The sequence below is a fragment of the Moschus berezovskii genome, chromosome 4 (genome assembly GCF_049115385.1).
Source record: "Moschus berezovskii isolate FMDL1 chromosome 4, NW_MosBer_1.0, whole genome shotgun sequence".
Taxonomy (NCBI): domain Eukaryota; kingdom Metazoa; phylum Chordata; class Mammalia; order Artiodactyla; family Moschidae; genus Moschus; species Moschus berezovskii.
Genome location: NC_142463.1, coordinates 109,013,824 through 109,126,928, shown reverse-complemented (window position 1 = coordinate 109,126,928; position 113,105 = coordinate 109,013,824). Strand labels below are relative to the sequence as shown.

General features: G+C 45.8%; 4 protein-coding genes across 5 annotated transcripts; 2 read left to right on the top strand and 2 right to left on the bottom strand.

Moving 5' to 3' along the window:
* Positions 1 to 3,552: 3,552 nt before the first annotated feature.
* On the bottom strand, positions 3,553 to 11,460 carry CHRNB2 (cholinergic receptor nicotinic beta 2 subunit). The gene is made up of 6 exons (XM_055402842.2): positions 11,397 to 11,460; positions 9,969 to 10,114; positions 9,737 to 9,781; positions 9,208 to 9,317; positions 7,481 to 8,450; positions 3,553 to 3,723 (listed from the first exon to the last, which is right to left on the bottom strand). Exons 1-6 carry the CDS (start codon positions 11,458 to 11,460, stop codon positions 3,553 to 3,555), a joined length of 1,506 nt encoding a protein of 501 aa, XP_055258817.1.
* Positions 11,461 to 23,700: 12,240 nt separating this feature from the next.
* On the top strand, positions 23,701 to 32,014 carry UBE2Q1 (ubiquitin conjugating enzyme E2 Q1). The gene is made up of 13 exons (XM_055403173.2): positions 23,701 to 24,148; positions 26,370 to 26,474; positions 26,810 to 26,914; positions 27,507 to 27,557; positions 29,022 to 29,162; positions 29,379 to 29,463; positions 29,726 to 29,786; positions 29,982 to 30,072; positions 30,186 to 30,244; positions 30,327 to 30,375; positions 30,654 to 30,749; positions 30,988 to 31,054; positions 31,523 to 32,014. The coding sequence occupies exons 1-13, from the start codon at positions 23,822 to 23,824 to the stop codon at positions 31,552 to 31,554; spliced, it is 1,269 nt and encodes a 422-aa protein (XP_055259148.1). The 5' UTR covers positions 23,701 to 23,821; the 3' UTR covers positions 31,555 to 32,014.
* Positions 32,015 to 33,759: 1,745 nt separating this feature from the next.
* On the bottom strand, positions 33,760 to 83,376 carry TDRD10 (tudor domain containing 10). Of its 2 annotated transcripts, XM_055402854.2 has the most exons (13): positions 83,080 to 83,376; positions 82,453 to 82,532; positions 81,477 to 81,535; positions 66,127 to 66,197; positions 65,324 to 65,480; positions 44,487 to 44,555; positions 41,806 to 41,848; positions 41,181 to 41,271; positions 40,659 to 40,806; positions 40,260 to 40,405; positions 39,873 to 40,027; positions 34,355 to 34,425; positions 33,760 to 34,158 (listed from the first exon to the last, which is right to left on the bottom strand). In XM_055402854.2, the coding sequence occupies exons 1-13, from the start codon at positions 83,223 to 83,225 to the stop codon at positions 34,126 to 34,128; spliced, it is 1,269 nt and encodes a 422-aa protein (XP_055258829.1). In that variant the 5' UTR covers positions 83,226 to 83,376; the 3' UTR covers positions 33,760 to 34,125. The 2 variants fall into 2 exon arrangements, with proteins under 2 accessions (XP_055258829.1, XP_055258830.1); XM_055402855.2 differs by lacking the exon at positions 44,487 to 44,555.
* Positions 83,377 to 87,571: 4,195 nt separating this feature from the next.
* SHE (Src homology 2 domain containing E) lies at positions 87,572 to 111,318 on the top strand. The gene is made up of 6 exons (XM_055402853.2): positions 87,572 to 88,973; positions 92,143 to 92,269; positions 100,782 to 101,111; positions 103,031 to 103,187; positions 103,640 to 103,759; positions 105,226 to 111,318. The coding sequence occupies exons 1-6, from the start codon at positions 88,368 to 88,370 to the stop codon at positions 105,452 to 105,454; spliced, it is 1,569 nt and encodes a 522-aa protein (XP_055258828.1). The 5' UTR covers positions 87,572 to 88,367; the 3' UTR covers positions 105,455 to 111,318.
* Positions 111,319 to 113,105: the final 1,787 nt, after the last annotated feature.

The following is a 113,105-nucleotide window of genomic DNA, read 5'->3' as shown; positions in this document are numbered from 1 at the left end:
GCTTGTGAGGGATGCTGTGACGCCAGCCCAACTCTGCCTACAAGCAGAAGGTGATGACTGGAACTGAGTCGGGAGGGGATTCAGAGAAGACCCTGATGCCCTTCGCTTCCCTCCCCAGGAAGCTCTTCTTCCAGCCTCAGAGGCCACAGAGCATGGACTCTGGGGTCAGTGTGGGCTTTCAGGCCAGCACTACTCGCCAGCTATTTCTTGGTCTCTTGGGCCTCATTTTTCTTCTGTCAACAGGGGCCCCTTCGTGCAGGACTGCTGTGAGTAAAAACAGGGCATCTGAAGCAGCTGGCCCGGAGCAGGCCACTGGTGCACAGCAGCAAGTCCTGGGGGTGGGAGGAGACGCAGGATAGGAGACGAAGCTGCACACCCTCCCTCTTTCCTTAGCAGGGAACAACCCGCCCTTCCTGCACAGCCAGCCTTCCACCGCAGAAATGCCAGCTGGGGGCTGCCCGTGTCTTATTTGCTTTTAAATCTGCAATAACTCAGGACCAGCTGTTCCAGTATTAGACTCCTCACTGCCAGAAGGCTGCCTTCCTCCTGCTGCAGTGCCAGTCATCACAAGCAGAGAGTTTTTCATGCCTTCTTTTCAGATGAAAAATGGTTCTCAGGTGGCCTGTGGCCTTCCCGTCTCTGATGGAGACAATCTCAACTGTTTCCTCGCTGCTGCCTCCCAAGTCCAGCTTGCTTGGGTTTCCATCCGGTATCTTGTCCCTCTCTCTTCATATGCAGGACCCCACCCCCACCCTGTCCTGGCCTGGTGCTGAGCTGAGTACCCAGTTCTCTCCAGAGATGCCCACCACGCCCCCTTCCCCACCCCACCTCCATGGAAGGGGCCAAGAGGCGTCCCCAGCAACACCAAGAGGACCAAGGACCCACAAGTGGAAGAGACTGGTTCTCCGAAGCTTCTCATACCTTGAGGGGCCAAAGCCTGTACTGATGCGTGGTAACACCTTGCCTGAGCCCTCTTCCCTCCACCTCTGTCCCCCCGACTGGCAGTCCCCAAGGGCCTGCACCCAGAGATGGAGGGGACGGTGCGGCCCCAGGGAACCTGCCTGGCTAACCCTTTCTTCTGCACATGATCCTTCACACCCTTGCTGCAGTCCTCAGGCAGCTGCCACCCTCAAGTCACAGATGAGGATGAACAAGTGCAGAGTTCAGTGCTGGTTCAAGGCCAGGCGGCAGACAACCTCCAGGCCTGCATTTCCCTGTGTGTCAGTGGGATTCATGGAGAGGAGTTGGACGAGCCGCTCTCTAGCAGCCCCTCTGGCACTGTCGAATAATTTACTTAGACAACAGCCACTTGTGGCAAGTACTGGAAGCAAGTCCAGCCAGGACAGCAGCTGATGGGGCCTCCCCAGCAGCCCCGGCCCTGGCAAGGAGCCCGGGAGAGCTGGGCAGGAAGGCCTCAGGTCAGCACCTTCCCCTTCAGAGGGAGAGTTCCTTTTCAATAGCTGTTTCAGGTTCTGGGATGTTTCCTCAGGGCTATGGGTTCAAGGTGGGTCCAGGGATAATACAGGCAACTGTCCATCTGCTGTTTCAAGAAGAAAGGAGTCTCCATAGTGCCAAGACACTCACCCCCCCAGAAGAGATGTCTGCTGGCCCATTCTGGCAGGTGGGGAGATGCACACCTCATGCAGCTGCTGGTTTAACATCTGGATGGAGTTCCTCCACAGCCAGCACGGGACTAGATCTCCTGGGGGCCTGAGCACACACCTGTGTCAGGAGGCCAGAGCCTGAGCTCAGCCCAGGGATGGAACAAATCTTTGCTGAAGGGGCTCCAGAAGGCTGTTAGGCTCACCCCAGCATCCGCTGTGTGGTATCTCTCCAGCCCCAGCTCCTCCAGACCCAGGCCCTGTTTCGGGGACTATTTCCTCCAGCATAAGGGTAGGTCTGGGAGGAAGACTGACATGACAGGCGGCTGAGCCCATGCCCACCAGCTCTACCTGCCTCTCAGATGACCCACCCAAGCATCTGCTCCACACCAGGTGCAGTGCTTGGCTTTTTCACAGACATCACGCCTTCCTCAAAGCAACCCCATGAAGACGGACTTACTAGCCCCAATATATAGATGAGGAAACTGAGGCCTAGCCAGACTTGCTCAGGATGGCTGAGAGTAAGTGGCAGGGCACCCAGACTCTGCTCCTTGACTGGCGCTCCGCACTTACGCTGCGTCTCCCCACCTCCTCAGTGCCTGCAGAAGCAGGCGTCCAGCTGGACTCCAGAGAACAGCATGGTGTGTCAGGCAGGTGCCTTAGGTGCCCTCGGCAGACAGCCCCCTCTGTGACCTGCTGGCTGAGCCCATGTTGGGACCACAAATCGGAGCTGGTCATGTGATGAGGGCTGGGCCCAATGATCCCTTAAGAGGTCTGTTTCCTGGGCTCATAGGCCAGGGGAGCCCCTGGGAGAAGCATCAGGATACAGCCTCCAGGGCATGCTCTCTGCAGTCTGCTGTGCAGACCTGTCCTTCCCAAGTTCTGCAGCAGCCTAGCTCAGGTTTGGTTGGGAGGAGGAAGGGGAGGAGCCAGAGCAGGAAGGATGGAGCCAGGAATAGAAGGACGGGAGCAAGAGCTGTGCTGATGTGGCAGAGCTCTGGCCATTCATACCCTGCTTGGCTGGCCTCCACAGCCAGCCCTCTCCTGCCCTCCACAGCCAGCCCTCTCCTGCCCAGCCTGCTCTGCTGCTGGCAAAAGGGCTGGGTCTGCTGAAAGCTAACATCCTTAGTTTACTTACTCCAGCAACCAGTCCATTCAAATTGCAGGTGGGGTAGGGAGTGGGGAGGAGGGAGAGGAACAGCCTGTGAACCTGAACTCACACAGTTTGAGAATTTAGCCTTTACACTCCAAGTAGGTCACCCAAAGACTGGGAACTCAGAGGCTCCCCTAATACCAAATCTTGCCCCCACGCCCTGGCCTGAATAAGAAAGGAAATTTAGGGAGAATCCTTCCCTGGGAGAAGGGGACCTGGGGCTGGGCACTGGGCTGCAGAGAAATGGGCTGTGGGGCAGGAAGTCTCCCCCAGGACTCTGACCTCAGTGCCAGGCTAACATCTGAGCAGGAGTCCCTGGCCACCGTGAGGCCCACCCCGTCAGCTGCTGTCCAGTTAAGCGAGGACAGACCTCAGGCCACACCCAGACCCCTCTCCCCGTCGCGTCTCCCTTCTGAGCTGCATGGTCTCAGGCCAGCCCAGCCAGCGTCAGAGCCCCTGTCCCACCCCGGCTCCTGCACGGCCCTTTTCCAGGACGTGGAGGCAGCCAATGACGTCACTCCGTCCTCCACTTCTCACCCTTCGTCCTCCAGCAGCAACACTATTGCCTGAGTTCGTCCAGGAGGAGGAGACCCACCAGGGCACCACGCAGTTGGTCCAGCCTCCAGGTTAGCGCTGGCTGGGTGTGGGGGAGGGGAGGGGAGGGGAGCGGTTCCAGGTGAAGCAAAATGACGGGTCTGTGGGGGCAGCACCCCTCTTTCTGGTCGTTCACTCATCTCTCCTCCACCCAAAACTATTGTCCAACGGAGGGGCTGAAGAAGCATGGAGCTGGGGAGGGCCTCACTTGGAGCTGGGAGCCGAGTGGTCTGCATGGAGGAAGGTGGCAGTGGTGTAGTTCTGGAAGAGAGGCTGCAGGAACATGCCGATCGTGCCAAAGACACAGACGAAGACAAAGATCCAAAGGAATAGGCGGTCGATCACCATGGCAACATACTTCCAGTCCTCACTCACCTGGAGAGAAGAAGGGTAGGAGACCCAGGAGTCAATCACATAATACAGGAGGGGACTGGATCGGGTATAAGCAACTTCGATCACACAGCACCCCTCTCCCTCCGTGACCCCAGAGCGGCCGTTCCAAAGTTCGGCTCCAGTCTTGCCTGCCTAAAAGCCTCCAGTGACCCCACTGCCTTCAGCAGCCACGCAAACTCCCAAGTCTAGAATCAAGAGCACCCATGACAAATAGGAGCCAACATTTATCTTCTTCCAAGTCCGACTCAGACTTACCAAACTCCAGTGTGTCCTCAGGTCTCTGTGCCTTTGGGTCTCCTCTCAGTCTAGAATTCCAGTCCTCCTTCCCTGCTTGTGAGCTCCTACACATCTTTCAAAGCCTGAATCAAAACGTCACCTCTTCTATGAAGCCTTCTCTGACCCCCCGGATCAGAAGGAACCTGTTTCCTCTGGGGTTCCCTCAGCATTATCTGTACATCTCTGTGCTGTGCTGTGCTTAGTCACTCAGTTGTGTCCAACTCTTTGCAACTGCATGGACGGTAGCCCGCCAGGCTCCTCTGTCCATGGGGATTCTCCAGGCAAGAATACTGGAGTGGGTTGCCATACCCTCCTCCAGGGGATCTTCCTCACCCAGGGATTGAACCCAGGTCTCCAGCATTACAGGGGAGATTCTTTACTGTCTGGCCACCAGGGAAGCCCAGTATTTTTACTCCACTGTATTGTCAGTTCAATTCATACGTCTGTCCTCTCCTCCCTCCCCGACCCCCACCCCAACTTAAGCTATGAGCTTGTAAACTACAGGGACCTGGTCTGACTCATTTTTGTAATCCCAGAATCTCAAGCACAGAGTTCCAGTAAATGAGTGTTGAACCAGTGAATGAATGGCTGCCCTGCAGGCCTCACTCCTTATATAACTGCCTGGGGAGCCCCTTCCAACAGCCCCAGGATGTGAGGACTAAGTCTCAGAGGCAAACAAACCCATCCAGAAGAGAATAACCACTGTGTCTGGGAGCCAGTCACAGGGTCTGCATGAGCGCCGGCCTCCACTCAGAGCCATTCCCTCCTGTCTGAGTCTGGACCTTCGCACACGTGTTCATCTGTAACCTTGTGCCTCCTGTGTACCTGGCACCATCCTGGGCACTGGGGATGTGAGACAGCAAGACAAACACATCCTGCAGTTCAGTCTACTGAGGGAGATGGACACAAAATAAGTAAAAATAAAAATAATTACACCCTTTTGTGTGCTTACATGGAAACAAAGGACAGAGAAATGGAGGGGGAGATATCATTCAGCATGTGATTTGGGGAGGCCTCTTAGAGTGAATGACACCTTAAGCAAAGATCTGATAAGTGACAAGAAGCCAGCTGTATCAGGAATAAGTTGAAGAAAGAAACAGACAAACCCAAACTGTGGTGGTGGTCGTTTAGTTTCTAAGTCGTGTCCGACTTGCAAACGAAGGGACCTTCGATTGGCCTGGGTCCTTCAAAAATGTCTCCGCCAGGAAAGGCAAAGCTAAGGAACCGTTCCAGAGCGACGCAAACTAAAGAGACAGGACGACCAAGTGCAAGTCAAGATCCTGGACTGGGCGGAGGAGGCGCTACAAAGGCTTTGCTGAGACAGCTGAACAAATTTTAGCATGGACTTTATATCAGATAAAGGTATTGATGCTGCTGCTGCTGCTAAGTCACTTCAGTCATGTCCGACTCTGTGCGACCCCACAGATGGCAGCCCACCAGGCTCCCCCGTCCCTGGGATTCTCCAGGCAAGAACACTGGAGTGGGTTGCCATTTCCTTCTCCAATGTGTGAAAGTGAAAAGTGAAAGTGAAGTCACTCAGTCGTGTCCGACTCCCAGCGACCCCATGGACTGCAGCCCACCAGGCTCCTCCATCCATGGGATTTTCTAGGCAAGAGTACTGGAGTGGCTTGCCATTGCCTTCTCTGGGTATTGATGCTAACTTCCTGAATTTGATCACCGGGCCTGGGCTATAGAAGACAATATCTCTGTCCTTGGGAGAGAAAAGCTGGAGTATTTGGGATAAAGGGTCACTTACTCTCAACAGTAGGGCAAAAATTAATAATAGTAATACTTTTTAAAAGGAAAAAAAAGAGCATTCCAAGCAGATGGACCAATATGTGCAAAGGTCTTGAGGCAGGAAAGAGCTTAGCTTGCTTAGAACAAGCGTCAGATAAGCCAGTGACCTGAGCTGTGGAGAGATGACACAGAGTGAGCAGGAAACATTGTCTGTTTGGACAGAGAAGCACAAGAACTGAATCAGGGAGACCATCAGAAGTCCCTGCCCTAGGCCAAGCAAGAGCTGATGGAAGCCTCCAGCCAGGGAGAGAGCATGGAGGTGGTGAAAAAGGATGGAGCTGAGAATTATTTTGGAGGTTGAGCTCGCGAGACAGGACTTCTGATGATTTGGATGGTGGAGGAGATAAGAAAGAGAGGCATCAAGGATCACTCCAGGCTTCTGGTCTAAACCATTGGGTGGATGGTGATGCCATTTACTAAAAGACGGGGAGAAACGAGGAGGAGCCAGTTGGCGGTGGGGATGTAAATCAAGCACTCAGTTTTGGACATGTGAAGCTTGCGATGCCTGTGAAACAGCCAAGTAGGTCATTGCATCCTCATCACCTAGCTCAGTAAATGCACATTACATGAGTGTGCTGCAGTGGGGGAGGCAGAGGCGGTGACACAGCCAGCTGAGCCCCTGCACCACCAGCATTCCCTACTTGGCCTCCGCCGCCTCTGAGCCTCCAGCCCCATCCTCTCTTGCCTTGGACCCTCTCATCTTCCATCAGGACCATAACCTGCTCCCTGGCTCAAGTCCTAGCTCCTGCTCTCCCAAGGGACAGAAACACTAGACTCTGGAGCATCCCACCCCCCACAAACGATAAAGTAGGAGCCTGTCCTTCCTTACTCCCCAGGCCAGAATGACTGCATCCCAGTGGAAACATGGCCAGTTATCATGGCAACAGTTGAGCCACAGCCTGGAACCAGCCAGGTGATCAAAGACTGTTGGATGGGGCCGGCCACAACGCCAAATGAGAGGACGTCAACCCCTCATATTCCCCGCTCCTCATCCCCTGGTCAGTGTTCAAGTCCCCTTCAGGCAGAGCCACTGCAGAAAAAGCCAGAAAGCTCTGGGCAGGTCTTGGAAGCCCTGGCCTTCACCTGCCTCCACCTCCATAAATATTTCACAAGGCCATTCCCTGAGGACTCAGAAGAGAAGGAAAAGGATATTGATTTGTGGCTCTGTCCTCTTCCCAATGGGCGGTGGAGCCACCTAACCACCCCCACACCTCCCATACACACTTTCTACTGCCCTCAATTTTGTCCCCAACAGGGGGCGCCCAAAGGATTCATCCTCATTTGTGCAAAGAGCTGCAGGTTAGCAACATGGTCTTGGGAATACAAGCGGCAGAGAGGGTCTCTGGGGACAGAGCCACGGGCCAGCTGCAAACCCACAAGGGCCTCCTCCCCTTTCTGGCCACCTTTCCAAAACTAACGACGCTAAGGATGTCCCAGCCGAGGCATTTCCCTCCGGATGCTAGTACTCGGGAAGCCGCAAGGTCATCCTGTACCAACCACAGCTTAGGAGGCGCCACCTCCCAGAAGCCAAAGGAGAAGAGGCTGCACCAGCCCCAGGCCGGACTCGCATTGTGGGCCTCCTGCACTCCGATCAGCTTTGTCTGCGGAGCTTCCGAGGGGCCCTGCAGCCCCGCATCCCGTGCCCGAGTCCCTGCGCGGCACTCACGCTCTGGTCGTCGTCCTCGCTCCGCATATGATCTGCGATGAAGCGCACGCCGTCCACCGCCTCCTGGAGGCCGCAGCCACACGGCCCCCCGGAGCGCCCGGGGCCTGCTGCCGGCGCCGGCTCCGAGCCGAAGGCCCCAGCCAAGCCCTGCACCGACGCGCGGTTGACGAAGCACGTGCAGGAGTCGGCCCCCAGGGCCTCGCGGAAGAGGGCGCCGGCTCCCTCTCGCTCGCGCTGGCGCCGCCGCAGGCGAAGGCGTTGGCGGGCGCAGCGGTGGCGCGGCTGCTGCATGAACAGCAGCGTGGGCAGCTTCTCCAGGAAGACGACCTTGACCCAGGGCGCCATGGTGTGCGTGGTGGGTGAGCGGTGGTGCACGTTGAGCACGCACACGCTGGTGACGATGGAGAAGGTGACGAGCACCATGGTGAACATGAGGTACTTGCCGACTAGCGGAACGTCGAGGGAGGTGGGCGGCACGATCTTAGAGATGAGCAGCAGGAAGACGGTGAGCGCCAGCAGCACGGAGATGCACAGCGTCATCTTCTCACCGCAGTCAGACGGCAGGTAGAAGACGAGGATGGCTAGAGAGGTGATGAGGACGCAGGGGATGATGAGATTGATGGTGTAGAAGAGCGGCTTGCGGCGGATGATGAAGTCGTATGTGATGTCCACGTAAGTGGAGTCATCCGGGTTCTCGTTGCGCCGGCCGGGCAGCGCCACTATGTCCCACTCGCCGCTGGGTGTGAAGTCGTCCAGGTTGGCCACGTCACTCTTGAGCACCAGGTCGATCTCAGTGCGGTCATAGGTCCACGAGCGGAACTTCATGGTGCAGTTCTGCTGGTCAAATGGGAAGTGCTTTACCTCGATCTTGCATGCGCTCTTGTAGATGGCAGGCGGCAGCCAGAAGATGCTGCCATCGTAGGAGACCACGGCATTGGAATAGAAGGACACCTCGTACATGCCGTCGGCACTGCCAAGGGATGGCACAGTCAGCCCTGACTTAAGCATGCCTCCACCCCATCCATCCACCCAGCCCTGAGTGGGAAGAGAGGAAAGCCGAAGGGAGGTATGGGAAGAGGGAGATAGGAAGGAGCAGGAATTAATAAGCAAGAAGGGGATGGGGGTGGGTTGGGAGGGAGAAGAGGTGTCCTGGTCAGAAGGCCTGAGGGGCCCCTCTGTTACTTGTCATGCACTGTATAAGCCGGTTGGTCCACATGAAGGTGGAGAAATTGGGGGAGCCAGGGAGGTCAGAGTGAGGAGCCCAGAGCAACGGAGAAGGACAGGGGCAGGTAGGAGCAGGAGATGGTACCTAGAGCCTAGGGACTAGTGGCTTTGGGTCTTGGAGGGAAGATGGCTTATTATAGGAGAGCAGATGGAACCTGGGGGAGAAACTGGGACCTCCAAGCTCTTTGATTCTTACCACTCCTCCAGGAAAGCTTATTTTTTAATCAGTTTGCGCACTGTGGGGCTGTCAATCCTTGTTTGTATCACACTGCAGCTCCAAACACTGGGAGTCCTAATTGACTGGGAGGGAGCTGGCCATAACCCAAGCTACCTTGGCTGTCCACATTGTACCTCACTGGTTTGGGTTTGTCCGTCTGAGTAGTGGCTTGTCTGTGCCAATGAAAAGTCCCTTCTCTCCCCCAGCATGAGCTAATTTACTTTCTCCAAGACCTGAGCACTCTCACGTTCTCCTCCAGCCTTCCCATCCCTCCAGGGTCACCTACTTGTTGTACAGGACCACATCTGGGAGCCAAATGTGTTTGGAAGGGAGCCGAACTTTCTTCATGTTGTCAAATTCCTCAGGCTTCCAGGTCAGGCGATAATCCTCCCACTCCTGGGAAAGGGAAAGAGGGAGGCAGCACCAACCTCTGCCCTGGGAGGGGCTCAAGGTCAAGGACAGGGACAAGAGGAGGCCTATTTGGCTTAAGCAAGTTTTTAAAAGTCATTGCCTCGCCACCATGACTTCTCAGCCCAGCAAAAGTGGTTTCTCATTTAATTTGCATAGCCAAGCCAAGATATTAGAATCTACATTTTGTGAATGAGAAAATGAATCTTGCAGTGTTTAACATATTCGAAGTTAACAGAGCTGGTGAACAGAAGAACCAAGACTCATATCCAGTTAGTTAAGATCCTGAGGTCTATACCTTTCTGCCTCTCTTGAGGAAATTCAAAGAGGGAAAAGCACATGCAAAAAAAAAAAAAAAAAAATGGAGGAAAGAGAGGCCCAGAGGTGTGGACAGGAAGAACTCTAACCTGAGTCAGCCAGACATTGGTGGTCATGATCTGCTCCCGCTCATGCTGCAGGGAAGAGAAGGTGCTGAGAAGTGCCCCCCGCCACCGTCCCTCAAGTCTGTGGGCCCCCTACACCACCCAGGTTCCTTCCCCCACCTGCCCAAGCCTTGGGGACTCCAGAAGAATTAGTGCAAACATATTCTGGCTATGCCAATTTCAGTAGCTTGGCAGAGAGTTTGGGACCCCCACTCACCACACTGATGAGCTGGGCCAGTGACACCATCAGCTGTACTGTCACCAGCTCAGAGCCATTGGTGGCTGGGCGGATAAGTTTGTTGTAGCGGGAAGGATCCAGGAGATGCTCTACCAGCCGCTCTTCTGTGTCTGTACCCCAGACTCCTGGGCAGGGGAGTGGGGTGGGGGGCAAGAGGTAAGTACACAGCAAGGAGGGCCCACCCAGGATCCCACTCTCCCTAGGCAAGTGGGACAACCTAGGCCCAAATAGGAAGCTGTAGTTTCCCACAGCCCATCCCTAAGAAGATAGCAAAATGCTTAGGTTGCCCCCATGGAAGCCCCTCATATAGCTTCCCTCCGCTCATCCCTAAGAAGACAGCAAAATTCTTAGGTTGCCCCCATGGAAGCCCCTCATAGAGAAGTCCCTCTCTGAGATCACTGACCAAGAAGCCCAGACAGTCCCCCAACAGCTTCCCACTAAAAACCCATTCTTCAAGGATCAGTGGAGACCCTGCTCTTCCAGGATGATTTCAAAAGATTTGAAGTTTCTGTTTCCATGGTTTCTTCTAGAAGATATCTACAATTCAAGGAAGGTTTTAGAGGGTAGTGAAAGGAGAACAGTTATATGTGTCCCACCATACAGCCTTTCTTCTGTCAGGGCCCATCTCTGTGTACAAGTAACGTTATGTTCCTCTACATGTGACTGGCTGTGACCCCCTCCCCGAAAAGGTTTTGGGTTGGAGTAGAATAATTGGGCTACCTGAGCTGTGTGGGACAGGGCATATATTTAGCCTCAAGTTCCACACATAAAGGAGCTCATCTCTCATGAGATTGCAGGTAGATGTGGAAAGCTCATTTGGTTGTATATTCCTTTTGTACCTGCCCCACCACACACTATCTCCTGCAACCCTGCACAAATGCACCCCCATGTCCTCAGAGACCCCTCCCTGGCCCTTAGCCTGACAGAGCTTCTTCCCTTCCGAGTCTCCTGCCCACCCTCCAAGAGAGTTGAGAAGTTGCTTGTTTCCGTTTCCTGCCTTGCCCCTGTGGAGTGAGCAAAATCAGGAGCCCAATATGAGAGACAGGAAATGATGGCGAGCCAAGTGAGGGTGCCGAACCAGGTAGATTTTCTTGAGATAATGGCTCACTGGAAGTTAAATAGCAATTCAGCTGCAATCAGAGTCTCCCCCTCCTGCCACCCCAGAAACCCTGGGGAGATCCCCTCCTTCCTTCCTCTCTGTACCCACACCCTCCCCACCACCACTGCCCAGGTTGCCCTCTCTTCTCCGTATCACTTCAAGCAAGTCCTTCTCCCAGTTCAGTCTCCCAGGTACTCCCAGCTGTCCTGGGGGTCTCTCCCCTAACCTCCAGCAGACTTCCCGCCATAGAGGTCCCTCCCTTACAAATTCGAGCCTGAGTGAGACAGAGCGTGGCGATTTGTCCTTACCTGAGCACAGTCCGAGGAGGCCAAAGCTGAGGAGCAGCGCCATGGGACCAGAGAGCCAGGCCATGCCTCTGGCATAGCTCGCCTCGGAACGTGCCAGAGCGCGCCGCAGGCTGGAAGGCCGCGGGCGGGGCGCTGTCCGTGGTGCTGAAGCCGCTCCTGCGCCGCCCGCGCCAAGCGGGAGCGGAGCCCAGGGTGTGCTCACAGCCTTTGGTGCTGCCGTGATAATCTTCACGGCGGTTCCCCGGGCTCCAAGAGCGAGAAGGAACCCGCTTCTCGCTTATCCCGGTCTGAGAAGGCGGAGGCTTTTCCGGCTGCTCTTCCAGGGAATACAATTGGGACGGTGAGAGGGAGGAGTCTCCGCCCCGGAGGCGGAAGCGCCAGAGCTCAGAATAAAAAGGGTCCCTGGTTGGGGTATTCTTGTGCTGCTCCTGCTTAGTTAGAGTGTGCGTGAAGCGGAAGACGGGTGGCTCACCCAACGGTGGAGGAGTTTTGAAACCCCAAAGTTAGGGCAGGACCTGGAAGAGTCTGAAAAGGCTCAGGAAGAAAGCGCAAGTAAGACAAACAGGGCAGGACCGGGTAAGCACCCGGGACCAAGGGCCAGAATGAGGGGGAGTGGGAGTCAAAAAGAGTTTCTGGGTCCCAACTTCCTTTTTTTCTCTTACCAAACCCAAACGCTCCTGCTTCCCGGGAAGGCTGAGGATGCAGCCAAGACAATGCACTTAGACCCTTAGAGAATGAGACGGAGGACTGTAGGTTTTTTTAAGAAAGCAAACAGTTTTGAGTCTAGAAACAGGATCCCCTCATCTGTTCGCTTGCATACCTCCACAGACGGCATCCAGGGGATCTAAGGTGGGGGCATGTGGACGTCTCCTGAAAAGAAGGTGGCCTTCAAGAGTGGAGGTAAGTGGCCCTCATCAGTTGGCCTTTCTCACCCACATCCGGCTCCTCTCGTCTTTGACTTCTGTGTGACCAGGGGGAGTCAGAGGATAATTTCAGAGACCAGCCCCAGAAGGAAGCTAACACAAAGGAGAGCGACGATGAGACAGACAGAGGTGGCAAACTCAATGACATCTTTGATCTTAAAAGCCCCGAACTTTTAACTTCTGAGCCAATAAAGGCTTCCCTTTTTTCCTAGGTGGATTTTTTTTCAGTTTCAACCAAAAGATTCCTGACTAAAGCAGCCTTATCATACATCAAGGCACTGTCTTGTTCCATCTCTGACTATTCCTTCAACCTCCTCTGGGCCAGTACCTGCACCCCAACTCTCCTCATGGTAATGTCTTTATTTGTTTTTGAAATAAACCTTTCTTCTTTCATTTTTAAATGTATTTGGCTGCACTGGGTCTTCACTGCTGTGTGTGGCATCTTAGCTGTGACATGCAGGATCTAGTTCCCTGACCAGAGACGGAACCCAGGCCCCTGCATTGGGAGCACTGAATCGTAACTACTGGACCCGTCCTCCATGCTTCAGGGCCTTTTAAACATGCAGTCCCCTTGATTCTGTTTTCACCCATTTCCCGTCAGCCACTTTCTACTTTGAACACCTGGCAGAAACATCAGTTCCTTAAGGAAGCTATGCCTGACCAAAGATTCGGTCAGGTGCCCTGAGACATGTTTCCAGAGGATGATAAATGAGTAAATAAATCAATCTAAGGTGGTAGCTGTCTCTCCTCTTAGATTTTGAACCAGCACAGTGCCTGGCATATTGTGAGGGTTCAATAAATAAGCCAAAGGGCTGGTACAGGACTGAAATCTTCTAACATTAGAGAAAAATTCCTCTCTAAAAGCTCAACCAAAAGCAACTTCTATACATGTACTTAGTTCCTGGAATTGAGAAGGAAAAGCAAAACAAGTTTCAACAAAGGGCTAGAGAGGATGTGGGATGACTACAGTCTCCATAAGGTACGTGGAAAGAAAGTGAAAGTGTTAGTCACACAGTCATGTCGACTGTCTGAGACCCTGTGGTGGTCTGTCCATGGAATTCTCCAGGCAAGAATACTGGAGTGGGTTGTCATTCCCTTCTCCAGGGGATCTTCCTGACTTGGGGGTAGAACCCGGGTCTCTTCCGTTGCAGGCAGATTCTTTACCATCTGAGCTACCAGGGAAGCCCAAAGCATGTGGAAGTGGCTATAAATCTGCACCACAAGCTCCAGGGCATATACATGTGCAAACATGTTATCATCTCTTAAGAATTCAAGAAATCTTAGAACCAAGAAAAGAAGTGGAGAATAAAAGCCTCACGGAAAAGGGAAGGAATGTGTGTAGTCACTCCACTTGGGAAAAGAGTCAAAGGTGGGAAGAAGACTTCCCTCCCCGCCCCCTCTGCCTTCAACAATTCAGATCGACTGTTGGGTATCTACTGTATAGTTATCAAAGATGCGGTGATCAAAAACACTTAGTCCAGGCTACTAAGGAGATCACAGTTTGGTGGCAAAGACTTGTGACACCATGTGGTGGCTGATCTAGAAGAGTGTAAACAAGGTGCTTTGGAAGTATCAGTGAGAGAGGTGCATAGTGCTTGAGAACCTGGAAAGGGTAGAGATGAAAACTGAGATTTGAAAGATGAGAAAACCAATAAGACAAAGGTGGCTAAAAGGCATTTCAAACTCCTAAAGGAGAGAGACAGGAGATTTGCATGTAGATAGTGCTCAGTACTCTCCTCTTTCAGTGAATGCTGGGCGATAGAAGAAGGCTGTAAAAGTCTGCTTTTATGAAAATCTCTCTCTGGAGTGGTTTCTTGTCTCTGTATTGACAGACTGGAAAGCCATTTGCTTGCTTGAGGCCCTTGGTCACTCCCTGATGCTCATTTCTGGTCAGTTCGGGCAGCCTGTTCACCTTGGCCTCTACCTTTTCTTTTCAAATTTCTCACCTTTTATTCCGAGTCCTCTGAGCGTGACCACCCAGTGGTGGAGGAGACCTGGAACAGCCTTCCTGCCTCCATCATGTCGCCACACACACCCCTCCGACATCCACCAGGAAGACAGGACAGGCCCAGAACCACACAAGGGGATGGATACATGTAGGAGTATCAGTCCTCAGGCAAAACAGTGGACAGGCAAGGTTTTGGTGGGACACACCCAAGGCCTCTGATGGTGAGGAACATTTTTTTTGAAAAGCATTACAATGTTCAGTTCAGTTAGTTCAGTCACTCAGTCCTGTCTGACTCTTTGCGACCCCATGGACTGCAGCACTCCAGGCTTACTTGTCCATCACCAACTCCCAGAGCTCACTCAAACTCATGTCCATCAAGTCACTGATGCCATCCAACCATCTCATGCTCTGTTGTCCCCTTTCTCTTCCCGCCTTCAATCTTTCCCAGCATCAGGGTCTTTTCCAATGAGTTAGTTCTTTGCATCAGGTGGCCAAAGTATTGGAGTTTCAACTTCAGCATCAGTCCTTCCAATGAATATTCAGGACTGATTTCCTTTAGGATGGACTGGTTGGATCTCCTTGCAGTCCAAAGGACTCTCAAGAGTCTTCTCCACCACCAAAGTTCAAAAGCATCAATTTTTCAGCACTCAGCTTTCTTTATGGTCCAACTCTCACATCCATATATGACTACTGGAAAAACCATAGCTTTGACTAGACAGACCTTTGTTGGCAAAGTAATGTCTCTGCTTTTTAATATGCTGTCTAGGTTAGTCATAGCTTTTCTTCCAAGGAGCAAGAATCTTTTAATTTCATGGCTGCAGTCACCATCTGCAGTGATTTTGGAGCCCAAAAAATAGTCTGACACTGTTTCCATTGTTTCCCCATTTATTTGCCATGAAGTTATGGGACCGGATGCCATGATCTTAGTTTTCTGAATGTTGAACTTTAAGCCAACTTTTTCACTCTCCTCTTTCCCTTTCATCAAGAGGCTCTTTAGTTCTTCTTCACTTTCTGCCATAAGGGTGGTGTCATCTGCATATCTGAGGTTATTGATATTTCTCCCAGCAATCCATTCCAGCTTGTGCTTCCTCCAGCCCAGAATTTCTCATGATATACTCTGCATATAAGTTAAATAAGCAGGGTGACAATATACAGCCTTGACGTACTCCTTTCCCGATTTGGAACCAGTCTGTTATTCCATGTACAGTTCTGTTGTTTCTTGACCTGCATACAGATTTCTCAGGGGGCAGGTCAGGTGGTCTGGTAATCCCATCTCTTTAAGAATTTTCCACAGTTTGTCGTGATCTACACTGTCAAAGGCTTTGGTGTAGTCAATAAAGCCGAAGCAGATGTTTTTCTGGAACTCTCTTGCTTTTTTGATGATCCAACGGATGTTGGCAATAACATTACAATGTTATTTCTCTATTTAAGATATTTTAAGTTTAAAACTTTATTACCAGAGTAATACAAATCTATGAAGAGCAATTGGAAAACACAAATTAGCAAAACACACTAGATTCATAATCTTACCTCTTAGGAAAAAAAAAACACTGTTTGCTTTTCATATATATATCTGTGAATTATCCATGTGAACTTAGATTTAACTATCTTCCCAGGTAGCACTAGTGGTAAAGAACCTGTCTGCCAATGCAAGAGATGTAACAGATTTGGGTTCTATCCCTGGGTCAGGAAGATCCCCTGGAGGAGGAAATAGTAACCCACAGCAGTATTCTTCCCTGAAGAATCCCATGGACAGAGGAGCCTGGCAGGCTACAGTCCATAGGGTCACAAAGAGTTGGACACGACTGAAGCAACTTAACACATTCACTTAGATATACATGCAAAAAGCATATAAATTATAAGTGTACATGCAAAAAGCATATAAATTATAAGTATACAACTAGATAAAATTTCACAACATGAACACAGCCTTGTAACTCCCACCCAGATTTTTAAAAAGAGAGAATGTTAGCAATATCCAGAAACCCCCCCACTATATTCCCTGCCAGGAATTATTCCATCTTCTTCAAAAACAGGGGGAAGGAGGAAGAGAGAGTGACTCCCTAACAGGTACTGCTTGAAGTTCTGGAACTAGAGAGAGGTAATGGTTCCCCAACTTTGTGAATGTAGCACATGTCGCTGAACTGTAGATTTTTAAATGGTTAAATGGTAAATTTTATGTTATGGGTAATTTCTAAACAATTATTTTTAAATGACCAAAAAAGTAAATACTATTCTGACATAACAACATAGACTAACTTTGCCTGCTGAATTTTATATAAATAGAATCATAATCTTTTGTATTTTTTTTCAATAGTGAGAATCAAGGGTATTGTTGAATGCAGTTGTAGTTCATCATCTTCATTGCTATAGAATATTCCATTGTATAAATACACCACTGTTTATCCATTTCACCACTGATAGATATTTGGGTTGTTTTCTATTTCAGACTATTAAAAATAACACCACTTTGAACATTCTTGTTCATGTTTTTAGTATACAAATACATGTGTTTCCATTTACTTATTAAAAAGGAGCACACTGTAAAATAGCTTTGTGACCTTCTTTTTTCAATTTAGTTTATTTATTTTGGGCTGCACCAGGAAGCTTGTGGGATCTCAGTTCAGTCCCTGTCCAGGGCTTGAACCCCAGGCCCATGGCAGTGAACGCACTGCGTCCTAACCACTAGACTACCAAGCAATTCCCACAGCCTTCACTTCTCATGCACTGTTTCGGAAACCTCTCTCTCAATATTTGATAACTATTTTTAAATAGTTTTATATCAATCTATTTAATCAAATATTTGATAACTATTTTAATAGCTGCATAGTATCCCATTATGGGTAAATGTTTGCACACAACTTTAATAGTTTCCAAGTGAAAATGCTGAGTCAAAGGTTTTTAATTTTTTCTTATTATTTAATCATTTATTGCTGAAATGGGCTCCAGGACTGATACTACGAGTGACCCTGGGGCTCCAGGCTAAAGCACCTACGATCAACACCTCTAGTCTTGCCCGTGCCGACCCCTTCCTTTTCTTCTTCCCCTCCTCTCAGTCATTCCCCTTTGTCTTAGGCCTTTCTGCCCAACCTCCTACTTTGGGACCAGTTCTTTAAAAACATCCCCCCCGCATTTCCATCTAAGTAACTTCTCTTAATACTTTCACACACCTTCTTGGGAGTTAATCCTGACTATTAGCTCCCTTCAGGACCTTTACCCTCCTTCACCCCTCTTATTGCATTTGTCACATTGGATTACAGTTGATTATCTGGCTCCACTTCATCCATTACTATGTGTTCCAAAGAGCAATCGGGAAAGGAGTGCGTCAGGGCTGTATATTGTCACCCTGCTTATTTAACTTATATGCAGAGTACATCATGAAAAATGCCAGGCTGGATGAAGCACAAGCTGGAATCAAGATTGCTGGGAGAAATATCAATAACCTCAGATATGCAGATGACACCACCCTTATGGCAGAAAGTGAAGAAGAACTAAAGAGCCTCTTGATGAAAGTGAAAGAGGAGAGTGAAAAAGTTGGCTTAAAGCTCAACATTCAGAAAACTAAGATTATGGCATACAGTCCCATCACTTCATGGCAAATAGATGGGGAAACAGTGGAAACAGTGGCTGACTTTATTTTCTTGGGCTCCAAAATCACTGCAGATGGTGACTGCAGCCATGAAATTAAAAGATGCTTGCTCCTTGGAAGAAAAGCTATGACCAACCTAGACAGCATATTAAAAAGCAGAGACATTACTTTACTGACAAAGGTCCAGCTAGTCAAAGCTATGGTTTTTCCAGTAGTCTTTGTGTGGATGTGGGAGGTGAGCCATTAAGAAAGCTGAGTGCTGAAGAATTGATGCTTTTGAACTGTGGTGTTGGAGAAGACTCTTGAGAGTCCCTTGGACTGCAAGGAGATCCAACCAGTCCATCCTAAAGGAAATCAGTCCTGAATATTCACTGGGAGGACTGATGCTGAAGCTCCAATATTTTGGCCACCTGATGTGAAAAACTGACTCACTGGAAAAGACCCTGATGCTGGGAAAGATCGAAGGCAGGAGGAGAAGGGGACGACAGAGCATGAGATAGTTGGATGGCATCAGCGACTCGACGGACATGAGTTTGAGCAAGCTCTGGGAGATGGTGAAGGGCAGGGAAGCCTGGTGTGCTGCAGTCCATGGGGTCGCAAAGAGTCAGACACGACTGAGCGACTGAACTGAACTGCAGGAGCAAGAAACACAGCAAAAATGATAAGATGAGTAGCAGCTGTCATGTAAGGAGCCAGGAATCAAGCCAGGCTCTCCCCACAGGGAACGTAGCTTCTTTGTCTCTGCATCCCCTATGTTTAATACAGTTCCTGGCAAAGAGCAAGTCCTCAGGACGTGTTTGTTGAGTCAGTAACAAAATGCTATGCTTCTGGGAGCAAGTGAAAGGAGAAAACTTCTCACTCTGCCCCAAACAAGTGCATCTGTTCACTCTGAAAACACATGACCTCTTGGAGAAAAAAAATCTTCACAATTCATTTTCCATAGAGCAGCCGGAGTGATCTTTTTTTTGAGGCTGTGTGTGTGTGTGTGTGTGATGCTGCATGTCTAGTTCCCCTGCAAGGCATCAAAATCAAACCTGGGCCCACAGCAGTGAAAGCACCAAGTCCTAAACACTCAACCACCATGGAATTCCCCAAAGTGATCTTTTAATATTTTAAATCAGATCATGCTACTCCCTGCTTAACATCTTTCAGCTGTTTCCCACTGCACTTTGAATAAAACTCAGCAAATTACTGTGATCTCTATTCTTCACTGGTCTCATCTCCTGCTCCCTCCTTCTCGTCTTTTACGAGACTCAAGGTATGCTGACCCTCTATTTAAAAAAAAAAAAAATGAGCTCTTACTGTGTGCACTGGACTGAGCACTTTTCATGTTTTCTCACTTCATCCTCCCAACAATCTTATAAGGTAAGTACTATTATGGTTTCCATGTTACAGATGCTGAAAGAGAAGCATGACAGGCTAAGTAACTTGCTGAAGGTCACACCTTTAGCAACTGACAGAGCTGGGGTTTGAAGCCCATGATCTCAGCCAGTATATAATGAGCTTCCTGCTTCCAGATCACACCACCTTCGTTCTCAGGGTCTTGGAGGTTGGCTGTCTCTCCTGGAATGCTCTTTGCCAGGTCCATCCTTCTCTTCATCAGAGATCAGCTCAAACCCCACCTCCCTAGGGAGACCTTCGCTGACTACTGGACTTACAATAATCCCCAGTCATTCGCTCCCACGTGACCCTACCAGTCTGATAGTCCTCTGGTTAGTTTGCTCATTTGTTTATTGTATAACTCCTTGCACTTAGAATGTTAGTACCATGAGAACTGGGATACTGTTTGTCTACTGCTATATATTTATGGTCTTCCCAGGTGGCACTAGTAGTAAAGAATCCACCTGCCAATCCAAGAGAAATACATAAAGAGAGATTTACTATGCAAGAAATAAACAAGGGTTCGATCCCTGGTCAGGAAGATCCCCTGGAGAAGAGCATGGCAACCCACTCCAGTGTTCTTGCCTGGAGAATCCCCATGGACAGAGGAGCCTGGCAGGCTACAGTCCATGGGGTTGCACAGAGTCAGACACGACTGAAATGAGCGAGCGAGAAATGTACTGTGTGCCCAGCACTGTACGATGTGTTCATCACCCCACACGGCCCATTTCATCTACGCTGACACAATGATCCATGTTGCGAAACAGAGTGGCATACTGTTCACAGATAAGGAAGCTGCATTTCACAGAAATTAAATGACTTGCCCAGGGTCACATAAGTACCAAAGCAGAGAAGTAGCCAGTTCTGTCCGACTCCCCAGTCTGTGCTCCGCTCACTCAGCTGTGCTTCCACACTTTATGGTCTAATTCAAAGGACAGCTGTAGCTGATTCTCCAGTTAACACCTATGGCTCTGCCTCTTTCCCACACTCAGAACCCACACTCCACTGGATGTCCAGAGGACTGTCCACATCCCCCTCCCTCTACACACTTGATGTGTTTGTAACCCAACTCTCCACCTCTCCCACAAAACGGAGGTGTCCTTTGAGAAGCCTGTTAGTGCTACTACTATTAGTTACCGAGGCATCCAAAGCTTCTCAAAATTCTAGTGACATTTTTGTCCTCCTCCATCTTAAAGTGCAAGATCTAGCCCCTGCCCAGCTTGCCTGCACCACGGTCTCTTCCTCGCCCTCATCACGAGCCTTCTTTCTGTTCCTCCAACTTGCCACGGTTCTACCTCAGGATCTTTGCACGTGCGGTCTCTGCTGCTCAGCATCCAGTCCTTCCTCCTCTTCTAGAGAATCCTACCGTCCTTCAGAATTTAACATATCACTTGTTCAGGAAAGCCTTCCCAGATCTCTAGTCTTACTCTCTGAGGCACTTACCACAATTGCAATTGAGTGGTTGAATGTGTAACAAACAGTTTATGAATTTATCTGACTTTCTCCCAGGCTGAAGGCATGGGAGGCGTGAAGACTGGGTCTGTCTCACTCAATGCTAGTATGATGAGAGTCTCATGGTTTTGCAGACTCCAAGTCCCCAGGGAGGAAACTCAAGTCACGGTCACTGGGATGAGATCTGTCACTTCCTCTGCTGGTGTCTTCAGCAGTTCAGCTGTCTGGCCAGGAGAGTGCTCTGGCATCTAAAAGCCTAGCGGGGAGTGATGTCTGGTGTTCTGCTGAGATGTGTAGGGCAAGGGCATTAGAAGCGGAAAGGAAGTTTTGGATATGTTCATTTAATGAACACTTGGGTGCCAGGGGAACAGAAGTGAATAAAACAACAACAACAACAACAAAAATCCATGCCCTTGGAACTTACATTCTGTTGGTGGACACAGACATGATAAAGGAAGAGTTGATAAAGCAAACTCACATAGAGAAGAACAAATATAGCCTAATCACCTATGGCGTGTGATGCAGTGAGGATGCAGCATTTTCCTCTAATTAAAACTTCATAAAATATGGTTCATCAGTACCATCTTCCTAGGTTCCATATATATGTATTACATATGCACTGATATACCATATTTGTTTTTCTCTGACTTACTTCACTCAGTATGTCTGAAATAAAACCAATATTATAAAGGAAGTCAGGATCTTCCAAATAGCGGCATTTGTGGTTTTCTTGGGTAAGGGTTGGTGTTAGCAACACGTGAAGACTTCTTGAGAAAGCATCAGAGGAAGGCAGAGAGGGCTAAGGCATGGGCTTTGGAGACATTCTCAGGAACTCTGCTTACTAGCTGTAAATCCTTGGGTAATCCCTCCTTTTCCCGATTGTAAGACAGGGATAAAAATGCCTCCCTTATAATGTTGTTGGGAAGGGAGGGGTAGTGTTTAGAAAGACTTGCAGAATACCCTGACTTAGGAAGTGTTCAATAAACAGGACTTTTTAAAAAATTGATTTTAGTTGATTTACAATACCGTGTTAGTTTCAGATGATAAGCGACTCAGTTACACTCATCTTTTGGTGTCATATCTTTTTGACTTTTTATACAGTTCATGGTGGCTCAGAGGTTAAAGCGTCTGCCTCCAATGCGGGAGACCCAGGTTCGATCCCTGGGTCGGGAAGATCCCCTGGAGAATCCCATGGACAGAGAAGCCTGGTAGGCTACAGTCCACGGGGTCGCAAAGAGTCGGACACGACTGAGCGAGGGAACGGAACAGTTCATGAGGTTCTCACGGCAAGTATACTTGGGTGGTTTGCCATTCCCTGAGGAACTGGTTTGAGGGCATAAGAGAGGGTGTCAGAGAATAAGATGGCTGGATGGCACAACCCTGCAATGGACATGAACTTGGGCAAACTCCGGGAGATGATGAGGGACAGGAAGGCCTGGCTTGCTGCAGTCCATGGGTCACTACGAGTCGGACACAACGGGGCGACTGAACAACCCGTAAATATTGGGCTGGCCAAAAAGTTCGTTCAGGTTTTTCCATATGATGTTACAGAAAAACTCCAGCGAACATTTTGACCGACCCAATTTTCCACCTATCATTTTCTATTACTGGTTATCACGAGATACTGAATATACTTCAATTAACAGGAATTCTTAGCACAGCCTTTTATGCTCCCAATTTGCACATTCATAAAAGTGACATGTAGTTAACGGTCCAGTCTCCCAAAAGGAGATAAATCATCTTTGAATACCCGGAACCCAATTTAGCCAATGATGGCCTTTACCAGCCTCCACTGACAACATAAATGAGTAGCCCTGAACAAAGCACCAAAGGTGCACAGCCAAGTTCCCACAAAGGCTAACTCATTTTAGTCCAAGTGAAAGGAGAAGACAGCAATCTGGCCAGCTGCTGAAGCGCTGAGTTGGCTCGGTAGAACCCATCAGGCCCTACCTAGGCTAACACCTGCCCTTGGAAGAGGAACGCCAACTACGGGTCTCTGGAACCTCAGCCAGCTTTGTCCTTTGTGATAGTGCCACCTAGCGAGGCCCTGGAGGCACTGCCGCCTGCACCGGCTATGCCAGGACCACTGCGACAAGCCCGACAGACTTTGGACTGGGATTGTGGTCTCCTTTCATTTTATTGCCGGGTTAAAGGTTTAGACTAGTGACGTCCTCCTTCCATGACCCTGCAGAGGAAGCTTGTGTTGTCCCTCCCCGACCCACGTTCAGACCCAAAGGGACTGATAAGCGCGAAGAGTCAGCTATCGACTACCCGTCGTACAGGACTGACCAGCGATCACTCTGCGATCTCCCCGCATCCAATCCTCGCTAGCAGGCAAAGCAAGCATTAACATCCTCATCAAAATCATCGCATGAGAAAACTCAGGGAAGGTGGTTAACCCAAGGTCACAAAACACCCGGGATGACAACCCAAGCCTCCTGTAACCGGGTCGGGTCCCTGGCTTCTTCCCCAGTCACACGGCCCTTCTCATTTCAGGGTGGCCCCAAGGGAACAGAGCCTCGGGGACCGCGCGCCGGGGACAGGCGGGTGGGTGCAGGATGCAGATGAGACAGCGGCAACCGCGGCTCGCCTTCTTTCTTCTCTGCTCACTGAGAGCCCTGCATGTTCACCACGGCTCCGGGCGGGGGAAGAAGGACCCCGAGCAGGAAACACGGTCCCGCGCAGGTGGCCCCTGGGAGCACGCGGCGCCGGGTCACGTGAGAGGGGCTCGCCGGCAAGGGCTCTAGCTCGCACGTACGCCGTACGTAAGCACGCACTGAGGAGCCGAAGGCTGCGAGCCCGAAGCCCCGGGTCACATGTGGAGGGTGGTTGTGCAGATCAAGGGGGCGGGAAGGAGAGCGGTGTCACGTGGGGGGGCGGAGCGGTGAGGTCACGTGACGGGGACGGAGGCGGGGCCGCCGAAGAGGAGGAGGAGGAGGGGCACGCGGCTTCCGGCGGTGGGGGGGCCGGCGAGCGGAGGGGGGGGCCCTGTCCCGGAGGTGGCGGCGGCGCCATCTTGGCGAAGGGGGGATCAGGAAGTGCGGACCGCGGCGGCGGCGGCGGCGGCGGCGGAGCCCGGAGCGGAGGCCGGAGGCTCCCGGCCCGCCGGCCCCGGAGCGGAGCGGAGCGGAGGATGCAGCAGCCGCAGCCGCAGGGGCAGCAGCAGCCGGGGCCGGGGCAGCAGCTGGGGGGCCAGGGGGCGGCGCCGGGGGCCGGGGGCGGCCCGGGGGGGGGCCCGGGGCCGGGGCCCTGCCTGAGGCGAGAGCTGAAGCTGCTCGAGTCCATCTTCCACCGCGGCCACGAGCGCTTCCGCATTGCCAGCGCCTGCCTGGACGAGCTGAGCTGCGAGTTCCTGCTGGCTGGGGCCGGAGGGGCCGGGGCGGGGGCCGCGCCCGGACCGCATCTCCCTTCACGGGGGTCGGTGCCTGGGGATCCCGTCCGCATCCACTGCAACATCACGGTGAGGACCCCGTCGCGTGCGCGTCTCTGGGGTCCTCTTGTCTGGGACTCGGAATCACCCCACACAGCTTTTTGCTCTCGAAAGACCTGGGAGGCCGAATCCCCTCTCGGGGTTCGGCTCTTTTTCTTCAGGTTGCACTTGTTTCTGACGCTTGAGATTCAGCCGTGCACCCAAAATCTCTACCCTTCATAGTCAGGGACACCCTGACATATGGCGCCTGGATTGCCCCTTTCCATTACCCACCCACATCGCAAGGTTCATAATTTTGGCTCATTTTGGTTACTTCACGACTTTTCTTGACACCTGGGAATGCCCCTCTTCCCCGTCCCCCATCTCAAGGGTCCAGGCCTCTTCGTTGACTTCAGCTGGAAGGACCTGGCTTGGAATTCTGTAGATTTCAGTGATTTCCCCCTTCTCAGCAGTACCTTTGATTTAGGACGTTGCCACCTGTGAGATCCCTGCCCAGGTGTCTGTCATTCAGTCCCTCTTCCTCTCTGAATTTTACTAGTGATAGTTTGCAATTCACTGACCCCTTTGCCTCCTCTCCTTTGGATTGCCTTTTATTCTGGTGTAACCTCTAACTCTCCTCCTTTTGCCCCAGCTGGTAGCTGCCACTCCCATCCTGTTCCCTATGGATATCTCCAGTTGCCCTGGGTTGTTACCTTTCCTGGTAATGGTGGTGATGTGCAAGGGCAATCTCATTTGTTCTGAGTGGTATCAGTTCCTTCTCTCCCAGTGAGCATCATTCCATCCTAGGTGTGCGGGGCTGGGAAACACCTTACACGTCTTCTCCCTAGGCTGTCCTCAAACATTCTATGAATAGGGTTGGCGTCTGGTAATCTGGGAATACCTGATACTGCATGGTATAGCACTTAAAATGATTGATACCACCTGATGTGGTGTTGACCCTGCTGGGAGCACCAGGTCGCGAGCCAGGGGACAGTACTTTATCCAGGCAGGCACACTGCAAGTGGGAGTAGTCTGGAGAAAGACTTGTGAATTGTGTGGCACTTGGGGGCCTGAATTCCATTCACATGGTTCTTGTTTACTATCCCTTTCTTGCATCAAACCAGGTCAAGGTTTGGTGAGGCAAGCCTCAGCTTGGGTTGGATGGTGCCCCACCAAAACTCACGTGTTCCATTTTCCTCTCACTTTTTTTCATACTAAAAAGTTGAGATTGAAGGACTAGGTGTGGCTCTGTGAGCTGATGACTTGAGCATCTTTGATAATTTGTTTTCCTCCAGGATTGAGGATTACAGCAGTAGCAGAGTTTAAGACCTTTTTAGGAGGTTCCCTTGGCATATGTGGAAACTTCTGGGATTGATTCCTTACCTGAATTATGCTTTCAATTCCTTAAGGGTAGGTTTGCCCCCTTCTACTTGCCTTCCCAGTTGCCAGAGGCCATCTACTGTCTTTGCCCCTGGAAAGAGGTTAGTTTAGAAGATTCTGAGACTCCCTGTGACCACTGTAAAGAAGACTTGGCCTGAACTGGCCCCCTTGATTTGGGCAGAGGGGGAGTCTGGTCAGGCTGCATTTGGCACCACGGCTCAAGAATGCTGGGAATGTTAGCAGCGTAGGCTTTTCTCCCAGCCTGCCATGTGGAGCCCTACAGCCTACGCCTGGACTGAGAGGGTGGCAGGTTCCCAAAGGAGAGGTGGGGAGAAGTGGCCTTTGAGGGGTTCTGCTAGGAGTGGAGTGGGAAGATTCTTCCTGCCACCCTTTTACTTTCAGGCTTTAGAGACATAATCTTGTTTTTAATTCCTCCGTCCCTAGCTAAAATGAAAGTAATCTGTGGTCTCTGGTTTTTTTCTGCCAGTGTGATTGTGATGAGGCGATCCTTTCCTCCACTGATGAAGGAGGGTCGGAGGTCTGGGTGTTGGGTGTGGGAGGACTTAAGGTCTGGAGCTTGTCGAGGCAACATAGGAGGTAGGAAACCATACTCATCCTCAGCACAGTTCGGCTGTGCTGTTTCTCTGATGTTTACTCTTGAAAGAAAAGGACCAGGCTTCTTGGAAAGGGTCATCCCAGGGACTTTTTTCTCCTGGTCTGGGATTTATTGGGAACCTGCCTGCTGAGCTGGGCTTGTATATGTGTGTTGGGGGAAGTGGGTGGATGGTGTACAGCAAAGGGACTAGAAGTCTTGGGGCATGGAAGGCAGGCAAAATCTAGCTTTCCCCAGAGTCTCCCATCTTGACTGCTCTCCCTGCTCTTTCCCCCTTAGGAGTCATACCCTGCGGTGCCCCCCATCTGGTCAGTGGAGTCCGATGACCCTAACTTGGCTGCTGTCTTGGAGAGGCTGGTGGACATAAAGAAAGGGAATACTCTGGTGAGGGGGCCAAGGTGTTGAGGAGGGAGTGCATTTTCCTCCTGTGAGACCCATGCCATGAAAACATCCTGTGAAACGTGTGTCTGGAAAGTGGGTGGTGCAGTAGCCTGAACATTTGAGGCAGACGTCCTAGGGAAGTTGCTTCCTGAAGCCAGAGGGAGAGCCCTGCACCTGACCCAGGATTCGTCCCGTAAGCTCTTCCCCACAGCCCTGTGGTCTGTGAGTTCTAGAGAACTAGGTACCAATTCGGGGGCTGAGATAAGAGCTTACCTGTGTACCTGTTGGTATTGGGGTGGGGAAGGAGTGTTTGATGTCACTGTGATCCCCTACCCCAGCTATTGCAGCATCTGAAGAGGATCATCTCCGACCTGTGTAAACTCTATAACCTCCCTCAGCATCCAGATGTGGAGATGCTGGATCAGCCCTTGCCAGCCGAGCAGGTGAGCACCTGAGGGGCTTTGAACCCTGTTACGCAGTTACCCCACACACAGCACTCAGGAAATGTTACTTGAGATGAACCTGCAGAAGTTTCTCTCCAGCGCTACTCCAGACACATACACATATCATGACTCTCGGCCTCTCCTCCAGATTTTCGGAATCCAGCTAAATGGGGCACCAGTAACTTCACCCCTCTGATCAAACTCTCCTGGGCAAGGTCGTCGCTTGGGGTGGGGGTTTTACCGTTAGCAATAGGTAACCATTGGGGACTGAGGCCCCTTGTTAAGATCCAAGAATGCAATTCAGTCTAGAGATGATTGAGTAAAGGGATTCTTGGGGAGATTAATAAACTGGGATTTGAGTTAGGTGGTAGAAACAGCCATTGTGCTTCTCTTATTGTTTGGCGTGTAGTGGACTAGTAGGGAAGTTATTCCCTGGACTGTTGCTTCCACGCAGTTCTGACTGGTGGAGAGGCTGGGAGCCCTATGGGCAGGTGCACAGCTTCCAGACCCAGAGGCTCAGGGGAGTGGGTCAGAGGCTGCATTCTAGGAAGCCACCAGGGTCTGACCTCCATCTTTTCCCTCCCCACTGCAGTGTACCCAGGAAGACGTGTCCTCGGAAGATGAAGATGAAGAGATGCCTGAGGTAGGCTTCTACCCAAAACGGTACCGGTAGGACTTTGTTTCAGTTAGCAGCATTGAGAGCCTGCTATGTACAGAGCTCCAGTCTAGACCTGGGGAGAGAAATACCAGATGAAGAAAGACAGATGTACTGACCTGGGGGAACAGCAGTGCAGTAGAGGAGACAGGGCACCCACCTCCGACCACCAAAGACAGAAAAGTGCGGATCTGTTTACACTAAACAGTCACTATGTTAATCTTGGATGCCTCTGTAGTCAGACCTGAGCTTGCATCCTCTATCTCCCAGCTCTCTTGATTGGGGGATTTTATCTATTCTACTAAGGTACTACATCTGCAGTTTTCTTATTTATAAAATGGGATGTTAATATCTGCTCCATAGGGTTGTCCTTAAGATTAAGTAAGGCATTGCATATGTGAAAGGCTCCATTCGGTACATAAGTGCTAAATAATTGGTGATAGTTTCTAAAAACAACTTGGTTAAGAACTTGAACTTCAGAGCCAGACCAAATTTGACGTGCCTCTCAGTTATGTTGAGAGTTGTATGACGTTGTGGGCATGACAACCTCACCTGGACTGTGGCGCCCTCGTTTGTAGTATGGGGTAATGATAAAATAACGGCAGTGGTTATAAGAGCTAAATGAGCTAGTGTGCCCAGCATCTCAGCAGCTGATACAATAATTAGGAAATCAGCATCGCCACATCCTGCCAGAGAGAGGAGATCATGATTACTGTTTCTCTGCACTGAATTAACATCCTAGGTTCTGCACTTCTGTAACTTTGTCAGGGTCTTAAGCTGCACATAGAGCCCAGGATACATGAAACATTCTCCTGTCAGACTGCAGACAGCCCTCCAAAGTCTGGCTGATATGGGCTCCTCCCCCATATACAATGAACTGGTTCCTCAGTTGGAACAGGGTGAATAGGGGCTGGTTCTGTTCTTGACCTCTGCCCTCTGCATTCTGGACCCCCTTCCTTATTTCCATCTTGGCAATGGGTGCCTCTGCCTATCTCCTCAGTCCCTGCACTTGGGAATGCAGGAGGTTTCTCCCTTAGACCTGGAGTCCTGGGAACTCCTGGGTACAGAAGTCACCTGATGAAACATGAGCTTTGAGTCGCAGTGTCAGGCCAAAGTCATTCTAGGAATTAAGGAAGAGTTTGTGCTGCCAAGGGAGAGCTGTAGGGATAGTTGGGGCAGGGTAGATCTAGGGAACAAGAAAGCCGAGTCTCTGCTTTCCCTAGACCTTTTCGTAGCCCTGCAGTTTGAGAACTGAATAGGAGAGATCTGCCTGTCTTTTAGGTTGTGAAGGGAGTGGGGCTGGGAGCTTTCCAGCAGTGGAAAGGGTATTGTACTCACTCGGCTGCCAGATAGGCTGCAGCTCTAAGTCATCCGGGACTGGAGAGGGAAAAGCCCTTCTGCACAGTGTGTGTCACTTGCTTCTGTCCCACTCCTGCCCCACACATCCCCCAGGACACAGAAGACCTAGATCACTATGAAATGAAAGAAGAGGAGCCAGCTGAGGGCAAGAAATCTGAAGATGATGGCATCGGCAAAGAAAACCTGGCCATACTAGAGAAAATTAAAAAGAACCAGAGGCAAGATTACTTAAATGTACGTGCCCTCTAGGGAGAAGCTGGGTGGAGGGGTTGGCTGGTGCTGGCTGGGAGGTGGTAGGCCATCAGGTGTCAGGTGTGGGAAACAGCATCCTCTTTGGGGTGGGTTATCGGTGTGCCTCATCCTTGCCTAACCTTGGGGCGTACTGCTGGCCTACCCCTCGAGTCAAGCACATGACCATGAGATTTTCTGTCCTCCATGCTTCCTTTGTAGGGTGCGGTATCTGGCTCGGTGCAGGCTACTGACCGGCTGATGAAGGAGCTCAGGGATATATACCGATCACAGAGTTTCAAAGGTGGTAAGTTTGCCTCACAGCGGGGTCTGAACACGAGCTTTTCAGAAAGAAGTACATGGTGGCGGCAGCAGATACATGGATGCTGACCCAAGTTTTTAGGCCAAGGATGGGACACCCCTCATAGTGGCTTAGATTGGATGCATGTCTGTGGGATGAACCTGGAGCCTTTGACATTTTTTTCTTCTCAGCCTGGGAAAGGGATCTGCATCAGGTCCCACTTACCACTGGGACCATCATCTGATAACATCCTTTTTTCCTCCTTCAGGAAACTATGCAGTAGAACTCGTGAATGACAGTCTGTATGATTGGAATGTCAAACTCCTCAAGTAAGTGGGGACTGTGGGATTGGAAAGGAAGTTGAGTAGTGAGTGAAGTCACTGTGGTGGAAGTCTCCAGGGCCAGCCGTCCCGGGAGCTGGTGTGGGCAGTGGCTTGGCCGTCTGCTGCTTGCCCCAGGGGTAGTGGGAGCCTCAAGGCTCCTGAGTTAGACCCAGAGCTGAGCCTAAACTGGTTGCTTCCTAGAGTTGACCAGGACAGCGCTTTGCACAATGATCTCCAGATCCTCAAAGAGAAAGAAGGAGCCGACTTCATCCTACTTAACTTTTCTTTTAAAGTAAGTCCTTCCTTTCCAATCCCTCCTGGGCCTAGGCATCCTTTCCACCTTCCAGTCCTGCAGAGGGCCCTGACCTCCCCCCTCCCTGATGGCTGCCTCCATCTCTCCCTCAGGATAACTTTCCCTTTGACCCGCCGTTTGTCAGGGTTGTGTCTCCAGTCCTCTCTGGAGGGTGAGTGGCTCAGCAAGGGCAGAGGGTGAGGAAGGGTTGGGGAGCTTTTGCCAGGCACAGCTAACTAACTTTTCTTCTGTAGGTATGTTCTGGGCGGAGGTGCCATCTGCATGGAACTTCTCACCAAGCAGGTGAGCCTGTCTCTCCTTCTTTGCCTGACTGGCCTGGGCAGGGCTAGGCTGACCTTCACCCCTCCCCCCCCCCCCCACCAAGGGTTGGGTGATGGGCATAATGGCCCTTTCATTCTGCCTGGCAGGGCCTTCACCCACTGACCTGGGCAAATGGGTGATGGCTGTTCTAGGAGTGAAGGGCAGGGGCCCTTCCATGGCTGCAGCTGCTCCGGAGAACAAGCATCGGGTTTCTCTGGAAAGTCTGCTGACTCGTTTACTCTGCCCACATTGTTACTTAGGGCTGGAGCAGTGCCTACTCAATAGAGTCAGTGATCATGCAGATCAGTGCCACACTGGTGAAGGGAAAAGCACGAGTGCAGTTTGGAGCCAACAAAGTAAGGAGCCCAGACCCTGGCCCGGTGGGACTGGTGGGAGCCGTGTACAGTTCAGGCCACTAGGAGGCCACAGTGGGACTGAGCCACAGCATCAGCGAGTGGGCCTAGGGCACCCGCAGTGGGAACGGAGCAGGGCCTTGGCCTCAGGGCAGCGTAAGACTCTGGGGAGGATGCAGGTCTGGAAAGGGAAAGCTAGGGGCTTGTCTGGTGGCCTGATCTGGTGGCTTCCTCTCCCCAGTCTCAATACAGTCTGACAAGAGCACAGCAGTCCTACAAGTCCTTGGTGCAGATCCACGAAAAAAATGGTGAGGCTGGAGCCACGACTTGAGATTCGGACCTTTGCCAAGCCCGAGGTTTCCAGCCAGACAGCAAGAACCCCTTTTGGTTTCTGAGCCTTTTCCACCTGCTAGCACAGCACCTGTCCCTGTTCTCCGAGGAATTCGGTGAGGTGGAGGATAACGTGTGCCACCTCTCCTCCAGTCAGAGCAGTGGCGGTCAGAGCACAGGTAGACTGGGTGCTGCCCCACCTGCCCAGCGCCCTGCTGCAAGCTCACCTCACTCTGGCGTCATCTCAGGTTGGGTGCAGCACTCTCCCTTTCCTGCAGGTTCCCAAGTAGACAGTTCCTCACCTGCCCGTATACCTTCTCTCCCTGTGCCAGGACGCCCTTTCCAGGATCCTTTCACCTTTGACCCTGGAGACGTCTTCAGTGATTAGGGCTAGAAGGGTAGGCAAAACAGCCTCCACCTCACCGTTTTCTTCCATTTCTTTGCAGGCTGGTACACACCCCCGAAGGAAGATGGCTAACCCAGGAGTGCCATCCCCTTCCTCCTTCCCCAGGCACCACTGGACCAATTACCTTTGAATGCTGTATTTGGATCTCACGCTGCCTCTGTGGTTCCCTCCCTCATTTTTCCTGGACGTGATAGCTCTGCCTATTGCAGGACAATGATGGCTATTCTAAACGCTAAGGAAAAAAAAAACACACAGAACTGTTTCAAGTACTCAAGACTGACTTACAGACCAACCAACCACCTGGCTGGAACCCTTGCTAGCAGGCATTCTTATAAAAGAAACTTTCGAGCCTCCTTATATTGCTGGAAACTCAGCTGTGCTCCAGACTAGAGCCTCCTTACCTATGCTATGGATTTTTAATTTATTTTCTCTTATTTCATGTACACTGCTTTTTTTGGTTACAGTGTATGATGGATGTGTATGAAAAAAAAATGTATCTTTGGGAAAACAATTACAAGTTTGTTAATTTGAAGACACTGGTCTTGACTCATCTTTATTTTCATACCTTACCCTTCCCCCATCCCCTGAATTCCTTGAGCGGTGGGGGAGGGGTACCAGGTTCACTGTGGCTTTGGTAGATATGGGGGGCTGCACTTCACTGCTAAAGCCAGAGAAAGGTGGAGCTGAAGCACATGCCTGCCTCAGCCTCAAAGGCTCTGAAGTGACCAGATTTGTACCCCGTGGGGAGGCAGAGCTCGGCCTGCTGAACCACAAAGCAGGCTGAAATGATGACCCTTAGTCTCTAAAGACTTCTAGTCACAGATGTCTTCAAATTTCTAAGAAAAATAACAAGGAGGTCTAAGAGGCCGCTTCACAGAACTTGTATTAAATGAACTAAATAGGGATGGGGCCAGTCTCAAGCATGTATGTGGTCCTTCTGATCTCAGCAACAGGCTGTGTAGCTACCATTTGTGTTCACTGGTCCCCCTTCCCAGGAAGTGGCACTGAAGGGCAATGGTTGGAAGCTCCGCTGCTGCTCCTCTTGTCTCTTGCTTCATTTATTCTTAACAGAGAAGCCAGGCAGAGCTCCGAAGTAAGTTGTTTGGCTTGGAGACTGAATTCTTTTAAGGCACTTTCATAACGTGGGTCCTACTGGAAAGGATTAGCTTTAAGGGGTTTGGCCTGTCTACCTGTGTGCCCCACTCAGGCTCAGAACCGCTGTGGAGGGAAGTCCGTGAGCTGACCTGTCGGTGCTGGGTCTGTCCGTGCTGTTTAAGTACAAGTGTGCTGCCTGCCCTTCCTGGTCCATGAGCTTGCTTGGAGGCAGAGACAGCCTTCTGGAACCTGCCTACAGACCGGACGGTGACAAATGCCAGAGGCCAGGGATGGCCAAGTGAGGATGTGTCTTAGCTCAGACTCGGCACAGCCATCTGAAACCTCTAGGATGCTTTGACACAGCTATTTTAACTTTGGTCACTCCCCCTGCCCCCCGCCCCCAATTAAGGGATTTTCATGTCTTGCCGCTCCAGGTGGACACAGAGTTCACTGGAACCACTCAACGCTGCTCTAACCCTACCACGCCCACCTGGTACAGGGTGCTCATTTATGCTGAGGTGGAAATAAAGAGGGCAGGCACCCACAGGGAAACTCATTTCATGGAGCTGAAATCTAGTTCTCAAGGCCTCTGCCTTTCTTCTGAACTTATCACCAGCCCTGGCTGGAACGTACTATAGGTTGTGTTTTTAGTAATGTGTGCTGTGAGCTGTCCTCTGTACAATGTATTTTGTAATGTATTTTTCTCATCTACCAAAGGATGGAACAAATAAAATTATTTAAATAGTTTGGCTCTAATCAAATTATTATTTAAAGAAAGAATGGGGGGTCACGTTCACCCGATGTAAAGGGAAACACCAGCTCCTGTGTGCGATAGCTATATAAACCAACTCTCCAAGAAAATCTTCCGCTTTTCTTGTCAAACCTAGCAGTCCTCTCTATGACCTTACGTTAGGCTCCTAGTGAAGTTACATGGTTAAGGAAAAAAAAAGGCCGCGTCATCCAGAACCAGTGTTCTGTCTACCAAGAATGCTAAGACAAAGGAAACAAACCTGTATCTTACACAAGTGTACATCTATGTCCCACACACAGTTTGAATAGATGGTACACGGCAGCTCCCAGTCTGTGGCTTCAGTTTTAGAGGGCAGGGTTGGGGAGGGGTGGCTAGATAGGAATCAATCACCCCAAATGTGAAGCATGCCAACATTTATTCACCAAGCCGACAGATCAATGTTTAGATGCTCCCTACCTGATTCTACGATGGGATGCCAGGAAAATTAAGCAGTGGGCCCCTCCATTCTCCAGAATCTGTCAGGGCAACTTATATCATGCTCTGGGGTTACAAAAAAAAGACAGGAAAGAATACACTGGCTACGTCAGACTTTCAACCTCATGGAAGCTTCCCTGTTTGGTTCAAATGTTCACGGTGAAGACACACAACACATTGAGAAGTGAGCTGGGGGAAGGCAAAGGGGGATTCAATCAGTCCTGGGCACCACTGTGGCCTTTGTCATCCCCAAGGCCTCAAGAGTGAAAGGGCAGGGTGGGCAGAATCTAGACAGGAGAGGGAACATGCTGATCATAGCCACGTCACTTAAACTCTTCAAACTTCAGGATGTGTGACTGGAAGAGAAAGAGAAAATCTGAGTGGGAAGGAAGGACCGCCCCCCAGGCAGTCCACCCAACCCCTCGACAACTTCAGTTTGCTTCCTCTACAGGAATGATCGGTAAATATGCAGCATCCAGGCTGAGGGTGGGGGGTGGCTGCAGCTGAGACCCTGGGCTGGAAGGGAAGAAACAGCAGACACAGGGCAGTTACCTCCAAGTTCAAAGCACCGGTGATTTTCCCTTTAAGGATGCGATGGATAACCTGATTTGAACTCAAAATACCTGCAAAACAAAATACAAGAACAAAACCTTGGTATTTCTTAGTCCGGCAGGAGGAGCAAGGGAGGGAAGTGAGAGGCTGGGGCTGCAGGAAAGGGTTCTGGCTGCAGACCAACTCATGCGGACAAGTCTCTGCTAGTCAGAGCTCACTCCCAGCTGCCAGGATAACGTGAGATAATCAGCACTGAAGAGGGAGGACAGGGGGAGGGCAAAGTGAGAGCACATAAAAGGAAGCATTATACTTGTTAAAATGATTACGGGTATCTGAGGCTGTACATTTCCTAATGGAAATTCTGGGGACAGAAAACGGTTCACTCAACTTTGCTCTGAGTTTTGGCTGGAGAGATGGAAGTTAAAAGACAGAGAGCCTTTATACCATGACGAGTGAGCATTCCTACCTGCTGGGACCAGGCAGGGCAGGGTGCTGGTCAAACACTCGCCTTTACCCAGTCTGCCCTTACTCAGCTCCTGCCATCACCTCTCCCCACTCCCCCCTGCCCCACCATACTCTGGGACTGTTCGTATGCATGCAACTGGCCCATATCAAGGGGTAGACCTCAGTTCTACCCTCACCCAGGCCGCTTTCTTACTATGAAACATGAAGAAGTCCCTTGCATTTTTCTGAGCCTTACTTTCCCCATCCATAAAATTGTACACCTGCCCACCTGGCCTCAGGACCATAGCCCACATGAGAGCTGAGCAACCCCTCATCTGGGCTGCACACTCTGGCCCCTCTGACAGGCTTGGAGTTGCTCTTAGAGGGCAGGGGGCTCCTTACTCTGGGCTACCCTCCAATACCCAAGCAGTCAGGTTCCACCTACCAGAAGCTCCCCAGCCTAGTCTGCTGTCTGAGTACCCAAGCTGAGCCTGTTCATGCAATGACCCATGGCGACCTCTGGGTGGCGCCCCCTCACCACTGGGCACAAGCCCATAAGCCTAGCAGGGAGGCTTGGCTCTTCACTTTGTGGAGGTGCTTTTCCATCTTAGTTTGTGTGTGTGTGTGTTTCTTCACATCCACTTCCCCTCAGCTCCTTAAAGCATTCTCTCACCCTTTCACATCTCACTTAGACCCCAGTCTCGAGACGAGCCAGAGCAAAGAAGTGGCCTCTCCATTTCAAGATTGCAGAACTGAGGCCCCACAGGTGTCCAGATCTCAAGTAAAAACCCCCTCACGTCATGTACAAAAATAAACTCGAAATGGTTTAAAGACTTAAGCATAGACATGACACCATAAAACTCCTAGAAGAGAACACAAAACATTCTCTGACAAAAATCGTAGCAACATTTTCTTAGATCAGTCTCTCAAGGCAAGAAAAATAAAAGCAAAAATAAAACAATGGAACCTAATCAAATTTAAAAGCTTTTCCACAACAAAAGAAATCATAAAACAAAAAGACAACAGACAGACTTGGAGAAAATACTGGCAAATGATGCAACCAACAAGGGGTTAATTTCAAAAATATACAAACAGTTCATACAGTTCAACATCAAAAAAACAAACCACCCAATAAAAAAATGGGCATTAGGGGCTTCCCTGGTGGCTCAGTGGTAAAGAATCTGCCTGCCAATGCAGGAGGCACGGTTTCCATCCCTGGTCCAGGAAGATCCCACCTGCTGCAGAGCAACTAAGCTCATGCACAACTACTGAGCCAGTGCTCTAGAGCCTGGGAATCACAACTACTGAGCCCGCGTGCTGCAACTCCTGAAAACCATGCTCCCTACAGCCTGTGCTCCACAGCAAGAGAAGCCACCACCACAAGAAGCATGCACACCACAACTAGGGGAGCCCCCACTTGCCGCAACTAGAGAAAAGCTTGCACAGCAACAGACTCAGCACAGCCAAAATAACTCAATCAATAAAATTATTTTTTAAATGGGCATTAGACCTGAATAGACATTTCTCCAAAGAAGACACAGAGGTGGCCAACAGGCACAAGAAAAGATGCTCAACATAGAAATGCAAATCAAAACCACAATGAGCTATCACCTCACACCAGTCAGAATGGCCATCTTCACCAAGTTCACAAATAATAAATGCTGGAGACGGTGTGGAGAAAAAGTAACCCTCCTGCACTGTTGGTGGGAATATAAATTGGTGCAGCCACTATGGAGAATAGTATTTGTTGTTGTTGTTTAGTTGTTAGATCCTGTCTGACTCTCTTGCAACCCCTTGGACTAAAGCCGGCCAGACTCCTCTGTCCATGGGATTTTCCCAGGCAAGAACACTGGAGTAGGTTGCCATTTCCTTCTCCAGGGGATCTTCTCCACCCAGAGATCGAACTCGTGTCTGCTGCCTTGGCAGGCGGATTCTTCACCATAGAGTCACCTGGAAAGCCCTGGAGAACAGTATGGAGGTTCCTTAAAAAACTAAAAATAGAGTTACCATATGATCCAGCAATCCTACTCCCGGGCATATATCCGGAAAAAATAAAAACTCCCAATTCAAAACAATACATGTGCCCCCAGAGACTCCCCTGGGGGTTCAGGGGCTAAGACATCACACTCCCAATGCCAGGTGCCCAGGTTTGATCCTTGGTCAGGGAATTAGATCCTGCATGCTGCTCCTAAGAGTTCACTGCTGCAACTGAAAAGATCCCGCAAGCCACAACTGAGACCCAGCACAGGCAAATAAGAGATACAAGCACCCTAATGTTCACAGCAGCAGGATTTATAATGGCCAAGACATGAAGGCAACCTAAATGCCCATCAACAGAGACAAAGAAACCGCAAAAAAAAGAATGAAATAATGCCATCTGCAGCAATATGGATGGATCCAGAGATTGTCATACTGAGTGAAGTCAGATAGAGAAAGCCAATAAGTGGAGTCTAAAAAAATAATACAAGTGAACTTATTTACAAAAGAGAAACAGATTCAGAGACACAGAAAACAAAATTATGGTTACTGACGGGGTGGGGAAAGGATGAATTAGGAGTATGGAATTAACAGATACATACCATTATATGTAAAATAGGTGAACGACAAGGATTTAAAGTATAGCACAAGGAATTATGGGGGTTCCCAGGTGGCTCAGTGGGTAAAGAACCCGCCTGCAATGTGGGAGACACAGGCAGGTACGGATTTCATCCTGGAGTCAGGGAGATCTTGGAGGGCATGGCAACCCACTCTGGTATTCTTGCCTGGAGAATCCCATGGACAGAGGAGCCCGGTGGGCTACAGTCCACAGGGTCTCAAAGAGTCAGACACTATTGAAATGACTGAGCCTGCATGCACAGGGAACTACAGTGAATATCCTGTAATAACCTCATATGGAAAAGAAAATTAAAGATATATATAAATACACACACACACAAAACTGAATACACAGAAGAACTGTACAAAAAAGGTCTTGACGATGCAGATAACCGCAATGGTGTGGTCACTCACCTAGAGCCAGACATCCTGGAATGTGAAGTCAAGTGGGCTTTAGGTAGCCTTACTGCCAATTAAGTTAGTAGAAGTGATGGAATTCCAGCTGAGATATTTAAAATACAAAAAGATGATGGTGTTAAAGTGCTGCACTTAATAGGTCAGCAAATTTGGAAAACCCAGCAGTGGCCACAAGACTGGAAAAAGTCAGTTTTCATCCCAATTCCAAAGAAGAGCAGCACTGAAGAACGTTCAACTACTGGACAATTGCATTCACTTTCCATGCTAGTAAAGTTATGTTCAAAATCCTTCAAAGGCTTCAGCAGTACTTGAATCGAGAAATTCCAGATATACAAGCTCGATTTAGAAAAAGCAGAGGAACCAGAGAACAAACTGCCAATATTCATTGGATCATAGAAAGCAAGGGAATTTTGGAAAAACATCTACTTCAGTTTCATTGACTACACAAAAGCCTTTGACTATGTGAATCATAACAAATTTCAAAATTCTTCAAGAGACGGGAATACCAGACCATCTTACCTGTCTCATGAGAAACCTGTATGCAGGTCAAGAAGCAACAGTTAGAACCCTGGATGGAACAACTGATTGGTTCAAAATTGGGAAAGGAGTACGACAAGGCTGTATATTGTCACCCTGTTTATTTAACTTATATGCAGAGTACATCATGTGAAACACTGGGCTGGATGAGTTACAAGCTGGAATCAGATTGCTGGGAGAAATATCAACAAACCTCAGATTTGCAGATGATACCACTCTTATGACAGCAAAGTGGTACTAAAGAGCCTCTTGATAAGGGTGAAAGAGGAGAGTGAAAACACTGGCTTAAAACTCAACATTAAAAAAACTAAGATCATGGCATCTGGTCCCATTACTTCATGGCAAATAGAAGTGGAAGAAGTGGAAGTAGTGACAGATTTTCTTGTCGTCTTGGGCTCCAAAATCACTGCAGATGGTGGCTGCAGCCATGAAATTAAAGTTGTTTTCTTCCTGGAAGGAAGGTTAGATAATATATTAAAGGACAAATCTAGACAGCATATTAAAAAGCAAAGACATAACTTTGCCAACAAAGATCCATAGAGTCAAAGCTGTGGTCTTCCACTATGCAAGTGAGAGTTGGGCCATAAGGAAAGCTGAATGCCAAAGAATTGATGCTTTTGAACTGTGGTCTAGAGAAGACTCTTGAGAGTCCCCTGGACAGCAAGGAGATCAAACCAGTCAATCCTAAGCGAAATCAACCCTGAATACTCACTGGAAGGACTGATGCTGAAGCTGAAGCTCCAATACTTTGCCCACCTGAGTTGGTCAATAGGCAACTCATTGGAAAAGACTCTGATGCTGGGAAAGAGCGAAGGCAAAAGAAGAGGGTGACAGAGGATGAGCCGGTCGGATGGCATCACTGACTCAATGGACATGAACTTGGGAGAACTCTGGGAGATGGCGTGGGATGGGGAGACCTGGCATGACACAGCCCACGGGGTCACAGTCAAACATGACAGTGACTGAACAGCAGCAGCAAATAACTGAATCACTTTGCTGCAGACCTGAAACTAACACAATACTGTAAATCAACTACACTTCAATTAAAAAAAAATAAAGTAACAAACATCACATCAGGGAACAACCTTGAGTCCACTGCTCTAACCCCTATCATTGGTCTTCAAATACCACTTTTCTTCTACAAAGAATCCTTCTCTGAAGAAATCTTAAGCGAAATTCAATGTACATGAAATAGATGGAAGCTGAGCAGTTCCAACAGAAGCAAGAGTGGGAGGCCTGCCCTCCCCTCACCCCACTCAGAGAACTCAGCCTTCAGGCAGCACCCGAGATCCCCTTCCAGATCTTGTTTGGAAAGACGAGGTATGAAAACCAAATTCTCAAGAAAGCTTGGCAAGGAGCAGATGCTGAAAACTAGGGTGAGACCAAAAGAATAGAGTCTGAAGGGAAGGCATCCTGAGGGCCTTGGCTGCCCCTACGCAGAAGCCATTCCCTCCCAGGTGCCCCGAGGAACGCACAGCATCTACCATCCCCTGGGTCCTCTGGAGGAGGGTGGAGGGCACCTTACCTTTCTCCAGCATGAAGGGCTGAGTCAGAGGGGGGATGGTCCAGAAGTCATCACTGTCCAGGGTGCGCAGGGACTGCACAGGGATGGTGGCCGATCGGCCAAAATCCACGAACATGACCACCACCCAGGAGTCCACGCGGTCCAGCACCCAGCACCTGGCGGAGGGAAGAAGAAGAGGTTTGCCCCACCTGGTGCCACACAGAGCAGTCTTCATGGAGAGGGCTGGAAGGTCTGGGCTAGGAGGAAAGAGAGCTTCCTATGCTGTTCCCCACCTTGGGTGGAGAGGTGATCACAAGGAATGATCTTGAGAGAAGCAACAGCAGCAGCAATGACACAGGAGTCCAGAGGATGGAGAGAAGCAAACCTCCAGCCCTGCCCGGCACATACCTGTTCCAGGCTGTTCCGTAATTGCCCAGGGGGTATTCGGCCAGACCGCGGGTCCCACGCCTCACCGCTGAGTCATGCAGGTAGGGCTGCTGCTCCTCTGCCTCAGCCAGGGCGCTGAACAGGGCCTGCATGTTCCGGTACAGTGTCTGTGGACGGTACAAACGCCAAGGGCCTCGCTGCCTGCCTGTATCACACGTCTGTCTTGGCAGGTATCACCTGTTACATCAGCACCACTGATCCACCCACCCCAAGGGAACCCAAGGTACGATGTGGGAGAAAGAGTGAGGCCGAACCAGGGATCAAAGTGCAGCCCCTCTGGATGTCCATCATGCTCACCCCAGTGGGGCCGCACGAGGAGGCAGAAAGTGGAGCCCCAGAGGACCACCAATAAGCCCGTACCTCGGTGATGCGCATGGCCCAGAAGAAGGGGGTCTGAGGGACAGTACTGGTCACCAACAGCCCCACCTCCCCGCCAATGCTGGGGATGGTGGCCAGCCAGCCCAGGTCTCGGAAACATTCCCTTAGGAGCAGCACCAAGAAGGACCCTCTGTGCGAAGAGCAGGGAACACAAGGAAGGGGGTGAACGCAGAGCGATCTGATCAATGCCTGTCCTGGGGATGCTGGGCAGGAGAGTCACCTTGACAAGAGGGCTGTGGCCCTCCCCAGGGTGGGGACAAGACAAGTGCCTCAGACACACTGATCTCAGGGCATCCAGGGTGGGGAGAGTCCCAGGCCATCACCATACAGAAAAGGAGACGGACTTTGTAAGTCACGATGGGTCACCGCCTTAGTGCTTGGGTCTGATGCAGGAGTTCTGAAAACTTGATTCCCCACCCCCATACCATCCCTGCCCCCACCCTCTAGGGAATGAGCAGATGTCTGCAATTGCCATTTGCTGGTGGCCTCTACACCTCCACTCACCTCATTTCCATGGGAACTGCAAAGAAGCTTGTCTTGGGCTTCTCTGTCTCACAGGGCTCACCAGAAGCGTTAGGAGTGAGCTGTGGACAAGCTAGAAGGCAGAAAGTGGAGTCCTGGAGGCACCAGGGCTGTCTCAGAGGACTGCCCCCCACCTCCCCCTCAAGAGACCCCAGAGGTAGGATGAGATGGGCGGTGAAGCTACATCCTTCCAGGTCTCAGCCTCTAGACCCTCAGGCAGGTGGGGAGAGTGTGCTGGATGATCTTCTTTCGTCAACAAAGCATCCCAGGGACCTCCCTGCTGGTCCAGTGGCTGGGATTTCACCCGCCACTGCAGGGAGTGCATTTTCAGTCCCTGGTTGGGGAGCTAGAATCCCATATGCCTCGTGGACAAGGGACCAAACCACAGAACAGAGGCAATGTTGTAACAAATTCAACAAAGACCTTAAAAATGGTCCACATCAAAAAAAAATCTTAAAAAAAAAAAAAAAGAAGGCATCCTAGAGGAATAAAAATATTTTCTACACCCAGGGGTCAATGCGGGACAAAGCTGGAAAGAGGATGCGAGAGGTAAATCGGGAGCTGCAAAGACACGTCCTGGGAACAGATGGCAGCTGGGGAATCTCACCAGTGGTTCCAGCAAATCCTTGAGCAGAGGCCTTCTCTGAAATCTAGGGAGAAAGAAAAAAGGCATCACTCAGGCATGGCGGTGTTCATCTCACTGTTTACATCCTGGGTCTCTCCAAGTAGATTAAGATGAGAGCAGCAACAGTCCCTGGACTGACACAGGCTTCAGCTGACTTTGGGGACCCCCCATCCTGCTTTCTCCATTCTCTCAGGGGATCTTGAGCCAAGTAAAGACAGGAGGTTCAGGAGCAGGGAGCGGGGAGTGAGGGCATGCTGCCAGGAACGCTCACCAGGACCTGCAGGCACAGAAGCCCAGCACTGCTTAGTCCCAAGGCCCCTGTGGGCACTTCTCCGGGAAAGAGGAGAAAGAGGTAGGGATGGTTACTCTGGTGCAGGTCTGGGTGGAGACAGACTACAGTCCTGCGGCCCCCAATCCCTCTGTCAGCTGTCCTGATCTGGAAACCCCCCACCCTGGTTACACCCACAGATCTGCCTGCCTGGCTACGTTCCTGCTTCCCCCACACCCCCCGCTGCCAGAGAACACACACGACCACTGTTTTCCAGTGGCCATGCCACAATCCTTCCAGAAGCCCCTAGTGAGTTTCCTTCCTTCCATCCAGTGGATGACACCTCACCCCCTCCTCTCTGCAAACCCTCCACACCTCCCACCCAACACCCGCTCTGTGCACTTGCCTCTTCATCAGGAGAAAACTGGAAGCAACTGGATGTGGGGGCCCCCTCATCCCCTCACCACCCCCACCCCGCTCTCTCTGCCCCTGTTGCTGCAGCCACCAAGCACCTTCCCACTGTGCGCACAGAGAAAACCCAAAGTCCCCATGTGGGCTCGCCAAGGCCACCATGATCCACCCTCCTTCCACTGACCTCTGCCCACTCGCCCTTGAGGCATCTGGAGGCAGTCCCTCTGTCTAGCATGTTCCTTCCCTGGTCTTCCCACAGTTGGCTGACTTTTCATTCAGATCTCAGCCGTCACCTCCTCACACACACGACTCCCTAAGAACCATTTCAGTGACCCTCTCCTCCCCATCACCTCCTCATCTCAATCCTACGTTTGCTTCTTACTACTGAGACAGGCTGGGACCTGGGACCATTTGTGGCAGTGCTCACACCTGGACAAAGGTCTCCTCCAACAATAAAACACAAGGAAATACTAACGGACTAAAAATAACTGCGCGCACGTGCAGTCAGGAAGAATCATGGACAACAAGATATGAAAAAGATGGGAAACCCAATACCACTTCTGAAGACTGGGAGCAAAAGCAGGGTGCTGTACCTGCCCCATGCACAAAGGCATGGGCTCACCACCTAAGCCAGCTCTCTGGCCTGAGCCCTGGACATTGCCCTGCTCACCCCTTATAAGGACCCGGCTCATCCCACCTTGGGAACTAGCAAGAGAGCTTGGTGCTCATTTTCCCTCCTGGTGCTGCTGCAGAAGGGGACCCAGTAAAGCCTTGCCTGAATTTCTTATCTGGCCTCTAATCAATTTCTATTGATTAAGGAAGCCAAGAACCCTGGTTGGTAATGCTAGCTGACATTTTCTTTTTCCTCTTTTTTTGGGGGGGTGGTGGAGGGCATTTTCTTATTTATTCACTTTTTTACTGGTTTAATGTATGTGTATTTCCACTGGAATTTAAGCCTGATGTGAACCACATCTCTCTTCTGACAAATACCTTTATGGCCGAGGAAAACTCAGGGCCCAAAACAGTGTCTGAGACATGGTAAGCTCTTAGTAAATATATGTGAGAGAAAGAGAAAGGAGGAGCGAGGGAGGAGAAATGAACTGGGGCAAATTCTTAATATAAACCTTGGCTTCCTCTTCAATACCGTGAATCATACCTGATGTGAGGATCTACTCTGGCCAGCATCTGTTCAGGACATGACACAAAACAGATGCTTGATAAATGGAAGAGAGGTTAAGGGACTTCCCTGATGGTCCAGAGCTCAAGAGTCCACCTGTGTAACCTTACACAGGTTCAGTCCTTAGTCCAGGAAGATCCCGCATGCCGCAGGGCAACTAAGCCCATGGGACGCAATGACTGAAGCCCGCACACCCTAGAGCCTGTGCTCCGCACCAGGAGAAGCCCATGGACCACAACTGGAGAGTAGACCCCACTTGCCGCAACTGAAGAAAGCCCAAGTACAGCAACGAAGACCCAATGCAGCCAACAAATAAATAAAATTTTAAAACAGAGAGGTTAAAAGTGCAGGTTCTGGAGTTAGACTGGGCTCCAATCTTGGATCGAGAACTTTAAGGATCGAGCTCCTTAACTTTGGCCTGGTTCCTTGGCGTCTCGTCTGCAGGACAGGAGAGTAGCAGCACCTATAGCTGGGTTTAAAAAGGTTCATACAGCAAAGTGATCATTACAGAGCCCACAGAGTGAGCCCTCCGTGAAGGCAAACTAGCACAGTCAACCAAGGGGGCCCAGATAAAATCTCCATGTGAAATCATTCTGCCCCTGCTGCTGCTGCTAAGCCCTTCAGTCGTGTCCGACTCTGGGCGACCGCATAGACGGCAGCCCACCACGCTCCCCCATCCCTGGGATTCTCCAGGCAGGAACACTGGAGTGGGTTGCCATTTCCTTCTCCAATGTGTGAAAGTAAAAAGTGAAAGTGAAGTCGCTCAGTCACATCCAACTCTTAGCGACCCCATGGATTGCAGCCTACCAGGCTCCTCCGTCCATGGGATTTTCCAGGCGAGAGTACTGGAGTGGAGTGCCCTTGCCTTCTGTTAACCTACGACAAAGCAAAGTGACAGCATTAAAAACTCTCCTCTAGCCAAGCATAGAAGCTGCCTTTTTATTTGAACAGCGTTTCCCAGGTGGCGCGAGTGGTAAAGAACTTCTTGGCAATGCAGGAGACAGATGTTTAAGAGATGCAGGTTCAATACCTGGGTCAGAAAGATCCTCTGGAGAAGGAAATGGCAATCCACTCCAGCAATCTTGTCTGGGAAATCCTCACGGACAGAGGAGCCTGGCGGGCTACGGTCCACAGGGTCACATAGTTGGACACGACTGAAGTGATTTAGCACTTAGCATATACCAATCTCAAGAACCAATTATCAGCAAGGGTTTCAAGCTAAAACTTACTATTAATTCTGTATTAATAATACAGAAACACTGAAAACCATTCCAGGTCTAATTATTATTCTCTAATGATTTGAGAGATATAAATATAACAAGCCTATTTTGTCAGTTTGTGAAATTCAGTTTCAGAGGAAAATCTACACAATTGTCATCCAACCACCACAGCAGACACATCACTCAAAAACAAACTTCAAATTTCAGGACATGGCCTGAATAACACAGATGTGGCCACCTAGAAGCTGCAGCAAAGGAGGCAGCATCTCAGGAACTGCCACACCAGCCGATTTTAATTAAGTTCTGTTGTTGCCACAAGCACAGTAACGCTTCGCCCCAATCAGTCAACAGCTCGTGAAGTGTTCCAAGAGGTGGCCTGCCCCAGAATCATGCAGGTAAGTCCCAGCAGTGGAAGAGAAGTCACAGGGCACACAAAGGTCAGTGGCCAGAAGGCTTTGGGGGCTTGGGAGCACCGACCTCATGTGACACTCAGAATAGTGGTGGCCTCCCTGGGATTGCTCACTGCCACACCCCTGGCCTGCTGTGGTCACCCTGGATCATCACTTTTAAGGTCCTGTCTCTACCTGGGGAACCGCACCTGGAGCTACCTGACGGGCATATCCTAGTGGAAATTTAAAACTTAGAGCTTTAACCATCAACTGCTTTCCCGTCGCCCAGTACCACCCTGCACTTCTCGCTTTTCTATGTGCTGGGCACAGAGGGACAAAGACAACAGACACAGGCCTTGATCTTGGGCGCTACACTGAGTCACTCCACACATACTTATGCAATGCACTCGTTTTGGACACAGCGATCACAGAGCTCACACTCTGCTGGGGGCAGGAGACAAGAAGTACGCAAAGAAGTATAAGGTCGATGACCATAAAGGCCAAGAAGAGTCACAAGGCAAGGAGAGGGGACAAGAGGGCAAGCGTGGGGGAGGGAGTGACAGCTGAGCAGAAGCCTGAATGAACTGAGAAGGCAAACCCGCAGGCATCTGGGAGATGAGCCTTCCTGCCGAGAACACCTGAGGTCCTAAGGTAGGGATGTGCTTACCCTACAACACTGTAGCTGGAGTAAAGGCATTTGCATCTCTTACCTGTACCACCCAAGACAGGTCTCCTGCTTCCAGGCCCTTGGGGTCTATTCCACACGGTCCCTTTAAAACTTAAATCTAAGTGAATAGATGAATTAACAGTGGCACATCCATACAACAGAATACAACTTAGCAATAAAACAAAGAATTGCTGATGGTGTGACCACATGGATGATTCTCAATAGCATTCTGCTGAGTGGAAGAAGCTAGACACAAAGAAGCACATATGGCACGATTCCATCTACACCAAACTCTAGAAAAAGATAAATCTTCTCTAAACTGATGGAAAGCAGATCAGTCATTGCCTGGGGCCACGAAGCAGGGAAAGGGCACAAGAGAATCTTTGGGGTGACTGAAATGGTCTATATTTGACTGTGACGGTGGTTATAGATGTATACGCTTGTCAAAATTCATCAAACTATACACCTAAAAGGGGTTCATTTTATGTAATAATTCAATGATACTTCGATAGGTGATTTTTTAGTATAAATTGGTTAAATCTGGTTAGGTCATTCTGCACTCAAACCCTCCAGTGTTCTCATTATTAAGTGACTATGTAAATGCCAACTGCTGCTGAATCAAGTTATAAACCATGAAAATTTTAAATTTTTAATACTAAAAATGTATTATGATTATTTTTATCCTTACACAACCTTCTCCAGGAATTAACTGCTCCTTTTTTCCCATTTACTTGGATTTCCCTAAATTTCTGGCTAAATCAATAAAACAAAGAGCTGGATCCTTTGAAAGGATCAACAAAATTAATGAACATCCAGTAAGACTGAAAAGAAAAGGAAGGCACAAACTGCCAAAATCAGGAACAAAATGGGATATCAATATACACCTCACAGATATCAAAAGGATAACAAGGGAACATAAAGGACAGCTCTACACATAAATACAAATATGAAGTTTGACAGCTTAACACAAAATATACCACTTTCTCAAAAACTATAAACTATCAAAACTCACCCAGTCTGAAATAGATAATTTGAAGAGCCCGTTACTGTTAAAGAAATTGAACTCTTGATTAAAAAAAAAAAAAAAAACCTCAGGAATTCCCTGGCAGTCCAGTGGTTAGGATGTGGCACTTTCAGTGCCAGGGACCCAGGTTCAATCCCTGGTCGGGTAACTAAGATCCCACAGTCAAAAAGGAAAAAGAAAAAGAAAACCTCCAAGCTCAGATGGTTTTACTAGAGAATTCTACCAAACATTTAAAGAACAATTAATGTAGTTCTATACAGTCTTTTACAAAAGGAGGGAACACTTCTTGATTCATTTTACAGAATGAATTTATACTAGTATTCAGTTCAGTTGCTCAGTCATGTCCTACTCTTCACAACCCCATGGACTGCAGCACTCCAGACTAGTATTACCATGATATTAAAACCAAAGATAGTATCACACACACACACAAAAAAAAACCCCACAAAAGAACAATATCTTTCATGAAAAATAGATGCAAAAACCTGTAACAAAGTATGATCAAATAGAATTTAGCAATATGTAAAAATAATTATACACCATGACCAAGTGGGTTTTAGTTCAGAAATGCAAGGCTGGTTCAATATCTGAAAAATCAGTCAAGGTAATCCATATTAACCAGGTTAAACAAGAAAAATCACACAATCATATCACTCGATACAGAAAAAAAAATTCAGCAAAATTCAACATCTGCTGAATCTTGAAAATGTTGAAAATTCAACATCTGTTAAAGGTTGAATTACTTCTGCCCCCTCAAAAAATATCTGTGGAACTCCAAACCCCTAGTACTCAGATTGTGACCTTATTTGGAAACAGGATCTTTATAGAGGTAAGAGAGGTAAAGGGTCCTAATCCAATACAAATGTGTCCTTATGAAAAGAGGAAATGTGAACATGGAGCCCAACACAGAGGGAAGACAATATGAAGACACACAAGGAGAATGTTATGTGAAAACAGAAGGTTGGGGAGACACACATATAAGCCAAAGAACAACAAAGATTACTGGCAAACCACCAGAAGCCAGGAAGAGGCAAGGAATAATTTCCCCCAGGTTTCAGAGGGACCTCTGCCCTGCTGACACCTTAATGTGGGTCCTCTAGCCTCCAGAACTATGAGACGATCAATTTCTGTTGTTGTAAGCCACCCAGTTTGTGGAACATTGTGAGAGCAATCATAAGAAATTAATATAACAATGACTCATTTTTTAAAAAAAAGAAAACTCTCAGAAACAGGAATAGAGGACAGTTTCCTTAACTTAATAAAGAATACCCATCCAAAAACCTATGATAATATCATGCTTTATTGTGAAAGACTGAATCTTTTTACCCTAAAAGAATAAGGCAAGGATATCCACACTCACTACTCTACTTCAGCATAGTGCTGGGAATCTAGCCAGTACTAAGAAAAAGAAACAAAGACATACAGATCAGAAAGGAAAAAAAACTGGCCTTATTTGCAAATGACATTGTCTACACAGAAAATCCCAAGAAATCTACAAAAAAAAAAACCCCAAATTCCTATCACTAATAAATTCAGCAAAGTAACAGGATATAAGATAAATATAAAAAAATTATATTTCTATATACTACCAATGAGCAAGGAGACAGAAACCAAAACTACAGTGTCATTTATAATCACTCAAAATTAAATACTTGTGTCAACCTAATAAAATATATTAGAATTTATATGCTGTAAACTATACCATCTGATTAAAGAAATCAAAAAAGGTCTGAGTCAATGGAAACACATACTGTGTATTTGTGTTCATGGGTTGGAAGACCCAACATATAATAAAGATATCAATTCTCCTTAAACTAACACATGAGTCTACAGCGATTGCCATCGAAACTCCAGTCAAGAGGAGTGGAGCGAAGGGAACTCTCCTACACTGTTGACGGGAATGTAAATTGGTACAGCCACCACAGAGGTGGCTTACAAAACTAAAAATAGAGCTACCATATGACCCTGCAATCCCACTCCTGGGCATATATCCAGAGAAAAGCATGATACAAAAGGATATATGCACCCCAAAGGTTCACTGCAGCACTGTTTACAACAGCCAAGACATGGGAGCAATTTAAATGCAGATGAATGGATAACACTGCGATACATATATACAATGGAATATTACTCAGCCATTAGAAAGAATAAAAATGCCTTTTGCAGCAACATATCAATCTGAGTGAAGTAAATCAGACAGAGAAGCATAAACATCATCTGACATCCTTTATATCCTTTATAAAACAGCAGGAGAGTCACAGATTTAGAGAACAAACGTATGGTTGCTGGCGGGGAAGGGGTAGTTAGAGACTTTGGGATGGACATGTACACACAGCTATATTTCAAATGGATAACTAACAAGGACCTACTGTATAGCACACGGAACTCTGCTCAAGGTTAAACAGCAACCCGGATTGGAGGGGAGTTTGCGGGAGAATGAATACATGTATGTGTATGGCTGGGTCCCTTTGCTGTTCACCTGAAATTATCACAACATTGTTAACTGGCTGTACCCCAATACAAAATTAAAAGCTTTAAAAAACAAAATTCCAGTCAAAATTATTGTAGGTATAGATTATTCTAAAATCTATATACAAAGGCAAAAGAACTAGAACAGCTAAAACAATATTGAAAAACAATAAGCAGAAGCAATCTCCTAATTTCAATACTTCTTACAGCCATAGTAACTGAGACTCTATGAGATATTATACATGTAGATCAACGGAACAAAACTGAGGACACAGAAATTTGCTGTTGTTCAGTCACAAGTCCTGTCAGACTCTGTGAGACCACGGACTGCAGCACACGAGGCTCCTCTGTCCTTCACTATCTTCCAGAGTTTGCTCAAATTCATGTCCACTGAGACGGTGGTGCCATCTAACAATCTTCATCCTTTGCTGCCCTCTTCTCCTTTTGCCTTCAATCTTTCCCAGCACAGGGTCTTTTCCAATGAGTTAGCTATCTGCATCAGGTGACCAAAATATGGAAGCCTCAGCTTCAGCATCAATCCTTCCAATGAACACCCAGGATTGATTTCCTTTAGGATTGACTGGTTTGATGTCCTTGCAGTCCAAAAGACTCTCAAGGGTCTTCTCCAACACCACAGTTCAAAAGCATCAATTCTTCGAAGTTCAGGCTTTTTTATGGTCGAACTCTCACATCCATACATGACCACTGGAAAAACCATAGCTTTGACTAGACAGACCTTTGTCAGCAAAGTGATGTCTCTGCTTTTTAATACACTGTCTAGATCTGCTGTAGCTTTCCTTTCAAGGAGCAAGTGTCCTTTACATTCATGGCAGCAGTCACCATCCACAGTGATTTTGGAGCCCAAGAAAATAGTCTCACTGTTTCCACCTTTTCCCCTTCTATTTGCCATGAAGTGATGGGACTGGATTCCATGATCTTAGTTTTATGAATGTTGAGCTTTTAACCAGATTTTTCACTCTCCTCTTTCACCCTCATCAGAGGCTCTTTAGTTCCTCTTTGTTTTCTGCTATTAGAGTGGTATCATCTCCGTATCTGAGGCTCTCAATATTTCTTCCAGCAATCTTGATTCCAGCTTGTGATTCATCCACCCCAGCATTTCACATGATGTACTTTGCATATAAATTAAATAAACAGAGTGACAATATACAGCCTTGTCATACTCCTTTTCCAATTTTGAACCAGTCAGTTGTTCCATGTCCAATTCTGCTGCTTCTTGACTCACATAAACGTTTCTCAGGAGGCAGGTCAGGTGGTCTGGTATTCCCATTTCTTTAAGAATTTTCCACAAATTGTTGTGATCCACATAGTCAAAGGCTTTAGTGTAGTCAATGAAGCAGATGTTTTTCTGGAATTTCCTTGCTTTTTCTACGATCCAATGGATGTAGGCAATTTGATCTCTGATTCCTCTACCTTTTCTAAACCCAGCTTGTACATCTGGAAGTTCTCAGTTCACATACTGCTGAAGCCTAGCTTGAAGGATTTAGAGCATAAACACACTAGTATGTGAAATGAGTGCAATTGTGCAGTAGTTTGAACACTCTTTGGCATTGCCCTTCTTTCGAAATAAAATGAAAGCTGACCTTTTCCAGTCCTGTGGCCACTACAGAGTTTTCCAAATTTGCTGGCATACTGAGTTTGCTAGCAGCACTTTAACAGCATCATCCTTTAGGATTTTAAATAGCTCAGCTGAAATTCCATCATCTCCACTAGTTGTATTCATAGTAATGCTTCCTAAGGGCCCCCTAACTGGACACTCCAGGATGTCTGGCTCTAGTTGAGTGATCACACCATCATGGTTATTCAGATCATTAAGACCTTTTTTGTATAGTTTTTCTGTATATTCTTGCCACCTCTTCTTAATCTCATCTGCTTCTGTTAGGTCCTTACTGTTTCTGTCCTTTATCATCCCCATCCTTGCATGAAATGTTCCCTTGATATCTCCAATTTTCTTAAAGAGATCTCTAGTCTTTCCCATCCTATTGTCTTCCTCTATTTCTTTGCATTGTTCATTGAAGAAGGCTTTCTTATCTCTCCTTGCTATTCCCTGGAACTCTGCATTCAGTTGGGTATATCTTTCCCTTTCTCCCTTGCCTTTTGCTTCTCTTCTTTTCTCAGCTATTTGTAAAGCCTCCTCAACCACTTTTCTTCTTGCATTCTTTTTCTTTGGGATGGTTTTGGTCACTGTCTCCTGTACAATGTTATGAACCTCTGCCCATTGTTCTTCAGGCACTCTATCAGATCTAATCCCTCGAAACTATTTCTCAACTCCACTGTATAATCATAAGGAATTTTACTTAGGTCATACCTGAATGGTCTAGTGGTTTTCCCTACTTTCTTCAATTTAAGCCTGAATTTTGTAATAAGGAGCTCATGATCTGAGCCACAGTCAGCTCCTGGTCTTGTTTTTGCTGACTGTATAGAGCTTCTCCATCTTCAGCTGCAAAGAATATAATCAGTCTGATTTCACTATTGACCATCTGGTGACATCCATGTGTAGAGTTGTCTCTTGTGTTATGGGAAAAGGGTGTTTGTTATGACCAGCATGTTCTCTTGACACAACTGGTAGCCTTTGTCCTGCTTCATTTTGTACTCCAAGAACAAACTTGCCTATTACTCCAGGTATCTCTTGACTTCCTACTTTTGCATTCTAATTATTGGTGTTAATTCTAGAAGGTGCTGTAGGTCTTCATAGAGCCGTTCAGCTTCTTCGGCATTAGTGGCTGAAGCACAGATTTGGATTACCATGACACTGAATGGTTTGCCTTGGAAAAGAACTGAGATCATTTAGTTTACTGATTCCTAAGTTATTGATGTTCACTCTTGCCATCTCCTGCTTGACCATGTCCAACTTACCTTGATACATGGACCTAATGTTAATTCCAGGTTCCTATGCAATATTTTTCTTTACAGCACTGGACTTTACTTTCACCGCCAGACACATTCACATTTGAGCACTATTTCCATTTTTGCTCAGCAGCTTCATTCTTTCTGGAGCTACTAGTAACTGCCCTCTGCCCTTCCCTAATTTCATGTTGGATACCTTCTGACCTGGGGAGTTCACCTTTCAGTGTCATATCTTTTTGCCTTTTCATACTGTTCATGGGGTTCTTGAGGCAAGAATCCTGGAGTGGTTTGCCATTCCTCCTCCACTTGACCACAATTTGTCAGGACTCTCCACCGTCCATCTTGCGTGGCCCTACACGGCATGGCTCATAGCTTCACTGAGTTATGCAAATCCCTTTGCCACAACAAGGCTGTGATCCATGAAGAAGGATGAAGAAATAAATGGGTCCACACAAATATGCCCAATTGTGATAAAACTGCAAAAGTAATTTAATGGAGGAAATGGTGCTGGAAAAACTGAACATAAGGAAAAAAAAACTCAACCTAAGTTTCAAAGCATATACAAAAACGAACTCAAAATTAAAAGGGGCTTTACAATGTAACACCATATAACTTTTAAAAAAAGGATAAAATCTTTGTACCATTTTACATTCCCACCATATGAAGGGTTCTCTGCATCCCCTCCAGGATGTCACTTTTTAATTTTAGCCTGATAGATATATAATGATATCTTATTATGGTTTTAATTTACATTTTCCTAATGTCAAATAGTCAATCCTCATCCCAGTTCCCAAGAAGGCAGTACTAAAGAATGTTCAAACCACTGAACAATTGCACTCATCTCCCATGCTAGGAAGGTCATGCTCAAAATCTTACATGCTAGGCCTTAGCATTAAGTGAACCAAGAACTTCCAGACGTCTAAGCTTTAGAAAAGGCAGAGGAACCAGAGATCAAATTGCCAACATTTGCTGGAAAGCAAAGGGAATTCCAGAAAAACATCTACCTCTGTTTCATCAACTACACTAAAGCCTTTGACTGTACGGACTATAACAAACTATGGAAAACTCTTTTTTTTATTTTTTTTTTCTTCCAGTTTTATTGAGACATAATTGATATACAACACTTGTATACAATTTTAAGGTGTACAACATAGTGATGTGACTTATTGTACATATGTCAAGAATTGATTACCACAATAAGTTTAGCAAACATCCATAATCTCATATACATGTAAAAGAAATGAAAAAGTATTTTCTTCTTGTGATGAGAACTCACAATTTACTATCTCAGCAACTTTCATAGATAAAACATTCTGCAGTGTTAATTATATGTCATGTTGTATGTTACATCACTAGTATTATAACTGAAAGTTTGTGCCCACCTCCATTCAATTCTGCCTTCCCCAAACCCCTTGCTCAGGTAACCACATATCTGATCTATTCTTCTTTCTTTTATTTTTTATTTTTTCCAATTTTATTTATTTATTTTTTTTCAAGTTGAACAGACTAAATTTCTTTAAACAAACTTACTTATACTCCAGGGTCCTTTAAAAACTTAATAGCATTTATACATTGAAGGTATTTGATTTTCTTGTAACTAGCACTTCAAATGCAACAAGAACTTGAAGCAACAAGCATTTGACCCAACAAGTAAAACTTTCTACAGTTCATAACTTTTATAAATAAAATAAATTAAATGTACAGTGAATAAGTTCTCTGAAATATTTCAATATTTCTGCAGGTTTAGTAACAACGTAAAATACATTTCAACTAAAGTTCACAAATACCTGTTAGGCATTTTTAGGCGTTTTAAGTTGGAAATGAAGACCAATGTTACATCGTAATATACCAATTACAAATAGTACTTCAAATAGCAAATACTACAGTTTGTCCCAAACTTTAAAAACTATTCATGAACTCAACACTGAACTATTGATGGCTATGAGAATTGTTTCCTAGCCTTTTTGAAAATTTCAACCCATTTACGTTTAAGGTAATTATTGATAAGTACGATCCCATAGCCATTTTCTTTATTGCTTTGGGTTCAAGTTTATACACTCTTTCTGTGTTTCCTGTCTATAGAAGATCCTTTAGCATTTGTTGGAGAGCTGGTTTGGTGATGCTGAATTCCCTCAGCTTTTGCTTGTCTGTAAAGCTTTTGATTTCTCCTTCATATTTGAATGAGATCCTTGCTGGGTATAGTAATCTGGGCTGTAGGGTATTTTCTTTCATCACTTTAAGTATGTCTTGCCACTCCCTTCTGGCCTGAAGAGTTTCTGTTGAAAGATCAGCTGTTATCCTTATGGGAATCCCCTTATGTGTTAGTTGCTGCTTTTCCCTTGCTGCTTTTAATATTTGTTCTTTGTGTTTGATCTTTGTTAATTTGATTAATATGTGTCTTGGAGTATTTCGCCTTGGGTTTATCCTGTTGGGGACTCTCTGGGTTTCTTGGATTTGGGTGATTATTTCTTTCCCCATTTTAGGGAAGTTTTCAACTATTATCTCCTCAAGTATTCTCTCATGGTCTTTCTTTTTGTCTTCTTCTTCTGGGACTCCTATGATTCGAATGTTGGAGCGTTTAACATTGTCCCAGAGGTCTCTAATATTGTCCTCATTTCTTTTAATTCGTTTTTCTTTTTTCCTCTCTGTTTCATTTATTTCTACAATTCTATCTTCTAGTTCGCTTATCCTGTCTTCTGCCTCTGTTATTCTACTGTTTGTTCCCTCCAGAGTGTTTCTGATCTCATCTATTGCATTATTCATTGTATACTGACTCTTTTTTATTTCTTCTAAGTCCTTATTAAATCTTTCTTCCATCTTCTCAATCCTTTTCTCCAGCTTATTTATCTGTAACTCCATTCTGCTTTCAAGATTTTGAATCATTTTCATCATCAAAATTTGAAATTCTTTATCAGGTAAATTCCCTATATCTTCTTCTTTTGTGTTGGTGGGCAATTATCTTGTTCCTTTACTTGCTGGGTATTTCTCTGCCTCTTCATCTTGCTTATACTGCTTTGCTTGGGGTGGCCTTTCCCTCATCTTGCAGTTTGTGGAGTTCTCTTTATTATGTAGTTTCTTCGCTGTGTGTGGGGTTGGATGGGTGACTTGTCCGGGTTCCCTGGTTAGGGAAGCATGTGTCGGTGTTCTGGCGGTTGGAGCTGGATTTCTTCTCTCTCCTTTAGAAGACAATGGGCTGCTTTTCTGGGAGCCTGATGTCCTCTGCCAGTATTCAGAAGTTGTTTTGTGGACTTTACTCCGCGTTCAAATGTTCTTTTGATGAATTTGTGGGGGAGAAAGTGGTCTCGCCATCTTATCCCTCCGCCATCTTGTTCCTTCCTCCCCAGAACACTGGATTCTTATATTCCACTTGGTCGTGGAGTATCTCTTCCCAGCTGCTCCAACAAGGCGCAGCCGCTGTACCTTACCTTGGACGAGGGGTATCTCCTCAAGGCCGCCCCTCCTGCTTTGAATGTGGATCAGCTCCTTTCGGCCCTCCGGTGCCCAAGCAGCCACCGCCTCCTGGACGTGGTACAGCTCCTCTCGGCCACCGCCCTAACCCTGGGCGCGGGGTAGCTCCTCTCAGCCACGATTCTGCACGTGGTCAGTTGCGCCGGAGCCGGGCATCTCCCGCGTCTGCGCCGCCGGAGCCGGGGGTCTCCCGCGTCTGCGCCGCCGGAGCCGGGCGTCTCCCGCGACTCTATGGAAAACTCTTAAAGAGATGGGAATACCAGACCATCTTAACTGCCTCCTGAGAAACCTGTATGTAGGTCAAGAGGCAACAGTTAGAACCCTGTATGGAAAAACTGACTGGTTCAGGATTGAGAAAGGAGTACAACAAGGCTGTTCATTGTCACCCTGTTTATTTAACTTATACACTGAGCACATCATGAGAAATGCCAGTATAGATGAGTTACAAGCTAGAAATAAGATTGGCGGGAGAAATATCAACAAACTCGGACATGTGGATAATACCACTCTAATGGCAGAAATCGGAGAGGAACTAAAGAGCCCCTTGATGAAGGTGAAGGAAGAGAATGAAAAAGCCAACTTAAAACTAAATATTAAAAAAATCCAAGATCATGGCATCTGGCCCCATTACTTCATGGCAAATAGAAGGAGAAAAGGTGGAAGTAGCGACAGAGTTCCTCTTTGGGGGCTCTAAAATCACTGTGGATGGTGATTGCAGCCATGAAATCAGAAGAGGACTGCTTTTTGGCAGGAAAGCTATGACAAACCTAGACGGTGTGTTGAAAAGCAAAGACATCACTTTGCCAACAAAGGTCCTTATAGTCAAGGCCATGGTCGTTCCAGTAGTCATATACAGTTGTGAGAGCTGGACTGTGAAGAAGACAGAGCACTGAAGAATTGATGCCTTCAAACTGTGGTGCTAGAGAAGACTCTTTGAGAATCCCTCTGACAGCAAAGAGATCAAACCAGTCAATCTGATAGGAAATCAACCAGGAATACTCATTAGAAGGACTAATGTTAAAGCTGAAGCTCCAATATTTTGGTCACCTGATGCAGCCAACTCATTGGCAAAACCCTGATACTGGGAAAGATTGAGGGCACAGGAGAAGAGGGCAACAGAGGACCAGATGTTTGGATGGCATGACTGACTCAATGGACATGAGTTAAAGCAAACCCTGGGAGATGGTGAGGGACAAGGAGGCCTGGTGTGCTGCAGTCCGTGGAGTCTCGAAGAGTAGGACATGACTGGGAGACTGAACAAGAACAATACTAACGATGTTGAACATCTTTGCCTGGGCTAGGCTGGACAAAAAGTTCTCAGACCTGACAACAAAAGCATTTCATAAAAGGAAAAATAGATAAACTGGACTTCACTGAAATTTAAAACCTTTGTTCTACAAAAAATCCTATTAAGATGAAAAAAAAATGAGCTACAGAGTAGAAGAAAACATTTGCAAATCACGTATCCAACAAAGGACTAGTATCTAGAATACATAAAGAACTCTCAAACTTCAATGGCAAAAAACCCAAACAATCCAATTAGAAAATGAGCAATAAAAAGAAAGATATTTCAACAAAGATGATATACAAATAGTAAATAAGCACATGAAAAGGTCTTCAATAGCATTAGCATCAGGGAAATGCAAATTAAAACTGTAATAAGATATCACAAATATACCTACCAGAATGGCTAAAATTAAAAAATGACATCCTGGAGGGGTGTCTGAGAACATTCAGACATTCATAGTGGAAATGTAAAATGGTACAGTCATTGAAAACAGTTCGGCTGTTTCTTAAGAAAGGAAGCATGTAATGACCATACTATTCAGCAATTTTAATTTGGAGCATTTATCCCAGAGAAACACACAGACTCTATACATGAAGATTTATAGCAAATTTTATTTGTAATAGTCAAAAACTAGCAACAATGTAGATTAGATATCCTTCAATGGGTAAATGGTTAAGCATTCTTTGTAAATCCACACCACAGAATACTACTCAGCAGGAATAAACTGTTAGTATACGCAACAGCCCCTGAATTATCTCCAAAAATTATGTTGACAGAAAAAAGCCAATCCCAAAAGGTCACATACAATATTTTTCCATTCACATAACATTCTTGAACTGGAGAAATAGAGAACAGACTAGTTGTTCCAGGGGCTAAGGTGGAGATGGGGATGGGAGGGAGGTGGGTGTGGCTATAACAGCAACAGGAAGGATATTTGTGGTCGTGATGGAAATGTTCTGTATCTTGACTGTATCAGTGTCAATATCCTGGTTGTGAGATTGTTTTGTAAGATGTTACCATTGTAGGGAACTGGGTAAAGGGTACAGGGATCTATGTACTGTTTCTTACAACTAACTCCATGTGAATCTATGATTACCTCAAAAAGAAAAGTTCAATTGAAAGAAAAATTCTCACCAGCAGCATAAAAGCAGAGAGCCACTGACCAAAGTCTGCTGACCCCTTTCCTGGTTAGTTATATTACTGCAAATATCTTCCTCCAGTTTTTTGGATTGAATTTATCTTCCTTTGTGTTATCTTTCAAAGAAGATAAGTTCATAATTTTATCACCCCTCTTTTTTTCTGTATGCCTTAGCAAGTCTTCTTCTACTCTGAGGTTGTGAAGAGATTCTTCTACACTTTTTCCTAAAAGTTTTAAAGTAAGTATGGTTCATCTAGAGTTTATTTTTGTGTACGAGGTAAGGCATGGATATAATTTCATATTTTTTCACATAAAAAAGCAATTGTCCAGATTCAATGCCTGAAGTGTCTGTCCTTTCACCAGAGACGTGCAACTCTACAAGAATAGTCATAGCTTCTCCATTTGCAAGAGCCTCTTTTGGGGGACTCTTTATTGTATTTTGTTAGTCTTAAATATTCACAGGCTTTTGGACTTCCACATAAATTTTAGAATTAGCCTGTTCCATTCCTGGGAAAACCTGTGGGAATTTTTATTGAAATTATGCAGAATCAGCAGATTAATTTGGGGAGAATGACTCTAAACTCTTTTTCTGTCTTCCTATCCACGAAGACGAAACTTTTATCGTTTTAGACTTCCTTAAAGACTTTCAATAAAACTAACATATTTCCCCCATAGGCCATGCTCACCTTTCACTGGATTCATTTCTATGTATCTTAATTTTTTTAATTGCTCTTATGAATGTTATATTTAAAAAATTGTTTTCTGTGTTTACTCATGGAAATATAAAAACTGATTTATATATATCTGATATATATCCAACTACCTTATTAAAACGTTATTTCTAATAATTTATGTATTATTTAAGTTTTTCTATGTAAAGAAACATCATCTGTAAATAATGAACTTTGTTTCTCCTATCCCAGTATTTATAACTTATTTACCTTACCTTACTAGATAAAAGTATATCCTTGTCTTGTTCCTATTTTTAATGAGAATGCTTATAGTGTTTTTCTATTGAAATATTATTTTCTGGAGAGTTTTAGAAGATAGCCTTAATCAGGTTAAAAATAACTTTTCACTTTGAGCTGCTAAAAATCTTTATTTTTAAATCATAAATTAGTGCTGAATTTTATCAAATGCTTTGGCTGTATCTAAAGTGATCATATGGTTTTCATTCTTTAATCTGTTAATGTAGTGAAAGAATTATTGTTTTTCTTTCTTTATTTTTCTTTTTTTCCTGGCATTACCATAAGGCTTGCTTGTGGGATCTCAATTCCCTGACCAGAGTCTGAACCCAGGCCATGGCAGTCAAAACCCAGAATCCTAACCACTAGGCAACCATGGAACTCCAGATTTATCATTTTTCTAATGTTAAATTTCTGTATTTTTGGAAAAAATCCAACTGCCATTACAATCTTCATCAGCCAATACTGACTTCATTTTGCCAATATTTTGTTTAGAAACATCGCATGTGTATTCATGTGAGAGAAGCCAGCCTGCAATTTATCTCTCTCATAATCTCCTGTCTGATTTGTTATCAGGGTTATATTGACCTCAAAGAATGAACTAACAAGTATCTCTTTTATTCCTTAGAAGAATTTATATAATATCGGAATTTTCCGTTCCTTGAAAATTCAGTAAATTTGCCTATAAAACAATCAGAGCTTGGTGTTTTCTTTACAAGACGATTCTAAACATTGATTCAACTGCTTTACAGATATAGGACTAGCAGGTTCTTATATCAGTTTTGAAAATGACATACTTTAAAAAACATGTCCATTTCTTCTAAGTTTTCAAATTTATTAGCTTATATTTTAATATCAGCTACATCTATAGTTATGATCTTTTTTAATACTAATTCTTATTTATTCTCTTTTCTTTTTTCTAATTAATCATTCCAAAAGTTTTTCTCATTAATCTCTTTAAAGAATCAAATTTTGACTTTATTGATCCCTTCTATTGAAGCTTTGCTTTTTATGCTTCTTGTTTCCCCTCCAGTTTTACGGAGATATAACTGACATATAACTACAGCTTTGTTAACAAAATTAAAAACTTTTTTATAAAAGGGAAACAGGAAGTGCTATTTTTATTTATGTATTTATTTATGGCTGCACTGTGCCTTAGTTGCTACACAGGTTTTCTTTCTGGTTGGGGCGAGTGGAGGCTACTCTTCCTTGCTGTGCATGGGCTTCTCATTGCAGTGGCTTCTCTTGTTGCACACACAGCACAGCCTCTAGATGTACTGGCTTCAGCAGTTGCGGCTCGCGGGCTCTAGAATGTGGGCTCAGTTGTGGTCCACACGCTTAGCTGCCCTGTGGCACGTGGGATCTTCCTGGAGCAGGGATAGAACCCATGTCCCCTGCATTGGCAAGCTGATTCTTAACCACTGGACCACCAGGGGAGTCCACAAAATTTTAAATTTTAAAAAACTTTGTTTTAAAATTTTTGCTGGGACTTCCCTGGTGGTCCAGTGGTTAAGACTCTGGAATTGTAGCATGTATATTATCATAAGTGACCAGTCCAGGTTCGACGCATACATTTTCCTCTGTTCATTTCTTTGCATTTGTGCTTTTTTAATAAAATTCTTTTTTAGAAATAAATAAATAAATAAATAAATAAAAAAGACTCTGTACTCCCAATGTAAGAGGCCAGGGTTCGATCCCTGGTCAGGGAACTAGATCCCACATGCCACAATTAAAGATCCTACATGCCTCCACTAAAACCCAGTGCATTCAAATAAATAGATATTTTTTAAAAATTTTTGTCTATTCCTTATTTGGGTTTATTTTTACTTTTTACCTACTTCAATCAACTGTAAGCTCATTTATTTTCACCATGTCTCCTTTGCCCATTTAAGCATTCAATATTACATACTTCCCCATAAGTACTGATTTTGCTGCATTCAACTTTTTTATTTTTCTGGTTGTACTGGGTCTTCGTTGCTGTGCACAGGCTTTCTCTAGTTGCAGTGAGTGAGAGCTACCCTTTGCTGCGGTGAGCAGGCTTCTCGTTGCAGTGGCTTCTCTTGTTACGGAGGCTCTCGGTGCACGGGTTGCAGCATCTGCAGCCCATGGGCTCAACAGTTGCAGCATGTGGGCTCCAGAGCACATGTATCCCACAGCTTTTGATGAGAAAAAAGTTTCCTTATTGTTCAATAAGTACTCAAAAAAAATTTTTTTTTGGCTGAGCCGTGTGGCATGCAGGATCTTAGTTCCCCGACAAGGCACTGAACTCACCCCTCATAATGGAAGCCTGAAGTCTTAACCACTGAACCACCAGCAAAGTCCTCTTAAGTATTTTTAAATTTCTTATAATTTCTTCTTTGACCCACACATTATTTACTTAGGAATATGTTTTTAAATTCCAAAAAGCATGGAGATTAGTGTTCATCTTTTGGTTACTTATTTCTAATGCAAAAGCATCAGAAATGGTCCTGAGAAATGATATTCATCCCAAAAGGAAGAAAGTGAGCCTCCAAACACTCTTTTCTAGTACCTGGTTCTGGCATGACAGTACTTACCTGTCCCAAACAACCATAAAAGTGGACAAAATACACAAATTAACTGGTTCTGGTACACACTAATGATAGTGAATAGCAGAGGGCAATTTGCCTGAGAAAAGGAAAGCACAGGCCAGGAGACCACACTGACTCTGGCCCCTTGCCGGCAGGGCCTTTTCCCAATTCACAGCCAAGGCAAGCAGAGCCTGGGCAGTCAGTGGCAGTCCCCCTGAGCAGAAGAAACACACAGAAGAGGTTTGGTGCTGGGAATTTATGAGATGGACTACCACTGAGAAAGGAGTACAGAAAAGCCCCAGAAATCTAGGGGCTAACCCCAGGTCCTCGGCTGAATCCTAAGCTGCCCATATGCAGGGTGGGTCCTGGGAGGCCTGAGAGAGAAGAGCTGTTGTAGAAGGTAGGGAGTGAGCTGAGAGAGGAATACAGGTATCAATACAATGCTGGGAAGATAATGGAGTTCCAGCCCAGCCGGAGTGGAGCATGGTAAGTACCCTGACACCCTCAGCCTGCAAGGTCAGATCTAAGGAAAAGGATTTGACCTAAGAACAAAGGCTCAAACTGAAGTATACCAGTCCCCAAAAGAGAAAACCAACTTTAATAAGGTCAAAAGACCAGCTAGTGACTTCTTTTTTGCTAGGAAAAAAATCAACGCTATTTAGAGAATATAGAGTCCCTGTAATAAAACATCCACAGTATCCAACATACAGTAAAAAATTACTGTAAGAAGCCTTTACTCTTAAGCAAGGAGGTAAATGTCAACAAAAGCAGAGCCACAAATGACCCAGATGTTAGAATTAGCAGAAAATGATTTTATAACTACAGTAAGTATATTAAAGAACCTGGACGAAAAGATCAACAAAATGGGTGAAAAGATGAAAGAGTTCAGGAACTTCCCTGGTGACCCAGTGGTTGAGACTCTGTGCTTCCACTTCAGGGGCACTGGTTTGATCCCTGGCTGGAGAACGAACGTGGCTTCCCAAGTGGCACTAGTGGTAAAGAACCTGCCCGCCAATGCAGGAGATGTACGGCACATGGGTTCAATCCCTGGGTCAGGAAGATCCCCTGGAGTAGGAAATGGCAACACACTCCAGTGTTCTTGCCTGGAGAATCCCATGGACAGAGGAGCCTGGGAGGCTACAGTCCACAGGGTCGCAAAGAGTTGGACACGACTAAAGCGACTCAGCACTCAAGCATGCACGTGAGGAACCAACATGCCACATGCCTCAAGGCCCAGCCAAAAAACAAAAAAGGAAAAGTTCAGCTGAGGAATGGGGGGCAAGAACTAAATGGAAGTTGAAAACTACACTATCTAAAATGAAAAACGCATTAGGTGGGCTTAATAGCAGATTGGACATAAAAACAGAAAAGGTTAGAGATTTCCAAGACAGGTCAGTTTGAAGAAGTGGGAAAGCTGTGACCATACCTATAACTGAGAGCAGTGAGCAAGGTGGTGTGAATTATTTTCAGCAGTTCAGAGAGGTTGAGGGCTGAGTTCAACTAGGAGAGGAGTTGTGCAAGGTATGACTTAGCAAGCTAAGGGAATTAAGGTAATTTGAATGAAGGCAGCTATGATTCTGGAACCTAAGCTAAGAAGGGAAGTGAGGGAGTAGAGTGCTGAATAGTGAAGAAGTGGTAGGGGCGGTATTTTGAGTCCCAGTGTGTCTGATCGTTAGACTGCGGGTTGAGAGCCTTGCTACTCAAAGCGGTCCCAGGACCAGGGGTGCCAGTGCCACTTGGCACTTGTGGCATAGCGCCACAGTTCTCAGGCCCCGCCCCATATGCACTCCATCAGGATGTCTGCAGGTAGCGCTCAGCAAGCTGTTTAACAAGCTCAGCGGTGACTCTGATGCTGCTAAAGCTTGAGAACTGCTCTTCTAGAGTAAGAGAGCTGCAGAGAAGTGGTGAGGGGCAGAGTGGGATGCTCCAAATGGATATTTTGGCGATGTTCAATTATGAGCCATGACAAGGTCTGAGATATAATTCAGGGGACAGGAAACTGTGACCAAGGGAAAGGAAAGATCACTGAAGACAAACGGTCTAGGCAATGAGGGGCCAGACTCTTAGACAGGTCATCCACAGGACGCAATCTGAGTGTCAGTAAGAGAAAGACGGTGAGTCAGACGCTAAAGTGATCAGTGAATAACAGGGCATAACAGTGAGAATGCCAGATGACTGCAACTAACAAGGTCAGTACACATAATCTGACAGCCTGCCCTTCCAAGAGAGAGGGTTTAAAGAGAAAGAAAGAAAAACAGTTTGGAACTAGCAAAGGGAGCCACCTCTGGCACTCTTATTGTGGAGATTCTAATCCACCTCTCAACTCTCATCTCCAACTTCTCCAGCCTTGGCTGACCTTGTTAATTGCCTGCCAATAGGCATTCTTTCTTCCCTTGCTGACAGATTCCCAAGTTTAGCAACAGTGTGCCTATTTTAAAAGCTACACTTTTCAGCCTCCTTTGCACTGAAGGTCACCAGCTGCAGCTCTCCCTAACAAAACGTAAGCAAAATTGTGGTAGGGCTCCTGAGAACGTGCCTTTTATGAAAACATAGGCTCTGGACCCTCTGCTTCTCCCCTTCTTCCCACCTGGAACCCTGGTTAGCATCATGGAGTTCCCATACCACCCTCGGACTCCCTACTTTCTGAACTCTTCTACAGCAAAGAAAAACAAATAGCTTTGCTTCTGGTTCACCTTCACCTACATGGAGCCTGCTTCATTGGAGGGAAGCTCAAAAAAAATCATTGGAGGGAAGCTCCTGGAGGTTAGTCATGGGCCTTCTCTTCTCTGTCCACAAAGGAAGCCCCCACTAGGCACTGCCCCACCATTAACTCTCGCCTTCCCAGACCTCATACTTGTTTTCCTGCCAGGCTCAGGTTTTACTCTCTTTTGTCTTCCTTACCTTCCACGCCAGCAGCCAGAACAAGGCTATGCAAACAACAGATATAATTGTTTGCTGCGTTAAACAAGTAAAAACCTCAATTTCAGTAACCCAGGTGGAAAAAGCCCTGACTGAATTGCCTAATAACCCTTTTTGTCCTTGCCAAGAATACAGCCTTCCTTTCATTTCAAAGTTTCAGGTTTTCTATACCAACCTTGCTCCTGACTGTTAAAGTCACAAAGTTCCCTAATTTCATCCCAGCCCCTGTTTTGTCCACTGTAAGATGGCATAGAAAGAGAGGACAGAAAGCAGAGTCATCTAAGCTCTGAAGAGTGACCACAGATGGGCTTCTCTGGTGGCTTAGTGGTAAAGAATCAGCCTGTCAATGCAGGAGCCACAGGTTCGATCCCTGGTCCCGGAAGATCCCATGTGCCATGGAGCAATTAAGCCATGTGCCACAACTACTGAGCCTGTCCTCTAGAGCTCGAAAGTAACGACGACTGAGCCCACACGTGCCCTAGAGCCCATGCCCCACAAGAGAAGCCACTGCAATGACAAGCCTATGCACTGCAATTAGAGACTGGCAGCCCCTGCTTGCCGCAACTACAGAAAAGCCCGTGTAGCAACGAAGACCCAGTACAGCCAAAACTAAACAAATGAAAATTTAAAAATAAAAAAGTGACCACAGAGCAACCCTGAGAGTGGAGAGGCCCGGCACCTACCAGAAGCTCCTGGGGCCGCCCGGTCACATCAGGGGTCCTCTTGGGAGACCTGCTGTTGGAATTCACGTACAGTTTTCGCTTGTGGAAGAGCTTCCCATTCAGTGCCTGGACCGCAAGTGCCACTTTCTGCATGGAGCCCAGATCTACGAACGCAAAGCTGCAAAGGAAGGAGAGGGCAGCTCTGAGCCCAGCTCAGAGTCGCAGGAGGGTGCTGAGCCAAGGAATGGTCTCCTCTCCCCTTTGCAGGGAGAGAAGAGATGCTGGCCCACTCCTAACACACAAGGAGGCCACCATGACACCCAGGTTTGGGCTGGGCAGAGGGGGAGCTGGTCTTGGGGTTCCTGGGGACCAGGAGACATGCTCTGACCCTGTCACCATATACCATAGGGCATGGCTCTGGGTTTCCTTCATACTGCTCCCCACGGAAGTTCAAAGTCCTTTTACTGCCTTGAACATAAGAAAGGAAAAATATGAGTAGGTCCAGATTTCAGGGGCAACCAAGGCTGAGGGACGTTCACTAACTTGTTTCAAGTCAGAAAGAGAAAGGACAAGACCAAAAGTTTACCAAAAGTAAACCCAGGGCTCTGGACTTCCAACCCAAGGTTGTTTGGATAAGGCAGTATTAGCTGCCTAGTCAGAGGGTTAAATGTGGAAAGGGGGTTTCCCAAATGTCCCTCTGCCAAGTCGCAGTGGGCGTGGCTTTGGGAGTTGTTGAGCTGGTCTGCAACATCAGTGCATCAGCAAAATGGACAAAGAGGAAAGGAGTTGCTTCCCAAAGAAAACAAAGGAAGAACAGTCATTACCATTTGCAGCCATTCTGGACTCTGTGGACACGGAGAGGGCTGAAGTCCTTCAGAAGGCACCGAATCTCCTCCTACAATGGCAGGATTTAAAAGAGATAGAGAGACCCGAAGACAAAACTGACAACTGGTTCTCAAGGTTGCAGATCCCCTGCCGGTTAGGCTGTAATCAGCTGAACAAATACTTAATGAGAACCAATGCTATGCTGAGTGTGCCAGGCTTTGTGCTCAGTGATGCAAATACAGAGACAAGAAGGATGTAGGCACTGCCTTCGATTGCAGTTCAACAGACATGTGGGGCACCGACAAGACAATCAACTAAACAGGTCATTTTACCAGAGGGTGTGAAATTCCAGGAGGAAGTACAGAGGCCTCTGGGAGAACAGAGTCTGGGTATCTAACCCAAATTTGGAGAGAAAAGAAGTGGTCAGGGTGGGCTCCCAGGTGGAAGTGACTTTCAATTTATTAGGAATCTCTAGGCTATCTCCCTTTCATCGTTACCTAGGCGGGAAGGCATTTTTAATTGAGTCTGCTGACTCAGTCCTGTATTCATGGCAACGTCCGTTCATTTCTTTCCTGACACGTCTGACAGCAAACCTGAGCTACCCACAAGCCTTATGCCAAGTGTTACAGGAGATATGAATTTGAAATTGACATAAGTCTTGCACTCAAAGGGCTTACAGTTCATAAATGCATGATCTCTTTTTAACCGATGGGGCGGAGCAACATCTAAAAGTCAAGTCCAGAGGGGGCAGCGCATGGAGGGAGCACACTCATCTCTGGTCAGCTGCTGATGGAGCTGTCTGCCATGCCTGCTCTGTAAGTCTCCTCATCCCTACCAACCACCCCAACTTTCCTCACTGCAGCCAGGCCTCTGCCGCCTGGGGATACAATCACCTCCCCTGGACATCTCTCCATCTAATTCTCAACTCTCCCTCATGCCTGCCCTCAGGCTCCCTCTCCATGGATCCTAGTCCCACTCCCACCCCTGGGCTCCAACCATGACTGCCCTCCCTGTTTTGAGATAACATCTACCCAACCCTGATGCCCTTTTGAGCGACACCCTATTTTTTCTCTTTTTCTGCCAAATGTGTAGAAAGAGTTGTGTCCGCCTATTGCCTCTGTTTCCTCCCCACCCACTCCCTCCTGGCTGCAGCTTGGCTGCTGTTCCTGCTCCGCTGACAACGCATTCCTGCAGGTCACGGATGCGCTGCCCACGGCCGTAGCTTCCCCTCAGGCCTCCCTGTCAACTCCTACCTGCACCTCCCCCCTTTCGCATTCACCAGCTTCCCCACTGGCCGTTCCCACTGCAAATCCCACACCTGTGATGAAAACCAATGTTTCCCAAGAAAATTCTACTTTGGGAAAATGTATATTTATACCATCTTCTGTTATTACCAATCTAAAGTCACTTTGTTGGCAAGGGAAGAGAAATGCATAATGTATAGCTCATTTTTCCGAGTCTTCATATTTATATTACATTTAAATTCAAATTTTCTAATTTGCTTTTACTTTTAAATATTTAATGTTTATTACACATGAATCTACAAGATGCTGAGCAACAAGCAATTTGTGAGAACAAGCAATATGTGCTTAGCATTTTCAGTTTATAAAGCACTGCTGCTGCTGCTAAGTCACTTCAGTCGTGTCCGACTCTGTGCGACCCCATAGACGGAAGCCCACCAGGCTCCCCCATCCCTGGGATTCTCCCAGCAAGAACACTGGAGTGGGTTGTCATTTCCTTCTCCAATGTGTGAAAGTGAAAAGTGGAAGTGAACTCGCTCAGTCGTGTCCGACCCTTAGCGACCCCACGGACTGCAGCCTACCAGGCTCCTCCATCCATGGGATTTTCTAGGCAAGAGTACTGGAGTGGCTTGCCAGTATCATATGCTTATTCCATTTGATCTTTAAAACCACCCCATGAAGTGAATATTACTATTGTCCTCGTTCTCAAATGCATAAAATAAAGATCATCGAAATTAAGTGACTGCCCTAAGATTACACAGCTAATTTGGAGTCAAGATTTGAACTCAAGGCTTCTAACCTCAAATCTTGCATTCTTTTCATGATATCATGCAAACGATACCTTTCTTCAGGTCAGATTTTGCTATTATTAAAAGACAGAATTCCCTGGTGGTCCAGTGGTTAGGGCTCTGTGCTTTCACTGCCAATGGCATGGATTCAATCCCTGGTCAGGGAACTAATATCTCCAAAGCCATGTGGTACAGCCAAAAATAAATCAATGAATAAATGATGAAATAAAATAAGAGAAAACTCCCATATTTTTGTACCTTCGATAGCAGGTGTCAGGAAACCACAGCCTTGGGCCAAATCCAACCCACCACCCTTTTTCTAAGTGTTATTGGAGTGCAGCCACGCACGTTCATTTACGTATTCTCCATGGCCGCTTTCATGCCCCAGTGGCAGAGTATCTGCAACAGAGGCATATGGCCCGCAAAGCATAAAAACTTACTATCTGACCCTTTGGGGCTTCCCAGGTGGTGCTAGTGGTGAAGAACCTGCCTGCAGAGAGGTGGGTTCGATCCCTGGGTTGGGAAGATCCCCTGCAGGAGGCCATGGCAACCCACTCTAGTATTCTTGCCTGGAGAATCCCATGGACAGAGGAGCCTGGTGGGCTACAGTCCACGGGGTCACAAAGAGTCAGACACAGCTGAAGTGGTTTAGCATGCACGCATCTGACCCTTTACAGAAAACTTGGCAAATCCTTCTCCTATAGCAGCGATCCTCAATTCTGACTGCATATAAGATTCAGCTGGAAAGTTACTTAAAAAAAAAACTACCTACCAGAGTGATGCCTGGCCCACCCCAGATGAACAAAATCAGAATCTCTGAGGTTGAGATTAAAGCAGTAATTTTATGAATATTCTTTAAAAGATGATGGCAATATGCAGCCAAGGTCAAAAACTACTGTTCCCTGGTATCAAAGTGATTCAGGAAGCACTCATTTTCAGAAAATGTGCTTGAGAGTAGGAGAGAGAAGGACCACACACACACAAATACAAGGGAGACCTGCCGACACCTGTCCAGCACTGTCGGTGAGGTCATCCCAGCAGCGGGTGTTGTTCTCATTGATAGCGAGCATCAGGAACTACGAAAATCTAAAGGCATAACATATGACATTATTTTTCTGCTCCTTAATAGTTCAGTTTGCTTATTTAAAAAAATTTTTTACTACAGATTTGACAGGAAGCTTAGTACATTAAGCTAAAATTGCTTCATATCCCTTAGGGTATCTTTTACATATCATTTTAAATAATGAAAATTAGTTACTAGGATATTTTAATTATCAAAGCATTAAATGTTTATTATAGAAAAGTTTAAAAATACAGATAAGCAAAATAGAGATATCACCCATAATCTTACCACCAAAACATGAGTACTGTACATAGAGACAAAGGGATCAAACAGTATCCTCTGCCTCATAACCTGTTTCATGTATTAATATACTCCTTTCAATCAATCATTACAAAAAACATCTACTGTAGCCTGCCAATAATTATGGCATGAGCATTTATGGACCACTGACTTCGTACCAGACAGGCAGAAGGTTACCTGCATGCTAAATGATTCCACATACACTGGACAGCAGTAATTTAGCAGCTGGACAACACCAAGCTGGTGTTGGTAAGGATAATGGAATTCTGCTGCTGATGCTGCTGGCAGGACTGGAGGCCTCTCTCCCCTCCTGGTCAAGCTGTGTGCACCGTGTGGCTCTGGCCCCACACCCAGGTGAGGTCCTAGAGACATGCACATAGACATGCGTACAAGTCAGCACCCTGAAGCTCTGTTTAAAGTGCCAAAAGGACTTCCCCGGTGGCATGGTGGATAGGAATCTGCCTGCCAATGCCAGGGACACGGGTTCGATCCCTGGTTGGGGAAGACCCTGTATGCCATGGAACAAGCCCATCTGCCACAATTACTAAGCCCCTGCTCTGGAGACCAGGAGCTGCAACTACTGAAGCCTGAGCACCTAGAGTCTACGCTCAAGAACAAGAGAAGCCATCACCATGAGATGCCTGCACATGGAAACTAGAGCAGCCCCCGCTCCATGCAACTAGAGAAGGCCCGTGGAAAGCAGCAAGGACCCAGCGCAGTCAAAAAGAAAGAAAAGAAAGTGGCAAAAACTGGGAAATATTTAATTTGAGCCGTGTGATGTGACATTTCTGCAGATAAAAACTGGTCAAGTACCAGCAGTTTCCTATGACACCAGCTAAGCATCTGTTTATTGGCATTGCATGTATATGCCAACACAGATACATTTTTTTTAAATGTATGAAATGACAAAAAGTCATAAAGAGAAAACACACAGAGGAGAGAAAGGGACCAACAGCGGTGTCCCCATCACCTGAGCTCCCTTCCTCCCAGGACACACCCTGGACCCCACTATTACCAATGACTGCCTACCTCCAAACGGCAACTTGAGTCCCTGCTCTCTAACCACCCTTCCTTCTCACACCTCTGGTTCCCCAGTTATATTCTCTGGGGCTGTGATCCTTCAAACTCTGCCACTTTCCCACCATCCCGCAAACTCCCAACCCTATCCTGACTCTCTGGCCATCCGTTCTGCCCCACCCGGCCCCGCCCCACCGGCCCTTGCCTTCCTCTTTCCACTGTGGTTGATCACTGACTGCAGGTCATTTCCTTGTTCAGTGCTTCTGGCATTCCTACTGCTGCTGCTGCTAAGTCACTTCAGTCGTGTCCGACTCTGTGCGACCCCATAGACGAAGCCCACCAGGCTCCCCTGTCCCTGGGATTCTCCAGGCAAGAACACTGGAGTGGGTTGCCATTTCCTTCTCCAATGTGTGAAAGTGAAAAGTGAAAGTGAAGTCGCTCAGTCGTGTCCGACCCCCAGCGACCCCACGGACTGCAGCCCACCAGGCTCCTCCGTCCATGGGATTTTCTAGGCAAGAGTACTAGAGTGGCTTGCCATTGCCTTCTCCAGGCATTCCTACTACATATTCCTAATCATCAGCCTCCCAAACAAAACTACTGCAGTGTACTTCTCCACTCAGACCTTCCTTGCCCTCTTTCTATTCAGCAGATAACCCTGATTCTTTGCTGAGAAGAGACAAGCAATCAAAAGGAACTCCCACCCCCTGCCACCACATCAGTCAACCTCCCTGCACCCTTGTGTACCCCTCTACATAGAAGACCCGTCCTTGCTCCGGACAACCCCTCTTAACCTTCTCAACGTCTTTCATACTAAACCATCTCCTCTTTTTCCTGCATTAACTACCCTCCCCACTGGATGGGCATACAAATGAGCTCTAATATTTACTATCTAAATACTTAAATACAACTTACAACCCCCTCCTGCTCCCACCCCGCTTCCTATCCTTCTTTATTACAAAAATCCTTGAAAAACTTGTCTGTACTCACTGTCCACTTCCTCTAATTCATTCAACAAATGATTCTTAAGTGTCTACTCTATGCTAGAAAATGTCTTCCATGCCGTGAACAGGGTACCCAAAGTCTCTCCCCTCCTGGGGCTGATCTTTTTTTTTTTTTATTTTAAATTTATTTACTTTTTTTAACTGAAGGATAATTGCTTTACAGAACTGTGTTGGTTTCTGCCAAACATCAACTTGAATCAGTCATAGGTATACATATGCCCCCTCCTTCTGAAGCTCCCTCCCCATCCCAGGCCTCTAGGTTGTTACAGAGCCCTGGTTTGAGTTCCCTGAGTCATACAGCAAATCCCCATTGCTATCTATTTTACATATGGTAATGTAAGTTTCCACCTTACTCTCTCCATACATCCCACCCTCTCCTTCCTCTCCCCTCTGCCGCGCCCCTCTGTGTCCATAAGTCTGTTCTGTGTCTCCACTGCTGCCCTGAAAATAATTTCATCAGCACCATCTTTCCAGATTCCATATATGTGTGTAAGCATATAATACTTGTTCTTCTCTTTCTTACTTCACTCTGTACAATGGGCTCTAGGTCCCCACCTATTATTTATTCATTAATTGGGCGCACCAGGTCTCAGTTGCAGCACACAGGATCTTTGATTTTCCGTGCAGCATGAGAAGTCTTATTTGGAATATGTGGGATTAGTTCCCTGATCAGAGATTGAACCCAGGCCCCCTGCACTGGGAGTGTGGAGTCTCAGCCACTGGACCACCAGGGAAGTCCCTCCTGGGACTGATCTTATTTAGGAAAGACATACAATCAATTAAAATCAATGAGAAATGTGCATGGTGAGTTCAATGGTGATTAAGCATTAAGCTGACATATTAAGTCAGAGAGGAGACTTATCAAACTACAAACAACTAACAGACAAATGTCATCAACTGTCTCAAAAATATCTTTTAACGATTGTTTTGTCGCAGTCAGGGTCAGAACAAGGTCTGCTTATTCTGTTTGGTCATCATTTCTCTAAGGTCTCTTCTAAACGTCTTTACATCAGATCTCTCTGCTTTAATTTTTCCGTGACTTTGACTTGTAATATATACCAGGTCAGCTGTTCTGTAGACAAGAGTACTGCTTCCTTATTGTAAGCATTTAACTTAATCTTCTATCCCCACCCCTGTTTCCTTTAGACTAGAAGTTAGCCATGGAGCTTTCACATATAGGTTATTATTTACATTTTTGGCTAGAATACTTTATAGATGGTGTAAGATCTTCTTCACTAATATGACATCACTTTAGGAGACTTATACCTGGTTGTCTCACTTTAGGCGATGCCAAATTAATCAACAAATTCAGACAGGGACTTCCCTGGCGATCCAATGGTTAAGACTCCACACTGCAGGGTGCAGGGGTTCAATCCCTGCTTGGGAAACTAATATCCCACATGCTGCAAGGCTCACACACACAAAAAAAAACACAAATGCAGACAGTAACAGCCTGATCCTTTCATTATAAAACTGCCCATCAATGTTTTATCTAATGAATTTACCATTCTCTGATAACCACTGTCTGAAATAGGTATTATGGTTTGCAAAATGATGATTTTCAACTGTTCCCTCTGCATTTATGAGCTAGAGTTCCTCTGTAAAGAACTTTCTCTCATTCACTAGTGTTATTCATTTGCCCTGAAATGGCACTGGTGTTGGAAAAGCAAGATAAACACTTAATCTTTTCCTTTAATTACCAAGTTTTACATTACCGAACTATTTCTTGCTACCTTCAATGTGTCCAGTGAGTTTATGTATTATTTCTTTAGGTATCACTACAAATCATTGCTTTTTATCACTAGTAAGTTTTAATCAAAGGTAGTCATTAGTATTTTTGAAACATGAATTGTCCCATTTTTGGCCCACAGGACCCTCTTTTTGCTTGTTCTTATGTCTTTTTATTTGGAAACTTTTCAACATGCATAGAAAACAGTATAACAAATTCCTATATACCTGTCAGCCTTAATTCTCAGTTCAAAAAAAAAGGGAACAAATAAGGGCACCTGTTCCCTGTTTTCGCTCCTTCGTGCTATAACACGAGTTCCCAGTAGAGCCTTGCCCGGAAAAAAAATTCTTAACTCAGGGACACTGATTTCATCTATACCTCTCCCTGCCATTAGGTTATTCTGAAACAAATCTCATCACCTCATCACTACATCTGTAAATATTCCAGCACATAGCTCCAAGGAAAAAGTATCTCATCTCTAATTACAACTTCTCCCTTCCCTTCAATCAAACCCTAATAGCCTTTGAGAGGTTTCCAGCTTTCTGGCACATAACAGTTCCAAACCTGGAATCCAAAAAGGTATAGTTCCTTTCAGAGGAATGGTATTTAAAGTGAGCAATCTAGGATCTTATTGCCACTGGGTTGTTAAGAGCACCAAGGGCTTTCAACCAGCAGAGTTAGGAGATATGCATAATCATTGTAATCATGGATTCTAATTCCTATAGAGCTTCAGATGGTTTTTATTTATCTTATGCTGAAAATCTTTATTCTTAACAATACTAGTTATTATATCCTACTTTAAATATATAATAGGTTCAAATAATACCAGTATTACTACTGCTGCTGCTGCTAAGTCGCTTCAGTCTTCTCCGACTGTGCAACCCCATAGACGGCAGCCCACCAGGCTCCCCCTTCCCTGGGATTCTCTAGGCAAGAAGACTGGAGTGGGTTGCCATTTCCTTCTCCAGTGAATGAAAGTGAAAAGTGAAAGTGAAATAGCTCAGTTGTGTCCCACTCTTAGTGACCCCATGGACTGCAGCCTACCAGGCTCCTCTGTCCATGGGATTTGCCAGGCAAGATTACTGGAGTGGGGTGCCAGTGCCTTCTCCAACCAGGACTACTACAGACAACAAAATTACTAAGCAAAGTTTAAGATTTCTTTGCAGTTCTTTTATGCTTGTACTATAGCCTACTGAGGATACACAGTCAAAACATCATATTCTAAGGTCAATTTGAATAATTCTATTCTCTGACGCCAAACTAACTATATCACTAGTTTGTTTTCAGTTTTTAGGGATTTCTTTTTTTAATAGATCACTTTTATTTTCTTAATCATGAAAACATTCATATATTTTAAAGTCAAAACAATAACACAAGGTAAATTCATAAACTGTCCCTCCAAAAAGAGGCGATACATGTAAATATAGAGCTGATGCACTTTGCTGTACAGCAGAAAGTAACACAACATTGTAAAGCAACTGTACTCCAATAAGTTAATTTTTAAATGTTTTAATAAAAAAATAAATTGTGCCTCCATCTCCCTTCTATCATTTTTCCTTCCCTCCCCCAGAGGTCACCATCTTTATTCCCTTTTTATCTTTCCACTGTTTATTTTGGCAAATTTAAAGAGATATTCCATTCTCTTCCTCCCTTCTGATGCAAAAGGCTGTTTCATTCTAGGTGTATTTTTATACCCGCTGACAGATTGAATGTGAAGTGTGAAAAAACATGTGAGATATGAAACAAGAATATTTCCCAGGTTTGGGGCCATTTACTGAGACGAGGAAGACCGTGGGAGGAGCAGGCTGGACACACTAAGTTTGAAATGCCTATTAGCTGCCCAAGTAGAGATAAGGACTAGGCAACTGAATAGACAAGTTCAGAGTTCATGGGCAAGGTGCAAGCTGGGAATACAGATAACTGGTCATGATTTTCTACTACCACAATCACATCACCTGCACTAATGACACTTATCTCTGCCTTTCCCATTCTTGCGTCTTTCTTTTTCCTTGCCTGCTGCGCTGAGCAAGACCACCAGTACAACGTTGACAGAAATAGCAATAGCCGGTATTCATATCTTGTTCCTGATCTCAAAGGGAAAGCTATCAAAGTTGTGTCCCTAAGTACAGTATTTGCTATACATTGTTATGTCCTTAATCCATCAGTCTATGTTGTAACGTAAAGGTCCAATTTCACTTTTCTTGTATGGATAAAGAAACATCTCAGAACCAGTTTACTGAATAGTCCCTTCTCTCCCAACTCATCTGCAATGCCACCTGATTATACACACCAAGTTTTCATATACCTGTAGGTCTATTTCTGGACTTTTTATGTTTCATACGTTGACAATTAGCAATGCATCCACATCAAGGTCATCATTATTACAGTGGAAAATCTCCTCTCCTGTCTCCCTTATTCTTCCTCTTCAAAAAAGGTGCGTTTATTCATGGGACATGTTCTGTTTCATGTAAATTTTAGAATCAGTTTGTCAAGCGCTTCGAAAATCCTTTGGGTATTTTGATCACAATGGTATTGAATCTATATATCAATTTAAGGATCATAAAACTGATTCTTCTTATCCATCTCTTTGTGGAGGTCTTCCCTAATGTCTTTCAGTAAAGCCTAATTTTCTGTATCTATGTCTTGAGGCTTCCTTGGTGGCTCAAAGGTTAAAGCATCTGCCTCCAATGCGGGAGACCTGGGTTCGATCCCTGGGTCGGGAAGATCCCCTGGAGAAGAAGATGTTAACCCACTCCAGCATTCTTGCCTGGAGAATCCCATGGACAGAGAAGCCTGGTAGGCTACAGTCCACGGGGTCGCAGAGAGTCGGACACAACTGAGCGACTGAACGGAACGGATGTCTTGCACAACTTTTATTAATTTCTAGCTCTTTGCATTTTTTTTTCCTCTGTATAGAAATACAATTGACTTTTGTATATTTATCTTATATTCAACCAGCTTAACTATCTATAATTCTAACATATCCAAGAGTCTTCTGCGCTTCAACTTAGACAATCTGCAAATAATGACTTTGTTTTTTCCCTTCCAGTTCTTACACCTCTCACGTTTTTATTTTCTCACTTGCTCTAGCTCAGAGATTGCATAAAATGTTAAACAGGAATGACAGAGGCACTAGTGTCTTGTTCTTGATTTTAAAATACCTGTTTCCCAAGTGACAATGTTTTCTGTGTATTTTCTGTAGATACTCTTTATCAGATTTTGCAAGTTTCCTGCCACTCACAGTTTACATGTTTTTCTGTGAATTGGGTTTTTAACTTTATCAAAAGTTAAATTTTAGCTTGAAGGTTCCCAGACCATGTAAGTAATATGAATTTAAACCACAATTCACATGAAATCAGTCCTACTGTTATATGTTCTTAGGAAGACTGTTTACCCTACCAGCCCCAGATCCTGGCCAAGTCAGATTAACTTTCTCAACACCACCCTGGGCCAACAAGCAAAGTTTTGTGGTTCACACACTTTCACTGAGGGGCCAGTCCTTCAACCATCCTGCTTTTGCAGGGATGTCGATTACCATACCCCTCCTCACATAGGCCCCAAGTGTCATCTCGTACCCTTACATGGCTGCTATAATCCAATCCAATCTTTTGAGGAAGGCATAGACCCTAGGGAATTGACCAGATCCTCCTAGTTTTCCAGTTATTGCTTATTTGGGGCCCTCTTAATTTTCCTTACTTTTTTAAGAGTCAGCTATGTATTTTAAAGTGGCATTTCTCAAGAGGCACATGAAAAGATGTTCAACATCTCTAATTATTGGGGCTTTCCTGGTAGCTCAGATGGTAAAAAAAAAAAAAAAAATCCACCTTCAATACAGGAGATCCAGGTTCGATCCCTGGGTTGGGAAGATCCCCTGGAGAAGGGAGTGGCTACCCACTCCAGTATTCTTGCTTGGAGAAATCCATGGACAGAGGAGCCTGGCAGGGCTACAGTCCATGGGGTCACAAAGAGTCGGACAAGCTATCACTTCACACCAGACAGAGTCTATCATCAAAAAATCCACAAACAATAAATGCTGGTGGGTATGGAGAGAAGGGAACCCTTCTACACTGTTGGTTGGAATGTAAATTGATACAGCCTCTATAGAGAACAGTATGGAGGTTCCTTAAAAAACTAAGAACAGAGCTACTGTGCGACCCTGCAATCCTACTCCTGGGCATATATCTGGAGAAAAACATGACCTGAAAGGATGCATGCACCCCAGTGTTCACTGCGGCTCTGTAAGCCAGACAGAGAGAAATATCATAAGACATCCCTTATATGTGTAATCTAAAAAGAAATGATACAAATGAACTTAAAACAGAGACCCACAGACTTAGACAACAAACTTGTGGTTGCCAGGGTCAGGGTGGGGGTGGGGACGATGGGGGAAAGGGAAAATGAGGGGTTTGGGATGGATATGTACACACTGCCACATTTAAAACAGATAACCAACAATGACCTACTGTATAGCACATGGAACTCTGCTCAGTGTTATGTGGCAGTTGGGATGGGTGGGGAGTTTGGGGGAGAATGGTACATGCATATGTATGGCTGAGCCCCTTTATTGATCACCTGAAACTTAGCACAGTGTTGTTTGTTAATCAGCTTTGCTGCTGCTGCTTAGTCCCTTCAGTCGTGTCCAACTCTGTGTGACCCTAAGGACTGCATACTGCCAGGTTCCTCTGGGATTCTCTAGGCAAGAGTACTAGAGTAGATTGCCATGCCCTCCTCCAAGGGATCTTCCTGACCCAGGGATGGAAACCAGGTCTGCAGCATTGCAGGCAGATTCTTTACCGCTGAGCCACCAGGGAAGCCCCTAATCAGCTGTATACCCCAATACAAAATAAAAAATTAAAAGTGGCATTTCTTATATTTTAGCTTCTATTTCCAAGTATTTTCTTGTGAGAGGGCTTTGAGGTTATCCAATCAATCATAATTATGGAAACAGAGGCATCTGAAGATTTTAAATCCATTTGGCATCATGAAGGTTACTCATATACTCAGCAAGACCAGTTTCAGAAAACTGGTGAGGGGAGCATGCAAGCCACTGGGTTCAAGAGTTAAGTGTGAGATCAATTTCAAAACTTACTACAAAGCGACAATACGCAAGTGCAGTACTGGCATAAGGACAGACATACAGATCAATGGAATAGAAGGAGACTCCAGAAATAAACTGCTACATTTATGGTCAATGGATTTGAACAAGGGTGCCAAAATAATTTGGTGGGGAAAAAATAACCCCTTTAGCAAATGATGCTGGGGCAACTGGATATCCACATGCAAGAGAATGAAACTGACCTCGACCTCAAACCACATACAACAATAAATTAAAAAAGGATTACAGACCTAAATATAAGAGCAAAAACTACAAAACTCTTAGAGGAATGAATACATGTAAATCTTTGTGACCCTGGATTAGGCAATGGATTCTCAGATATGGCACCTAAAGCAACCAAAGAAAAAAATGGAAAATTGGAACGCATCAAAATTGAAGGTTTGTGTTTCAAAGGATACTACAGACAAAATAAAACACAGCTGATGGGAGAAAATATTTACAAATCATGTACCTGATAAGAGACTTGTATCCATAATATATAAAGAACACTTACAGCTCAATAACAAAAAAGATGAACTGATTTTAAACTGGGTAAAGGATCTAAAAAATATTTCTCCAAAGAAGATATATACAAAGAGACAATAAAGACATGAAAAGGTGCTCATTAATTACTATGAAAACACAAATCAAAACCACAATGAGATACCACTTCATATCTACTAGACGGCAAGAGTCAAAAAGACAGACAATAATAGCTTTGGGCCAGGAAGTGGAGAAATTGGGATCCCCACACATTGTTGGTATGAATGTGAAACGGTACAGCTGTTTTGGAAAACAGTTTGGCACAGAGTTATCACGTGAGTCAATAATTTCACTCCTAGATACATACCCAAGACAACCAGAACATACACTTACACAGAAACTTGCACTCCCATGTTCAGATAAGATTTTTCATAAAAGCCAAAAAGTGGAAATAGGTCAAATGTTCAGTGATAAATGGATAAACTATGACATATATCCATATAAATAATGTAGCCATAGAAAGGAATAAAGTACTGAGGCATGCTATAAAGTGTGTTATGCACGTGAAGACATGGTATGACTTTATTTACATAAAATATCTAGAACAAGCTAATCCATAGAGACAGAAAGTAGGTTAGTGGCTGCCAGCGGCTGGAGGAAGAGAAGAGCAGGAGGCACTGCTAATGATTACGAGATTTACTTGCGAGGTGATGAAAATATTCTGGAATTAATGGTGATGGCTGTGCAACCTTGTGAATATATTAAAAACCACTGAATTCTATGCTTTAAAATAGTGAATTTTTGGTATGTGATTTATATCTCAATAAAAAATGAAATGTTAATAAAGTAAAATGCTAGCTACTATTATTGTTATGAGTAATAATTCATCTGTCATCTCTGATCCAAGACTTTCATCTTCTACCAACAACCATGAAACTGCCGCAGGCTCGTCTGTTGGTGTGCAAAAAGGTAAAAGTCTCAGACACTCACTTCACAATTCTCGACAAGGCAGGCATTAATGTTAAAATCAGACATTTCTTTTTAAAATCCTACTTCTTTAGCTCAAGTGTTTCCTCTCCGAGGAGGCTAGTCTCTGTTTGTACGTTGGAAGAAACCACTGTGGGGAAGGCTGTTGCTTTCTAGTGAAGTGGGCAAGGACCAAAGGTGCCCTATACCACAGTGTGGGTCAGCATGGCCAAGCAAGCCCCAGGGCCTGGCCGTGAAACAAGATCCAGAGAGGAGGCAGAGCCGCTCAGCGCCTCGCCTGCCCCAGACCACTGTGCCAACCACCGCAAGGCTCCTGCCTCCATCACACTGTCAAGTAACGGCTTATACCAGCCTGCCAAGGGGAAGGGGAGTCAGTCCCAATACTCCCTTCTCCCAGATGCCAAGCATCCCCCAACACATCCACTTTGACTCAACAAGATTTAACTCACTGGGTCAAAACGAATTACTTCACTCTCTGTGCTCCAATACCATTTTCTTTTTTCTGTCAGATAAGAATCTAATAGGTCCATCTGTTTTTATGATGAGTTATTTACACATCTTATCAATTATGTGGCTGGGTACTTGCAGGCAGTGGACATGGACTCAACTCCTGGCTGACCGCTCCCTGAGTTTGTGTACTTGGCTAAGGAGGAACTTGTGGAGCCTCGTCTGCCTCATCTTCAAGATGGGGATACCACCCACCACGCAGAGCTATCATGAGAATTTAATAAAACCACACTAATGAAGGATTTAGCCGAGTTCCTGGAGCATATCTCATAATTAAAATATAGTAACAGTGTAAAAGGAATAAAGGATGACTTGGGCAGAGAAGATTGAGTTTAGCTAACTGGCAAGCGGGCACGAGACCAGGACATTTTTGAAAGATGTCTGACATGCAGCAGGGACTCCACAAAAGTCAGTTTCTCTCATGCTTCATCTAAGACTGAGTTTGAGCACACTTTATTTTTCAGCATGCTGAGAGTGCCTTGGGCACATTATTTTGCATAATGTGAAAAATTTTTAATGCTCAAAAATAAACAAAAAAAGCCAGGAGATGCCTCAAATCAGGAGATTACACTTTCATTCTCTTTTCTTCGGTAGTTCAAATGTACTTACTACAAATTTTAAATATTTATGTTGTTCTATAATTATTTCAGGTTTGGTGGTCTGGCCTCCCCAAATAGACAGGAAGATTCCTGGGGTCAAATGTGGCTGTTTATATTCTACTCTCTGAACACAGTTAACTAACTGAACTGGTTCATTTCAAAGTGAAATGAGCATAGTTTTGGACTGAGACCCCACGGCTCCCTATGATCAAAAGATTGGCAATTGAACCCTCATAAGGCCCCCTTCCCAAAGGGAAGCAGCCTTACTGCAGCCCTCCATTCCAAGCGATGAGGAGGGTGGCCACCCACCGAGGTCTACATGGATGGCTGGGTACAGGATGCTTCATGCTAAAACTGGCAAAGCCCAGGGCAAACTGTGAGCTATGAGATGGTCAGCCTAGTCACCAACTAGTGACTGCTTGCATGTTCATAGATGTAAAATACCTTTTAAAACTGGCAAAAATTCTTACTGGCAGGTTTAGGTCATATGGGGGAAGCCAAAGAAGATGAGAAGAAACCATGCACAGAGTGAGGCATACCTCAGAGATATCCAGCGGGAGATTGCCAACATACACCTCTGTCTCTCTTCCCTTGAATTCTAAAATAGCAAAAAAGGAAAAAAAAAAAAAAGGCAGGTGTAAGGTTAGAGGAGTTAGAACATGAGATAAATGTTAAAACACACACACACATTCCCCTTCAAACATTACTCCTCCATGAACAAAAAATAGTTAAATAGCATTCAAAGAGTCAGCAAACACTTGTCAGTATTATGGGAGTGGTTCCGAGTTAAGCACTGGCCTTAGACATCACTGAATTCAAGGCAGCAGTGCAATCTCTGGGGCAGGAGAGGCAGGGAGGACAACGAGTCATTAGCACACCAGGAATCCAACTTACAATGGGTATTGATGAAGATTCAAAGTTAAGAGTCAGCCGAAGGAGATAAGGAAGGGGATTAACGCAGGAGGGCGGTGGCAGAGAATCCAGGCAGAGGGCATGGCACATGCAAAGGCATGGACACGGGAAAAGGCCCGGCACGTCTGGAAGTTTGCATGGGGTGGGGAACAGCTAGACCAAACGCTGCATGTGGGTGAGCAGAAAGGCGGGGCAAGAAAGGAAGGCCAGGCCAAGTGCTGAAATCACTGACTGTGGCCCGCAGCAGTCTCAGGGAACCCACTGGCTGTGAGAGGAGGTGAAGGGTTTAATCAGAGAGCTGATACCAACACATCTATGTTTCAGAGCGGTGTCACTCTGGAGATGGTGGAGGGTGAAACGGAAAGAGGCAAGAAGAGACTGGGGTTAGAAGCAGCCGATGCGACAGTGATTGAGGGTCTGTGCGCACGGTGGGTGGCAGGGGGACGCATCCACCATGTGAAAAGAAACGCGGGGGCTGACCAGAGCAAGGACAGATTGGGCGGATGCCAGGTTTCAGCTTGAACAGAAAGTGAGTAGATTAACTGGGATCCAGGTGACAGTCTGAGGGTCCCAGCACCAACACCATCCCCCAGGCTAACTCACTTGGAGATTTCTGCTCCTCCAACACGCCATTCTCCCCAAATACTTTTGCAGAGGGTCGGAAGTCACTGCTGCTCCAGGACCTGTCAAATGCAGGATTTAGCATTGCGCCTCCCAAGGCGAAACTCCAACAAAAGGAGTTTGGGCATAACAATCAGGGCCTTGCCTAAGCCTCCATACTCTCTTCCTGACAGAGGGTTTCCCTTCCTCCTTCCAGACTCAGGTTCCAAGCCAGGAAGCCCTCCACTGGACTTTTTTAATCCTTAATAGTGAAAGCAGATCTCCCAGTGGCTCAGCAGTAAAGAATGCACCTGCAATGCAGGAGACACAGGAGATGTGGGTTCGAGCCCTGAATCGGGAAGATTTCCTGGTAAAGGAAATGGAAACCCACTCCAGTATTCTTGCCTGAGGAAATCCCCACGGACAGAGGAGCCTGGCAGGCTACAGTCCATGAGGTTGCGAAGAGTTGGACAGGACTGAAGTGACAGCGTAAGCATGACGGTCAAAATCAACAGGCAAGAAATGCTGAGATTGACTCCTAAACTCTGGGCGGGACAAGACAGGTGGAGGAGGAAGAGAAGGCTGCAGGGTGGAAGAAGGCCTGTTTACGAGCAAAAGGAAGCAACTTACATGCTGCAGTTTCTTTCCAACCGGATCTCCTGCAAAGCCAACCAGCCACAGTTTGAGAGGAATGCCAGATCAGTCACCACCACATTGCCGAATAGGTACTGTGGCAGGCAGAATAATGTCCCCACCCCCAGCAAAATGGTCCACATCCTAATCCCCAGGACCTGTTAAGGGTTCTAATATAAGGGGAGCAGTTTTCCCACACCATCAAGTGATGCTCCAGACACCAGCTGGGTGGCCTAAAATTCAACTCGATTCTGAACTATCTACCCAGAGACAGCAACAATTTCATAGATTAAAGGATCAGTACCACAGAGTCGGACACGACTGAAGTGACTTAGCAGCAGCAACCACAGTACTGCCAACCTCCCTCCCCACTCCTTCAGATGTCAGTCGCCTGCAAACCCAGGTGGTCACCTGTGCTTCTGACTGACCAGTTATACGACCTCCTCTTCTTGGGTTCCATCAATTAGCTAGAGTGGCTTACATCTCAGAGAAACATCTTCCCTACCAGATTACCATTTCTTTTAAAAGGATATAACTCAGGATTAGCAGATGGAAGAGATACACAGGGCAAGGTATAGGGAAAGAGCATGGAGTTTCCATGCTCTCCAAGGGCACCACTGTCCCCAGATCGCTACAGCAGCAGTCCCTAGCCTTTCTGGCATCAGGGACCAGTTTCACAGAAGACGATTTTTCCATGGATGGGAGGGCGGGAGTGGTTTCAGGATGATTCAAGCACATTATCCTTATTGTGCACTTAACTTCTATTATTACATCAGCTCCACCTCAGATCATCAGGCATTAGATCCTGGAGGCTGGGGATCCCTGCTCTACTGTGTTCACCAACCCAGAGCTCTCAGAGTCCATACTTCGGGGTTTTCTGTGAAGGCCTCTTGGCAGAGGCATGACTGATTAGTCCTTTTTGTCTCCCCAGAGATGGGGGGCAGTGGGAGAGATGAGTGTACATTCTGACCCTCTAACCAGTCAGACCCCATCCTTAGGTTATTTGGTGCTTGCTAAGGTCACCTCAACATGACAAAAGACACCTTTCCGTCTTTCCTCATTTAGGAATTTCCAAGGATTTTAGAAGCTCAGTGACAGAAACCAGATGAAGATCAAATATATATTTATTATGAATCACAATATCACACCTATGAATATGTTTAATTACATGACAAAGGGGAAATAAAGCTGCAGATGGAATTGAAGTCACTAATCAGCTGACCTCAAAATACAGGGATTATCTGTAAGGGCCTAATGTAATCACGGGAATCCTTAAAAGTGGAATAGGAAGGCAGAGAAGAGAGTCAGATAAACAGACATGACAAGAAAAGCAAGACTAAAGCAATGCAATATGAGAACCAAGCTACTGCTGCTGGCTATGAAGACACAGGAAGAGTGCCATGAACCAGAGAAAACAGGTGGCCTCTAGAAGCTGAAAAAGCAAGAAAACAGAGTCTCCTCGGAGGCTTCCAGAAAGAATACAGCCCTCTTGACACCTTGATTTTAGCCCAGTGACACATGTGTCAGGCTTCTGATGAACAGAATTGTAGGTTGTGTTGTTTAACCCACCAAACAAGTGGTGATTTTTTATGACAGCAAACAGAAAATACAGGTACTAGGAACAACTTTAAAACCACAGCCGCCTCCGCACAGTGGCCACAGAGTTAGACAGATGCCTGGAGTTAGACAGATGCAGCTCTGAGTGCAGCCCAAGGACCTTGGGCATGTCTTACCTGTCAAATGGGTATCACAACACCGATGCCAGCACATGAAAAGATGTTCCACCTCATTAATTACTAGAGAAATGCAAATCAAAACTACAGTGAGGTACCATCTCACACCAGTCAGAATGGCCATCATCAAAAAGTCTACAAATAACTGGGACTTCCCTGGTGGTCCAGTGGGTAAGAATCCACCTGACAATGCAGGGGACACAGGTTTGATCCCTGGTTCAGGAAGATCCCACATGCCGTGGGGCAACTAAGTCTGTGCTCCACAACAAGAGAAGCCACTGCAACGAGAAGCCCACGCACCACAACTGGAGACCAGCCCCCATTCACCGCAACTAGAAAAGTCTACTATGCCCAGCAACGAAGACCCAGTGCAGTCAAAACTAAAAATAAATAAATACAATTTTAAAAGTCTACAAATAACAAATGCTGGAGAGGGTGTGGTCAAAAGGAAACCCTCCTACACTGGTGGGAATGTAAGCTGGTATAGACACTGTGGAAAACAATACGGAGGTTCATCAGAAAACTAAAAATATAATTACCATATGATCCAGAAATCCTACTCCAGGGCATACATCTAGACAAAACTATAACTCAAAAAGATACAGGCACCCTTATGTTCACAGCAGCACTATTCACAACAGCCAAAATGTTGTGGAAACATCCTAAATGTCCATAGACAGATGAACAGATTTAAAAGATGTGGTACATAAATTCACTGGAGTACTACTCAGCCATTAAAAAGAACGAAATAACGCCAAACAACATGCGGAGAAGGCAATGGCAAGCCACTCCAGTACTCTTGCCTAGAAAATCGCATGGACAGAGGAGCCTGGTAGGCTGCAGTCCATGGGGACACTACTAGTCAGACACGACTGAGCAACTTCACTTTCACTTTTCACTTTCACACATTGGAGAAGGAAAAGGCAACCCACTCCACTGTTCTTGCCCGGAGAATCCCAGGGACGGCAGAGCCTGGTGAGCTGCCGTCTGTGGGGTCGCACAGAGTCGGACACAACTGAAGCGACTTAGCAGCAGCAACAACGTGGGTACAACTGGAGAGGATCACATTAAGTGAAGTAAGCAGAAGGAGAATGACAAATACCATAGGGCACCTATTAGTATAGGCAGAATCTAAAATATGACACAAATGAACCGACCTACGAAACAGAAACAGAATCACGGACATAGGGAGGCAAATGTAAGCTTTTATACACAGAATGGATAATCAACAGGATGAACTGTATAGCACAGGGAACTACACTCAATAAATAAACTATAATGGAAAAGAATATTTCAAAAAAGAATGTACACATGTATAACTGAACCACTTTGCTGTACAGCAGTAATTAACACATTATAAATCAGCTATAAAATAAACGCCAATGCCATAGATCACAAGGGTGAAGTGAGATAAAGCACTTAAAGCACTTGCCACGAATTAAGAGCTCAATAAATGACAACCACTGTGCTTATTTTTATAGATTTCATTGGCACTTTTCTATGATGCTTCAGAGTAATACTGTCCCATTTTACTGATGGGAAGGTCAAAGCAAAAGGGCATCAGATGATTTGATTAAGGTTATAAATACTAAGGTAATTCAGGTCTGTGACCTCAAAGCCTTGGTTTTTTCAAAATCATTTTGAAGGAATTTTTTTCTTCAGGAGAAACAAAAATTAAAACGTTAAATTTTAAAAGAATGTAGTAACTCTGCTTTGAATTGTTTCCAGCTGTAGAAAGAAACTGCTCTAGTAGCTGCTAAATTTAAACAGAGTAAACAGTGATTAAGATAATTCAAAGGCTGAAGTATTGATGAATAAAAACAGAAAGGTTGGCGGGCAGAATCAGGCTACAGGTGTTACTCCCAAATTCCTGGTAATCCCTGGAAGTCTATGGGCTTCTGAAACAGGGCAGGCAACAACACTTCCAAGCAAGGGCCCAGGATAAATCTTTCAAGCATGCTTTTAAGGGCCTGTCAAGTACTATGCTAACTAAACGGCTAATGCACAGTCTCATTTAATCCTCACGGAAAGTCTCAGAACTTGTCATTATCACCCCACTGTACAAACGAAGTCCTGGTGGCTCGGAGGCCGTAACCAGGTAGTCTGAGAGTCCATTCGGTCTCCACGGTTTGTAGTAGATTTAGAACATACTGCGTTAGCCTCAACAGCGCTTTCAGTTTTTTAAGCTAATAAGTTTTTAAACTGCTTCGAAAGGGAAGAAGATGGCAGAGGCGTCTTTTCACGTAAAGTGCCCCGCAGTTCTGCACAAAGTGCTCCCCATCTGCACGGATTCAGTCTCTGCGGTCCACTCCCAGCCGCCAACCCCACTAAAAATTAGCTCTGCCCCCAGGCGAGAGCAAGCGACAAAGTCCGAGGGGGACAATTCGCCCCACCACCGTGGAGTGAAAATGAGGGGTGCTGGTTCCAAAGTGCCTCCCGACGCCCGCTGCTGCCCGTCCGGCAGCCGGGAGGCCGGGAACCAACAAACCGTACCTCTCCCGCGCCAGGCGCGTCCAGCCTGCAGCCCAGACGCCAAGCCTTCGCGCCTCCTCTCTAGCAGCTCCGCCTCCTCCGACGCCCCCGGGCGCGGGGCGGGGCCACCCCTCCGCAGCCAATCGCCCACCGCGGCTGCAGCGGGGGGCGGGAAGAGCCGGGTGCTCTCGGCGCCGAGCCCGCCGTGCCACCCGGGACCGCAGATGCGCCGGCTCCTGGGCCAGTGCCCGCGGCCTCGTCCCCTGCTTTTAGTAGGCACTCTCTCACACACACATCCCCAAAATACGCTTGCAGAGAGAGTGGAGCGAGTGACCGCGACGCACCTCTAGCTCTTTTGGGAGTGGAAGAGCTCCCATCCTGGGTTGGAGAGGTGCACGTGGCGCACTCGGGCTGAGTTTGAAGACAGCGCCTGGTCGAGACCCGCTCGGTGGTGATGGGGAGCTGCTTGTGCAAAAAGTGGGAGGCCCTAACCACGCGGGCACAACCGCTCAGCACGTAAAGCTGCTGCTACCTTCCCCTGAACATGCACCCCCAGACCCTCCTCTACAGAGGCGCTGACCCCGGCGCCCCCGGATCCGGGCGGGAAGTGGCGCGCGGGGAGGCGCCAGCCTCGGAGGGGAGGGGCTCGCGGAGGGGGCGGTCGGCCGGCTGGCTGCCCACCGTCCGTCGCGGTGCCGGGGACACTCCCGCCGCCTCCGCTCCGTCCCCCTGGTCCCCGGGAGTGTGGGCAGGGCTGTCCCGGGGCTTCCGTGGGCCCGGCCTCTCCCACTTCTGGAGGAAAAAGCAGGGGAAGCCCCCGGCGCCCGCCGCCTCCGGAGAGCCGCGGAACCCCCGGCCGTGCAGGCGCTGAAGACGACCTCGGGCGGGGCCCCGGTGCGTAGTGCCTGTCGCCGTCCGTGTCCGGAGCGGCGGCCCGCGTCCGCCCGCTCGGCGCCCTGAGCCCCCTGCCCGGGGCAGCAGGGGCCCCACCCTGCGGGGCGTGGGCGACGGCCGGCCGGGGACCAGCAGAGCCGCCGTCGCGGGGCCTTGCCGCGGCCTCCAGCAACCCAGCCCCGGGGAATGCAGTGGCCCCCGGTCCCTGGCGCCTCTCCGTGTCTAAGCTGGGCCTCCTCGCTCGCCTGCTCCGCGGCCACGACGCTCCTGAGCCGCGCCGGCCGGGCCCCCCTCATGGCGGCCAAGTGGTTCAAGGAGTTCCCCCTGAACCTGAAGACCGTGTCGGAGCGGGCCAAGCCCGGCGGCGGGGGAGGCGGCAAACTGCGCAAGAACTCGGAGGCGGGCGGCTCCGGGCCCGCCCCGGGCAAGGGCCGCAAGAACTCGGCGGCCGAGCTGGGCAGCGGCCGGGCCGGGGTCGGCCCCTCTAAGGACAGCCGGCTGTCCCGGGATAGCCTGCAGGGCCTGATTCAGGCCGCCGCGGGCAAAGGCCGCAAAAACTCCCGGACCACCGAGGAGGAGCCCCACCGGGGCGCGGCCAAGAGCTCAGGCTGCAGCACCTACATCAACAGGCTCATCAAAGTGGACACTCAGGAGAAGAACGGGAAGAGCAACTACCCCAGCAGCAGCAGTAGCAGCAGCAGCAGCAGCAGCAGCTCTTCCTCCGCGTCCTCTTCCCCTTCGTCTCTGGGCCCCGAACTGGACAAGGGCAAGGTTATTAAGCAGCAAGACACGGTAAGAATACAATCTCCCTTGGACCACCTCTGCCCTACTGAATCCTAACAGTGGCAAGGGAGCATCGTGAACCCGCAGAACTCTAGGGTTTTTTTATACCTCAGAGAAGATGAGGATGTATTTTCCCCATCTGACATTGATGACCGCTGAGTGACCATTTAAAATCATTTGTTTGTTTAATCTTGAAAAATTCTTATTCTAGCCTTGGGGATCTTGGCAGAAATATACTTTCCATTTAATTTTGTTATCAGTTTAGAAGAATAATTGAATGAGACAATTGGGTGCTTTGTTGAATTTGACTCCCTTGTAGATGTTATGTACTTTAATATAGAAATCCAGGGGAATTGCAAAGCTAGACTTGTGTATAATTTTATTCTTCTTGAGCATAAGGAATGGTCACCTTTAAACTGCTTAAGTGTGAATTTTAAAGCTCCAGGGGATGGATTAGCCACTACCCACCCTCTCTGCGGGAAACTCCATCATTCCTTGCACTTTACCCAGTATAGAGTTTCTCCACGCTTCATTAGCACCCCAAGTTTACAGCCCTTTCATTCATCCCATTGGAGAAGGAAATGGCAACCCACTCCGGTATTCTTGCCTAGAGAATCCCGTGGACAGAGGAGCCTGGTGGACTGCTGTCCTTAGGGTCGCACAGAGTCAGACACGACTGAAGTGATTTAGCACGCATGCATGCATTGGAGAAGGAAATGGCAACCCACTCCAGTATTCTTGCCTGGAGAATCCCAAGTACAGAGGAACCTGGTGGGCTGCGTCTTTGGGGTCACACGGAGTCGGACATGACTGAAGCGACTTAGCAGCAGCAGCATTCATACCATGAACACTTGCTGTGCAGGAGCCATGTAGGATAGGGGGCAAGGGGCTCTAAGGGCTAGGGCTGTGGAGGATACAGAACAGGACAAGGAACTGCCCCAAAGGAAGTTACAGATCAGGAGAGAAGGTGTTTCCTGCTTCGTACATTCCGGAGGTTTTCTGGGTACCGTCCAGTGTGAGACAGTTAAGAAAAGAAGTATGACGAGACCCACTTCATTTATACAGAGATGAGTTGGGGTTTTGTTTGTTTTTAAAAAGAAAAGACAGAAAGCTCACACCCAGCTTTCAGACTCCAGCCCAGGTGATCACTTCCCTGTCATGAGAACTTTCTCTTGCCGAGGCTTCAAACATGCTGCCCACCTGGGTGAGGTCAGGAGCAGGTAGCACATACTATGTGTGTCTGCACTGGCCCTTCTGTTCATTCCTCCATTTATTCTGTCCAAGTATTTACAGCATACCTACCTGAGTGCCAGACACTGGTGGGAGAGTTTGGGAAGATGGCCAGCTCACCCAGACATTAGTCAGTGGTCTCTGTGAGTATTTACCTGGATTATAAGCACCTTGCAGCCGAGTGCTGAGTATCATGCTTCTTGCTCCTTGGTGTACCTTGGGGATGCAGTACACCTGAACAGGCAAGAAGCATGCAGTGAGAGAGTTAGTGGTAACCACAGTCCTCTGCAGTGACTGCCCAGGTATTTTCATGGTCAGTGCTTCTCAATGTCTGAAGTTTCTTAGGCCCTCTCCTCCCAGGAAGAGAACTCTCATCCAGGCTGCCCCCTCCTCCTCACTTCTCCCCATTTATCTGGATTTCTTTCCCAGCCCCAGTGGCACATCTCCGTGAACTCTTTGGAGAATATAATCAGAGATTGTATGAAGGACTGGGTTTCTTCCCTTAATTTTGATTCACCTTTGGTTTTTATGCCTCTCTTTCTCGTTAACTGGAATACATTTTTTATTTATACTATCCTAGCTGTTTATTTGTGGAGCCACATTGATAATAGGGGAAGTGCTATGCTTTTTAAAAATGAATGTTTCTTGGGACTTCCCTGGTGGTCCAACAGTTAAGACTCTGAGCTTGCACTGCAGGAGGCAGGGGTTCTTACCCTGGTCATGGAACTAAGATCCTGGGTGCCTTGCAGTGCAGCCCCCCTCTCCCCAAAAAGAGTATCTTTTCTCCATAAAATTTCCATAGAACTCTTCCTTCCTGAGAAGTATCTGTCAGACGCAGGCTCCCTGATTTCCCACATTGTCACTCAGCTGCTGCACTACAGAACTGTTGCACTCACACCACCTTCCAGGCACCTTCCTGTTTTCAGAAGGATGGATGCTTTCTGTCACAAATACGGATGAAAACTTCCCTGGTGGCACAGTGGATGAGAATCCGCCTGCCAGTGCAAGGAACACGGGTTCAAACCCTGGGCTAGGAAGATTCCATATGCCTCAGAGCAACTAAGCTCGTGCTGTACAACTTCTGAGCCCACACTGTAGAGCCTGCAAGCAACTTACTGAGCCCAAATGCTGCAACTACTGAAGCCTGTCTGTGCTCCACAACAGCAGAAGCAATGAGAAGCACTTGCACCGCAACGAAGGGTAGCCCCCTTACCACAACTGGGGAAAGTCCATGCACAGCAATAAAGACCTCGTGCAACCAAAAAATTAAAAGAAAGAATATTTGAAAAAAACTATCTGATTGCTGTCTATGAGAATCAGTGTGTTTATAAATCATTGAACCTAGAACCCCCACAGTACTGTTCAGCTCTGCCCTGTTTCTTAGGCTTCTTATTATGAAGCCCATTTCTTTAGAGCTGTTACAAATTCTTGAGGACAAGAAGGTGGTCTTGGTCTTATTTTATTCCCTCAGTGCCTAGCCAGTGCCAGTGGACGTGCGGTATCAGTGAGTGATGAGCTGACTTACCATGGCTATGTTGCTCAAATAGTTGGCATTTAAAAAAAAACAAAGTCATAGAAGAGGTAGGAGACCAGTTCATTTTCTTCTACTGTAAGGGCATAGATATCCTCCACCCTCTGCCATCCACCCTGCCACACTTTAACCAGCAAATGCCTTATTGCTTGGAGAGAGAGAGGGAGGTGAAAAGAGCCTTGGGAATAAGCAGGAGAGCTTGGATGGATTGTTGCCAATCAATTATACTACCAGAATAAACCAGATGTTTGTCCAGCTGGGTGGATAATAATGTGATCAAGTGCAAAAGCTCTTCAGAACTGGTTGGAAATTTTGAACTCTTTTGGGGTCTGCAGGGTTTTAGTAATCTTTTTTTGATACCATTGTCACTCTGTTATGTGATAATCATTAGTAACTCCCTGTCTGGTTTTCTTATAGGTCATCATTTTAGAAGACTATGCCGACCCTTACGATGCTAAACGGACGAAAGGTCAAAGGGATGCAGAGAGGGTAGGGGAGAACGACGGTTATATGGAACCCTATGATGCCCAGCAAATGATAACAGGTTTGTAACCAGGAGCTGCTTTATACTGAAATCTCGCACTCAACTTGGAATGTAGTAAATAAATAAATAAGAACCAGTGTGTATTTGGGGAAGAGAGGTGAAGGAACTTTATCAGATTCTCCTGTGGGGAAGAAACAGAAATTAGACCGAAAACTAAAGTCAAAATATCTAGCTAACATCCTTAATGGTTTTGTATCCTTCAGTTTTAGAATTTGCAGGGGTCTTTAAAGTTTTTCTAATTCTATGCAAAGTGACACTTGTGAATTAGCAGATCTTCTGAGGATGTGATCTCCAGTTTTCAAATAATTTAAATACACCTCTTGGCCACTGTCAAATGGAAGCCATAATGGAAGTCATGAATCTGTACCAAGGGGGAGTAATTCCGACTTGTAAGTTGAGCAAACACTCTTGTCATTTTTTTTGGTGTCATATTTTTATTCATAATTTTCTTATGTTGGTGTAAACAATACTTAAACTAATTATTTAGATTTATTTGTGAAATTTTAGAGTAAGTTTCCTTTACTCCATAATGAAAAACTGATGTTTCTTAGGGCTGACTCAAGGGAGCCTTGTTCAACATGTCCTGGGTTTCATGCCTGGGAAGGAATAATTGGTCACACATTAAAGATTTTGTCTCTTCTGTTTAAAAACAGATTGAAAGGCTGTCAAGCGCGGGCTCCATAAGCATAGTCTCAGAAAAGTTGAGCAGGAGGGTAACCATAGCACCCTGGAAGGGTCAAGACAGGCTTCAGAGTGAGACGGAGCTGCAGCAGGAAAGCACTGTTCTGTTTCCTGCTCTCTGCTCACAGAGATAAGGCATCTCATTTGGGGAGGGTGTACCCTGGCCAGGCTGTGACCCTGAAGGTCACTGGACTGTGACCTCTGCTGAAATCTGTGAATGAAAGGAAGTGAAAATGAACTTAGAATTCTAAAAAATATCAGAGACTTGAAAGGAATAGGGGGAAAGATTTTCTTTTACATAAAACTGAGGGAAAAGCTTTTCTGAAAAAAAAAAAAGAATTAATGTTTTGCTTTAATTCACTTTTCTTTGTCCTTTGGTTTTTATTCCTCTCTTTCTCTTTAATTGGGATAAGTTGTTTGTTTATGTTATCTGAGGTTTTGGGGGGATTTTGTTTTGTTTTCTTACGGATCCACACTGATAATAGGGAGAGTACTTTGCTTTTTAAAAATGAATAATTCCCCCCATATAATCCTCACAAAATCCTGAAAACTAGGGGACACTAATACTACCCCTTGTTACAGGGTAGAAAATAAGACCAAAGAGATTCTGACTCTCATAAGATGTTTGCAAGGCTCTTTAAGAGACAGAACATAAATTAGAATCCAGATCTTCCCACTCCAGACTGAATGATATGCTCTCTACACCAAGGTGCCTCAGGACACATTCGGAATGGTATATGCAAAAGCACTTTAAACTTTACACATATCTTGCCTGGGAAATCCCATGGACAGAGGAGCCTGGTAGGCTACAGTCCATGGGGTCACAAAGAGTCCCCACGACTTAGCGACTGAACAGCAAGAACAGCAAGAACAGCAACAAGCCATCTTTCCACTCAGACTCACAAGGAAAGTTGTATTTAGCAGTCAAAAGTTTGTATGTAACTTGTTGCTTTTCCAAAAAAATAAATAAAATTTTAAAATAAAAAAAATAAAAGTCAGTGTCCAATATGAAATAAATGTAATAATAGTAGTAGCTAGCATTTAATATTGGAGCACATATTAAGTCCCAGGCTTTCTTTTAAACAGTTTACAGGAATAAGTATATTTAGGAATGCAACACTAATACATTCAATTAGAGAATAAATTAAAATTTATTATATATATATATCTTAAGAATTATCATTTTTTCCCTTTGCTCTTTTAAAAAAAATTTATATTGGTGAATTTTAGAAGATACTTCATTTAAAATATATATCACAAAACACCTACTCAAATTAATGTAGAGGATATACCTCTTATTCTACACATAGGTTACACAGCTGGACAGAATAACAGGAAGTGAGTTTACCGGAAGCTGGAAATAAGAGATTTGCTGCTGGGTGGGTTTTCTTTTTTTTTTTTTTCCTTTTACCTTTTTTGTTCAGTTTGCTCCCTGTACGGCTTGTCAAAGTCCAAGTTCAGAAATGTCTCATATTTCTTGAGAAATCTAAGGGGAATAAACAAAATTGTTTATTTCAGAATTTGTACAGAAGGTAGGGTTCTGATAAATATAATTTACTTGTGGAGCTCCCAGTTTCGGTACTCCCTTTTTAATACCTGTGAAGTGGGAGTAACATGCCTGATTTCAACAATGTCTTGGATGTATAGAACAGTGTTCATGATGGTATTTCGTAACAGCCAACAAAAATTTTCTAGGCATTTCTTTGCCATGTTCCAGGCCCTTCGCTGGGCTCTGGGCATCCAGTGAGCAAGATGCACAGGTCCCCGGTCCTTGTGGACCTTACACCCAAGGGGCAAACAGACCTAACAGCAGAAGAGACATCGCTGAGAAATACGGTAAATGCCGTGAAGGGAAGAATGAAAATCGTGATCTGCCTCAGGAAACAGAAGAAGGAATAGAAATTAAAAGGCATTTATTACTTTCCTATGGCCAAGTAACTGTGGGACCCAGACTCCCCAGATTTCCCTTTGCCCAAAACTTTGCTCTTAACTTTTAAAAGCTAAAGATTTGTAAATTTCTGAGTAAATTCTCACTAGATTTATCTGAAGGATTGTTTCATGAAAAAGATATGACAATGAATATGAGGCAATGTTAGTTTAAACTTGCTGTTCTTCTGCTAAATTTGCAGGAACATTTTAGCTAAATAAATGGCAGAAATGTTCTACTTAACTTAGCATGATGAGTTTTTTCCACCAAATGAAAACATTAGCATTGGGAGAGTTTTTCAAAGTTTCCTAAGATGGAGCCATCGTTCAGCATGCGAGTTCCTTCTGCAGCTGATGATCACACAAGTCGAGTGTCTCCTAGGTGCCAAGTTGCCAGATTACCTTACTGAATCCTACCATCCTGTGTGGTGGACGTTAGAAGTGTCTGATTTACAGAGGAGGAAGCTGAGGTTCAGAAAGATTCAATAACTTGTCCCAGTTATGCAGCTGGAAAGTGGGGGATACCAGGTTACCCAGCACCCTTTGGATTTAGTTACAGAGCTCCAGTCACAGAGTATCTTTAAATTTTGGTTTTTCCCTCCAGATTGTTTTATTGGTTGGTATAGATAGTCAAATCTAAAGGAGAACCTCCATTTAAAAAACTGTCCATCATGGAAAAGACAGAAGGCTTTTTTGATTTACTTATTTTGTCTGTATTTTGTTTGTTAAACTTAAGTTTCAGGACTTCTGATTTATACCTGCTTTTGTTCAGATATGTAGATTTGTTGGATAGGAAAATGTCAATATTAAATCAAAAGCTTGAGCACTGATAAAAGATCCCTATTTCTGATTCTAAGGGGAACATGGAGCCTTATAGGGCTCTAAGTCTGATGTTTTGAATACATGAAATGGACTGAGGGAAAAGGTATGTTACAAAAATTGTAACTAATATTCTACATTAAATCTTTGAGGCATAAAGTAAGATATGCTAGAGAAAGCATGGGCTTTGGAGGCAGTAGGCTGCCCCACTGACTACTGCACAGCCTCAGTTTATTCATTTGTGAAAATGGGCTAACATCTCTTGCTGCATTATGCTGAGGTTTCACTGAAATGCAGGTGCAGCATGCCTAGTACATGCATACATGGAAGCTATCACAATTATTTAGACACTTTAGAGAGAGAATTCCATTTTCAAAGAGAATTCTTAACAAGTATATTATTGTTGTTTAGTCTCTAAGTTGTGTCTGACTCTTTTGTGACCCCATGGACTGTAGCCCGCCCAGCTCCTCTGTCCATAGGATTTCCTAGGCAAGCATACTGGAATGGGTTGTCATTTCCTTCTTCAAGGGATCTTCCTGACCCAGGGATGGAACCCGGGTCTCCTGCATTACAAGCAGATTTTTTTACTACTGGGCCACTAGGGAAACCCCTGAATCAAGTATAGGGGACTATTAATTGCTAACTAGATAATTTAACAAAAAAAAAGTCTTGGTCTTCTGATATTTTTAAATATAAATGGCATAGTTATGCACAGCTACAGTTGGAAACTAAGAAGGGAAAAATTTTTGGCCCATATTATGTTTCTCGGCAACCGGTTGCAGATTTGAACTGGTGCAGGTCAGGCCTCGATTCAGCCATTGGTGAAATGGGTGTTTATCTGTAGCCCGTTGGCTGCATTCTGTTGTCTGCCGTGGTAAATGGCCTCTATCGGCAGAGCCAGGGTGTAGCTTCCTCTGGCCATTTCCTCCTTCTCAGGCTCGTTTCCTCTTGGAGCCAGCTCTGCACGTCAGGGGCTATTCTCCTGCAGGAAGGGTCGGCTTGCAGCCCCGCGATTGTTTCTGTTTCTATGGCGCCTCGGGTTGGGGGCAGCCAGGTGCTGGAATGGACTCGGAGGTGACTCCCCTTGAAGGGGCAGAGAGGCCTTGTGCTTAAGCCCTTTTTTCCCCCTCTCATTAAACACTGTTTTAAAAGATGATCGTACTCCTCAGATTTCACCCCAACCCCGGATCATCCTGGGATGGAACATTCTCAACTGTATGCCTTCCAGTGTTTTTCCCAGAGCTCTAAGTGTGCACTGACTATCTAAGAAGGAATATAAAGCCCTCATCATAAAAGTAAAACCCAAATACATGTGAAATAAGAACTCAAGATTTTAATCAGGGTACATCATTTTAACACAAACTCATTGAAATTTCCTGTGAACAGGGCTCCTTCTGTCTTAAGGTCGGACTCAACTCTTTCTCCATTTAGTTCAACCGGGACAGAATTGAGGTGAGGACTTTGGGAAAGGTTTCCCCAGCCTGTGCCAGTCTAAACAGAGAATAAACTAAGGTTTTGATCAGAAACTTTAAAATTCTAAATTCGTCCTTTGAATGCCTTTGTGTTTTCTCTTTCCTCTTTCCTAGTTCTGTAGAAAAGTTCTTTTTCAAAAATTCCAGCCTTATCTTAATTGAAAAGAGCAGAGTGTGTTTTTTTGTTTCTTGTTTTCCATAACGCCATCTAGAATAAGCAGTGAAGAAAAAAAGCTGTCGATTGAAAGTCAAGAGGCTTGGACCAGCGATGTTGGAGACCTCAAACAACCCGAGGCACCTTCCTGGCCTGGGGGTGGGGAATGGTCCTTAGCTCTCACATTCGGATGTGGAGGTTTTCATGCTAGGGGAACCCTTCTCCTTGGGCTGGGGCTAGCAATGATGAGATTAGTCCTGGAGAGCAGGAGGAACTGAGGTGGGGACCCAGGCAGAGTGGGAGTGCATCTCAGGCTTCTCTTCTTACTAAAATCACCTGGGGGAGCTTTTACAGCTCCGACTGCCTGATGGTTGTTGTTGTTTAGTTACTAAGTCATGTCTGATTCTGCAACCTCGTGGACTGTAGCCCACCAAGCTCCTCTGTCCATGGGATTTCCTGGGCAAGAATACTGGAGTGGGTTGCCATTTCCTTCTCCAGGGGATCTTCCCAACCCAGGGATGGAACCCATGTCTTCCGCTTGGCAGGCAGATTCTTTACCATTGAGCCACCAGGAAAGCCCCCCCAGTTCAGTTAATCAGGACCTGTGGTGATGGGACCCAGGCATGAGTCTTCATTAAAGCTCCCCCAGGTGATTCTATGCACCAGACTCACAGTTTTACAGGATCCAGCTGCAGTAAGGGGCCCCTATCCAGCAGAATTATAACCTCATCCTACAAGTAAATTTTGCCCCTTTGAATTAATATCCTGATTTTAATAACTTTTCCCTGGAGTGTTTCATTTACCATCCTTTCCTTGTTATAGAAGTCTGATGGAGTCAGTGGTTCTCTGTTTTACCATGCCCATTTTCAGTTACTTGTAGAAAGTTTCATTTCTTTTGTTTCTGTGGCACTGTAAATCTCCTGATCCTCTTCTTCTTTACCTGACCATTCCTGCTCAGTCTTTTTTGGTGACACTTCTTTTATCCAGCCTTAACTGAAGTCCCAGATTCTGCTTTTGATCCTCTTTCCTTTCTAATCAGCCTCCTTTTCTCTGATGATTGCTTTCATTCTTACAATACCAGCAATGATCCGTGTGTGAGTAACTCCTTGACATGTACCTCTGACCTTCATCTCTCTGCTGAGCTCCAAATGTATGTTGTCACCTGCCCAGAGAAGTTCTAGAACTCTTTCCCCTCCCTCCCTCCTCCCATCCATCATCCAACCATTATTTAGCACGGCTGTTTCCTACAAAGTCAGACAAGACATGGGGGTCCCTGGCCTGGCAGTCTCCACCAGACTGGAAGTTCAGACACGTCGACAAATCACACACTGAGAGAAGTGCAAGGCGGGAGTGAACTGATGAAGCGGCACCGCCGGGGGGAGTTGGGGCATTAGAGAAGGTCAGTCGGAGAGAGGAGGAGATGCTAGGCCAGACTCCAAAGCATTGGAAGATCACCAGCACACCGTGGGCATAAGACAGTGCAGTGTGCAGGGAACTTCAGAAGTTCTGTTTGGTTGAAACAGAGAATTGGATTTCAGGGGGGACAGGGACAGGCTGCTGTGGAGAGATGAAATCAGAGAGGGAAGTAGGGAGTGATGTGACTACAGAAGGTGTCCCGTGCCATGCTGAGCAGTTAGCACTTTGTAAGTGGACAGTTGAGAGCTTATGGGATGGCAAGTGATGAGATGTTTGCGTTTAAAAAGGTCCTCTTCACTGTGACCTGGTAGACTAAAGGCTTCCTCGTGGGCATTTAGAGGAAACCACAGCACAATGCTTGGTTAGCCTATGGTAGCACTGGCGGTAAAGAATCCACCTGCCAATCCAGGAGACATAACATGGGTTCGATCCCTGGGTCAGGAAGATCCCCTGGAGGAGAAAATGGCAACCCACTCTAGTATTCTTGCCTGGAAAATTCCATGGACAGAGGAGCCTGGCAGGCTTCAGTACATGGGGCTGCAGATTCATTCAGACACGACTGAGCAACTAAAGAACAACACATGATGCTTCTGGGCCCTGAGCTACTCGGTCCCCAGACTCTGCTGTGCTTTCCCACTGTGGCTCGCTGGCCGGTTAGCTGGTGGTTAGACGATTTGCATTGATTTCTAGGCTTCCATTCAGAGCGTACCTTTATTCTATCTTGTGCACCGTGTTGGAGTTCTCTTCCAGCAAAAAAAAAAAAATACATATATATATTTATATAGTTGTTAATTATATGCAATTATAACAATTATAATTGTTACTACCTGTTAAAAATTTCTAATGGTTCACTACTGTATACAGAACAATCGAAACTTTTTAATTCTGGCTTTTAAAACTTCTCCACTTTGGGGCCTGTCCAGCCTTTTCCAGCTTTTTCTCCCATACCACCTCTCCTCTCCTGGTCTTCTGTCCTTCGAGCTTCTCTCGCGATTCCCTGTGATGGGAACAAGCCCTTTCTCGTTCCCACCTCCATATCTTCACTCAGGCAGCTTCCTCCACTGGAAAAGACCTCTTCTATCAAAGTCAATGCATCTTCCATTTCTCTTCCACTTGGAGTCAATCCAAGTGTAGTGGCTAAGAGTATGGCTTCTAGAGCCCAACCTCCTGCTTTTGAATCCAGGCTTTGCACTTGCCGTCTTGAGCAATTTCCTTAAACTCTTTGTGCTTCAGTTTTGTCCTGTTATATGGGGAACTAATAGCGTCCACCTCATAGGGCAGTTGTGAAAATTACAATGCACTTAGAAAAAAATATGTAATACATGGTACACTATTGCTACATGTTAGATCTTAAGATACTATTTTTGTTTTTTTTTCCCCAACTCCTCTTTTACATATTCCGGGAGATAGTGAAGGACAGGGAAGCCTGGCATGCTGCAGTCCATGGGGTCTCAAAGAGTCAGACATGACTTAGTGACTGAACGACAACATTCTGTCATTGTTGGCCTGTCAAGTATTATTTGTAAATGCATCACTAGGTCGAAACCACCTTGAAGGCAAGAACTCTTGTCTAATGAACCTAAATATCTTCCCTCGGTGTATGTGGGCCCAGTGCTTGAATATAGTAGACACTCAATTCTCATTAAAATACTTTGCCCTCAGCTTCCTAACAAGACAGAAAGCCTTTGAAAACGATCCATACTCAAGAGGAGACAGGGGGACCAGGAACTATGGAGCAGATCCCCTGAGGCCCCTTCTCTTCTCTCCAACCACAGGGCCCCAGAGGCAGGCCTGCCTTCCGTTGTGATTCCCCTAATCCTTGGACTTGGTCCCGTCTCTGGCTCAGGGGACTGGCGGGAAGTTGTAGGGCCCTTCCCCGCCAGCGGGGCAGTCATCAGCCCCGGTAAGCAGCAATCCAGGTGTTCTTGGACACTTCCAACCAGACGGACCGGTCTGGTCAGAAGAGAAGCGGTGATTCGGTTCATCACCGGGCTTCCACGGTACATTTTCTTCCAAAGTATTCTGTGCGGTGTGTGTTTTTCAGAAATCAGACGACGAGGTTCCAAAGACCCCCTGGTGAAGGCGCTTCAGCTGCTCGACAGCCCGTGCGAGCCTGGAGAGAACGGCCCCAAGCCCGAGGCGCTGGCTAAGCGCCGAAGCTCCAAGGAGCTGCTGGCGAAGCCGCCGCAGCTGTACGACACGCCCTATGAGCCGGCGGCCGAAGCGGGCCCGTTCGCCGCCGAGGGGACGGAGCGGAAGGCGAGGTTGCCCCCGGACAGCCACGGACGGCTGCCCCAGGACGACGAGAGGCCCGCGGCCGAGTACGAGCAGCCCTGGGAGTGGAAGAAGGAGCAGATCGTGCGGGCGCTATCGGGTGAGGGCTGGGTCCGTGTCCCGCTCCTGCCTTCTTTCAGCTTCCCTGCTAGAGAACCCCTGCCCGCCCATTCAGCCACGGCGCTCTTCTTTATGTTCCTCGACTGCAAGTTTCTTTTTCCAAGAAATTTGATGACATGGGGAAATAAAAATTTGGCTATGGTTGAAAGAACAGCACTGAAGAAGATCCCTTAATGTTGCATGGGGTCCTCTATCCTGGGCGTCTTCATTTCCCTTTATCCTTGCAGTATGCAACTGGGACATGCCCTAAATCACTATTGGAAAAATCTTGTCTAATCACCACTACAGGCTGTCACATTGAGAGCAGCTTCTTCTGACTCTTGCTGCTATTCCTCCAACCTTTTCAAATTTTTGTTTATAATAAGGTGGCAGTAGTGGAGAATCCCAGGGACGGGGGAGCCTGGTGGGCTGCCGTATATGGGGTCACACAGAATCTGACACGACTGAAGTGACTTAGCAGCAGCAGCAGTGGATCAAATGGATTATAGGAGAGGTGGTTGGAAAGCAGGAGGAAGCTAGCTTTTTTTTTTTTCCTGTCGAAAATCCTCCTAAAGGAATCAGTTCTTCAGCTGTGAACTGTTTTTAATAACTTAAGAGGAAGTTGATGAGTAGATTGTCAGTAGATATTAAAGGTCAGCCTCCCTCCTGCTTCTCCCAAGACATAGGTTTTCTACCTATCTGGCCACCTAATTTCTTTTGCCTTTGATTTTAAAAGTTAGGGATATTTTTTCTCTCTTAACAAAAGCTATGCTTTCAATTAAAACTGTTGTCAATGTAAAGGGTGAATAGAAAAGATAATTTGTTTGATAGCAAACATTTGAGTCCGGATGGGCTTGGGCTCAGCTGGTAAAAAACCCGCCTGCCAGTACAGGAGACTCAAGAGACGTGGTTTCAATCCCTGGGTTGGGAAGATCCCCTCAAGAAGGAAATGGCAACCCACTCCAGTATTCTTGCCTAGGAAATCCCATGGACAGAGGAGCCTGGCGGGCTACAGTCCATGGGGTCCCAAAGAGTCAGATCCAACTGAGCATGGGTGCACACACACACACACATATTTGAATCAGGTTTTCTTTTTATGTGCTTTAATTTTTTTTAATAATTTTATTCAAGTATAGTTGATTTAGTGTGTGTTAATTTCTGCTGTACAGCAAAGTGAGTCAGTTATACATATATATTTTTTTTGTATTCTTTCCCATAATGGTTTACTACAGGACATTGAATATAGTTCCCTGTGCTGTTCAGTAGAAGCTTGTTTACCATCCTGTACATACTAGTTTGAATATGCTAATCCCAGGCTCCCAGTCCTTCCCTCCCCCACCCTCAAGTCAGTTTTTGTTTTATTCTAGAATTATTTTCCACAAATCCCTACTGGTTACCAACTACTGTGCTAAATGCTGCTCATTTTATCTCTTTATCTTCTATCCAACGTAGATATCATGGTGTTGTTAAGACACTGTTAGTAGTTTCTATTTCTCAGTTGATTTTTCTCTTTATTATTTCATAGTGAAAACTTCATTTGGTTTCATAGAATGATACAGTCTTGGAAGGAGTCATTACCTGAAACTCTGTTTAGTCTTTTATTCTAAATATACCAAAAGGACAAGTTTTTTTTAAAGTACATTCTGAAATATACTGAAGTGGTTTCTCCTCATGTTCTAAAACCATTCTCTATTAATGAACATCTTGCAGTAAAAGTGGCTGCGTGTAGATGCTAGCGGTATGATCTAATATCAAAGACAGCATGAGCTCAGCTACCCCAGGGCCTTTGTAGTACATTTTAGCTCAAATTAAAGAAAGAGGAAAACTTCTTTCCTAAGATGAGGCAGACAAATTCTTTTCTTTGAGGTATACATAGGTCATGTCAGTGGCCTCTGATGTTAAATGGAGTCTTCCTTCCAGTTCAGTTTGAAGGCTCTGAGCGACCTTCTGTCAAGGAGGAGACAGTGAGGCAGCACCACCGACAGAAGAGCTGGACCCAGAAGATCTTGAAGCCAGCCCTGACTGACCACAGCGAGGGGGAGAGAGTGGACCCAGCCCTGCCGCTGGAGAAGCAGCCGTGAGTCTCCTCCCCAGACGCACGTGACACAAGGTGGCTGGGAGCTTGTTGAGAGCCTTGGTGGGGCACACTAGCTCATTTTAAGTCTTTCTGTGGTGTTGAATACTTGTCTGGGTGGGGCTTATTCATGAAAACCCATTTTCCAAGCCCAGTGCCTTTGTACTGAGGGAAAAATGCGGCCCGAGAACCCGATCTCAAATTCCATTCCCCAGTATAGAGTGAAAACTTTTTAAGTGACTCTAGCCCTGTTAACTCCCTTTGGGGTGATGGATAGGTTTTGTGATCCAGGATTACCCAGATCTCATTTCGTCTATTTTGAATGGGAAGCCGGATCTAGTCCAGGCTGTTGAGCTTTCATCAGAAGGTCATTTCCAAAATTGCTTTATGGAGTGAGGCCCTGTCTGGATTGGGATCTTGATGCTCATGGTTTCTCCCCCTGCCCCATTTTTCAGTTGGTATCATGGTGCCATCACCCGTGCTGAGGCAGAGAGTCGACTACAGTCCTGCAAAGAAGCTGGGTACCTGGTTCGAAACAGCGAGTCAGGAACCAGTAGGTACTCCATTGCACTAAAGTGAGTATTAAGCATCCTAGACTTTCCTATCATGGGAAAATGACCAGGCAAAAAAGATATGTTGGGTTGGCCAAAAAGTTCATTTGGGTTTTTCTGTAAGATCTTACACTTTTTGGTCAACCCAATACTTTATATGGTCCGCAGGAATACATATTGACAGAAAATAAGATGCGCTTGCTTGGACAACGGAATATGACATACTTTGTTTAGAATGCAAAATTGGGGGAATTCCCTGGCTGCTAAAGTGGTTAGATCTCTGCACTTTCACTGCCGTGGCCCGAGGTTCAATCCCTGGTCAAGAAACTAAGTTCCTGCAAGCCATATGGTGCAGCCAAAAAAAGAAAGAATTCAAAATTGGTGATGGGTAAATGTCCCAATATCCCTTATGATAAAGAGGGATAAATATCCCTATATCATATCATTGTACATTAACTAGTTTCTGCGTTTTGTGATCTAAAGTAGGTCCTCTCAGAGAAATCATTTCTGGTAAAAATAATTTCTAATGGGATAGTTCAGTTGTTCTTTTACTCTCTAGTGTTTGGGGCTTTAAGTAAATTGGAGATTCATTGATTGTCAAAATGCCAACTGCAATTTTGGTACCAGTTTATTCTGTTGAAGAAGGAAACACTGCCCTGCGATGACTCCCGTGTCCAGTTGTACACAGAACATTCATTTTTGCCCAGTAGGCTTATTCCAATAAGCCTGGTGTCATGGAAATTGTCGTTGCTCTGCGAGTTCAGTGGTTCTATATTGGAGGATCATTGTCAAGAGCCCTAACAGCATTTCCTTCCTGAGGAAGCTGAGCCCCTGCAGCTGAAACAATCAGACTGGAGGGGAAAAGAGATTGAGGGGGGAGCAACATGGCTCAGAAAATGGGATAGGCTACCAGATACACAATACCAGGAATAGCTTTGCTGTGTTCCTGAAGCGGGTGCTCTTGGATTAGATCTTTGAGCCTTCGGTGCCAGCTGTCATACACAACCAGAAACCGTGTTTCCAGATTGGGGTGTGGGGGTGGAGGAAGAAACAAGTTTTATTATTATTATTCTTAATGTTTCCTTTGGGGAGGAAAGAAAGAGGAAACCTTTCACATGTCTTTTTAGCCTTGACAAAGAGGTGAGTTTAAACCTCACCTTGTGGTCTCATTCTTGGGCTTAAGCACTAGTTTGGCAATTTGGGGGCAAGGAGGGACTGGGCATTTTTTTTTTTTTTTCCTTTTGGTTCAGTGCCTGATGACTTGCGTGTGTTAAGGATAAATGACCCAGGGGTGACGCACATTTAGCTGAGGGTTGTGAAGCTTCTGTGTGCTCTGCTAGAGTGCTAAAATCTCTTCTGTTTGTATTTAACAATTCCAGGAGTGGCTGGGAACCTGTTGGCCTATGAGTCTAGCTGAGATTGTTTTCAGTGAGGAGGGATCCCTCTGCTCACTCATTCATGTCTTCTCATCAGTTTTGGTTTTGTTCCAGGACTAGTCAAGGATGCGTCCACATCATAGTGGCTCAGACCAAAGACAACAAGTACACCCTGAATCAAACGAGCGCGGTCTTTGACAGCATCCCGGAGGTGGTACACTATTACTCCAGTGAGAAACTGCCCTTCAAGGGGGCAGAGCACATGACCTTGCTCTACCCTGTGCACAGCAAGCTGCACCAAGGCTCAGCCTCCAAAAGCCCCAGCGGGGCTTCCCACACCTAGGAGGGCAGCAGCACCCAACCGATTCTCGGGATGAGGCTGGACTACACCGTAATATTTGGGAGGAAGCAGGACTCTTCATTGAGAAGTCAAGTCTTTGGCCTTGAATCCATTCCCTGACACTTGGTTACTGACCTGTGCCTTTTCTCCTTGCTCAGCAGTTCTACAACGAGAAACCATAATTTACCAGTTGCCTCCACTCCCTGGAGTAGGGTTGTCTATTTGGGGCGTGACCCTCAGGCAAGGTAAGTCAGGAGTCCAGAAATACTAAGGTTCTCCAAAAATGCGCTAGTTATTTCCTGGAATACCTTAATCTCCAAATAAACCAACAAACTTGACATTTATGTAAAACAACAAAAAATGATCAAACGGACCCAAAGAGCATGTTATATATAAGACCCCTTCTCGGGGAAAAGCATGAACAGTGGAAAATGAGTAATAGTGGACACTTCGGAAAAAACTACCTTTCTCTCTTGAGGGTCCTAGTTCAACTCCAGAGTTCGTAAAAATTCACAACTTTAGAGTCTGACCAAAGGATTATTTTGTTGGCCAGCCTTCTAAGAAAAGTTTGTGTTTTCTCAATTTCTGTGGACTTTTGACAAATCAGTTATATAAGCATAAATGAGAAAGATTCCTGTGATTTAAGAATCACCAGTATAATTAAGCATTGGCAGTATTGCCATAATTCTGAATTATAGAATTAAATTGCAGAATAAGATACACAACAAAGATTTCATTTCTGAGTTTTAACAAATCTGAAAATTTACAAAGCTCAACAATTGTTTTCTTACTGAATAATAGAACCTCTGGTCTCTTCTTTCATCTTTGTCCATTTTAGTAGTTATTGGAACAACTGAATTTTTCATTTTCAGCCTTAAAATTAGATGTATTTTGCATTTTAGAGTAACTATATATATATATATGTGGGGTTCCCTTATATATATATATATATATAGGATTGTGGGAACTGAGTCTCTAAAACCTGCAGTTTCTTTTATGCTATACAAAGCAGACTGGTTTGCACTATATGAAAATATTTTAAGAGACTGATGTTTTCTCTAACCTCTACTGCTTAAAGATATTAAAATAATATAGTATTATCTTTATGATTTATGAATTTATATCACCAATGTACTTACTGTGAAAAAAAAATGTGGAAATGGCATACTGTGAGAAGGCTACAGTGAATGGCTCTGTAATGAAAACTGAGCAGATGTTTCTGTATTCCGGGTTTTGTAATTTGGTTCTTGAAACTGGTCCAGATACAAATGTGCTGACTGTCATCAATGAAAAGTTAACTTTTGTAACTAATGTTAAATATACAAAAAAATGTTGATCGAGTTAACTTTTAGGAAAACATCCTTAAGGTTATTAGTTATCATTTTACTATTAGGATTTAGAGATTAGTAAATATTCACATCTTTATTCAGTTAAGAATGTACCCAGTGTTGTGTGATCTTTGTTTTTAAAAATTTGAAAAGAACTTTTCCTCACTGGATCTCAATGATTTTATTAGTCAAGAATGTTCTGTTTTTTAAGTACTGATAGATTTTTTTTTAATGTACTGTTGTATGTACTTGTCTTTAGTACAAATTTTTTTTTTAATTTTTAGCATCAATAGTTCCAATTCCATTCACCAAATATTTATTTTCTTCCATATACAAATCATTCTATTAAACTTATTTTCAGTTAAACATTCTAGAAATTAAATCTTGTTTTTTACTTATTCTACAAAGGAAGTTCAGCCATTATCCTAATATAATAAACGCTGAAAACTTTGTAAAATTATTCCTTGTGCACTAAATGATTTCTAGCCCGTACCTAGCAACTGTGATGAATGTAATAATGAAGTAACATTTTGAAAGCAGACCTGATACATTAAGTGTTTATTGAGCTTTTATCATAGGCTCAGTATTGTGCATTCTTTATACTGTTTTTCTGTGACAGTTATGCTGTTTTCTTTATATAATTAAAAGTGGAGATGTGGCACTTATATATAGTCCAGTTCCTTCGCAATTGTGCAGGAGGTTATAGTAAGAAGAAGGGTAGTAAATTAGTAGAAGGGAGGGGATAAGCTACTATTTGCTTCCTGAAGTTGTGACACAAGCTGACAAAAGCCAGGGAATTCACAGCTGGGTGGTGGCACAAAGTACCATATGTTCTAAAAACAATTAGGCCCAGCAGGGTGTCCCTAATGGCTTCCTTGTTCAGCCTCCGGGGCCAGCTGATCTGAAGCCTTGTGACATATCTCTCTGAGCTCTGGCTGCTTGTGCCTTTTTGTCACTTTGTCCTGATACAAGTGTTTTCCTGTGGTCTTCACTCTTGAGTTCATCCAGTCTCCTGAAATATTTTCTGATTCTTTCTGGAGAGAATAATGTCTTCTCAAAAATCTGTACTCATTTGCCTTGAATTTTAGCATCCATGGAGCTTTTTACGACTGTCCTTACCTCTTTGTCACACTTTGTTTTTTAAAAATGCTTTGCTGCATGTTACAAGACAGGTTTATTTCATTGTCTCGTTTCAGGCCTCTAAGGACAGAGAGTGAAGGGACATTTCTATTTACTTTGCTGCCACAGTTTTTTGGTGGTTTTTTTTTTTTTAATCAGGATGAATTTCAACCACTGGAGTTGGTATATTTGAATAAATAGGAATGAAAAAGAAATGTTGCTACATGCACAAAAAGGTAAATACGGATATGCCTACTCTGTTCTGGGGATGGAAGTGTCCTTTATAGTTATCCAAAGTATTTTCTTAAGTATGTACCAAAAGAGCCTTAATTCTTTGCTGCTTAAAGTCTCCCTGTTTTGCTGAATAGTTATTCATTTATTGACCTCTGCCATGGCGGGGGAGTGTGGGCACATAATTTATAGGGCCAGCCAGATGTTTTTGAGATAGGTGGGAAAATAGTACATATTTTTTTAATTGGGTCATTTTAACTATGTAATTACTCTGTTAATGGCCACTGTTAGTAAATCTTAATACTTAATTCAGAAGAACAGCTGAGCATTTGAGACATTCTTCAGTTGCTTTTTAAATGAGAGTAGCTTTTCTAGTCTATTAAAATGTCCTTTTTTAAAAAATAAATAAAATAAAATGTCCTTTTTTAGTCAAAGGTTAATGGCTCATTTTTCCTTCAGTCTAGGGGGTATATGTTTCATTTCCTTTCTCTCCTGATCTTTTTAATACAATATTTAGCAGAATTTATTTGATACCTTTCTCACAGATGTCTTTTATTCATTAGTTGTCTGTTTCTTATTTCCCATAACCAGCACTATCTTGGCCTTGTGATCTGTTTAGAATCACTCTTCTTTATTGTCTTCTCCAATTTTCGTACCCCCTTAACTTGGAGAAACTTGGCCTGCAGTGAACCTTCATTTTTCCTACCCTAATTTCTGACCCTATAGGAAGAAAATGATGGTGTGTTGCTGCCATCTAATGGAGAGAAGGAAAATTGCAGTGGGAAAACAAAGCGCGTTTAGGGCAGGGTTTTCTAAAGGATTTCTGATACAGTCCTGAGCAGGAAAATGATGACACTGCAGTTGCCATCTTGAAATCTGCCCTTTCCTCAGGAAAGGTGATTTGCAACCTAATACAGCCACCGTCAGAGGCCCCTGGACTATGGCTGGATCATGACGTTTAGAATCTGAAATTGTTTCTTAATGAACATGCTGGCAAAAGATCACGGAGACAGGCATCTCATCTTTGTCAACGTTCTTCACCATTCAGTTACTTTGTCTGGGACCTTAACATTTTCAGTATCAACTAATACATAATGTTAAGTTTTGAAAATATTTGAAGATTGTATGTAATACAGGTGCCTATCTATAGTACTTTAGTAATTTATAGTATATCAGAAGGATTTTATTAAAATTTCTGGATGTATTGCAGTAGCCAACATAAGCTGCACGCCCTCCTGAAGATGGTTTACTCTGAACTGTAACTTTAAATAAACATTATTCCAAGAAAGTCTGTGTTTCTGCTTGAGTCAATTAGTTTTGAGAATCACCTTCCTTCATTTAAAAAAAAAAAAAGAAAAACACTTTTCTGCCATAGCAGGGAGAGTCAGAAGTTTCATTTGCAATCATTATTGATGAAATGTGTAAACAAACCACAGGTAAACATAACTAGCATATGTGACCTTAATTTTATTTTTCCCAGTTCAGCTTGAGAGCTGTATGTTTTCCTTCGCAAATAAAACAATAACACTTGTCTTTGAAGCTTTCCTCTTCCATTTCCTCAGTCGTCTTCTTCCTGAGTGGGCAGTTGTTACAGTAGTCCATGTCCCTGACTAGATATCTGAGTTGTGGCTTTGCTTTTGTTTTTTATCTTTGTTGTTCATACACGTGCCCCCAGCCCATCTGTGGGACGTGACGCTATTGTCTGTTGTGAATCTGTTTTTCACCCTCTACCAGGTGATTTCCACACCCAGCCATGAGAGCTGCCATTGGAAGCAACTCTAGAAACACAAATTCATTTGAGATTCCCGAAGAAGGCTATCCAAGTCTGCATTTCCATTGAACATTTATATAAATTGCCACCAGGTGGTATAAGTGTTCATTGTTTTTTCCCATCTGTGTTAACAGAAAAGGAAGTTTGCATTGAGAAATGTTCACCTCCCCCACGTCACCAGAGCAATTGAGTTCTTGTTTTCAGAAATAAGTTGAACACATTGTTTCCAACAGCCCTGGGTTTGGTCTGTTGAGCTTGGATTCTGACCCTGAGAAAGGCCAAGATGTAAGTAATGAGAATAAACTCTTGCTGTACACCAGGTGTGCTCCTGAACAAATGCTTTCCATGCTATATTATTCCACTTTAATCCTCCACAAGGCAGTGAACCAGGTGGTAGCCTCGTTTTTCAGATAAACACTGGATCAGTCACGTAGTAAGTGATAGCCCATACTATCACTATCACGAAGAATTGATGCTTTTGAACTGTGGTGTTGGAGAAGACTCTTGAGAGTCCCTTTGACTGCAAGAATCAACCAGTCCATCCTAAAGGAAATCAGTCCTGGGTGTTCATTGGAAGGACTGATGTTGAAGCTGAAATTCCAATACTTTGGCCACCTGATGTGAAGAGCTGACTCATTTGAAAAGACCCTAATGCTGGGAAAGATTGAAAGCAGGAGGAGGAGGGGATGACAGAGGATGAGATGGTTGGATGGTATCACCGACTCAATGGAAACGAGTTTGAGTTAATTCCAGGAGTTGGTGATGGACAGGGAGGCCTGGCGTGCTGCGGTTCATGGGATCGCAAAGAGTCAGACATGACTGAGCATCTGAACTGAACTGATACTGCAGTTCAGGCCTAATTCTGGAGTGGCTCTTAATTGCTCTACCTAGACAGACATACCTCATATTACTACGCCTCACAAATACTGCGATCTTTACAAGCCAAAGGTTTATGGCAATCTTGGTGCTATTTTTCCGACAGCATCCTCTCAATTCCTATCTCTGTCACATTTTGGTGGTTCTCACAGTACTTCAAAGCTGTTCATTATATTTGTTATGATGATCAGTAATGTTTGACATTACAATTGTGATTGTTTGCTGGTGCCATGAACCATGCCTATATAAGACGGTGAACTTAATAAGTGTTTGACTTTCCTGGTGAGAAGTGGTTAAGAATCTGCCTGCCAAAGCAGGGAACATGGGTTTGACCTCTGGTTCAGGAAAATTCCACATGCCATAGGTCAGCTAAGCCCATGAACCACAATTACTAAAGCCTGAGCGCCTAGAGCCCATGCTCTGCAACAAGAGGAACCACTGGGGTGAGAAGCCCCTGCTCCCCAAGACTAGCCAAAGCCTTCATGCAGCAACCGAGACCCAGTGAGGCCAACGATTATTTTTTATATTTTTAAAAATAAATGTGTATTCTGGGGCTTCCCTGGTGGCTGAGTTGGCAAAGAATCTGCCTGCAATGTGGGAGACCTGGGTTCAATCCCTGGGTTGGGACGATCCCCTGGAGAAGGGAATGGCTACCCACTCCAGTATTCTTGCCTGGAGAATTCCATGGACAGAGGAGCTTAGCGGCTACAGTCCATAGGGTCCCAAAGAGACACAACTGAGCTACTAACACTTTGACTTCATTGTGTGTTATGACTGCTCCACTGGCTAGCCATTCCCCCCATCACCGGCTCAGACCTCACATTTCCCCTAAATGTAGCAATATTGAAATTAGGCCTAATAGTAACCTTACAATGAACTCTTAAGAGTTGAAGTGAAAGGAAGTCTCTCACTTTAAATCAAAAGCTAGAAATGATTAAGCTTTGTGAGGAAGGCACACCTAAAGCCAAGATAGGCCAAAAGCTAGGCCTCTTGCACCAGTTAGCCAAGTTGCGAATGCAAAGCAAACGTTCTTGAAAGAAAGTGCTACTCCAGTGAACAAACAAATGATAAACAGTCCTGTTGATACAGAGAAAGTTTCAGTGGTCTGGATAAAAGACCAAACCAGCCACCACATCCTCTTAAGTCAAAGCCTCATCCAGAGCTGTCTTCAGTTCTGTGAAGGCTGAGAGAAGTGATGAAGCTGCACAATGCAGAAGAAAATTTTGAAGCTAGCAGAGAGTGGCTTATGGGGTTTAAGAAGAGAAGCTATCTCTAGCACATCAAAGTACAAGATGAAGCAGCGAGTGCTGATGTAGAAGCTACAGAAAGTTATCCAGAAGATCTAGCTAAGATCTAATGAAGGTGACTACACTAAACAACGAATTTTCAGTGTAGGTAAGACAGCCTTCCATTGGAAAAAAGTGCCATCTAGAACTTTCATAGCTAGAGAGGAGAAGTCAGTGCCTGGATGACAGTATATCATTTTACAGTTTACAACATTGTTTACCGAATATTTTAAACCCGCTGTTGAGACCTGCTAGGGAAAAAAGATACCTTTCAAAATATTACTGTTCATTGACAATGTACCTGGTCACCCAAGAGCTCTGCTGGAGATGTGCAATGAGATTAGTGTTGTTTTTACTCCTGAGAGCACAACACACATTCTGCAGCCCATGGTTCAAGGAGTGATTTCAACTTTTAAGTCTTTGTCTTTAAGAAATACATTTCATAAGACTCTGGCTGTCATAGATAGTGATTCCGCTGATGGATCTGTGCAAAGGAAATTGGAAACCTTTCGAAAAGGTTTCACCAGTCTTGTTGCCAGTAAGAACATTCGTGGTTTGTGGGAAGAGGTCAAAACATCAACATTAACAAGAGTTTGGAAGAAGTGAATTCAAACCCTCATGGGTGACTTTGAAGGGCTCAAGACTTCAGGGGAGGAAGTAACAACAGATGTGGCAGAAACAGCAAAAGAACTAGAATCAGAAGTGGGGTCTGAATGTATGATGAATTGCTACAATCTTATGATAAAACTTTGATAAAACTTTTTTTTTAAACTTTGATGGATGAGGAGATGTTTCTTCACATGTATATGCTGCTTCTACTCCTGGCAAGGAAGCTGCAATGATTGTTGAAATGACAGTAAAGGATTTATAATATTACATAAATTTAGTTAATAAGCCAATAGCAGGATTTGAAAGGACTGACTCCAATTTTGCAATGTCTACTGTGGGTAAAAAGCTATCAAACAACATTGCATGCTACAGAGAAATCTTTCATGAAAGGATGAGTCAATCAATGTGGCGAACTTCATTGCTGTCTCTTTTAG

Bases quoted from the DNA above. Each gene is read 5' to 3' on its own strand.
- CHRNB2 (XM_055402842.2), bottom strand. From the start codon at position 11,460: ATGGCCTGGCTCTCTGGTCCCATGGCGCTGCTCCTCAGCTTTGGCCTC. The intron at 9,782-9,968 runs GTGAGTGGGGGT...TCTTCCCTGCAG, and splicing joins TGGCCCAGCTCATCAGTGTG to CATGAGCGGGAGCAGATCAT. The intron at 3,724-7,480 runs GTGAGTGCCGCG...TCTTCTCTCCAG, and splicing joins GCGAGGACGACGACCAGAGC to GTGAGTGAGGACTGGAAGTA.
- UBE2Q1 (XM_055403173.2), top strand. From the start codon at position 23,822: ATGCAGCAGCCGCAGCCGCAGGGGCAGCAGCAGCCGGGGCCGGGGCAG. The intron at 26,475-26,809 runs GTGAGGGGGCCA...CCCCTACCCCAG, and splicing joins TAAAGAAAGGGAATACTCTG to CTATTGCAGCATCTGAAGAG. The intron at 26,915-27,506 runs GTGAGCACCTGA...TCCCCACTGCAG, and splicing joins AGCCCTTGCCAGCCGAGCAG to TGTACCCAGGAAGACGTGTC.
- TDRD10 (XM_055402854.2), bottom strand. From the start codon at position 83,225: ATGTGGACCATTTTGCTGGGGGTGGGGACATTATTCTGCCTGCCACAG. The intron at 34,426-39,872 runs GTAAGGTGCCCT...TTTGTTTTGCAG, and splicing joins GCCCTTCATGCTGGAGAAAG to GTATTTTGAGTTCAAATCAG. The intron at 34,159-34,354 runs GTAACTGCCCTG...TTTCTCTTCCAG, and splicing joins CCGGTGCTTTGAACTTGGAG to TCACACATCCTGAAGTTTGA.
- SHE (XM_055402853.2), top strand. From the start codon at position 88,368: ATGCAGTGGCCCCCGGTCCCTGGCGCCTCTCCGTGTCTAAGCTGGGCC. The intron at 92,270-100,781 runs GTTTGTAACCAG...TGTGTTTTTCAG, and splicing joins TGCCCAGCAAATGATAACAG to AAATCAGACGACGAGGTTCC. The intron at 101,112-103,030 runs GTGAGGGCTGGG...TCTTCCTTCCAG, and splicing joins GATCGTGCGGGCGCTATCGG to TTCAGTTTGAAGGCTCTGAG.